This window comes from Peromyscus eremicus, chromosome 14 (assembly GCF_949786415.1).
Source record: "Peromyscus eremicus chromosome 14, PerEre_H2_v1, whole genome shotgun sequence".
NCBI lineage: Eukaryota > Metazoa > Chordata > Mammalia > Rodentia > Cricetidae > Peromyscus > Peromyscus eremicus.
The window spans coordinates 10,063,654-10,207,832 of NC_081430.1; positions in this window are offsets into that span (position 1 = coordinate 10,063,654).

Below are 144,179 nucleotides of genomic sequence, written 5' to 3' on the forward strand. Positions count from 1 at the left end.
TATGATAAAAATACTATGAGCCCTCTGCTGAGCCCCCAGTGTGACTACTAGATGTTGCTTATCACAGCCACACTGCACTTTCTGTTTACAATTAGTTCTCAACATTTGCCAAAATGTCTGGTTAACATGGGACCTGGGGGTAATTTGATTTCTGGCTTGACTCAATGAATGACCATTAAATATCTCAGCTTATTTCCACAACTTCCTGGATCCACAACTTGTTCTACACAACACAAATAAAAAAAAGGTCCAAGACTTCCCTTTTCCATTATTTAATAAAGTATTTTATGACTAATACCCCACAAAGTATGTGGGTAATGACATATAACATAAAAGTTGTGACATTTTTACTTACAGATAATGAAAGCCGATTCCTGGAGATTTTTTTAATTCAAAGAAGAAAATCAAGTGCATCTTTTGAGGACTGAACTCTGTAAAAGGCCCTCTACAGTTGACTCATTGAGAGTAGAATTGAGGTATGATGAAGCCAGCAAATGCCTACAGGAAGCAGTAAGAGTAGAAAAGGTCCTGTATCATGCTGACCACACAAGAATCTGCCTCATCACCCTTTTCAGGTGCAGGCAACAACTTGCTTTCCTTAGTTTTATGTTCTTAGACAGGTGTTTATATTGTTCATCATGTTTAAAAAAAGAATTAATGTAGTGGCATTCCTGCTGAGCTCATGGCCTGGGTCCAGAGAGCAGCACCTAGCCCTAATCCTTCCTTTGTTCAACCATAACTTTTGTTTCTCTTACCTTTTGTTTCTCTTATCGCCCTATGTGAATTTTGTTTGAGAGTCAAGGATCAGAGAGTCCCCCAAGGATCAAAGGCCTATGCAAAACTTGGTCCAGGAAACCCAGAAAACCGAGGTACCTGATAAATGAAGTAATTTACACCTGGCATTTGGTCTCTGGGGATGCTTTTAGGTTGCTTTGAAGGTACAGAAATTAACTATCTAAACTGTAAAAAAGAGTAAATAAAACTGCCCTAGGCAAAGAACAGAATGGATTTTAATCCAAACTGTGCACATTTCTGTCCCAGTTTTGATTCTTACAGTGAGATGATCCTGAAATCTTTATTGCCTTCTCTGTGCTTTATCTTCTTGAACTTGAACCATGGTGATAATAGTGACTTCTAGATAACAAGTGTCCTAGACTTAGCCTAGAGTCATCACAGAAGGGAGTTGCAGTTGTGGGATTGTCCAGATCATATGGGCCTGTAGACATATCTCTGGGAAATTGCATTAATTATTAATTAACTTAAAAAGACTCAGGCCAAAGTGGGTGGCATTGTTGTCTGGAGAGGTCCTGGGCTGTATTAGAAAGCTGCACAAGCAGCTCCAGTATGCAAGCAAACAAGAAGTATTCCCCCACAAGGTTTGTTTCTAGTCCCTGCTGGACCTCCTGTCCTGACTTCTCTAGATGATGGACTATAATCTGTAAGGTGAATGAAATCCTTTCCTCCCCTCAGTTTCTTCTGATAACGGTGTTTGTCATAGCCACAGGAACTATATGCTCCTTAGAAGGATGAGTGAGATCAATGGTGTGAAGCTGCAGATGCTCTATAAATACCAATTTCGATAATCACAGTTGCAGCTGTGATTACAATTATCATCACTCTAAATGGAAATGTTTTACATCTCATGCAAAGTAAATACGATTCTACAAAATTAATGTAATAACAATATTTTTGTTTTAATGACACACACAAAAAATCCAGTGAGTCAGAAAAATTCAATTACTATGTTCAAAGATGATCAGAACCAGAGGTGGAGAGATGGCTCAGGTGTTAAGAGCACTTACTGCTCTTGCAGAGGACTCACGTCGCACTGGGAATTCAACCACCTTGTACTACAGTTCCTGAGTATCCAATGCCCTCTTCTGACCTCTTCAGGCACCACACACATGTGGTTTCCATAACTCATGTGGGTTCACACACATAAACATAAGTTAAAATTAAAGCAAAACAATATTTTTAAAATGCAAAAAGATGAGGAGAACCAAAGAGCTAAACAAACTCATTAGTAAACTCCCTCCTATCACTGGCTTTTAATCTTGCCTTTTTTTAAAAAAAAATATTTTCCCTTCATATCTTTACCAGGTTTTTAGATTAAAAGTTAGGAATTAAAAGTTCTAGCCAAGAAAGATGTCTCAGATACATGAAGCTATGTCACATGGCCATTTTTGGATCAGTGACTATGTCGAAGAGTGGTACCCACTTTAGAACAAAGAGAGGGGTTTTGATTGATAAATCCACCAGATTTACCTACGTAGGAAGAACGGATGGTCATGAAAAGGAGTAATGTAGCTAAATATAGGCAAACTATAAAAGTAGATTTTTATGTCATTACTTAAATTTTTAGAAATGAAAACATAAAATCCTTCTTATTCAGTTTGATATCAGTCACAGCCTGTTATATTGAGACTGTGCAAAGAACCATTGCTGGGTGTCAATAGACTGGTAGGCTATTTCAAGCTGTAAACATTTGTAATTTTGATGTTCTTTGCTATTCACTTGAGCTACTGTATTAACTCAATAACCTAAGAAGAATATTACATTTAAGGGTATTATATTTCCATAAACATATGTGTAGTCTAGAAAGGGTTTCAGAAACTTGTTGACAAGTATACTATATAAGCTTGCACATGTTTTGTATACTAAAAGTGAACTACTGTCGCATTAAAAGTCTCAACCACTTGCATCAAAGCTGAGATCAATGTAAAAAAGTGAATTGACAACACTAATTGTATTTGTTCAAGTTTAGAAATTTGTTTATTGTTTCTAAATGGTAGATAATATATTAATTAATGGGCATTTATTGATTTTGTAAAGTGAATAAGACATCACTATAAAACGGCCAAGCAATTCTGCTTTGGACCTTCTCCAACAGACTGGTAGATCTCTAGAATGAAATAGTTCAATTAGTTAAGTGACAAATACATCTCCATTAACTAGGTTTGGGTTTGCTCCAAATTGATACAGATCTTGGATATTGCTAGGAACATATTTATCAATATGTTGGCATTCTATTTACCAGATGTTTAAGTCTGGATTAAAAAAAAACGTAACTTTATGAGCATTGCTTTGTCTTTTTATGTGAGAGGGATCATAACAAAATCTTTATTACTCTAAGAATAAAGTGTAATTTTAACTAAACACATAGAGCTACTTCTTCCTTTCAATTAGTGTATCTTTGGTTGTGCAGGCATGATGCATGAGGCCAACACGTTGTGTATTTTGAAAGCTTAAGAACAGACAGCTTTTTTAATACCTGAATGATTGTCTGAAATAATTTTGCATTTTTAAAACTGTATGTGTGTGTTTGCTTTGGTATATGTATGCACACCATGTTTATGAAGGTTTCCACAGAGGCCAGAAGAGGGTGTCAGATACCCTGGAACTTTACCTACAGGTGGCTGTGAGCCATCTAATGGGTACTAGGACTGAACCTGAAGAGCAGCAAGTGCTTTTAATGCAGAGCCATCTCTCTAGCTCCTAGTTTGTGGTTTAAACGTTACATTCTCTTTTGAGTAGTAGTGTCTTATACCTATTGCTTGGCCAGTACAAAACAAGAAAAACATTTTTACCACAACTGTGTTTCTAACAGGTGGCCAGGATTTTACCTCCCACATAGTTTTAAATTTAACCACCACTTCTCTATCACTGGTAATAAAGACGCATTATTCTTATTATGTAAGACTTGGCAGGTTTGGAAAGGCAACAGCTATTCTCTCTATTTACAGGAAACTGAAATAAAAATACATTCCTCTTATTGAATTTCCCTGGAAACAGCTAAGTATAAAAAGCATTGATTCCCCCCCCCCACATTCTAACCTCATTAAATTATGAAGAGCCCACTCAGAAGTTACAAATATGTCAAGGAAGACACTGTAAAATATAGCTGAAAAGATAAGACAGCTAGGTATTTTGGATCTATGTTTTACTTTGCCTCAAGATTATGGCTACTAGTTAGCAATTATTAGTTTCAGTGACTAAATCTTGTCTTAAATTCAGTAATAAATTCATAAGCTAACCTACCAACAAACATAGGAATAGACTACAAAAATCAAGCATGAAATCCTCAAAGTGACACATGCATAGTACAGGAAATGTGTGCTTGCATGCATGCGGAGGGGGTGTTGACTGAGAAGTCTTGGCACTGAAACTCAATATAATTTCTAAGCAAATACAAGTAGACTGACATGAAAATCAATGGGATGTTGTAACTGAGTGCGGTGAGCTTGTTACCAGGGAAACTGAGAGCCCCTCCTTGGGTTCCTAATAAAAGAACTTAAAAATGGACTCATAATGAAGCTGAAGGACAGTTTTATTAGAGTTTGAGAGAACAACAACAGTGAGCTGAAGATCCTAGCAATCCGGAGAAGAAATTCAGAAAAAGTTTTGCCTTTTAAGCTAGCTGCAGAAGTCAGAGAAACAGAGTATTTTCACAGTGTTGTGGATACATAATTAGAATTATATAGAGAGGCAGCTTATTAAGAAGCGAAAGCATTCCCAAGAATGGGAGTGGGCCTGTGAGCTGAGGAAAGAGCCCTATTGAAGCACACACACACACACACATACACATACACATACACATACACATATACACACACACACACTCACACACACACATATAGACACAACCACAGACAGACACACACATACACACACAGATGCACATACAGACACACATACACACACACACTCATACACACACACACATATAGACACATACACACACACACAGAGACACATGCACATACAGACACACACACACACACACACACATACACACATGCACATACAGACACAGACACACATACACACATGTACATACAGACACACACACACACACACACACACACACACACACCATATACCATAGATAGCCCTTATAGCTCTGCCTCTCCCATTTTATTTCAAGGGATTTTGAAAGTAACTTTTCTTCACGCATGCTCTGTTCCTTAGGTGAAGCTCAGGCGAAGAGTGGCTTCCAATCTCCCTCTACATACTGGCTCCTCTCACATGTCAATCTTTTCTTAATTGAAAATAGATTTTGTTCACATAATATAGTCTCACTACAGTTTCCTCTTCCCCACCTCCTCCTAGATCATCCCACTTCTCCACCCACCCAAACCCATACCCTTTCTTTCTTTCTCTCCTTAGAATCCAAGCAGGATCTAAAATAATAACAACAACAACAATAATAATAATAATAACCAGTAAGAATAGGAGAACAAATACACTGAAAGAGCTCTCAGCCATCTTCAAAGAAGCTTCCTTCTGCAGCAGATGGGAACAAATACAGAGATCCACCACTGGCAAAGACAAAAGGAGCTCAGTGGTGATTTTTGGAGAGTTTTCTTTTGTTTTGTCTCTCCATGCTTTGTCTGGGCATTTTTTTTAAACTTTTTGCATCATGTTGATGTTTCAGTTCAGCTCCTGTTCTGCCACAGGTCCCCCATCTTGGTGAGCACAAAAACAACCGTGGCCGAGAAATAAATGACTGAAAAAAGAGCTATCACTTCCACGCAGCTGGAAGTTATTTCTAAAGCAATGTCCTCTGGGAACAAAGAAAGCGTATGACTTCTTAGAGGGGTGGACACACTCGAGAGGGGAATGTTCCTGAGCATGGGCAGTTTAAGGTCCTTGCTCAAGAATCAAAGATGGAGTACACAATTTTAGGTATGTTTAGTCTAAGATCATGGAGCAGATGTTCTAAAAGGAGGAATTCTGGCCCCACGTATATTGGAACTTAGAGTGCAATCCCAAACAAAATGGAGAATCTTAAAATGTGGAAAGGAATAGAGCCCAGGTCAACTTTCCAAACCAGTTGTATAAAATTCCAAAAGAGACAGGAATTTGAAAACTGATAGTGATTTCAAGCTCAAGAAATAAACAAACAAACAAACAAACAATAAGTAAACGAGAGTGGGAAGATTCAAGTAGAAGAATGCCAAAATGTGCTAATCTGGGGTTTTCTCTTTGTCTAATATGTTGAACCTTGAACTAATCCTATTTCTGGTAATACTTCTCTTTTGAGAGCAAAGGATTCAAGCATCTCATAGTACAAGATTCTGCTTCATATTTTATTATTCTGTTAAGTACTTGAACAGCACAGCTATTCATAAAAATTCAGTTAGTGGAAAATATAAAATTACTGGAAATTAAATTAGTATTTTCCCTTGACTCTTATGGGAACAGATGATGTGAGATTGTGTATTCCTTGTGAGTTTCAGTGAATTTTTGATGTTTTCTCCAAAACATAAAGTTAAGGAAATATTTTTCTTCATTATCTTCAGTTCTTTAAATAATCACTAAGCAAGGGGATCTTCTCTACTTTGTGTTGAATGTTGCATTGTATTAATTCATAGTTGAGGTTGCAGAGAGCAAGATTCCTGGTGACCATGTTGGATAGATTTCATGACAAAGAAAAAAATGAACTCTCTTAATATGCAGAGATATCAAAATTATCTTACACCACAAAGCCTAGCCTGTTCTGACCAATATTCAGAGGGATAAAAGATAAGAGATGTTACCTTCAGTGTTAGTAGGCTAACATTGTCTCTACTTTTCATCCCACATAAAATATAATCATATTAACCTCTCTCAAAAAAATTATTTAATCATAGAAGACAAATTCTCATTAAATTTGGAAAAGAAACATCATAAACTTTGAGGAATTTTCAGAGCCCCAAGTGGCAAGTTTGGAAAGGAGATGTAATGGATCCAGACTTTTTTTATTAGTAACTGATGCAACCTACTAAGTATATGCATGTGTCCTAATTTCTAAACTTCCATACAAACAAAAGGAACAAGGAAATGATGGAACCAGTTCAATAGCAAACTTCAGGAAATATAAGCATACTTTAAGTCATCCATGGAGACTGCCAAATTACTCCCTACAGTCCATGTCAACCTTACAGTAAACTCCATCTAAGCACGGTGTGTCCCCAAAACACAATTAGCTAAAGTCCAGCCTTGTAGGCAACAGTTTTTTCCTAAAACAGTTTGAGATGAGGGAGTCTGTAAGTTTGCCTAAATAAATGTTTCACTAGTGTCTGTCTCAGAGTCCACATTTATACTCTAATTCTCACTGTTAAAATGATTTTGTTTTTCTGGGAAACAAAGAAAAGGAAAGAGAAAATCTCCTTGATTTTAGCTTACCCCTCCTTACAGTGATGGAAGCTACAATCCTAGGTCTTCACATCTAAGGAGGTAAGAATACATTGCTAATACTAATTCCTTTTCACAGAGCAACACCAACGCATATTAGTCATTTCTCTTTGATGATTTTAGAAACACATGCATGGCTGGAAGCAGACACAAAAATATCCATGTGTGGTCTTGTATAAGATTAGAAAATCACTGCTTGTAGAAAACTCTTTATAAATATATCTTGTATGTACTATTCAGCCTTGGGCCATCCATCATGTATGCAGTAGCCAGCTATGGGCCATCCACAACCAAAACACTAGTTATCTTCACACTAAAGTTTTCCATGTTTTCTGCTAAGAACAAGCCAGGGCTAGACCTCAAGGTGCTGTATACTAAATATTTCTTATCATTTGCTATGCTGTGTTGTATCAGTACAAAATTATGTTTTCATTGTCTGTATTGATTAATGTATTTGAATCCTCTTTTCCAAGTAGCTAAAAGTCCCAGAATAAGGAGATTTATGACCCACCCCCCAAGTCCTAAACAGGGTTATAGTTCCTTATTGTCTTGTCCCAAACATACAGTCAGAAGCTGAAAAAAAAAAATGAAAGGCAGGTTTAATTTGATCATCTTTGTCAAATATGAGAAAATACCTATTATAAATATTTAAATACTTCTTTGAACCTTATTGTAACATCTTTCATTGTCATTCCTCAGAACAGGTAGACAGATACAAATGAGAGAGAATAAATTTGCAGATGTCAGAATAACACAGTGAACAGAAACAGGTATTTAGAGCTATTAACCAGAGAGTAGGTCTGCTTGGTTCGTGTAGATATCAACTAGAGAGATTCTTGAAACAAATCTGGTTTCCTGAAAGCTTGATTGCCTTCACATCCCAAAATTATCCTGTTATACAAATGACAGAGTATATTTAATGAAACAGAACACTTATTTACTGCGGATTATTTCTAATAATTGCTTTCACCAAATTCCCTAGAAAAACCTTGGTGGTGGTGGTGGTGGTGCTGTTTTGTTTGTTTGTTTTAAATTCCCTTTTTTGTTTTTTGTTTTGTTTGTTTGTTTTTTGACCATGTGAGCAAACTTTAAAGTGCTAAGCTACCACTGGGTCCTCCAGGCAGCTCGATCCATCTGCCCACTTCTAGGTTCATGAGAGCCAAGCCTGAAGTCACAGCCCAGCCAGAGGTTGGTTTGACCTGGACTGCATTCAACACCCCCAGGTCCGGAATGCCAGTGCCCTGCACTGCTGCAGCCACTTTTTACTTAGTTTTTCGTTTCTATTAAGCGTGGAAGAGGCTGTTTAAATGCTCTGCTGCAAGGCAGAACTTCTTAAAGGAGCTGTATTTTTTTTCTTTTCTTTTCAAGCTTTCTCGGGCCCTATGGAAATTCAAGCTTCATGTTGGTAAACCAAAATGTTGGTTTTTCTGTTCATTTGTTTGTTCGGGTTTGGTTTTTTTTTTTTTTTTTTTTTTGGCTCTTTATTTTTTGGGAGCCCACTACTCCAATTAAACACAGGGAGACTTATTCCTTCTTATGAATGCCTGCCCTTGGCTTGTTTGGAAACTAGAGCCAAATTTTCTTAAATTAACCCATCTACCTTTTGCTTCTGGGAGCTTTTATCTTTTTCTATTTCTGTATATTTTTTTTCCTTCTTATTCTTTGGTTTGCTGTGTAGATGGGTGACTAGCCTCTTCTTTTCTTGCTCCTCAGTCTTGCTCCCCCAGATTTTTCTTCTTTTTTATTCTCTCTGCCTGCCAGCCCCACCTATCCTTTCTCCTGCCTAGCTATTGGCCATTCAGTTCTTTATTAGACCATCAGGTGTTTTAGACAGGCAAAATAACACAGCTTCAGAGAGTTAAACAAATGCAAATAAAAGAATGGAACACACCTTTGCATCATTAAACAAATGTTCCACGGCATAAACAAATGTAACACACCTTAAAGTAATGTTCTACAACATTGATCTTCCTTCCTGCAGTTACTTACCTGGTCCTAAACATTACTAAGGTACAGCATCTTTCTCTGAAACTCTGGGTTGAGGTGGGATAAACTGCCTGCCATTCCCAAGAGGAAAGTCTTGATAGAAATGGTTACCAGCTAATTTTCATCTTCAGAACCCAGAGCACATTAATCCACATCAGAGGAAAATCATTTTCACTGGGCTGGGCCCATAGCAAGGCTGGCATCTGCTCCACTCTGAGGTTTGGAGAAGTCCAAAAGGCCCTCTTTGGCTCCTAATTAGCTCTTTGGGTTTTAAAAATTGTCCCTAATATTCACCACATTGATGTACTCTTCTCAGCCCACTTTTATTAAAAAAAGCAACATGCAGGGATGTGTATTGAGCCAGCTGGCATTCAGTATATTTCACGTACTGAAGGCTGAGGCCAGTTCACAAGAGATGAGACTAAGAGAAAGCACACTGTCTTGAGATGCTCCATTTATTTAACATTATTTAACAATGACAGATGAGGAGACTTTATGTGTGCTCAGACGTGGAGACCTGGGGGAAGTGTAGACACAGAAGAGGACACAAGGGAGAAAAAGAGAAAAGGGGGAAGGGAGGGAAAAGAGGGATAGAGAGAGAGAAAGAAAACAAGGGTGGCAGAGAGGACGGATGAAAATTGCTTTGTCATTTTATCTTGAGCTGCTTTTTATCTAAAAGATTTTAAGATGGAGATATTTTGAAAATGTGTGTTTAGTTTATTTTTCTACCCTGTAAACTGGAAGGTCAGATTTTAATTTTCTGAAACAAGAATTTATCAAGGAATTGAATAAAGTCGTCTTTTACTCAATATAAAAAATGTGGAAAAAACAGAGAGATGACTTAGCATGTCAAGGTGATTACCCTGAAAGCCTGATGACCTGAGTTCCATCCTGAAAACCAACATAAAGGGGGAGAATAAAATCGACTCCACAGTTGTCTTCTGACCTCCACACATGCCACCATGCAACCAGACACACACTACTACTACTACTACTACTAATAATAATAATAATAATAATAATAATAATAATAATTTTCAGTTGAATTATTATGACAACTTTAACCTGATGCTATTTTGTTGATGAATTAGCGAAATAATTTTTAAGTAAAAAACTAGATTGTTCTTTCATTAATGATTTTCTTAAAAAATGTTCTATGAACTTTTCCTATTACTTTTTCAATAAGATCCTGAATGCCCACTTCTAGAAAATGCTCAGAGAATCCTCTCGAGGTATAATTTTAATGTGTTAAAAACTATAATTTGTTTCAAAGAACAGTGATAGGGTCCAATGTAGGCTTTTAAATAGCACATTATTAGTGGTTTCTAAATTCTCTTGAGAATTACCTTAATGTAAAATGCTATTTATTGAATCAGATTGAGCCATTGCTCACAAAAGAGAATGCACAACCCAGTCTCTACAGAGAACAGGAAAGAGCTTCTAGAGTAAAGAATGGAATGGGGTTGGTATTTATGTATGGAGTTGTGAGGAGTGGTCCTGAATGGTTTCTCTTTCCTCCCTACCCAAGCTCACAAAATGGAATCCATACCAGTATTGGTTACCCAGATTGCATTCAACATTATGCTTTTTCAGGGAATCCTCTTTAGAAGCTCCCGAGCTGCCCAAGTAGATGGACTCTGTAAGGAGGGTATTTTGAGGGAGATACAGAACTGCACCCAGGATACTGGCTCCTCTGGATTAATTTTCTTTCTTTCCTTTATGTGTGGATGTGGATGTGTAAATAAGTATGCAGTGTGTGTGTGTGTGTGTGTGTGTGTGTGTGTGTGTGTGTGTGTTGTGTGTGTGTTATGTTCATGTTGATGTTGAATTCAGGGCCTCACAGATGTTAATATTTGGCTCCATGACTGAGTGACATGCCTCCACCTTTCTTTGTCCCATATACACTAGCCTAGATGATGACACATGGGCGGCCGTAGGAGAATGTCTATGAGGTTGAACATGCTGCATAAAGTAGTAAATAAATGTGGGGTAAGTTATGGCAGGAATTAATTTTCTTCCCAGAGAGCTATTCTGTAAGTGGAAGCAGTCAATGGAATGGAAAATATGCACTGAACAAAATAACACAGTATTTAAAATCTAGAATATGAAATCTACAGGTTCAGAATCCAAACTGGATCGCTTCTGTAGTTGGGTGAGAGAGACTAAGTGTGAATAGTTCAAAGGCTGGTTTATGTATTACTACATGAAACAGTCACAAGAGTCCTTCAACAGTCCTTCAACAAGTCCTTACACTTCTTTGAGTGGGGAGGAAATGGAGGCTGAGACAATCTAACTGTTTCATAGCTAAGAACTGGCAGAATCTGATTTAAACCAAAGCTACTGACTGAACAGTCTGGGCTCTGGCATATAGCAAAGACTCAAGGCAAGGCTGGGAGCCCCTCTTTCAGTCATTGAACCTCACTTTTCTGCTTTGGTATGTGTTCATGAAAATAAATAAAGCACGTATCTCCTGAGAGTTGGTGAAAAATAGAGCCTGATAAATGACAAACAGCCAATACTCAGCAAATCTTGACTTGACTAAATGTTTGCTGATCTTCCTTCTAGACTTCTAGGGAAACAATTCATCTATAAGTTAATGATCCTAGGCAGCAAAACCTTATTTGCCTAGAATTTCATGGCATCTCACCACAATGTGGGCACTATATCTCTAGCACATCACTTGATGGGCAAATGGTCCACATGACACATGGAATGATTGACGACGTGGCAGAGAGCAAATCTTTCATAAGCGTGGAACAAATCTCTTAGTAGGAGAATAATTGACTGGACTAAATATCTCTTTTATTTGAATTTCACTAAGAGACAAAATAATCAAAGCAATCATGAGCTTATGACACATAGTAATCTTAAAACATGCTAGTTTAAGTTGGCCCCTTGACCACATGAATTCCAGGGAGGAGCTGCAGGACTCTGAAGACAGTTACACACACATGCTGATTTGTCTTCAGCTGAGAAACCAAACAGGGAAGGAACAAGGTGTTGCTCAGAAAACACATTCTGTGAGTCATCTTTGACAAAATTCTTGTAAGTATTTAATAAAATACTGGATTACACAGAATTTTATACTGAATTTTCCAATTATAAATTATTAAAAAAATCAATATCAAAGGTATATATAGGACCTAACATATATCCACATATATAAACATATGTTGTATATATTACACATTTATATTATTTATTATACCAGCTATGTCATCATTATATATTTTTACATAAATATATAAAAGCTGGTATCAAGAATATGTAGACAAGGAAAATATGACAACTCTAAAATAATTTAGATATCCATATGCTTCATGGTGACATATTTATATAATACCACCAAAAGTAATTCAGGGTGCGCTCTTGAGTCCACTCTGGGAAATAATGGCTCCAATTTTGGTTCTGACATTTTGCTCTTGGATCTGAAGCAATTATTTACATTCTCTCTGCGCCTCAGTATTTCATTAATAGATGGAAAGAATAATGTTTTTTATGAGAATTAATGGTTAGTATACATGAAAAACATCTCATACCACTTGGAATAGTGCCTGGCTCATAGTAGGTTTGGAGATGTTTTGTTAATAAAATAACACCAATAAAGTGTCTTTATGTTTTAAGAAAATGTGGTCACTGATCAATGAACTCCTGGAAGGACATCATTGAGAAAATATGTTCGCTGTGTAAAGTCATCAGTGTGATGTTCACTTCCGGAATGATGCTTCTGTAGTTTTCTAAAGAACTCCATCAAATCACTTCCTACAACATGAGGACAATGGCCAACTAGAACCTGCAGAGCAGAGTGTAGATGTAACCAACCATCTTATTAAATAAGAAACACAGAGCCGATTCAGAGAAGAAAGCCAAGAGGTCAGAACTAAGAGCCTTACCCTTCCTGCTTCAGCGATCCTGCTTCAGCCAAGAGAGCTCTTCGAAAAAGGGGCCTACTTCCTGTGTGTATACCTTTATATAGTCTAGCTGTCCTGCCTTCTCATTGGTTGTAAACCTAAACACGTGACTGCCTTGTCACTGCCTGTATGTACCACCCTCCAGGTCCTTAAAGGCGTGCACCACCACCGCCATGCACTTGCTATGGCTCTAAAACTCTGACCCCCAGGCAACTTTATTTATTAACATACAATTAAAATCACATTTCAGTACAAGTAAAATACCACCACATTTCCCCTTTTCTATTTTAATAAAAAGGAAAAAAAAGAAAAAGGTTATAACTAACAAAAGAAAAACTATATACAAAAGTACAATAACTATATACAATATATACAAATAATAAATGTCTAAATAATGTCTAGTCCATTTGTATTTGACAAATTCAGAGATAATAATTTCATTATCCTATTTTTTAAGTCCAAAATGTATCTAATTCACTTTCTATCCTAATTAATCTTCAACTATAACTAACTAACCTTCAACTATAACTAACTAATCTTCAACTATAACTAACTAATCTTCAACTATAACTAACTAATCTTCAACTCCCTCAGAGATCCAAGAAGGAAAAAATATTAGCTAACAAAAATAAAAACAAAAAGGGCATGCAAGCAACTTCCAAAAAAATTGTGAGTTGACAGAAACAGCCAGCTGCCTGGACAGTCACCTGAGGTTTCTCCGCAATGCTGGGGCATCATCTTCAGTCTATAGGCTTAGCATATCTGACAGACTCATTTGTGAAGTAGGATGTACACAAGGTCAACAGTTCAACCTCACATTGGGTGAGAGCAGTCCATGCACCAGAAACACCTGAATTCCACTAGTGTCATGTCATGATTCAGGATTTTAAATTCTGGAAATAGTTGATGGTTTTTTAATTCAGCTGTCCATTCTTCTTGGCTGTGTACATATGGCTTCATCTCAGCATCCCGTTCTTCTCCACATCCCTCTATCAAATGCCAGTTTACTACTGAGAGGCGCGAGCTTAGTTACTCTTCAAGAATAACTGTTTCAGCTGCTGTTCCATTGCACATCAGAAGGCATCGGCCCACTGCCTGTTCAGCTGCCTTCGAAGAAAAGGGCACTGTACCTTTTCTGAGTTGCGAAGGCCACATCAGGGATGGTGCCATATTGTCCTGGCCTCAGAAGATGCCTTTTGATAAAGCCATAACCACGCTTGTTTAGGCAAGAGTCAGTAGTCCTTTGTTTCATGTCCTGTCTGTCCATTTTGTCAGCAGTTGATTCGAGGATACTTTGTTGTCCAGTGGCTAACTTTTGCCACAATGAAAGCTAACTCCATACGCAGTTTCTTCAATGCCCACATTTTCTCTGAAGTAGATTGGTACTGCCAGGAGCCGACATTATTCATAGTCATAACAAAAAAGAAAATTTTTCTAAGTTATTAAAACATGTTAAATGCTATATTCTGTAGTTCTCTGAAGGGTTTGAAGATGACCTATCTAAAATATATCTGCTCAATTTTTAAAACATATCTAATATGACTACAAGTTCTATTGTAATGTCTAACTACTAAGTATCATTTCTTTATATCCTAATAGTTGGTAATAATAACATTCAAGGATCAGAAAATTGCATTGTTAAATGAACGATATAAGTACAATTAGAAATATACATATAGCATTTTCTAACAATATCAATTTCAATATATATAATTTGTATACAATATAAAACAATCCAATCCAATGTAAAGTATTTAAAACTAGTAATTGTCTTTTTCTTCTTCTTTCTTTCTCTCTTTTTTTTTTAAATAAGAACCTTAAATCTAATCTGCTTAGTCTTTTTCCTAACCCTTGACAACAACTTGTAACCAACCCCCCTAAACAATGAAAATTATCCCAGACCCAAAACCCATTAAAAAGACCAAAAAACCACCCGCCCCACACCACCTCTTTGGGAATGTGGGCGTCGTATTCTTAAAATTGCTTCCTGCTGGGTATGGGCGAAGTTATCTTTATCCTGAAAGAAAAATTTTAGGTTAACTGTCAAGTTCTAGGAAAGGTAACTATATCCTTCATTATCCAGTCTGTGCATAATGCCAAAGTTCAGGGTTTATCTCAAGTCCTTATTCAAGTAGTCTTTGAGACTGGATCATCTCATCTAGTCATCTCAAAATTGCTCTGAGCACCTTGTAGTTCAAAGCTGATCTGTAGATGATGTTTGTCAGCTTAGTGATGTTATTATTGTTCACGTGGAATTGTTGTTGTTGGGGGGCCCCAACTTCTTCCTGGAGACTTCAGTTGATGTTAGGCCTGGCCATGAATTCCTGCAGAAAACTGATAAGAGACTCGAACACAAAGACATATATATGCAGCTAATTGAAGACTTTTTTTTAGAATTAATTAGTACTCTATATGACCATTCATATCTTAACAAAGTTTAAAATGTATATATATATATATATATATATATATATATATATATATATATATTAATCTTGTAAGTTTTGATATAAAATTTATACTTTAAGAAAAGTTTAAAGAATCAGAATAGAATCAAAGAGTTGAGATTAGTAATAGAATAGTCCCTTAATTAATTTGGCTTTTCTCCTGTCTCACAGCAGAAGATGGCTCTTTTATTCTGGCATGATACAGGGAGTTTGCATTTTCCTTTTAACAACATGCTTGAGTTTAAGGAAGGAGAGAGCCATTCTCCAACTCCAAAGTCAGCTTTAAATTTTAATTGGACTGGAACTATTAGAAGACCAATAGTGTTAAATCTTTAGAGAAAAGCAGAAACAAACATTTAGGAAGACATAAAATTTTTTAGATAATATATACCCATACGCCATTTCACTCTGCTTCCTGGGATAGATGATTTTTCCCTTTTCTTCAGTTGTCTTATTTGTCCAGTGTTCTTCAGATTCCTTAACCTTCATTCTCCTAAAAGAAAAAAACAAAAACCTTTCCCCAAGACTAATTTTGGGGATGTTCCTTTTTGGCAAGTTATTATCTGATTAAATGAAAAGACATGTGTTACTGGTATAAGTTAGTTTAAATTGGATGTTCATGTTGGTTGATGAGCTATCACCTCCTCTAATTAAGAGGTTTCTCTTGTTCAAATCGAACCTTTATCAATTTTGATGGTACCCACAACTTATCTTCTCCTGTAGAAACAAAAGCAAAACCTTGTCTTCAATGTAACACATACCCTGGTTTCCATTCTGAGGTCAGCACATCCTTAAAGTATATAGGCTGATTTAATTCTGTAGTTTTTTTTATTATCCAATGTCTCTCTGCAGCTGTTGTTCCTTTCTCATTGGCATTAAGAAAATTCAAAGTTAATAGAGCATTATGCAGTCTATTTCTGGGGGTTTTTGTTACCCCTTTCTGTTTATTTAGCATATCCTTTAGAGTTCTGTTTGATCTTTCTATAACTGCTTGACCTGTAGGATTATGTGGTATGCCTGTAATATGCTTTATATTGTAATAAGCAAAAAACTGTTTCATTTTAACAGAGACATATGATGGAGCATTGTCAGTTTTGATTTGTGCAGGTATACCCATGATGGCCATAACTTCTAGCAAATGAGTGATTACAGAATCAGCTTTTTCAGAACTCAAAGCAGTTGCCCACTGAAATCCTGAATAAGTATCGATAGTGTGGTGTACATATTTCAGTTTTCCAAATTCTGCAAAGTGAAACACGTCCATCTGCCAGATTTCATTCCTTTGAGTACCCTTTGGGTTACATCCTGCTGGTAATGGCGTTTGATTGTAGAAGGAACAAGTAGGACATTTCTTTACTATTTCTTTGGCTTGTTGCCAGGTTATGGAAAAATCCTTTTTTAAACCTTTACTATTGACATGATGTTTTTATGACATTCTGAGGCCTCCAGCACATTTCCTATTAATAACTTATTAAACTCATCATTGCCTTGTGCTAGAGGGCCTGGCAGACCAGTATGGGATCAAATGTGAGTTATACATAAAGGATGACTCCTTTTCCTGATTGTGTCTTGTAATTGAATAAATAGTGAAGTTAATTCTGAAGCATCAGGGATAAATTCTGCAGTCTCAATATGTAATACTACTCTTTCAGCATACTGAGAGTCAGTTACTATGTTGAGAGGTTCTGAAAAATCCATTAATACCAACAGAATAGCAAATAATTCTGATTTTTGAACTGAATTATAAGGACTTTGAACCACTTTACTTAAATTTTCTAATTTGTAACCTGCCTTTCCTTGTTTGTTGACATCTGTATAAAATGTACGAACTCCAGATGTGGGCTTTTCCCGTACAATTCGAGGCAAGATCCAATCAGCTCTCTTTATAAGGTCAATTCTATCGCTTTTGGGATATTTGCTGTTAATTTCTCCCAAAAAATTACTGCAAGCTCTTTGCCAAGGTTCACTTTCTGTCCATAATTTTTGAATGTCCTCCTTAGTTAAAGGTACGACAATTTCTGCTGGGTCTATTCCTGCTAATTGACGTAGTCTCAATTTTCCTTTCCAAATCAAGTCAGAGATTTTTTCCACATAAGTTTTTAATTTTTTGTTTGGTTTATTTGGTAAAAATATCCATTCTAATATAATATCTTTCCCCTGCATTAATATTCCTGTAGGAGAATGCCTAGAAGGTAAAATAACCAAAATGCAATCCAGCTTTGGATCAATACGATCCACGTGCCCTTCATGTACTTTCTTTTCTACCAAGGCCAATTCTTTCTCAGCTTCAGGTGATAATTCTCTTGGACTATTTAAGTCCTTGTCACCTTCTAAGGTTTTGAACAAATTATGCAGTTCATCATTTTTTACCCCAACAATAGTTCATAGATGAGAAATATCTCCAAATAATCTTTGAAAGTCATTAAGAGTCTGTAGTCTATCTCTCCTAATTTGCACCTTTTGGGGTCTAATTTTTTGTAGCTCTATTTTATATCCTAAATAATTAATAGAATCTCCTCTTTGTATCTTTTCAGGAGCAATTTGTAATCCCCAGCAAGGCAAAATTTTCTTTACGTCTTCAAACATTCTTTCTAAAGTATCTGCATTTGAGTCAGCTAGTAAAATATCATCCATATAATGATAAATTATAGATTTAGGAAATTTTTTACGTATCACTTCCAACGGCTGTTGTACAAAATATTGGCACAGAGTTGGGCTATTCAACATTCCCTGTGGGAGGACCCTCCATTGAAATCTTTTAACCGGTTGAGAATTATTATAAGTAGGCACTGTGAAAGCAAATCTTTCTCTGTCTTTTTCTTGTAACGGTATTGAAAAGAAACAGTCTTTTAAATCAATAACTATGAGAGGCCATCCTTTTGGTAACAGAGTAGGCAAAGGAATTCCAGATTGTAGAGAGCCCATTGGCTGAATTACTTTGTTAATTGCTCTAAGGTCTGTTACCATTCTCCATTTACCAGATTTCTTTTTAATAACAAATACAGGAGAATTCCAAGGGCTGGTTGATTCCTCAATATGCTGAGCATTTAACTGTTCTTCTACCAGCTCTTCTAAAGCCTGGAGTTTCTCTGTTGTTAAAGGCCATTGCTGGACCCATACAGGCTTGTCTGTTAACCATTTTAAAGGCAGAGCTGTTGGTGTCTTTGGAAGATCATCAGTTGTTGTGCCCTGTTCTTGTATAATATGGATGGCTGGTGACCACTCAGAATAATGCCTTCTAATATTTCTCTCAGAAACATGTGCTAATTTATGATTTGTTTCTGAGATTGGAGGGATGTTAATCTGAGTATTCCATTGTTGCAACAAGTCTTGACCCCACAGGTTCATAGCTATATTAGCCATATATGATTTCAATTTTTCTCTCTGTCCTTCTGGACCTATACACTCGAGCCATCTTGCACTCTGTTTCACCTGAGATAATGTCCCAATTCCTAACAGTTGAACGTTTACCTCCTGAAGAGGCCAAGTTTGATGCCAAAATTCTGGTGCAATTATGGTAACGTCCGCACCTGTGTCTACCAGACCAGACAACAAAACACCATTTATTTTTTTGATAATTTTGGTCTTTGTTCTTTAATAGAAGTTTGCCAAAAAATTTTCTTTATATTTGCTCCTGAATTTTCTATTCTCTCTGTTTCATCATCCTGACCAGCATGACTTATTCCAATAGGCATTTGGTTATTTAATTGCTCTGAGTAGGGGTTTCCTCTACGACTGCAGGAAAGGTTTGAACTGGATTTGCTATTGGGGCCTGCATGAGGCCCCTCTGGGAGTTTCCTGAAGACTGAGGCAAAGGATTACCCTGTCTGTCTCTTGTTGATCTACATTCGTTGGTCCAGTGTTTTCCCTTACCACACCTTCTGCATACTCCAGAAGGAAGGGGCATTCTGTTGCCATTGTTCCTTGAAGAAACATTGTTTCTAGGAATGACCTGTTTACAGTCCCTTTTCAAATGTCCTTGCTTTCTACATCCAAAACATCTAACATTCCTCAAACCTTTTGAAATTGCTTCTCCTACCCACGTATCATCATGCTCATGAGCTTCAACATTAACCGTGTCTCTAATCCAATCTTCCAAAGGTGCAGATCTTGCCTTTAACGGCCTGATTATTGTTTTGCATGCTGTATTCGCATTCTCAAAGGCCAAAGATTCAATTATTATCTTACTAGCTTCTGAATCCGGGACCATTCTCTTTACTGCTGAAGCCAGTCTTTGTAAAAAAATCTGTGAAAGATTCTTTTGGGCCTTGTACAACCTTTGTAAATGACTCAGTTTTTTTTCCTGGTTCCTCAACTCTGTCCCATGTATTCAAGGCTGCTGTTCGACATAAAATTAGGGTTTGGACATCATATAAACATTGTGTTTGTGCTGAAGCATATTGACCTCCAATAAGCTGATCCTGGCAGACTTGTATTCCTTTATCCCTCCACTGTTTTTCTATGTTTTTAGCTTCATCCTTGAACCAAGTTAGCCACTGAAGCCTTTGGCTGGGTTCAAGAACAGCTTGTGCCAGCTCCCGTCAGTCCTGTGGTACAATCCTATTATATGTTGACCAAGAGTTTAACATTTGCTTTACATATGGGGAATGCATGCCATAAGATACTATTGCCTCCTTAAACCTTCGTAAATCTAACATTTCAATTGGAGCCCAAATATTTTGTGTAGTCATTTGATCAGGCAACTGCTGTACGGTTACTGGACAAACTAAGGGTGACTGTGTGAAAACAGGCTTTCTTTCTGTAACCCTATGATCCAATCTTGAAGCAACTTCACTGTTAGTTTCTTCTGTCTGAGTTTTTACAGGTTTAATAGGTTTTTCTAAAGCTGTCACCCTGGCACTTAAATTGACTATCTTTTTAAATAGTAAAATGAGGATAAGCATAGTAATAAAATGCATAATTCGATCAACATTAATCTTCTCATATAGCTGTTCCATTGTCAGACTGTCTAAATTCGCAAAGAAAGCCCAATTTTCTTCCAATGTACACAGAAAACCCATTTTTTTTAATGTGGAAAAAAATTTTTCTTTTAAATAGTTTCCTTTAAAATATCTGATATGTTAAGTGACTTACCAAGTCCTCGTAGAACAGTACCAATCCAAGGGAATTTCAAAACAGCCACCTAGTGTCCGAGGTGTGAGTCCAGAGAGAGAGAGAGAGAGCACGCAATAACCGTAGCCACAAGTTCTGCCTAAGAGCTTGAATCCAGCCACGTGTTCCCGCTTGAGCTTAGTCAAGCCTTGGCTCTGGCTACCTTAAGCTCCAACCACGTGTGTTAGCTTTACAGGCAGGGGCCCTGTTCGGCAGGGCAGGCCTGAGTTGTTTGTAGCACTGGCTTTAAGCAAGTAGCTCAAGGTTGGTCCGGCCTGAGGCCAAGCCGACCTGGGCCCAGGCTAGGGAGCCGGCCGCCCTGGCGGGAAACCAGACCTGCCGGCCGCCCTGGCAGGAAACCGGACCTGCTGGCCACCCTGGTGGGAAACCAGACCTTCTGCCAAGCCAAGTTAAGTCGTTTTTAATGGATTCTTGTCACGTTGGGCGCCAAATGTAGATGTAAACAACCGTCTTATTAAATAAGAAACACAGAGCCGATTCAGAGAAGAAAGCCAAGAGGTCAGAACTAAGAGCCTTACCCTTCCTGCTTCAGCGATCCTGCTTCAGCCAAGAGAGCTCTTCGAAAAAGGGGCCGACTTCCTGTGTGTATGTCTTTATATAGTCTAGCTGTTCTGCCTTCTCATTGGTTGTAAACCTAAACACGTGACTGCCTTGTCACTGCCTGTATGTACCGCCCTCCAGGTCCTTAAAGGCGTGCGCCACCACCGCCACGCACTTGCTATGGCTCTAAAACTCTGACCCCCAGGCAACTTTATTTATTAACATACAATTAAAATCACATTTCAGTACAAGTAAAATACCACCACAGCAGAGTAGGGCAGTAATCACATTTTCAGAAAAAGGAAACAATGATGTAATTATTCCTCTGGTGAGGTTTAACCGAGATAAATGTAAAGCTCTTGCAGGATATGATTATGTCTAAGCTGTCACATAATCACAAATTAAGGAGTACCTGTGGAATCATAAGTTTTTATAACATTTCATATTATGTAGTAACAAAAGATTAATTGAATTGGGATAATGGAAAATAATGAAAAGAATTTTGTTATTTCTTCTTTTGTAGTTGATTTTGTTCTATACATTTAATTGAGCAAAGTGGAGTAATTCAGACAAAAGGAAGTTTGTGAAGTATATGAATTGTGATGAAAAGCAATCAGAATATTTTAAATTAATTGTTCTTACTAAACATTACCTAATGTGAAATAGGAAAAACATGTGCGTTCATCCTAAAAGCTGCATGTTAAAATGATAACTAGGATAGGAACCAATTGTTCACATAGTAACCAGACCACACAGGAAGTTCTGTTGTTAAAATGCACTCATCATAATGTACCATGAATCTGACTTTGGATGAATGATTGCTCAATAATTGGCCTGAAGATTTCTGGAAGCAACTTTGACCATGTGCGTTTTCTATCAATGCCACTTATGGAAAAAAAAATCCTATGTGTTATCTTGGAAAAATCTTGCAATACGTTTAACAAGAGAATCTAAAAGAAACTACCAAAAACACATTGACTCATCCTCTCTTTCTGGATACTGGCCAAACCCCGGGTACACTCGGTAACTTTGGGCTCCTTCAGCTTTTCTCTTAAACTACCCTTCCCTTTCTGCCCTGTGGTTGCTTGTCTGTCATGTGGCCACTTACAGGGGGCATGGCTTTCTCTTTTCCATTTCCCTTTGTCTAGAAGCTGCAGAAATTTACCGTTTGCCTGCCTTGTTCTTCTCTTGAACATTAACAAAATTGTCCTTGAGCTTCCTTCAAGTCAATTTCTCAGTTCTTTTATTAGTAAAACTAAGAACTCAAAAAAGGGAACTCCAATTCCTCTGGCAAAAATTATATGTACAAATATATCAAGAAAGTGGAAGAGTGGGAGAATAAAAGGAACCTTGACCTAACAGACTCTGCACCATATACTATGAGTACTATACCAGAGTTTTCCATAAGATTTATCAGAGGAAGGGGACATCCTTGCAATAACCTAAACATCCCTTGGGGCTTTTTCTCACTCTTTCTCTACCAACTCCAGTTTCCAGTCTGCACCAAGAACCTTTCCAATATGTGGGGTTCAGATTAGGAGCAGTCAACTCCCAACCTCTGGTCATGACAATACAAAGCTACAGGGGTTCTGTCCTCACTTTAAATGGAAAAAACCTCATCACTGACAGGAGTAGACAGGATTTCTCATCTTCCTTTTATGATGTTATGAACACTCAGTTTGAGCTCAAGTATTGCAGCAGGGACTTGATAAAGAATAAGGGTTTTTAAATTCTTATACATTTTAATTAAAATATTATTATACCACTATCCCTTTTCTTGTCTCCACATCCTCACAAGTCCCCTCCTTCCAACACCTCCCATATCTCTCCACTCTCAAATCAATAGCCTCTTTTGCTTTATTATTGTTGTATACATATACATGTATATGTATATACAAATATATATGATATGAACATATAAACAGAACCTGCTGAGTCCATTTTTGTTGTTTGTGTATATATGGTCTCAGCACCAACCACTTTTTATAGATAACTAATAAACAGGCTCATACCTGGGAGAAGCTAATTCTCCATCTCCTTGCAGTCATCAGTTGCCTATAGTTCTTCACTAGGGATGGGACCCTATGACTTTTCACCCTTTCATGTTAACATGTCTATTAATATTGCCATGGTCCCAGACTTGTTTATATAGTCATTTCTAAGAAAGACTGTATCACAGCAGAATACCTGGTGTTCTGGCTCTTAGAGTCTTTCTGCTCCCTCTTCTGCTATATTCTCTGAACTCTCAATGCAAAATCTGTTATGTATATGCCACCACTGAGTCTGGGCTCCCCACAACCTATTGAGTTCTGCACTGTATCTAGTTGTGGCTTTCTAGATGGTCTCCATTTGCTGTAAAAAGGCTTTTGATGAGAGGTGGTATAGAAACATTTATCTGTGAGTGAGGATATGCGTTAGAACTGTAAGGAATTATTCTGGTCTAGCAAAGCACTGGTAGTAGATTTTTTCCTAAAGTCTATGACTTTACTAGCCCTAGGAATCTGGCTAGATTTCTAGTTCAAGGCATGACTTCTCTCCTGTTTTGAGTGGGCCTTAAGTCCAATCATCAGCTCTTGGTTACCCCCAACATGTGAGTGTCACTTATTCACCTTCACAGATATCTTGCCATGCTGGCCATTGCTGTGGTTCATGGGTGGTGCAGAGGGGTAGAATTATTAATTTCTTCTCTCTGGTGAGATTGTATATGGCATTTTCTAGTATCATGAAAGCTAGACCATAGGAAGGAAGCTTTCAAGTTAAATCCAGCTCTAACCATCTTAGTCCTGTGTCCTAAGTGTGTAGTATTTTCAACAACAGAGGCTTGCCTTCAATCTCTGACAGTCAACCCAGGGATCTACTGGCAGGCTATATTGTTTGGGTCATCACTTGGACTTCCCTGAACAACCATTTGGAAGGATATTTTTTGTATCTGGTACTGGGGTTTTTAATTAGTCTATGGTATTTATGGGCAGCATTGTCAGTTCAAGTGGTTTAGCTTCCTTTAAGATATATGTATATATTATGTATAATTTTATGTGCATATAAAATAATACAATTCCTTGAGACTCTGTCAAACAACCTTGATGTTATTTGTTCCTAGTACTTTCTCTTATTCCATATTGGCCTCCCTCCATTTTTTCACAGCTGGAACACTATGGGATGACTCATCCCTAACAGGCTTGAGGGCTAGCCTGCCCAAACCAGTAATAAGATCCTTTCTGAGAGCCAACCTAGGTCTGCCTAAGGGCCTTAGCAACAGCAGCTGAGACAGGATCTGGATATGACCTGGACTAATGAGAGGCAGCCATGTCACACCAGCAGATGCATATTCATCAGACTTTTCCCCAGGGTGGGGTAGAGGGTATATAAGGCTTGCCTCTTCCTGAATAAACTGAGCTTGTTGTTTCAACATTCTCCCAGAGTCTGTGTTGTTGACTCTGTGCCTACTTGACCCCCTCCACCAAAGCGAATAACAGCACAGGACTCTACCACACAGCCCCCTCTCTACTTTTCCATTTCTCAGCTCATATTACCTGGATCTTGCCATTCCACACTAATGGTTCCTTTAGACTTTCCTGGTCTCTTTACTTGCTTCATGTTGTCTACTCACATCTGAAGATTTGGAGCTATGAACTGCCTATGAGAAAGAATACACGTTTGCCTCTCTGGGCCTGGATTACCTCACTCAATATAAACTTTACTAGAATGACCCTTTTACTTGCTACTTTCATGATTTTGTTTTTCCTTTAGAGCTCAGTGTGACATTGCAAATATGCACCACATTTTTATTATCCATTTGTCAGTTGAAGTATGTAGGTTATTTTCATTTCCTGGCCATTGTGAGTAGGACAGCTACAAATGCTGCTTAGCAAGTATCTATGGAGTAGGACATGAAGTCCTTTGGGCATATGCCAGGAAGTGGTATGGCTAGGTCACATTGTAGATTTACTTTTAGGGTTTTTGTTTATTTGTTTGTTTGTTTTGGGTTCTCCATACTGATTTGCAAAGTGGCTGCAGCAAAAGTAAATGAGGGTTCCTCTTTCTTCACACCCCTTCCAGCATTTGTTGATGTCAGTTTCATTGATCTTAGTTATTCTGACTGAGTTGAGATAAAATCTCAATTTGTTTTTGCTTTCATTTCCCATAACAACTTGCATGAACAAAGAAGATTCAATGGCCATAGATCTGGAACTAGGCTTGTGGGAAATATTATTTACCTCATTTTTCAGGGTGCTTTGTCTTCATAGACAACTATGGCCCATGGGCGCATGTGACCAGATACTTGTTTTTATGTGACTTACAAGATCAGCATGGTTTTGCATTTTTAAATGTTTGTATTTTAAATTATATCCTTGATATGTATCTTTTATCAAAACCAAGAATATTTATGACTTGATGACATATCTACCTTGATGGAAAATGATTCTTGTCTTCTCTGCTATAACAATTTAAGAGTCTGTATAATCAGAAGAGTTGTATAATCAAAAGAATCCTTGTCAGGTATTTGAGTTCTAGCTGTTCATGGATTTCTGCCCATCAAATTTTTTACTATTAATGTCAAAGGCATGATTCCATGGATGCTTTGTGAGCATTCAGCTCCTGGTCTGTAAAACTGTGAGATATAACTTATTCCTCTTCAGTTGTATAATGTTAGCCACATCATTTATGACTCTGGAAGATATCAATTTGTACTTTGAATGTAGTAGAAATGAGAACCCAAAGACTGTTTGAGTAAACTAGCTAATATTCCAATACTAAGGAATTAGTTGTGTTTTTTTCATTGTAAGCTTAGCATTTTGTAACAATTAAATACAAACCATTGTTGCTTCATGAGATATAATGATGATTATCATAATGACTAAGAGTTGCAAATTTTCAAATATCAGATTTCAGAGTAAAATGAGTTTTGTCTGCAGAAATACTCAGAGATAATGAAGAATCCTTTTGTGCTTTATCTTTCTTTTCATATCACTGGGAAATCTAATGGGCATCTTCAGTTTTTGAAGCTTAAATAGTTCCACCCCTTCACCAATTAACATGACACACAGGATCTGGGTTTCAGCCAATTGACTGATGACAAGCAGGAGCTAAAGCTTTCATTGAATCTTTGCAGGGTAATCACTCTCATTCTAAACTATCTTCTCTATGGACCCTATCATCACTTTTGTATAGACCTAGACATTTATATTTTAACATAGAAATTTCTACTTGGGATGCTTTTCTGCCAAGTTTATGTTTACTAATACATTATTTTATTATTGCAGATAATCATTCTTGGATAACATTATGTACATGAGTACTGGAGTGAATAAAAGAGCTCAAACTTTCCTGAGAAAAAGTTATTCACAAACTGTGAGCAACACATAAATACTGTTGATGTATTGTCAACTTGAAAAGAAATGCAAACAATGAGCAGAATACAAATATACATCATTCCATAGAATTCAAAAGTCATTTCCCTCATTATTCACAAATCATAGCATACATGTGAACAAAGTTCTCCAGTCACCACAGTGAAGCAACTGTCAGCAGCTTGCTAGGAGAAGCCAAACAAGAGAAGTAGAATTTATGTGGAGCTCTGCAATTTGCAAAATGAGCAAGTACACACACAGCTATCTAATAAAAAGGGGATCTGTAAACTCAAATGGTTAAGAAATATTTAGAACTAGGAAACACTTCTGAGGCAATCATTATCTCTGCATTATTGTCAGGATTTAACAAAAGATGACTCTATGTGGCTAATTCTATGCCAACCATTGAGTTGCCTTTGTATTTTCTTTATTGTTGCTTTTTAAAAGTCTGAGCCTTGGTTTAGCTTCTATTAAATAGGATTAGCAGTGTTCTCTAAAAAAAAAGTCTTCAAATACATTGAAAAGAGCTGCAACATGGTGAGTTCTCAGAGTATTAATTACTGACATGTGATAGTCTCCCCATGATCATTTTTGCTATCATCTCCCTGAATAAGTTCTTTATATCAGGAAAAGCAACATCTCATGGTATTGTCTTATCACTCAAAGTAGCCTACAAGTAGCCATAGAAGGCACTAGTGATAAAGGTTTAACAACTGTCTTTCCTTTCATTGTTTTCTAATTCCCCATGGTATGATTTCATATTGTTAATGAGATGGGTTGAAAGTGGAACTGAGAAAAGATAAGCACAATTGGCCTTTATAAAACAGCACGCTATTTCATCTGGAAGTCCCCTGTGTGTCAGAAAAAAAGACACCCTAAATGAATGAAAAGCCTGGTGACAGATAGGAGTTATGCAAATTGGTATTCTAAAGAAGGCTTTTGCATTCTTCCCTTAGCTTTAATTTCTTCCCAATCATCTCACAAGACAGACAGAGGAAGGTGTGAAGGGAGAGAAAGGACAAAGACATGGACACTGGCATGGGCATGGGCAAATAAAAAAAGAAAGAAACGGAGAAACAAAAATAGAAAAATGTAGAAAAGAATGGAGAGAAAAAAGCTCACAGAATTTTATGCATTCTGTTGCATTTAAAATAAAAGTCTTACTTATAAAGTGAAGACATAATATACAGAGAAAGCCAAGCACTTAAACAATTCCAAAAGACACATAGAAATGAAACATGTTTTGTTGCAATGCAGATGTGAATAACACAAACAAACAAACAAAATAACCAAAGCAGCACTTGAGATTTTAATAATACATCAATCACATGGCTGGCTGAATATTTTATCCAAATCACTCCACTAGATTTTCTATTGGCCTCTGAGGTGAGCACAACATTTGAACCTTCTCCTCTAACTAGCATCACAGGAATCTCACCAAGACTGTAAGAAACTGAAAAAAAAAAAAAAAAGAAAAGAAAAGAAAGAAACAAAATCGGAAATTATGTCTCTATTAGTAGATAATCACATACAACAGAATCACTCCAATCCAGAATTTATTGCAAACTATAAAAAAGGAAAAGTCTAGAACTGTGCATATAATGGAGCATCTGTTTATTGCATGTTATTTACCTCTCCAAGAATAAAGACTCCTAAAAACCAGTTATTGTATTAGGCCAGGCATAGGAGGAGAACATTTCTATTCCTTCAATTACTAAATAAAGATGACAGCTTTATTCCAAATGGCCAGTCATGTCTGCCTTAAAAATAGTCATAAATGATGCCCTCTAACTCATTTTAGTTTGAGCTTCTGCACACTTCTCAACTGTAGCAAAGATGATAGACATTACCTCACCTCTAGAATAGGCCCTGTATGCTAATTGTTCCTGACACATGTTGGGCATCTATGATACCCAAAATGAGAGATTTGGTTGGGATGCTGTCTTTTCTAATGCTAACATTTCAAAGGACTGGCTCCAAAGTTTTTGAGACAAACTGACCCAGGCCATAAGCATACAAGAAGATGTGTAAGATCTTCTCTGCTATGGCCTATAAATTCTTTAAGATTAATGTTAGAGACTAAACCAAATCATAACGGATGATTGCTATGACTAACACCAATCCAGGTTAGTTGTCTTGGATAATTTTAGGTACATACCTTAAGGCAAGAATTCTTTATCTATTTAGTCTACATGTTCTCTATAAACATTATCTTGTTTCTTTTATTATTATTATTATTATTATTATTATTATTATTATTATTTCATACATTACATCCTGACCACAGTTTCTCCTCCCTTCACTCGTCCCAGTATCCACCCATATCTACTTCTCCCACATTTCCCTTCAGAAAAGTGTAGACCTCCTAGGGATATCAACCAAACACAACATAGCCAGTTACAATGAGACTAGTCACAAACCTTCATATTAAGGCTAGACAAAGCAATCCAGTAAGAGGAAAAGGATCCCAAAAGCAGGCAGAAGAGTTAGAGACATCTCTCATTTCCACTGATAGGAGTCCCATAAGAACATCAAGCTATGCAATATAGCATATATGCAGAGGACCTGGTATAGACCCAGGCAGGCTCCATGATTTTTTATTTCAGTCACTGTGAGCCCATGAGCCCTGCTTATTTGGTTCTGTGGGCCATGTTCTCCTGGTGTAATCAACCTCTCTAGCTTCTACAATCCTTCCTCCCTCTCTTCAGCAGAATTCCCTGAGCTCTGCCTAATGTTTGGCTGTGGATCTCTGTATCTGCTCCCATCAGTGTCTGGATGAAATCTCTCTGGTGGCAATTGGGCTAGGTACTGATTTATGAGCATAGCAGAATACCAGTAGTAATCATTTAATTGTGGTTTGTTTGTTTGGTATTTTGTTCTTTTATTCCCCCAAGTTGTGCTTGGTTCTATCCAACAGCCTCTGGGCTATCCAGCCTCTGGGTCCTTGGCATCCAGGTAGTGTCAGGCCAGGCATAGGCTCGCACTCATGGTGTTGGCCTGGTCACAGAAAATGGGCAGCTCAAGCTCCATATTATCCATTACTAGGAGTCTTCACTAAGACCATGCTCACAGATTCTGAGGAGTTTCCACTATGATAGGTTTGCACATCAGCCCATAAATGCTCCCCAATTCCAGTTTTCTCTCCCAGTACTCTTCCTCCACACTGGCCCCACCTGCTCCCTCCTGATCTCATCCTTGCCCACACCTAGTCCATCCACAAAAATCTATTCTATTTTCTCTTCCCAGGGAGATCCAAGTGTCCCCCACATTGAGCCCCCCTTGTTACCTAGCCTCTCTAAGTCTGTGAATTGTAGCATGATTATCTTTTAATTAACAGCTAATATCCACTTACTAGTGAGTACATACCAGGTTTGTCTTTCCGGGTCTGGATTACCTCACTCAGGGTGATTTTCAACTAGTTCCATCCATTTGCCTTCATATTTCATGTCATTTTTCTAACAGCTGAGTAATACTCCATTGTGTAAATGTACCACATTTTCTTTATTCATTCTTCAGTTGAGGGGCATCTTGGTTGTTTCCAGTTTCTGACCATTTTGAATAAAGCCATAATGCACATAGCTAAGCAATTGTCCTCGTGGTAAGATGAAATGTCCTTTGGGTATATGGCCCAAAGTGGTATAGCTAAGTCTTGAGGTAAATCAATTCCCAATTTTCTAAGGAATCCCATATTGATTTCCACAGTGGCTGTACAAGTTTATATTCCCACCAGCAATGGAGAAGTGTTCCTCTTATTCCACATCCTCATTTTTAACGTAATATATAGGGGAAGTTTCTGTGTCTGGCCAGTAACTCCCAAATATCCAGCAACCACTTACCAAATAATTGACTCGTAGGTTTAATATTACTTATAGATGCTTGGCAGGTAGTTCAGGCTTATTACTAATTAGCTGTTACACTGAAATTAACCCACAATTCTTATCTATGCTCAGCCACATGGCTTGGTACCTTTTCTCAGTGTAACATTCTCATCTTGTTTCATCTGTGGCTAGCTGGCGACTCCTCACTTTGCCCTTCCTCTTCCCAGAATTCTCTTAGTCTGGTCACCCCGCCTATACTTCCTGCCTGGCTACTGGTCAATCAGTGTTTTATTAAACCAATTCAAGTGACAAATCTTTATAGTGTACAAGAGCATTATCTCACATGATTTCCCCTTTTTGGTCTAATTAAAAAGGAAAGTTTTAACCTTAATATGGTAAAACAAAAGCAGTTATTAAGTAAGAATTACAGTAACAATATCCAATCATTTGCATTTGATGAAATTAGAGAATATACTTAATTATCTACTTTATCTTACTGAGCCTAAAGTTTTGTATCTAATTTACTTTCTATTATAACTAAGGAAAACTGTAATTATAACTATTTAGTCTTCAACTCCATCAAAGACCCAAGAAGGATGAAATGTTACCTAATGACAGGGACCTCAAGCTGCCTAAATAGTTACCCAAAGTTCCTCTGCAATTACTGAGGCATCCATCTTCAGCCTACAGGTGTAGCATATCTGACAAACTTATCTGTGAAGCAGGAATTTTGAAGAACTGTCTCACCTTGTCTTGGCAAAGTTCTGCAGTCACTTTTTTGTGTCCTACTTATTCAATTTGGACAGCATACTGTCAGCATTAAGGCAAGGGCACTTTCTTTGCCCATATGGATAACTTTTGTCATAAAGAAAACAAATTCCATATGGAGTTTTTTAATGCCCATCATCTTTTCTAAAGTAGATTGGTGCTGCCAAGAGCAGACATGTCTCATTTTCATGAAAAGCCTTAGGCTATTAAACATATTAAATGCCATATTCTGTAGGTCTTTGAAGTGTTTGAAGATTGTTTATCTATCTTGAAAACATACCTAACATGGCTATAAGTTTTCTATTATGGATGACTATTAGTCTGTATTTCTTAATTATATGTTACATTTTTAAATGAGCTACATAAGCATAATACCCTAAAGAAGAGTAGAAATATACATACAGTATAACAAAATTGACCTTAAATTTGTATCAATAAACCAAAATCCATACCAATGTAAAACATGTAAGATTAATAGTTGTTTTTTGCATTAGAATCAATAATCTATCTTTTTATCTTATAATTTCTATATCTTATTCCCCTTTCTTCTCTACAAAGAGATTGTCTATAACCAACAACAATTTATAACTAAACTTTCTAACTGATGACAAACATCCATAATACATTTTTGGGAAATGTGGGCAGGTTAATAGGCCACTTCCTACTGACTGGGGATGCTGTTAATCTTCTGGGGACCCTGAGAAAATTGAGGATTATGTTCAAGTCCTAACTGAAGTAATCTATGAGACTGTATAATCTCTTCCAGAAGCCTTGAAGCTGTTCTGGATGCAGAATTTAGAAGAAATTGCAAGAGAGGTGCTCTGAAACTTTGGATCATCTGGGCCATCTATTCTTATTGGAGATTTTTTTCAGGGGTCTTCCTTGGTCAATTCTACTTTTTCTTAACCCAGAATGAACCCACAGCCTCTCATTTTCTGTGAAAATAAAAGCATAACCTCTTCTCCAAAGTAACATATCTTTTGACTGACTTAAATTTTGAAATCAAGGCATTTCAAAATATATAGGTTGGATTAATCCAGCAACATTTATAATCAAATGTATTTTAGCAGCTGTTGCTCCTTCCTCCACTGTCAAACAATTCAAAGCCAACACAATAATATACAGTGTCCAGGCTCTGAGTATTTTCCATCTTTACATGGCTTTTTTATATTACTTTATTCCCTTTTTAAGGACTTTATTATTTTAAAACTATATATTTCTTTTTTATGATTGTCTATACCTTCTCTTTACTCTCTCAAGCCTATGTATAGTTTTAAACACACTGTGAACTGTTTAGAGGGTTTTTTGTTTTGTTGTTGTTGTTGTTGTGTCTGAATCTGTCTTTACTGCATATCTCTATCTTTTTCTGACCACATGAGTGTTTAATCTGCTAAGCAGTAATGGCTAGGATTAAAGTGTTAGGCTCCACCACATTTGTTGTCTTCCTGAGAGTATAGTTTTATGGCAGAGGTACTAAGGGGAGCCATGTGTATCACCCCCAACTCTGAAAAGGTTTTTAGGTCTTTGCTGCCACTAAATAACATGTCTCTGGCTGCTCATAAACACCGTATAAGTATGTATATGTGGTAGCAGGGTCTCTTAAAAAAAACTTCATGGTTTTTGCCACTAACGCTGAGTCAGGAAATCATCTCTTAAAGGAGCTGCACCTCTGCCCACTACCAGCAAACAGAGCCCACTAGAGAAAAAGTGGTTGCCCAGAAGTTGAGTTTGATTCTGTTTTTGTGTGCTTACAATCCTTTTTTTAAGCTTTCTCAGGTTTTATGTGGAAATTCTTGCCAAATGTTTGGGTGCCACATGTAGGCAGAAGTTTCTGTGTCTGGCTAGCAACTCCCAAATAACCACAGCTGCTTACCAAATAATTTACTTGGAGGCTTAATATTAATTATAAACTGTTTGGCCTATGGCTCAGGCTTATTACTGACTAGCTCTTACAGTGAAATTAACCCACAATTTTTACCTATGTTTAGCCACGTGGCTTGGTACCTTTTCTCAGTGTAGCATTCTCATCCTGCTTCCTCTGTGACTGGCTGGTGATTCTTCACTTTGCCCTTCCTCTTCACAGAATTTTTTAGTGGGGTCACCCCAGCTATACTTCCTGACTAGCTACTGGACAATTAGCATTTTATTAACCCAATTAGAGTGCCAAATCTTTGCAGTGTGCAAGGGCATTATCCCACAGCATTAGTATTCTTATTACTTCTTTGAGAATTTCTTACAATTTATTGTATCATACTTACCCCTCATCTCCTTCCCAAAATCTCTTCCCTGGTCTACTCTAAATACCCACAAATTTCTAAATTTCATGTCCTCAATTTTTTAAATAGCATATGAAGTCCAATTTGTGTTGCACATATATTATGGGTATGGGGAAGCCTTATTTCTTAAAATTTATGTCTGAATGATTTTATGGCAATATTCTAAATTTAAAAATAAAAAAGTAATTATAATTAAAGCATAAACATGCCTGTAGTCCTACTTAAATGTATTTAAATCAGTGCTTCTGAATAGAATTTGGACACTAGATGAAAGTTAAATTGAGCCCAAAATTACTCCATGTAATCTCTTTCCCAAGAGAAATAGCTGAAAAATAGAGTTAGGAGAAAGCTTGGAAAGCAATGCTTCTCAGATTCCTTCTCATTTCACTTCTCATTTAATTTTCCATATCCTTGTCATCTTTTGGCAGTTAATTTGACATAAGTTTATGATGCAGTTCAATGTAAATTAAGTATAAAAATATTCAACAAGATCCAATTTTATCTCAAGGGAATAAGAAAAGTCCAAATAAATTTCATTATATAACAGAGGCACTAAATTTACTGAATCTCCATTACAAAGTAGATAATTTAACATTATATATTTAAATATACTGTAAAAACAAGTCCAAAGACATCAAGATTGCTTCCAAAATCAGAGAGGATGGTGCTCATTAATTCCTTAGTCCCACAAAGATAATTTCTGTGGTATCTTCATGTTCAGTTAGTAATCCAAGGTTAGAAAATAACAAAGACATTGGAGGTTTAGTGGTTATTTTTTACTTTACTGAAAGAATTCTGTGCTTTTTTACATTTCAATTAAGAAATAAGACAATCTAACCTCAACCAGTAATAAGTAAGAAACATGAATTTTTTTATGTAACTACAAATTTTCCTGTACAGATTTTGGTATCACCTCTAATTATGTCCACAATATAAATAAGTAGAATATTGAAAGTGGAAAATAATTGAAGTTTTACACTCATTTTTCCATATTAAACACAGAAGTTAGCATTGGTTATGACACTTCATTTTAAAATTCAAATGCCCATTGAGTACCTTTGCTATCATTGCAATAGAACTGAAGACCAATATAAAATACATTAATCCTTTTGAAGCATAGAATCTTTTCTAGAGCAGAGCAAATACTTGTGTAATTATACCCTATTTTGACTTGAATGAAAGAAGGTTAGGTGGTAATGGTGGGGGGATCCAGGTTGACAAGTGTTATCAGTACTTTATGAAAATGTGAACACTGAAACAAAAATCTAAAGAATTCCACTTTCACAAGAACAAATATCAAAGTGTTAGGGGAAAACCCAATAAAAAATGTATAGATTGTAACTGAAGATAGGTTTAAAGCTCTCTTAACAGACACAAAGAAAAACACAGGGCATGGTGGTACATTCCTTTAATTCTAGCACATGAGAGGCAGAGGCATGTGGATCTCTGTGATTTTAAGAATAGCCTAGTGAGTCTACATAGTGAGTTCTAGGACAGCAGAGCTATCTAGAGAAAGCTTGCCTCAAAACCAAAACAACAACAAAAAGAAATCATGTACTGCTCATGAAAACAAGTGACAGACTTCGCTTAACGTGTTAGTGTAATGGGACCTGAATAAAATCCCACTAGAAATATTTCAATTCAGGAAAGTAATAAATATTAAATTCATTTGGAGAAGCAGAATTGATGAGGTAGTCAGGCAGATGATAGAAATAGATGATAGATAGATAGATGATAGATAGATAGATAGATACATACATACATACATACATACACACATACATACATACATACATACATACATAGATAACACACAGACAGACAGATAGAATAAATTATGATACTTGGCAGACAGGCACACATGATTATGGTCTGGAAACTGTCATATGGAAAGCCAAAAGTTCCAATGTTCCAGAACAAAGAAAGATAGATATCCTATGGGTCTTTGAGGTTTAGGATGATGCCAAGTTACACAAATGAGCCCTCTGTAATTTGGTGGATCTTCTTTAGTCAGTTGCCTAATTCAAATCCTAGTCTCATTGAGAAAAACCCAAACTAACATTTGCCCAGCCATGAATGTATCCGTGAGTCCAATTTGGACAACATACTGTCAGCAGTCAAGGCAAGGACATTTTCTTACCCAGTGGCTAACTTTTGCCACAAAGAAAGCAAACTCCATATCGAGTTTCTTCAATGCCCATCATCATCTCTAAAGTAGATTGGTACTGCCAGTGCAGACATGCCTCACTGTCATAAAAAAGAACCTTATGTTATTAAAACATCTTAAATGCCATAATTTGTAGATCTCTGAAGTGTTTGAAGACCACCGGTTGTGGAAAAAGTTGGCCACTGGGCAAAAAGAAAAAATGGCCCTTGCCTTGACTGCTGACAGTATGCTGTCCAAATTGGACCATCAAGACACAAAAGAAAGTGACTGCCAAACATTGCCAAGACAAAGAAGGGCAGGTCTTCAAAATTCTTGCTTCACAGAAAAGTCTTTCAGGTATTCTAGACTTGTAGGCTTAAGATGGATGCCCCAGTATTGCAGAGGAACTTTGGGTGACTGTCAAGGCAGCCAGCTGTTTCTGTCATTTCTTAGTTTTGGAAGCTGTTTGCTCTGTTCTTCCTATTTACACAGGTAATATTATATCCTTCTTAGGTCTCTGATGGAGTTGAAGACTAGATAGTTATAGTTTTCCCTCTTAACAAGTTCAGAAAAGAAACTCACAAAAGAGGTATAAAGTGTATAAGTTTGGGGGACATAAAAAGATAGTTTGGGAATCGTAATGCAAGTTAGAGTATGCAAGTTCGTGAATTGGGTACAACTCTTTAGACTAACCAAGATAGGATAGACAATTGAGTATTTTCTCTGAACTTGTCAAATGCTAATGGACTAGACATTCTTAAGGTAATTATTACCTGTATATATTTGTATATATTTAATGTACTTATTGTAAATAGTTTCTTCTATATTAATTAAAACCTTTGCTTTTTATTTAGACACAAAGGGGAATATGTTTTGTGATATTTTGTTTGTGTTCCAACAAATAAAGCTTGCTTGGAATCAGAGAGTGAAGCAAGCCAATAGTTAACCATAGAGGCCTGGAATTCCATACAGAGAGGAAACAGGAAGTGATAGGGGGTGGAGACAGGATCTCAACTCTTTTTGGGCTCAGGAACATAAGAGGTAGGAAGTCAGTGGTGGCTGCTTCCCTGCTTCTCTGATCTTTCAGGTTTTTACCCAGGAAAAGGAAAGATATCTGGCCCCTGGTTTTTATTGGTAAGACTAGTTAGATTTATGTATCATGTACTTACTTTAACAATTGTAGAAACCAAAGAACAAGGCCTCCACTCTAAACAACAGCTGAGTAAAGCTAGGAGCAGGAAAGATCATCTGTCCAGGGGAAGAACACGTCAATTGGTTTTTTAGTACCAAATCTCTGCCCTGAAAACACACTTACAAATCAAAGTCATGTTATATGGACTGAACAGGTTATATTTAGGAGTATACATGTATATACAAATACACGTACACATGAAGTAACAATCAGCGAAAAATAGGTACATGAATTTGAAAGAGAGCAAAGAAATGTGTATGGGAGTGTTTATAGGAAGAAAAGAGAAGGGAGAAATTATAATCTCAAAAATTAAGAAAATTATTTCGACAAAAAGGTTAATGTGTACAACTTTATCAAGGAATTTAAACTGAATAAGTGACAGTCATAGGGCACCACACTTGTTATGTCTCAATAAGTTTTAAGTTACAGTAACTTTTTCAGTAGTTTTTCCATATAATTTATAGTCTTTTAAATTTATCTATTATGTACTTTATTATCTTTGCTTTAGATGAAATTATATTCATATTTCAATTGGAATGACTTTTTATTATTATTAATTAATCAATTAATTTTTCTAGTCCAATCACAATTTCTTCTCCTCTGTTCTGTCCTTCCAGTCTGTCTCCCCAACCTCCCCCCTCTCCCCATCTACTACTCCTTTTTTTCAGAAAAGGTCAGGCCTCCCATGTATATCAGCAAGTTACGGTATATTAATTTGGAGGAAGACTAAGCATCTCCTCTCATGCTGAGGCTAGAAGAGGCAACCCAGGAAGAGGAAAAGGTTTTAAAATTAGGTAACAGAGTCAGAGATAGCCCCTGCTCCCACTTTTAGGAAAGTAAAAGAAAGACCAATCTATACAATTGTAACATATGTATAGAGGACATAGTTGAGTCCCATGCAAACTCTCTGGTTGGTGGTTCAATCTCTGTGAGCCAAGGTTAATTGATTCTGTGGTTTTCTTGTCATGTCATTGGCCCCTCTGGCTCTCACAATCCTTCCTCCCCATCTTCTACATGATTCTCTAAGCTCCACGTAAGGTTTGGCTGTTGATCTCAGCATCTGTTTCCATATGTTGCTAGGTGAAGCTGTTTAATGGTAATTGGGCTAGGCAACAATCTACGAGTATAGCAGGATATCATTAGGAATCATTTCATTTTTTGACTATTTATTTTTTATTTTTATTTTTTTGCTATTCATGCTTGGTTCTATTCTAGGTCTTTGGGCTGTCCAGCTTCTGGGTCCTGACCCTCCAGGAAATGTCAGGGGTGGGTTCCCTCTCATGGTATGGGTCTCAAGGTAGACCAGACATTGGTTGGCCATTCACATAATTTCTGTGCCAACTTTATCTTAGCATCTTGTATGCAGGGCAAATTGTAGGTTATAGGTTATGAGGCTGGGTTATGGTCCCAATTTCTCCACTGGAAATCTTGCCTGATTATAGGAAATGGCTGATACAGACCTGTATCCTCCATTGCTAAAAGTCTTATCTAGGATCATCCTCATAGATTCCTGGGAGTTTATATTGTACTAGGTTTCTAGTTTATACCAGAGATGCTTCCAGATTCCAATTGCATTTCCCAGTACTCTCTCCTTCCATCTTTCCCCAATATGATCCCTCCTGTTCCTGTGCCCACCAACCCCCATCCAAAGCAATCCCTCATCTACCTGTGATGTCTATTCTATTTTCCCTTCACAGTGAGATTCATGTGTTCCCCCATGAACCCTAATATTCAACTTCACATGAAAAAACATAAAACTCAGGATAGCTAAAACAATCATGTAAACAAAAGAACTTCTGGAGGTATCACTATCCTTGATTTCAAACTATACTGCAGAGCAATATTTATAAAAACTGCATGGTGTTAGCTTGAAACTGACAGATTGATCAATGGAACCAAATCAAAGACTCAGACCTGATTTTTGGTAAAGAAACCAGAAATATACAATGGAAAAAAAAGAAAGCCTCTTCAACAAATGATGCTGGTCTAACTAGATATCAGCATGCCTAGCAAATAGATCTGTATCTATCACCCTGCACAAAACTAAAGTCCAAGTGGATCAAACACATCAACATAAAACCAGATACACTAATCCTGATAGAAGAAAAAGTGGGAAATAGTCTTGAGTGCATTGGCAAAGGAGACAACTTCCTGAATGGAACACCAATAGCATAGACACTAAGATCAACAATTAATAAATGGGAACTCATAAAACTGAAAAGCTCCTGTAAAGCAAAGGACACTGTCAGAATGAAAACAGAATCCGACAGAATGGGAAAGGATTTTCATCAACCCCACATTGAACAGAGGGCTAATTTCCAAAAAAATGTAAAGAACTCAAGAAACTAGAGATCAACAAATCAAATAATCCAATTAAAAGTGGAGTAGTGATCTAAACAGAGAATTCTCAACAGAAGAATCTCAAATGGCTGAGAAGCACTAAAAGAAATGTTCAATGTTCTTAGCCATCAGAGAAATGAAAATCAAAACTATACTGAGATTCCATCTTACACCTGTCAGAGTGGCTAAGATCAAAATTACAGTAACAGCTCATGCTAGTGAAGATATGGAACAAGTGGAACGCTCCTCTACTGGTGGTGGGAATGCAAACATGTATAGCCATTTTGGAAATTAATATGGCAATTTCTCAAGAAATTGGAAATCAACTGACCTCAAAACACAGCTATACCACTCATGGACACATATCCAAAGGATACTTTACCTTAACCCAAGGACACCTGTTCAACTATGTTTACAGCAGCTTTATTCATAGTAACCAGAAACTGGAAACAGCTTAGATGTTCATCAACCAAAATATGGATAAAGAAAATGTGGTGCATTTACACAATGGAGCATTATGCAACTGTCACAAACAATGACAACATGAAATTTTCAGGCAAATGGATAGAACTATAAAAGATAATGCTGAGTGAGGCAACCCAGACCCAGAAAGACAAACATGGTATGCACTCACTTATAGGTGGACATTAATTGTAAACTAAAGAATAACTGTTGTTGTTTGTTTTTGCTCTTTTGAGACACCCACCATCCAGCTCCCAAATAAATCACATACAGAGGCTTATTCTAACTTATAAATGCTCAACCTTAGTTTGGCTTGTTTCTAGCCAGCTTTCCTTAACTTAAACTATCCTGTCTGTCTTTTGCCTCTGGGCTTTTCCTTTTCTATTCCTGTATATCTTTCTTTGTTTCTTAGTCCATGGATTGCTGCGTAGGTATCTGTGTGGCTAGTCCCTGGAGTCCTCCTCCTTCTCTGGCTACTTCTTTTCCCAAGATCTCTCCTTCTATTTTTCCTCTCTGTCTGCCAGCCCTGCCTATCCTTTCTTCTTTCTATTGGCTGTTCAGTTCTTTATTAGATCATCAGGTATTTTAGACAGGCACAGTAACACAGCTTTACAGAGTTAAACAAATGCAAAAAAAAAAAAACAAAAAACAAAATACACCTAAAAAAGTATTCCACAACATTTCCCCCTTTGTCTAAATAAAAAGAAATGTTTTAACTTTAACATAAAAAACTATACACAACAAAAGCAATTATCAAATAAGAATTAATTTACAATATTCTGTCCATATGTAGTTAGCACATTCAGAGAAAATAGTGCATTATTTATCCTATCTTACTGAATCCAAAATTTTACACCTAATTTACTTTTTATCATAACTAAGAAAAACTGCAACTATAACTATCTAGTCTTCAATTTCATCAAAGACTCAGAAGGAAGTAATATTATTTAACAACAGAGAAACTTAGCTAACTGAACAGTCACCCAGAGTGCCTCTGCAATGTTGGAGCATCCATCTTCAGGCTATAGGCCTTATAGTATCTGGCTATCTGGCATACTTTTCAGCAAAGCAGGAAATTTGAAGGACTGTCCTGCTCTGTGTTGGAAAAGTTCATCAGTTGCTTTCCTCTGTGTCCAGCATAATATCTGGCAGATTCTTCTGTAAAGCAGGAATTTTGAAAAACTGTGCTGCCTTCAGATAATGGTCAAGTCCTGGGAAGGTAAGCAGTAATCTTTGCTGATAGATATCACCTGTCAAGATTCAGGAGGTCTTGCCTGATCAAACCTGATCCATATTAAGCCTGAATAAGTCATTTCCTATGGAAACAAACCTCCAAAGCATTTCTTATTTCCATTTGAAAAAATATGTATTTTGACTTTTTTTTTAAAGTTCAGATAGCCCTAAAGAATCTAGGTTGGTTCAATTTTGAAGTTCTGTTCACAAACCCATGTCTGCCAGAAGCTGTTCTTTGCTTCTCAGCATTCAAAAATTTCAAAATCAACACAATACTATATAGGATCCAGAATCCCTGTGTATTTCCCATCTTACATGGCTTTTTTTCTTATATTGTCTCTTTAAAGACTTTATTTTAAAAGCCATTCTTTTTTTTTTTTTGCTATGACTATACCCCTTTTCTTTCTTTGTTAAGCCTAACCACATTTATTAAATACACTATAACTTGTTTACAGGTTTTTCCATCTTGACCTCTTTGACTGCATATCTTTTAGCCTTTTTGACAACACGAACAAACTTTAAACTGGTAAGTGGCATGGATCTCTGCCTGCAGCTTTGGCAGCTGGCTCTGCCTACTTCTCAGATTGGGAAAGCTAAGCTGAAAGCTCACAAGCTGTGTCAGAGGTTAATGCTGAGAACTGCATTCAACCTTCCGAGAGCTCTAAAATACTGATGCTTGTGTTGTGGCAGGCATTCTTACTTAGTTTTTTGTTCCTACTTAACATACTGGCAGTTTCAGGGCTTACCAGCAGGCAAAACCTCTTAAAGAGCCATATCCTCTTTTTTTTTTCTCAGTTTACTTAAGCCCTACATGGAAATTCAGCCCCATGTTGGGTGCCAAAATGTTGTTTGTTTTTGCTCTTTTGAGAGGCCCACCACCCAGCTCCCAAGTAAATCACACATAGAGGCTTATTCTAATTTATAAATACTGGACCTTATCTTGGGTTGTTTCTAGCCAACTTTCCTTAACTTAAATAATCCTATCTATCCTTTGCCTCTGGTCTTTTCCTTTTCTATTCCTATATATCATTCTTTGTTTCTTACTCCATGGATTGCTGTTTAGCTGAGTGGATGTTCCCTGGAGTTCTCCTCCTTCTCTGGCTACTTTTATTTTTCCCAGATTTCTCCTTCTATTTATCCTCACTGCCTGCCAGTCCCACATATCCTTTCTCATGCCTTGCTATTGGCCATTCTGTTCTTTATTAGATCATCAGGTGTTTTAGACAGGAACAGTAACATAGCTTCACAGAATTAAACAAATACAACATAAACAAAAGTAACACACGTTAAAATAATATTCCACAACAGATAACCATCCTATAATACACAGACCCAAAGAAGCTAATAAACATTACATCTTTGTTTGTTTTATTTTCCCTGAATATCCTCTTTATTTTGATCAGTCATTTGAGAAGTCAGCCAATTTTTCATGTCTGTAGTGCAGGAAAGTCTATGTTGAGTTTTCATCATGTCCATTGTATTTATAGTTATTATTTATGAATATTTGTTTCTCATTTTTGTTCTTCTTTTCAGCTTTATTACTCCTTGATATATCCTGAAGTTCTTGCATTCCCATATTTATTATTACAGTATTAACAATAGTCAAGTTATAGAATCAGCTTATATAGCCATCAAATGATAAATGGCTAGAGAAAATGTGATATGTAAACACACACACTACTATTTAGCCATGAACAAGAAGTGAATCATGTGTCTCCAGGCCAGTTGAGAGAAGTGAATATCATGATGTTGAGCAAAATAAACCAGACCTGGGGAGTCCAGGATTTAATGTGTTTGCTTATATGTAGAATCTACCAACTAAATGAGAGGAAAGGGAGAGCAAGGCATGATGTAGAAAGAGAAATATTGTAGAAAAGGAAGGTACTAGTAGGAGTGGGGAGAAGGATAAATGTCAGGGACAAAGGAGATGAATATGATCAAAGTATGTTGTATATATACATGAAAATATAAGAAGAATACACATTTTATATCATTAAATATGTTAATGAAATCTTGTCTCTCACAGGAACCCTCTGTTGTAAACTTAGCAAAATAGATTTTATGTCCTACAAAAGTGATAGGACAAGATGAACCTTTCAACAGCATTTAGATAATAGAGATAAATAAGTAGAGTGCCTGGTGTCAAACAAAATAAACAAAGCATCTAGACATAGAGTAGGATGTTCTTTTATCATAAAAGTAGATTTGTCAGTAATATGAACACACATAAAAAAGAACTACCTGGCTGACCAAGTCCTGAAAAAATAGCTCTTGGAGTTTAAGATCACTTGATACAATATTGACATGCCTGTCACAGACACAATACAGAATTAAAACTATAATTTGAATATCTTCTAGTTTTAGTTTAAATTCTCCTTTCTAGATATTAAATTGTATCATATTTAATGTAGATACTGTTTCAATCTATATCAGAAGGAAAAACCCACTGGGTCTTTCTCACAGGTAATTGGAAGCTTGATGGCATACAGCACTGGGCTATTGGGAAATTATGTGCTTCCAGGACATGGTGTTTGATCAGTAGCTACACAGGTGAATAGTGTCTGGGGACAGACACACATCATAGAAGCAAAGGGAGGAGATGCATACTTGGGAGAAACTATACTATAATGTGGAGGCCCAAATTTACTCAGGGTCAGAGAATCTGAGCTTGCTTTGCCCAGCAGGGCTGCATAAGGAAATGATTTGGCCACAGGAATATTTACCAGGTGTTTGGAGGTGTCTACACTTGGCTGTATGGTGTGCTTTGATCTTGCAAGGGTAAGGTCTCTTGCCTCTCCCCTTGGCATGTTATAAAAAAACTTTTGAATAAACCTTCCAGGCTGGTGGATATTGACCCAGGTCCTCCCAAAGCTGTCCTGTGTTTCTGTCTTTCTCCACTCCTCTATCTTTCTATCTAATATTTTCTTATTCTTCTCTCCTCCTCATAAGAACCCTTCAAAAAGTTGGGAGCCAGTCCACCACAGATCGTCCCCAATGTGGGGCTTAGGTACAAAGGATAAGAGAGAGAGGGCACCACACAAAGCAGGGGGGGGTATGCCCAGTAATGAATTAATGAATTAAGCTGGGGTGGTGGTATTCTATTCTTTGGGAATAAAATTGTAAATATAAAGCAAAATTAGGCTGCAGCAAATATCTCTATCTTTCTCTGTCTATGTTTCTCTCTTTCTCTCCCCCTCAATCTCTATCTATCTACTAAATTAGATCTGAAAACAGTAGTATAAGTAAGTCACATAAGTTTTTGTGAAGTTTGAAAAATGTAGGCACTAGGTATAGGAATGTTGTGAAGGCTTAGGTATAACAGAAACTTAGGGTAGAGTACATTCTCCTCTGAGTATGGACAGGACCTGGGACACAGAGAGCAACATCCAGGAAATAGCAGACTGTGAACTTAGCAGTCTGAGCAGTTTCAGAAACTCCAGAAGCCACCAACAGCAGACTAAGAGAGCCAGTACAAGCCGCAAGCTAAGGGGTTCTGTGTACTTTCTGCTACAGAAGGCTTGAGGATTACATGAAACTTTGACAAACCAAGCAGAGACACCATGCCATGAGAGAGGTGAATGGCATGCAATGGTGGTGGCAGCTTGGAGTACAGCAGACAGAGTGGATCCTAGTGGAGAGTGCCCAGTAGAGATGCCATGGGAAAGGCAGCAGCTGGACAGACAGCTGAGACATGCCCCTACATTGAATGGCAGTGAGAAATGCTGAGTGACACAGAGCTGTGCTCTAGGCTGAACAGCAGAGACACTGGAACCTAGAGCAGCCTAAGCTCCAAGGGACAGAATGAGGCAAAGCCATGTGGCTACCATGGGAGGGACATTTGGCTGTGAAAGCAGGGCAATGCTTTGGGGTTTCTGGGACCCAGGGTGCCAAATGCACAGCCACTGACAGAGTAGGTAATGGGACCCCCAGAAGCCACAGCTCATAGTGGTGGGGTTTCCTCCTGGGCCCACGGTTACTACTTGAGAGCCATAACTTGTAGCAGCAGAGGTGGCCCCTTGAGCCCATGCAGTGCAATGCAATTGAGAGCCCTAGGGCCAGGTGGGACAGTTATGGGAGGCACAGAAAGACTAGGACTGTAGAAGCTGAACGGGTGGAGCCAGGAGCCAAAGCCATGCAGTTTCTGCTGGCTGACTGTCGGAAGGTCTCTTTTGAGAGGACTCTACACCAGCCAGTGGTTGTGGAGTTGATAGCTTTTACTCTGGAGTAAAATTGCCTTAGGTGAAGGCTACAGACTGCAAAGTACAGATGAGAGCTGAGAACAAATGTTTCAGAGACTATTTGAAGTAAATTGTTGCATTCAGGGGAACTGAAAAAAAGTTTTGGTTATGGGACTCCTCATATTTGGAGCTGTTTGCTTCAGAGTCATTATGACTCTGATAACTATACAAAGACTTCAGGGCAGCTGATGAGCCAGGCCCTGATTTCAAGTGCTCAGAGGAACTTTAAGACTGGTACCAGAACTGTCTTTTTGAAATTTTCAGGCTTAAGAAATGGGATGGACAAGAGTGGTTTAGTTGCAATGAGACAGTTTTAAATTCACTTACACATATAGACTCTTTTAACTGTGATGATCTATGAATTGTTTTGTGTATGAATATGTGTTTTATTAATTGTGATGACTCATGAACTGTTTATGTAAAAATGGAGCCATTTATGGAACTGTTTGGTGTAAAAATGGAGAAATTTGTTTTCTACACAGGCTCAACATGAAATTTTAAAAATTATAAAGAAAAGGGAGAGTTAATATTCCTCAGTCTCTTTAATTTTTTAAAAAATATTCTCTTGTCCTTGAGTGGATTAATACTAGCTTGTGTTAATGTACCTTATGTTTTGTTAGCAAGAAATGCAAAAAGTCCTATTAAGAGATTGTCTTAAAGTGCAAATAGTTCTATTAAGAAATTGCTTTTGAATGTTTGCTAAACTTTGTAAAGTGTAAATAGTTCTAGTGAGAGTTTGCTTTTGAATGTAAGTTTGTAAGAATTGTAATTGTGTAGAGTAATGTTCATGCTATAATTATGTTAACCTGTTGATATTGATGAACCAAGGTTTGGTGATGCTAAGGGAGTCTTTAGGTTTGATGCAGTTGCATCAGGAGTTTCTTGATTTAAAAAAGGGCTTGGTGCAACTAAGACTGCTATAGATATCTTAGACCCATTCAAAAAGGATATTCCATAGTTATCATCCTCTACTCCTTTATTGGGAGATCTAGTAGCCATAAGGAGCAGGAGTATTGTTATAATTATTCCAGATATTTGCAATATCTTAGTGGAAAAGCATCTTCAGAGCTGCATGGAGTTAAGCCCTGTACGCCCACTTGGGATTTATATTATTAAAAAGGGGGAATTTGTGTAGGCCCAAATTACTCAGGGTCAGAGAACCTAAGCTTGCTTTATGAAGCAGGGCTGCATATAGAGATGATTTGGCCATAGGAGTGTTTGCCAGGTGTTGGGAAATGTCTACACTTTACTGTATGGTGTGCATTGATCTTGCAAGGGGAATGTCTCTTGCCTCTCCCCTTGGCATTTTAGTAAAAAGCCTTTTGAATAAACCTTCAAGGCTAGCATATATTGACCTAGGCCTTCCCAAAGCTATCCTATGTTTCTGTCTTTCTTCTCATTGTACACATCTTTCTCTCTTTATTTGATATTTTCTTATCCCTCTCTCCTCTTCCTATGAACCCTAGAAAAGGTAGGAATGGTAGGAACTGGACTCCACAGAGTTTGGAGGGTCCCAAAGAGCTTGTCACATGTTTAACTTACATGCTTTACAGTTACAAGTTTAACTCCAAAAGGCAAAGATAGCTACATAAGGTTAGTAATTACAGGTAGGGGAATGTTGGGGCTTAACACTTTGTGAGATAATACTGCCCTGTTGGAAATGCAATTTTGTGAGAACTCTGATTACCAAGAAACTGAACTTCCTTTCATTTATGGAGCTTAATTACATCCCAATGGCCAATCAGGAATGTGGATCTATACTTTATTTGGAATTAAGTGTCTCATGGTAGGCCATATTGGTTGTTCTCCCAAAATGTTCTTTTAAGTCATTTATTCACTTTCCTTACTTCCACTAATTTTGTCAGTATAAAATAACAGTTGGTTGTTTTTTTGTTTGTTTGTTTGTTTGTTTTTTTAGTGAACCTCAATTCTCAGCAGCCACCAGTTCCTGCAGTAAGATTGGGGAGTCATAAACAGCCTGAGTGGTTCATCATTTTCCAAGTGCCATTAGCATGGACATAGTCTGCTATATCTTCTCTGTTAAACCATGACATGCTAGGTTCGCATACTTGAATATCTTATCTATTTGAAATTCCATCTCCTTCTCTAAATGTCCTCACTTAACAAATTCTTCATGAACAGGAATAAATGATGTAGATACACCAACAGCTGAGTCTACCAGGCTGGACTGACTCCCCAGGGGAGACCTTGCCTTGGAAGAGGTGGGAATGGGGAGTGGTTTGGTGGGGAAGGCTAGAGGGTGGTAGGAGGGAGATCAGGGAAATCCATGGCTGATATGTGAAATTAAGTTAGTTATTAAATACATAAATAAAAATAAAATAAAATAAAAAGAAATGAGACCTCGGATGACCTGTATGCCTTTCAGTGTGCCTCTTAGCAAGTAGAATTCTCTGATTCTACCTTGATTACTTGGTCCAAAATTTTCCCAAACACAAACTGTATAACAAGGTTATAATACCAACTCCTGGCATCTTCACATATTAGTAAATTGGTAATAGAAAATAAAGACAGGAAGAAACAATAAATATAAATCAAATGAAGGAACAATGCCTTCATGTTTGCAATTTACTTTCCAACCTTAATAACTTTTTTAAATCATAACTTCCATTATGTTTCTTCTAAAATTTATTGCTGTTAAATTTCTTCACAGAGTGAAAAGGCAGCATTCAACACAATCAGAAATGAAAGCCACTACATATTTTGTGATGTTTCTGTAAAGAGGCAAAGATAGGAAAGAACTATATCCATAGACATGTGGACGCTTATGGCCATTACCATCGTCTGGGATCCAGGCCATGCCAGCGGGTGACCATTATGCATACCATGTGTGTATAGCTCAAGGACATCAAAGACTCAACCAAACAAAACCCACATTCTGCTGCTAGAAGTGGGAAGCCCATGCAGGAGATAATTTTGTAATATCAACAACAGTCTTTCAAACTATAATATTTTTAACTAAATAGTTCCATATATAATACACCATTTTAGAAAAACAGCCAAAAATTCAGATTTATTTTCCAATACAAGCAACTTAGTAATTTCAGAATTAGGGTTATGAATAGTAAATTGCTTCATTTCTAAGTTATTATTATGTGTGGTTTGAAAGAAAACAGCCCCCACAGGGAATGGCACTATTAGGAGGTGTGGCCTTGTTGGAGGAAGTATGTCATCCTTGTGGGGGTGGGCTTTGAGGTCTCCTTTGATATAACTTCCCTCAGTATTGACAGTCAGTCAACTTCCTGTTGCCTGCAATAGGTAGGACTCTCAACTATTCCTCTAATACCGCATCTGCCTGCACACTGCCATGCTTCCCATCATGATAATGGACTGAACCTCTGAAACTGTAAGTTAGTCACCCCAATTAAATGTTTTCCTTGATAAGAGTTGCTGTGGTCATGGTATCTCTTCACAGAAATGAAAACCTTAACTAAGACATACTATAACACCATAAGTCAATTGAGATGATTTTTAAGATATAATGACAGGAGAAACTCTCACAAATGAGATTTCCAACAAGAGACAAGTGCACCAAGATGTATATGATATGGAAGAGAAAGAGAAGCCCATTGGGACAGTCGGACTTCTCACCTGTGTAATTCTTCACAGTTTCTAGCACATCTATTTCCACAAGATATGTGCTTTATGACTCAAGTAGATTTAATGTAGTGTGTGTTAAAAGTAAAATATCTGTGTTGAGAAACAATAACTCTACACATTCATAAAGTAGTGGAAAGGAAATGCTGAAAGAGCAGCAGGTTGCATATTAAACATCTAACAAGTGGCTCAACTATAAAAAAAACTCAAGGATCACTGTGGACTCTAAGTTCAGATCACTATCTGCTTCTAAATTCAGACTTCAGGCAGAGCTGTAAACCCTGTCTGCTTCCAAACCCACTGTGTGCCTCCTACACACACATTCAGTGAGGGACTGTTCACTTACTTCAATATTTACAATGTGGAGGGATGTGTGTGTGGCAGTGGGGAGGCGGCAGGAAGTGCAGGAGATTCTGTGAGAGGCAAGAGAGAAGCAGCGGCAGAGGTCAGGAGGTCAAGCTGGTATGTATATTCTACAAGATATCACAATATTTTTGCATCTATGAAATTCTAAACAAAACTATGACTAACCCCAAGAATTTCTGTGTTAGTTATACAGTCTTGTTGAGCTTTGTAGATATAAAGTCTTAAGAAAAATTTGAAATTAATTGAACTTTCCAAGATATTTTAAATTATTTGCATTATTAATTGGGTAGAGGATAACTTTTATTTTTATTTTTATTTTTTTTTTTTATTTTTTTTTTTTTGGTTTTTCGAGACAGGGTTTCTCTGTGTAGCTTTGCGCCTTTCCTGGAACTCACTTGGTAGTCCAGGCTGGCCTCGAACTCACAGAGATCCGCCTGGCTCTGCCTCCCGAGTGCTGGGATTAAAGGCGTGCGCCACCACTGCCCGGCTGACTTTTATTTTTAATTATTAAAAAAATTTAAATGTTCTTATTTGTGTTTGTGAACATGTATATATCTGTGTGTTTCTGTGTGAGTGCATGTGCACATGTAGGTGTGAGTGCCCAAAAGGCCAGAAGAGGGCTTCAGATCCCTGGACCTAGAGTTACAGATATTTGTGAGCTGTCCATTATGGATGCTTGGAATGAAACTCGAGTCCTTTGCAAGAACAACACTCTTAATCCCTGAGCCATTTCTCAAATTCTCCAGCATCCCACCTATCTCTTTTAAGACTTAAATAAGGGATGGGAGCCTCTTTTCCCTCCAGCATAGGCTCATGAAATGAGAGGCAAGAACCTCCTCTCTGTGGAGGGATGACAGGAAAGCTGTTGAGTGGCTTTGTGTGCTGGAGGCAGAGGACCACCATGACCCCTCAGTGGCAGGTGCTACATCTAGTCTCACCATCTAGGTGAGAACCTGATTTATTTTTAAGTTAAAAATGTTGATTCTTAGGAGACCATGGTAAATGAAGACCACGTGAGAATAGGAAGAAGCAAAGTGCTAGAGAGGCCCACAGAAATCCACAAAGATACCCCCACAACAGACTGCTGGCAATGGTTGAGAGACAGCCCGAACTGACCTACTCTGGTGATGGGATGGCCAAACACCCTAATTGTCATGCTAGAAACCTCATCCAACTACTGAGGGATCTGGATGCAGAGATCCATGGCTAGGCCATTGTGTGGATCTCTGGGAGTCCAATTAGTGAGAATGAGGAGGGTTTATATGAGCGAGAATTGTTGAGATCAAGGTTGGATAAAGCACAGGGACAAAGAGCCAAATGAATGGAAACACATGAACTATGAACCAATGGCTGAGGGGTCACCAACTGGATCAGGCCCTCTGAATGGGTGAGACAGTTGATTGGCTTGATCTGTTTGGGAGGCATCCAGGCAGTAAGACCGGGTCCTGTGCTCATTGCATGAGCTGGCTGTTTGAAACCTGGGGCCTATGCAGGATCGCTTGGCTTGGCCTGGGAGGAGGGGACTGGACCTACCTGGACTGAGTCTACCAGGTTGATCTCAGCCTGCGGGGGCGGGGGGGGAGGCTTTGCCCTGGAGGAGGTGGGAATGGGGGGTGGGTTGGGGGGAAGGTGAGGGGGGCAGGAGGGGGGAGAACAAGGGAATCCGTGGCTGATATGTAGAACTGAATTGTATTGCAAAATAAAAATAAATTAAAAAAAAAAAAGAAAGAAGCCTAAAAAAAAATGTTGATTCTTCTATTTACATTTCAAAATAATTTTACTAAGGTCATCTTTATGATTGCATCTTACAACTAATATTAGTTTTATGCAAACAGACTGAAGAACAGAGGTCACTTTCAAAAATGTATTCAAAGATATTTGTTATATGTTTAATATACTATGATAGAAACCTGCTAGGCTTCCTTGAACCCCCAAGATTAAATTTCATACCGAAATGTGTCTATAAATCTTCACACTCGTATTAGTAAGCAGTTGTGCCTTCTGCTTTCCACCTTACCTAGATTTGTATGATCTGCCTTGACCACCTCAACTCCTTAAAGAAAACTGTTTTATTTCTTTATGTTTTCTTTTTGTAAGCCTGGAAGACACATAAAGGGATTGCACTATACAGGAGAGAGATGTTGTGCAGCTTTACATCTGAGAGGACTTTGGAACCTTGAAGGAGAAGAAAGGACAGTAGCATTTGGGGAAGATCAGAGGGAGTCCTCCCAGGTTCCTTCCACAGTCCTCAGGCTGTGGTGAGCAACTCATGTTCTATGCAGCTCTTGGGTGATTCAAATTTTTCGGAAATATAAGAGAACTAAGTGGTATTCAGATGGTAACACTATCATGAGAAGTGGCAACACTGCCATGTGTTCAAAAAGAAAGGCCCTTCTATGCTGTGGCGCGAACTTGAGAATTATATGGTATCTCTGAGTTTAGAGTTAGAGTGTTGCTGGAAGAGTTAGTGATTACCCAAACATTTCCAAGCTTAGAATAATTTCATTTTTATAACTGAGGATATCACTTGGACTTGCCAACAGCTCTTAAATCAATTAATATCTGGTGAAGTTCATTATTTTTTCAGTTCTCAAACTACAAAAAACTTAAAGACACCAGTATACTTTATGGAATGTTTATAGAGAATTTAACATTTATAATGAATGTGGAGAGTAATTTGGCAATATCTATTAAGTGTAACAACCCCTTTGCAAGTCCTTTGCTTTAATACTGAAAACCTACTTTAAGGTATTTATCCCTTGGCAACTTCCCACACATACAAGGAATTAGATTTATAATGTGATTTGTGGTGTCACTATTACAGTTAATTACCTTTCCTCTGTGGCATCATCACTCTTTAGAAGATTATACATATCTTAGAGGAATTAAGATTCTCACCAGGTGGTGATAATGAAAAAAATCTCTAGGATGCTTATGAAACAACACTTGCAAAGGTATTCAATTGCAAGTATTGCAAAGTACAGTATAGTCAATAAAGAATGCTAAATATATATGTTTAAAAGGAAAAGGTAAAATATACAAAAACATTTACAGAAAAATACACTAAAAGAACACCCCAGAAACTGCTAATAAGAATGGTTATCCATGGAGACCAATGCAAGAGTAAGATGCCCAAGAGCACATCAATAATGGAATGTGTTGGTGCAGCCATTTCAATTTTATGTTTATATTTTAACTATATGATATACTACTGTTCAAACATAAAAAGAAAATGCAAAATTTAATGTTGAATTTTAATATATTTCACTTTAGCCATTTTTACTAAGGAATATGCCATCTCTCTGGTCAATTGATGGTAAGAATTCTTTTAAGCACAATGACCTCATCGGGTTTGTAAATATCTTGGTGTAGTGAAGGGAAAGATCCAGGTGATCAACCTACAATCTGAAGGTCCAGTATGATTTTTCTGTTAGACATTAGGAATGTTCACATAATCTTCTGATTTTCCTTCCACATTCATGGTAACTTTGCTGCACTTTAATAGCTAGGGGAGACTATGTAACTTTATTTCCTAGTGAAATATGAGTAGAAGCATCTCATTACTTCTGGGCAAAGGTGCTTAATCACAAATTTTGGAATCCTTTGTTATTTTTGAAGTACACATTGAAAAATTCTTGCATCATCAACCTAGTCCTTCAAATGTCTTAGAATAAAATAATTTTCTATAGCTCATTACATATACGACACTTACTGAAGGTCATCTACTCTGACCCAGAGAACAGTGTTTTCTGACCTGAAGCCACCAGAGTTTGCCCTGTAATGGAATGTACAGATTGTGTTTGTTATTGTGACCTGACTGCAATAATCATTTAAATTGAACCCCAAAAGATTCAAATTTTCACGTATTCAGATTGAACTCCAAAGGAATGGATAGCGGATGTTTGTGCCCAGTCCCTCAGGAGTCACCATTTTCAATGCTAATCTGCTGGGAAACAACCTCAGAGTAATAAATTCCTTCATCCCTGGAAGCCTGGAAGCCTAGAGGCATCTCCCCTCAAAAGGGGAAATGTAAAAATGCCTTGTCTACTCTGAGTCACTTGATCATGTTTGATCAAACTGTTAACACCTTGAACTCACCACTCAAACTAAAATCTTCCAGCTAACAGCTCCAAAGTATTAATGAAGTCACCACCCTTTGGGAAATAGCAAAAATGAAAAATCTAAACTATCAAAGGTTTCACATCTAGTATGCAAAACAATTCATTTGTAGTATTATTTTATAATATTTAATAAAAAATTTGAAATAGGAAACAGATATCTGCTTTCCAAGAGAACCCCAGGAAGGAATCAAAGCTCCATCTTACAAAGACTAGAGATTATGAAGTCATTATTGGCCGACTTGATTTCTGAAGGCTGACGGGTGAATCTAAGTTCAGATGTGAAAAGGTTTGCTACAAAATTTTCTATAAAAGCCCCAATCTAATGAAAGTGCTGTTCATTTTGTTCTCAGTTTCATGTAGTTCAATTAGGTTGTCAAAATTCAAATGATGTTTAACACAGTCAGATTTCCTTCTTTCCAGGTAGCATTTGAGATTTGTCTTTGAATTTATAAGCAGTTGCCGAGGAAGAGAGAAAAGATGAAAAGTGAAGCCACAACATTCAAGAAATCATGTGTTCATAGAGTTAAGAATGTGCAGGGCTATTTATAGTCACCAATGTTTGAGAGGTGAATTAAGCGTTCTACCTACATGCTTAGGAGCAAACTATAACGGAGGAGCAACGTTACATAGTTTTCCAAGACTTACGTGTGTTTCTGTGTGTCTTTCCCTATGCCAGTCTTCCAAACCATTTCCGGAAGTCTCTTACTTTATGCCTGTAAATAATTTGACCTTTACTCAATAGGACAAGTGTAGAATTATGTTACTTTAGGGCCAATTTGCTAAATCACTATGATCAGATAGCGGAATGCATTTCCAGCACAAAACTGTGGACTGTACAGAGTACTTAGACTTTTCCAACCTATTTGAATATTTAGATATGTTTCTAGCAGAAATTAAAGGTGACATTTGAATCATTCTTTGAACCAACTCAATACTAAGTCATCACTCAAAACCAGCTGTCATCCAAATGTACTATAGATTTACTGGCATATTTAAGACGTGTTCATTCATGAGACTAGTACAGAAAGCTTATTTACTTGGCGGCTATTTAAATTTGACCTGGGCTTAGCTTCAAGCACATTTTGAGGCACCATATTTCTATCTTAGTTATGCTGTTGTTTCTTCCTTCTCTATCTGTACCTCATCCTAGTCCATCTGGTGATGTTTTGTTTATTAATCTAGTGTGAGAGGCAGGACATCAAAAACAGCCTGGCATATGCTAAGCAATGCTTAGCAGTGATTATACCTCAGGCCCCTGTTTTGTCTTCTTGGTTTTTTTTTTTCCCTTGATCTTTTGTGCAGCCCAGGCTGACCTTGAACTCATACCATCTCTTCTCTACCGCCTGAGTGCTGGGATGTCAGGGGAACATGGCCATGCTGCCTGTGAATATCTGCACATCAAGAATAATCACTAACTCTGCTCACCCTCTGTTCACCTTCCTTAGACTCCCCCCTTTCCCTTTTTGTCCTTCCCCACTGCCCTTCCCTCTAAGTTCCTTCCCTGCTCCTCCTTCTGTTCCCCTTTCCTCCTCAAGGATCTCCCCTCACTTCCCCACCCTCCTGCCAGAACTGTAACTCCATCTGCAGTAACAGCATCAATAATTATGGAACTGGAATAACTAAGGAGCTAATTTGAGTTCTGATCAGAAATCTGCAGGTGAACCAAAAAGATGTATTTGAAATGTCAATTATGACTTGTAATGGCCACATCAAGGAATAAATCCAGCAAGGGGTTTTATTCATGTATGTGTATGGGAATATGTTTATATGCACACACCCTTATTGTAATAGTTTTTAAATCACACTAGAGAATTTACAGCTAATATCTAGTATCTCTAGTGCCCCAGGGAAAGACAGGGGTAGAAATGAAGTTCTCTTCTGACATAATGCAACAAAATGAATTTTCACATGAAATATACAGGAAAGAAAATATGAAGTTGAGTTACCATCTAATTATGGTTGAACTATGGAAAATCTCTGCTTTTTGATTTTCCTCTTAAGGTTAATTTCCAGAGCAGAGTTTCTACCATTGCAGCAGCTGTGTAAACACTATCCACATTTCATCTACAGGCAGTTTCACATCAAAGCCCCCATCCCAAATACCCTGTGGTGTCCTACAAGTGAAACATAGGAGTTAGTGACTGCTAGACGCTAGACAGTGAGTGAAATGGCTCAGACTGTTGTTTTATTTTCATACAGCCTTGAAGGAAAGTTTGTTCTGCAGATATTCCAAAAACAATCAGATGCAGAAACAAGACATGCTGTAGGCCTGCATCTTTGTCCTCACAAATAGATGTTATGTTGGATGAGTGTGCATCTAGTGCATGCATCTGGAATGTTTGTAAGGACATTGGAAAATGTGACAGCTCAAAGACCCAGTGTAAGGAAAGGAGCAGATAGAAAGGACAGTAGAAGATCAAAGAAGTGGTGTTGTCACTGTGTATAGCTTACAACGAAATCAAACTCTTTTCTCAACTTTGGAAATTTTTCAATGAGACTTTCTCTCAGCCCCTAAAATACCAAACCTTTCTTTCTAATCATGCAATTGTTATTCATAAATGTCATAAGTAAGTCTCCATAGAAAATTATTTTCCTAGGAATTTGGTAAGCATTCATTCCTGCCAATACCTAATATGTGGTAAAGCATAATGTCATGAGTGCTAAGGGCGTATAAAGAAGTCTGAGATATGAAGGATACTGGTTAATTTACCATACAGAAAAGAAATCAGTGCAAAGAGGAAATGTATTTGATTAAGAAACAGGTCATCTTAAAGCTGGAGAAATGACTTAGTGACCAAGACCGTTTTCCTGTTCTTCAGAATGACTAGAGTTCAGTTCTCAGCACGCACAATGAGTGGTTGCACAAACACCTTTAATTCCAGCTTCAGAGACTCTGACTCACTCTTCTAGCCTCACATGCGCACACACACACACACACACACACACACACACACACACACACATACACACAAATAAAAAGATAGATGATAGATAGAAAGACAAATACATAGATAGGTAGATAGATAGATACACACATATATCAATCGATGGATAGATAGATGATAGATAGATAGATAGATAGATAGATAGATAGATAGATAGATAGATACATAGATACATAGATAGATACATAGATAGATACATAGATAGATAGATGGAGACAAATAAATAAATAACAAATCTTTAAAACCAAAAATAAAACAATTGATTCCAAAGTCTGTCAGGGCACAGTAGTCAGTTTTGCCTGTCTATTCTACCTGTGTAATCAGAGAAGTTATTCACCTACAGTAAAGCAGAATAAAATTTAAATTGCAGGGTTCTCATGAGATTAAATATGATGTTATATGAGTTGCCTTTCAAAATACGGGGCAGAGACTGGGAAGCTGACCCAGACGGTAAGAGCATTTGCTATGCAAGTGTAAGTACTTGAGTTCAAATCCCTAGAATGGATGTCAATGCTAAGCATGTGGTTAAGCACCTGTAACTGTAGTGCTGTGGGGAGGTGGAGACAGGAGAATCACAGGGTTTTGCTGGCTGCCCACCTAATTCCAAGTTCAATGAGAGACCTGTATTGAAGGGAGCAAGATGGAGAGAGACAGACCCAGCATCTCCCATGGCCTCCATATGTGCTCCACCGTGAACACTCACGTACACATTGATGCATACACTGCACACATATGCATACATTAATACACATCATACAAGCACAAACACAGAATTGTCTATGGCTTTGGATCACTGGTATCTTATTTGCGTAGCATGTATAGGACCCAGGGTTTGATCATAAGCATCACAAACACACATACACACATACAAACACATAGGCCATATACCTTGGTTGCTTTTCTACTGCTTTGATAGAACTTTATGACCAAGGCAACTTAAAGAAGGAAGAGTTTCTTTGAGGCTTCCAATCTCAGAGGATTAGAGTCCATGATTATCATCACAGCAGAGAACACAGCAGCAGGCAGGCTGCCATAGCACTGGAGCAGTACCCTAGAGCTTACATCTTGTACCAGGAATTGGAGGCAGAAAGAGAAAGACTCAAAATGGTGTGAGTCATTTGAAACTTCAAAGCCCACCCCTAGGGATAAACCTCTTTTGACATGGCCACACCTCCTAATCCTTTCCAAACAGTTCTACCAACTGGGGACTAAGTATTAAGATATATGAGTCTATGGGGCCATTCTCATTCAAACCACCACATTGTGTAAAGACTCATTCATAATATGATGGATTTTAACATGTGGTATTAAAACACAATTAAAGTGGAAAACCATGAGAAACAATGACAAATTAACATCAATAGTTCAATATAATGTATAAGCAGCCTCTATAGTTTCCAGAGTTGCTTTGACTTTCTAATACTTCAGTAACTATGTCTGGCATAGTCTAATAGCTTATTTATGAATTGCTAGGCATGCAGTTTCTTACTCAAGTTGGAAACTTTTGCATATTTTGGTACCTCTTCTAACAGCAACCCAATGCCTAAACCGACACTATCAAAGTCATAATCCCCTCTGCTGTCAAGCGTGTCACACTAGTATGTCACATGAAGCTTCATTCCTCAACTTTGTACTTAACATGGTTAGACATCCCTATGAAACTTTTGTTACAGCAGCTACCAGAATATATAACCACCAAAAGAAGACTAAACAACCACTGTGACTAGCAATAAAAAAAAAAAACTATTAGGCTTGAACACACTTTGTATTTTAGATGATAATCATGTGAAATAATTAACATATTGTTCTATGATGTTTGAACTGGCTACATTCATCAGTATTTATTTTCTCTATGTCAGTGTAACAGAAAACCTTCATGTAATATACCAGCGCACTGGTCTTACCTAAAGGGGCTGGCTATAAGGGGTGACAAATATATTATGTATGATACTGACGAGCATCTTAAGCAAACATAGACAACAATTTAAATGTGGAGAATGATAATTAATAGAAAAACTACTGCAGTTCTCATTTTAATTCATCAAGGGGAACAGGTTATTAAATCTCTTAGCCTCATATTTACCTTTTAAATTTCAGTATCTGTTGCTGGAATTTTCTGTTCACAAATTTGGACTTCCCAACTCCTTCACTGTTCATTCTCTGTTATTTTCTCCCAATAGCAAGCACTAGCTGGAGATACAAGGAAAGAAAAAAGAAAGAGTGTGTGGTAGACCAAGATTTTTTTGGTGGGGGTCATACTTGCTCCACTGAGAAAGAGATCAGTAGAAATGGTTGGAGAGTTACTGGCTTCCTTATCTTAGGACAATTTTTTTTTCTCAGTCCCTAGTTCTTCCAATTTTTTTCTAGCACGTTTCTGGGATTTATCCCACCTACCCATATAAAATACTGAAATACATTAATTTTTAGTAAAAACAGATGGTCTCAGTTGAAGAATTTGTATAATGTTATCAACTCATAATTTTGAAAACCAAAATTAATATCAGAATCTAGACAGTCAGATCAAAATGTCAGATTTCAATTATAGAAAGAAAAGTCAAAGTGTTCAAGAAAGTACATGGTAACCTCAGGCCTTAAATTAAATATGTTCAGACCATGGAGCTTTTTCAAGAATGAAATACTTTCCAATGTGATTCTCAAAGAAGTCACTCTAAACATGCACCAAAATAAGGCACAAAGTATTTAGACATCGAGCTGGTATCAACAGCTAGAAATAATTGTTTTTGTTGTTTTTGCTCTTTGAGGGATCCACCACCTAGCTCACAAATAAATCACACACAGAGTCTTACTCTTACTTATGAATGCCCAGCCTTAGCTTGGCTTCTTTCTTGCCAGCTTTCCTTATCTTAAATTATCCTGTCTACCTTTAGCCTCTGGGTTTTTCCTGTTCTCTTTACTTCTGTAAATCTTATTCTTATTCCATGCCTTGCTGTGTAGCTGGGTGGCTGGCCCCTGGAGTTCTCCTCCTCTGGCTCCTAGATCTTTCTCCATCTCTTTTCTTCTACCTCCTCCCAGATTTCTCCTTCTATGTATTCTCTCTGTCTGCCAGCCCTGCCTATCTCTCTCCTGCCTTGCTACTGGCCATTCAGTTCTATATTAGACCATCAGGTGTTTTAGACAGGCACAGTAACACAGCTTCACATAGCTAAACAAATGCAATATAAACAAAAGTAACACACTTTAAAATAATATTCTATAACAAATAGTATAAAAGCCATCACAGTTGGAATAATAATATTGATAGTACCCTGCTGCTTGGAAGCTTTAAGTGGACAAGGAAGAGGCATCTTGTGAAAGCAACAAAGCTAACTTTTTTCCAAGCAAGTGAGAAAACGCAGCACTGAACTCTATTTCCCCAGTTCTAAAGGAGTGGAGTCTAACCAACAGCTCCTGAGGACAATTTGCTTTCATAGCGAACAATGACCTATTAGCTGTCTCTTCAATTTTTCAAGCTCTCTATAGTTCTTCTATAACACTCACAACAGACATTGTATAAAGACTATTAATTAAACTGCCCTTCCATACACCAAGGTGTTTCTATATACCTAACAGAAACTTAAACAGGGCCACACCTCTGAAACCAAAGTCAGTTTTCTCCATGCCTAAATTGAATCCAAGCAAATTCCTATCTTTAAGTGTCTGTCTCCAACATCCACTCCTGAGCATGAACAAAAACTCACTCTGATTGTGGGGTTTTCTTAGGAGCTGCTAACCTTGGAATCAAGTCTAGAATCGAATGTCATTGTGTCACTAGAGAAAAAATGGAGCCAAAATAAGAAACAGCCCTGCAAACAAGAGCAAGCCTCACTCCGGGGACCATATCTCACAGCACCTGCCTTGGATACTCAAGTGACAGGAGCTGCTTTTTCTTGGGGTCCACGCAGGCCATTCTTGCAATAGTAAGACAGATACAGTTAAAAGTCAATATGTATCTTTAATTAAACTCCAAGAATGGTGATCTTACTAGTTGCATGCTCTTATGGTTGTTTATTTGTTAATTCTACTTTAGCAAAGTGTTTACTTTTCTGCCCCTAGACTGGCAGAAGTTACATTTTCCCAATCACTCTGTTAGGGTACTTTTATGAGAAGAAAAAGTATGATGCTTTGTCACTTTCATTGATGATAAAATTACTAAAACTGCAGATGCTTACAAAATTAACTCATTTTGTCTAGTACCGAAACATTTCATTTATTTTCTAAGCTATGATTCTAAGTAGTTGAATCCTTAAGAAACAAAATATAATTTATCCTATTTCCACAAAGAAGATAGCTAAAAAGATAGACAAACAGGTGGACATTTGTGCCTATTACAAACTGATGAATTATACTGTTATGACTTCAAAATTATTTTGGTCATTCACACTACTTACGGTCCTTTCACTCATACAACAAAAATGGTTTTGTGGGGAAATGCAATGGTCCCCTACAATGTGGCCCCAGGAATATAATAAAAGCAAGGCTAACTGCACATATTTGTAAAAAATCCACTAACAAGCTCCCCACAATAATTTATAGCCAGCCTGCCTGTAAACTCATGGATCCTAGTATCTTAAGATAGCACTTTTCCTGAAGCAAGATTCTGTGACTCAGAGTCAGGCAAACAAAAAAACCTTCCAGCAACCAAGGATGTGTTAGGAGATTCTTAACAGACACCATCTTGAAAATGCTAGCTCAAGCCTAAGTACATGCTTATGTGTTAGATCACACACATATCGTCAGCACCCTTTAACTGGACTGATAAAGCCACTGGTTATAAACAAGCCACTTTTCGGTGTACTGGCTTTGATAAGCAACCTCTTGAAATGCTGATCAAGGCCCAGCAAGCCAGAAGTGTTTCTACCAAGCACCTCATATGGTCAGATGTTCTAAAGCAACTAACAAAGTCAGGATGGATTTGTTCTAGAACAGCCACCAAAGTGATTTTCAAGCTAACCTCTCCTTTGTAAGTAAATTCATACTGCTTTAAAGCAAAATAATCTCAGGTAAATTACAGATATTACAACATATTTGTGCTTCTTTTCTTTATATTTGAATTATGTTCCTTACTTTGCACATATTTCACTGTCTATGTCCTACAATAATAGCTATTACAGAAACTAAAATATTTTTTAAATGTGGATAAAAACAAACCCCATTTTTTACAAAACATATATTGTTATTATCCAAAATTAATATTTTTTCAAAGATTTGAAGAAAATCTTGCCCTGGTAACAAGGAGACAGGCTTTACATCCTGTATGGAAATGGATTTTAATTTTTCTGCTTTATAAAAAAAAAGGGGGTTAAAGTATTTCTAGTCTTGGCATGACTGTTGAGAAACCTTAAAATAAGATGAGTTTTACCTTAAAAACATAAAGGGCTTCGTTCACTTATGTAAATCTTTTCCATTTTCAAAGCTGTGCGAGCTAAAAGAGTGCTGAAATGGTTTAGACAATATCCACAGACACTTGGCAGTCAATACTTTTCTTGGGGACTGTGTTTCCTTTCTTTGCTCATAACTTTAATTTTACACTTGGACGAATACAAATAAACCATCATTGAAGAAACTCCTACTCAAATTCAATCTGCTGGCCAGCCTCTGGGATACTGTTAGAAAGATGAATTCTGGGGCTTATGTCATCTAAGGCCATCAAAGGGTCACGGGCGTGGCCAGCAATTTGAGCTTTAACCAGGCCCAGGTGAAATGGAGCACACCAAAGTATGAGAGATTTAATCTGAATGTCATTCAGTCTCTTCAAAGTTAAGTCAAATCTCTGAAGTGAAAGCCAGTCCCTTCAAAATACTCACTCATATGATAAAAAGGATGAAAGTGAAAAAGGCTGTGAGCTTTCAGAGAAGTCAGTGTGAACAGGGGTATGTGCTCAGTAAAGTATGTATAAAATTACTAGAGAAAGTCATTGCACAAAAAGAAGGAGATGAGCCATCCTCGGGGCTCAGCCAGCACATTGGCAAGCATCTCTTCGCCTGTACCTCAAGTAGATTCTCTCCATTCCTGATGACCAGATCTTGAGCAATATAAAGAGACCATTTAAGTTAAGTTAAAGATAATAACAAATTAGTTAAATGCCTGTCGATTCTTATTTATTTATTTTACCTACTTAATTATTATGTGTGTTTCTTCACAGAACTTGAAAGGACAACTTTCAGCTTCATATGGAAACACAGAAAGCCCAGGAGAGATAAAACACTCTTAAATTATAAAACAACTGCTGGAGGTGTTTCTCAAATTGAACTACAGAACTATAGTTTTTAAAAAGCAGCATGGTATTGGCACAAAAATCAGACAAGTTGATCAATAGAACAGAATTAAAGATTCAGCAATAAATTCACACACCTATGGACACTTGATTTTTTTATAAAGAAACAAGAAATACACACTGAGGAAAAGATAATATCTTCAACAAATAGAGCTGGTCAAATTGGATGGTTACATGTATAAGAGTACAAATAGATCCAAACTTATGACTCTGCACAAAACTCAACTCCAACTAGATCAAGGACCTCAACATAAAACAAGGTACACTGCACCTAATAGAAGAGAAAGTAGGAAATAAATAGTCTTGAACTCATTGCCACAAGAAAAGACATTCTGAACCAAATACTGATAGCCAGGTACTAAAATTAACAATTAATAAATGGGATCTCATGAAACTGAAAAATTTCTGCACATAAATGGACACCATCATTCAGACTAAGTAGCAGGATATAAAATGGGAAAAGATTTTTGCCAACCACGTATCTGATAGAGAGATAATATTCAAATTAAATAAAGAACTCAAAAAATGGACATCAAGAGAACAGAATAGGGAGGAAAAGGGAGAGGAGAACCTATAATCAGAATATACTGCATAAAAATCTATTTTTAATAAAAAGAAAAAGATAAAGAAAAAAATCTTGCTACTACCGTCAGTTTGGGATTACGTTACGGTGCCTTGGTGTGTCTAGGATTTTGGAAATGAGAGTGAGGGCTATATTATTTAATTTTCTTCTTCAAATTCAATTCCATAGTCCGTGATAGTCCAAATTGCAAAGGGTGTCATTTACCCATAATCTTCATGGTGGAGTCTCTTATCCATGAGTGCTTCCCTAATCAGTCCCATCTACTGAACTCCACTATGTGACTGGATCTCTTCACTCTTTTATGGATCTGCACCTATATAGTTATAGCGAATGCCTTACAAGCTTGTTTAACTGTCTGACTTTGATAGATTGTGGCAGAAACCTCATTTTCTATTCCAAGTGTATTTAGAAATAGATTTTCTAAGCAAACAAATAGTAATTATTGCAAACAATATGTATTTTAACTTCAATTCAACCCTGTAAACTTTTAAGATGATATCAATCAAATCAGATTAACATATAAGATACTCTAAAGAGAAAAAAACAGAAACAATATGTTTAAAAGATGGGGCAGTGGCCCCCAAAATCCCAGGAACCATAAATGATATTATTCCACAAGCTTTTTTTTTTTTTATAGTCAAGTGAACTTACATCATGATCTTTTCTTGGGAGCTAAAATGAAAAATACCTATGCCCTATGAAGAATATAGTCTTTTCTAGATGAACAAATAACCAGTGAAAATTTAATAAACAGCTTTGAACTACATGGAGTCAAACTTAACAAAATAACACATAGACCTTTCTAGCTTGAATCTATTTATCTTGGAAAGGAATCAGTTCCTAATCCTGAATCCTTGCCTTGCGTGCATTGCTGGGACTCTTGGCTTCCCATTCTTCCCTTCTGCTCTGACATCCAAGGGTCACAAAAGTGTCAGAACCTGTGCTTTGCCTTTGTCCACGAGTCACATCCTGACCAGCAGTGTGGATTAGTGGCTGACACCTGCCACGTGCAGAACCACTCAGATCTCACCATGAGTCTAATAGGAACACAAGGAGAAGAGAGGGGAGGGGAGAAAGAGATAGTGGTATCTCCTCAAAGGTGCCATTGTCTGCTTTGCTCAAATATTTTGTCTATCAGCAGTGTTGTGTTCTAGCAATATGGCCCTAGAAAATTGCCATGGTCCGTAGCATGGTTAGGGAGGAAAAAATAAAGCAAAAATAAAATAAAATCCCTTCATCTATAGTTTACAAAATAAGAAACCAAAACTTATAAAATGTTTATGAATTTCACTTGGTATTTCAAAGGTCTTCTCAAGTTTGTTTTCATCAAAATATAATTATTCCAACTAAAAATTTTATTATTTATTTGGCAGACTCTTAAGACTCAAAGATGTAATTCTAACTGTTGTATTGTGCAAGTGATCTATAGCTCACTGACTATAATCATTTGTAAAGTTAAGGAATGAACTAAAATTATAAGATTAAAAGCTCCCCCATAGTGAGTGGTTGGCGATGTGATAACATGTGGTATAATGAAGTTTTGTGAAAGGCTTTACATATCAACGAGAGGTTATCCAATAACAGCTTTATGATGAACTTTCACAGTGTGTAGATGGAGAAAGAGCACAGTGTCTGGGCCTACTCTACAGCCTGATTAGCTGGGTACACAATCCACCATTATCATCAACTGAGTAACCACATGGGGCACACGACTCAACCTGTCTGCACTCCAGTTTCTCAACTTTAAAATGTGAATAATGCATAATAGGCACTTTATGGCATTCTTTGGAGAGAGAATTAAAGAGGACTGAGAATAGCATAGGATGTGGAGTAATTGGTTCATAAACGTTAGCTATTATCATCACTTAGAAGCATATGATGAACATGTCCGTCATGTATTTTGTATTAACTTTATTACAAAAAAAAAGTTTTGTACTCTGTGTTTAGAAATACTGGAACACACATTCTTTGTGAGGGTGTGGCCTCTGGTAGGTTTGCCATGTTTCAATGGATGCCTCAACTCCTGCGCTATGGGTAGCACTAATTGAACTTAATGTGTCATCTAAGAAGAAAGAAGAGGAAGGAAAAGAAATGAAGTTGGGAGGGGGGTTTTAGAAGGGATATAGGAAGTTATAAGAGAGAAAGGATGTTGAAATGATCATATTTCATCATATACATGTATAAAATTCTCAATACTAAGAAAAATTTTAATTATTAAATTCCAGAAGTTCTTGGGTGTTTTCTTCCTGCGTGAATCCCAGGAGTCTACCCTCTGTCCTAGATGCCAGGGAACAAGAGTAAGCCACTGATGCTTTGAAGTATAAATTGCTTGTTCACATCACATAATTTTATTCTTATTTCAGAGATCTGAGAGAAAATTGAATGGAAAAGCAATAATGTTCTGGCTTTACTTAAAAGCAAAAAGAAATTTAAGAATAAGAGAGGGGCAGTCAGTAATCATCTTCAGCAAGACTTTACTTCTTCAGTTTTAAGGAAAACATTTCTTTATACATGCATTTGACAAATTAAAAGAAAAAGACTTGAGCCATATAAATAGCCACAGAACTTCATCACTGATGGACATTTCCCAAGAAATACAGAACACTTATCAACTGGATGTTGTATGGGATATAATGTATGAGACAATGCTTTCTCATTAAGAGCAGCTAGCATTAAATTCTTTCAGAAGCATCACAATTTTTATAGCCACCACAGATCTTATATAGATATTAAAAAGTGAATGGTTTTTTTAAATTCATTTAGTTCAGACAGCCATCAGTGTTAACAGCATATGGCCTAATACCTTCTAGAAAAGTCAATTTATAAACACTACTTATAGTGATAATAACAACTTTTTTTGCTTTTCACTGCCTAAAAATATGCCAGAAATTAAATCTGTTCTCCTGGTTAGCATGTTTATGACTGAGAAAACGCAGCTATTTACCCAAAATTAGACAAATAGTAACTGAGAGACCCAAAAACTGAACTCTAGAACCCTGGCTCTGGCCATCACGTGTGTGTGAAGGGAGCAGGGGCTTAAGTGAACTTCCTGGTTAATTTGAAGTGGGGATCTGCCTTGAGTTTCCTTTAAGCCACTGTAGAATGAGAATACACTCTTCCAGCCTCGAAATTCCCCACAAGTCATGCAAAACATCCTTTCAAAAACAACAGTGCTGACCTGAGAGTGCAAAGTTAACTAAAAAGAACTGTCATTTAAGTATTTAGAAATTTCGTGGACGTAATTAACAAGCCAGAGCTTCCCTTTGTTTTGTTGCGACTATGTCTGCAAAAATCAATCCATTCAGGGAGGAAGGTATGGGAAGAGACATTTCCTAGAAGTAATTCAGCTCATCTGATGCCTAGAGTCAGTATTATAGTGTTCTGAGAAATGCATTATTACAATTACTGAACCACTAGAAAGAGCTGCACATTTGTACAATAGTCGCTAATGCCTGTTTGAATACTTGCTTTGTACCATGCGGGGAAGTAGCTGTGCTGTTGCAATGAATTGCAATCACAGTCTAAAATGACATCAGTAACACACTCCTTCTACAGCCAGGGAAATGTAACTGAGAGAAGACAAGGCACAAGGCACACAGCTAGTGAGTGACAATGCTGTGCCTTGAGTCCTCCCTGTAAGCCTCTCACTATACCTAAGACTGATAGCCATTCTGTCAAATTGTCTCATCTTCAGAAAAGCTCTAAGTGGATTAAGCCATCCCTTCCTGATTGAGCTGCTTGAGAAGCATGAAACGAGTTAGGAAAGACAGTTTGAAACAGGTTAGTAATAACACACTCGTACCTAGGTTTTATATCTTCTTTTCCTCATTATTTTAGCATACATTCTTCCAAATGTCTGTATTCCATTACTCATCCCCAGTCTTTGCTTTGATTTAGCTGTTGAGCCGTTCCATCTCAGAGCCCTCAGATATTTTCTTGACCTTGGCAATGAAATTCAAGTAGAAGCAAAGTCAACCACGAATGTTTATCCACCTGCCAAGGGCCTGTCTCTTTTTTTTTTGGTTCTAACTCTCTGCAGACCCAGAGTTCCCTGTGGACCTTCTGTGTGTCCTGCTTCAGTGAAATTTTCGCATTCAGAATTTCAACCAGCCTAATGGCCCCCTGTGTGCTGTTCTTTGTTATATCTTGGAAAATGGGCATGTTCCTGACATTAAAGAATGCCACTATTTTATGTTCTTTCCCATTCTGTTATAGTTGTGTTTTACTTTCATTTGTAAATATTTAAAATTCTCTTAAATTTTTTTCCATAATTTTAGCTCATTGAGTTTATTCAGAATGATATTTTTATTCAAAAGTCATTCAGTAAAATAGTTTTCAAAGTCTCAATTTTAAAAATTTATTATTTGGAATGCCTCTCTAAAGTTGTCTTAAAATCATTCCAAATCACTCCAAACTTCTCTTTCCAATCTCTAGTTTCATTGACTTGATTTAGTGACATAGTCACAGATACTGCAAAATGATCAATAATTAGTAGAAAAACATTTTCAGCATTAAGGTCTAAATTCAGCAACATAGTAATTCAGTGACACTGTTAATATCACAAGACCATAACTGTAAATTGATATGGATATATGCAAATATCTAATACATGATTTTATAATCATTTCATTTATTCTGTTATCATTATTCAATTAGCCTGTAAATTCCAGGACTGCTGGCATTGTCATTCTAGGCCATAATGGCTTCTACCAGCTAGAAGATGCAGCAGAAGCAATAAATGTAATGGCTTTTTGCCGTATTTTTACAGTGAGCTATTAAGCTAACAGGGGAGTTATGTAAAACAGTGAGGGTATCAGGCATAGCACTTCACTACACTCATCAAATTATGTGAATTATGTGTAAATTCCAATGAAAAATCATTTAATACAAAGTTTAAATTCTTTCAAAAAACAATGATGAACACTAGGTATGGATGGGGTTACTGTTATTTTAAATCTAAATCTGAAAGGGATCTGCAAACCAATATTGCTAATTATGGAACTAATGAAAAGGATGGTTATGGTTAACATAACTAAAATGCTATAGAACTTTCAGGGTCAGAACCTTCTCCAGAGTCGATACCTGTTTCACTATCTGCCTACACCTAGCAACTCTAAGGGCTTCTTAGCCAAAGGAAACCTCTGCCCAGTAGAAGGTAAGTTGTAGCTGAAAGTTTTCCTGTGTCCCACCCAGTCTGCAGCAGCTCAGACCCAAGTGAACACACAGAGGCTTATATTATTTTAAACTATGCTCATGGCAGGCTTTCTACTAGCTAGCTCTTATATCTTAAATTAACCCATTTCTATTAATCTATGTTTTGCCATATTTTCTGTGGCTTTACCTGCATCCCATTACACGTTGCTCCTTGGGTGGCTCGCTGGTGTCTCCTCTACTCTGTCTTTTTCCTTTCTCTCTATCTGTTTGGATTTTCTGCCTGCCTCTAAGCTGTCTTGCCATAGACAAAATATCTTTATTTCTCAACCAATCAAAGCAACACATATTCACAGCATAAGAGAAAGACATTTCCCCATCACTAAAAAATAAAGTTAAAACCATCCTTTTTAATTAAACAGAAAAGGGGAAATGCTGTGGGATAATGCTTTTGTACACTGGTTTAATAAAACATTGTTTGGCCAGTAGCCAGGCAGGAAGTATAGGTGGGATAAGCAGACAAGGAGAATTCTGGGAAGAAGAAAGCTGAGTCAGGAGACACCAGCCCACCATCTAAGGAGCAGCATGTAATGGCACACAGGTAAAGTCACAGAACACATGGTGACATATAGACTAACAGAAATGGGCTGAGTTTAAGTGTAAGAGTTAGTCAGTCATTAGCCTGAGCTAGTGGCCAAGCTGTTTTAATTAATATAAGCCTCTGTGTGTTTACTGAGGTCTGAGTAGCTGCAGACCAGGTGGGACACGGGAAAACTTTCAGCTACAAATGGCGCCAAAACATGGGACCTAAAACCTGAGAAAGCTTTTAAAACAATTCTAAAACAGAGTTAAAAATAGTTTCCTCTCAGGCCAGCTATGAGCTACAGTACAGTGGGTTCACAGTTGTGTGTGGGCTTGAGTGCAGAATGGCAGATTTCTGCCACAGTAAACAGTGGTATCTCCAAGCCACACAGTGCACTGCATCATGACAGAGTTAGCTTTTGCTAGTACAGAAAAAAAAGAGAGATTTCTGGGCTACACGCTGCTGGATGGAAGCATAGACCCACTGCTTCCCAGAGACAGAGGTGAGCATGGTTCCCAGAGTTGGTGGTAAATGTAGTTCTACCATGTTGGGAAGCTGAGGTGGGCAGAGCCAGAAGCCAAATCTGCCATTTCACTCCTAGCAGTGCTGCAGTTTAAAGTAATAGATTCATAATAAGGCAGATTCAGATGGAACATGACTTTAAATGGTTTACAGTGTGTGTAAAAATGTACATAGGCTTGGAAGAGAGAAGAAAATGAATATAGACAGTTATATAAAGAAATAGTTTTAAAAAATAAAGTCTTTAAAGAGACAGTAAAGGTAAAATAAAAAATAAGCCATGTAAAGACAGGTATTACACAGGAAATCTGGGTTGTGTTGTCTTTCATATTTTTAACTGCAGAAAAACATTTTATTATAAATGCTTTTAAATTAAGCATATATATATATATGTGGCATCTTGTGTAGCCAAATCTTAAAAGGTCTTATTAATAAAAAAAACAGTGACAGTTATTGGGGTGAATGCTAGATTATCAAAGAAATAGAACAAGCCACATCCAACATCACCTTGTCAATTCCTCAGCTGATCTTGTTTCCTCAGACTGAAAGCCTCTGAATCCTCATCCAAATGGATCTCAGCTGAACTGCTACTAAAAGCTAAAAGCTTAAAAAGGTGCTAGTTCCTGGTCCTCATGCCTTATATATCTTTCTGCTTCCTGTCATCACTTTCTGGGATTAAAGGCATGTGTCACCATGCCTGACTGTTTTTAGTGTGGCTTTGAACTTACAGAGATCCAGACAGGTCTCTGCCTCCTGAATGCTAGGGTTAAAGGTGTATGCTACCACTGCCTAAACCTACGTTTAATATAGTGTTCTGTGTTCTCTGACCCCTAGATAAGTTTATTAGGGTGCACAATATATCATCCACAATCTTGACTTCAAAATTTGGATCTAAGGATATGTTGCTTTGGAAAGGATGCTCTGATTTTGTTTCCATAGGAAGCAAGAGGCTATGGATTTGTTCCAGATTAAGATACAGCAGGTTTGACCAGCCAAGACCCCCTGAAAGGTCTCCAATGACACCATAGCCAAGATCATTCAATGTCCAAAATCAACTTCAAGACAACTAGCTCAGAAAATACAGTCTCACAGACTACTCCAGTGAGGAATTGACCATAATTCTTAAATTTCTCAGGATCCCCATAAGACTACCAGCACACTCTATCAGCAGGAGGTAGCCTAGAAAACTACATCTATATTCCCAAAAAATGGATTATGGATGTTTGTCTTTGTTTAGGTTGTTGGTTACAAATTGTTATTGCTTGTAGTCAATGTCTTTCTAAAGAAAAAAGGGGGATATTATATAGATATGATAGGATGAAAGGATATATTATTGAATCTACTTTTAAAGAGCAACTTGTTTAAAATGTTTTACATTGGTATAGATTTTAGTTTATTGATATAAATTTAAAGTTAGTTTTGTTATTATATATAATATATACATAATATATATATTTCAACTCTCATTTGAGGTATTATGTTTACATAACTCAAATTGTAATGGATAACTAAGAAATACAGATTAATAATTAGTCATCTATAATAATCAAACTTATAGTCATGTTAGTTAAGTTTTCTAGATATACATAGATATATTTCAATTGGGTAGGTAATCTTCAAACACTTCAAAGACCTACAGAATATGGTATTTAAGATGTTTTAAAAACTTCGACATTCCCGGACAATGAGACACATCTGCTCCTGGCAGCACCAATTTACTTCAGAGATAAAGATGGGCAGTGAAGACACTCCATACAGAGTTTATCTTCTTCTTGGCAGAAATAGCTATTTGGGCAAGAAACTGTTCTTCTCTGGACTACTTGACAAAATGTTGTATCGACTGGACATACAGGACCCACAGGAAGGTGACCACTGAACTTTAGAAGGCAAGATGGTCCTTTAGGTTTCTGCTTCACAGAAGAGACTTCCAGACATTCTACAGGACACATAGAAAAAAGTGACTGAGAGACTCTAGGCCTGTAGGCTGAAAAATGGATGCCCCAACATTGCAGAACTTTGGGTGACTGTCCAGGTAGGCAGCTGTTTCTGTCATTCTAGATTTTTGGAAGTTTTTTACAATGTTCTTCCTGTTTACTTTTAGACAATATTGTATCCTTCTGAGGTCTTTGATGTAGTTGAAGACTAGATAGTTATAATTATGGTTTTCCTTGGTTATGATAAGAGATAAGGTCGATATGAAACCTTAGACTCACAAATATAGGATAGATAGGATATCTTCTTTAATTTTGCCAAATACAAGTAGACTATATATTGTAGCTACAATTTTTGTTTGATAACTGTTTTGTTATATGTAATTTTACTATGTTAAAGTTAAAACCTTTCTTTTGAATAGAGAGAAAAGGGGAAGTGATGGGGGAATGTCTTTCTGTACGCTGTGATAATATGTTGCTCTGATTGGTTGATAAATAAAGCCATTTGGCCTATGGCAAGGCAGCTTAGAGGCAGACAGAAAATCAAAACAGATAAACAGGAAGAGAAAAAAGAGCAGAGGAGACGCTGCCAGCCACCACCATAAGAAGCAAGATGTAAACATACCAGTAAGCCACAAGCCACGTGTCAAAATATAGATTTATAGAAATGGGTTAATTTAAGTTATAAGAAATAGATATCAAGAAGTCTACCATGGCCATAGTTTAAAAATAATATTAGCCTGTGTGTGTTTATTTGCATCCATAAGGCAGTGGGACTGGCAGGTGAGAGAGATTTGTTCTGACCGAGGGCCAGGTGGGACACAGGAAAACTTTCAGCTACAGTAAGTCCCTATTGCTGAAGACACCCTGCGCTTGAAAGAGGGCCCAGAAACCTATGAACTAGAACTGAATTTCCTGATTTCCCCCTTCCTGAGGACAAACATTCATGGTCCCAGAAAGCACCATGAAGGCTTCTAAAGGATGAAGGGAATGAAAAGTCCTACCCAGCTATGATGCCTATAAACCATATTAAAAAACCAGCATGTCCACAATAACCCTATGGTAGCAGTAGTGGAGCGCATACCTTGGTGGTAACCAATAACTAATGGTCTTAGACCTATTTAGCAAGAGAGAAACCATAGCTGGTACTGGAAATCTAACTAACTACTCTGTGTTAATGAAACCACGGTTATTGGAGGAGAATCTACAACTACCAGTTTACTAAACTAACATAATTCCTAACAACAATCTATAAACATTAGTTCTTTTACCCACAGTTAAGTGCAGTCCTCATCCTTCATCAAAGAAACATCTCTTTACAGCAGATGGAAACCACTACAGAAAACCATAACCAATCAAAACGCAGTTGTGAAACCCTGTCCCAGTGGCTACATCTACAAAATAGTCTTGAACCTAAGACTCAGGGAACATTGCAGAAGAAGGGATAGAAAGAGGCAGAGGGTCAGGGGAGTTTGTGGTGAAACTGTGAGATTGTGTCTCCTAGTAACATCAGAAGACATACTCAAAGTCTCACCACATGACCACCCAAACATGACACGAACAAGGGTGACATCAGCTAACGTGCTGAACTGGATTAAGAAAAGTCCACAAGACCTCAAGCCTACACAAAGAACTGTATGCAAATGAGTAAAGCTAGGAGTGGGAGACATGGTCCTCCCCAGGGAAGAGCTCTCAATTGTTTGCCAGTACCAAGCTGTTAGTCTTGAAAACTTTGATACAAGTAACATTGTATGAACTGAACAGATTATATTTCAGAATTTTTGTATATATATATATATATATATATATATATATATATATATATATATATATACACACACACACACACACATATGCACGCATTAACAATTACTGAAAAAAAAAAGGGCCATGACTTTGAAGAAGAGCAGGGAAGGGTGTATAGGAGGGTATGGAATGATGAAAGGGAAGAGAAAAATGTTATAGTTAAGTTACCATCTCAAAAATAAACAAGAATGAATAAAAAGAATGCCTTTGTCCTTGGCATAAAAGATATGTGATACAGAAAAAAAACTAAAAAAAAAAACTAAACAGACCTATCATTCATTCAGAGATGATTAACAATATTAATATTTTAGTATATTTTCAAAATTATGATTATAAAATTTATAAGAGATGTCAATGAGGAAAATCTTATGGAGGTTAACCTTACAATGAGCATCATTACACTTCCAAATGTATCTATGGTTTGATGCAAATTTTATGCATCTACAAATTAAGAAATAATTGGAAACTTCTAGAAAGACTATATATCTATGTAGTAATACACATATGCAGGTTTGTATACAGACACATGGTTTGTATGTATGTCTATGTTTATGTGTGCGTGTGTGCACAGATATATACAAATCATTTCAACTTTAAATATCAGCCCATTTTCTAAATTTTGAATCAAAATTCTTCATTTCTGAAATACCTACATGATAACTTATTATAAAACTGTGCCATAGGCTTTTGTAGCCACTGGCTACCCATAGATGGAGTTTACACTGATTCTTTTTTACTTCAGATACAGCACAGTATAAAATGTCATTTTACTGCATATATTTCCATGTGAGATTAATTCTCTTTTTGGATAAATTCTTTGACAAAATTTGCTGGCTGTGCGACTTTTGGATGTTTGTAAAAATGAGCTTACATCTCTACTAGCAGCACAGAAGAGAGTTACATTGCTCATATTTAGAGGTACTATCAGAGGCAATAAAAATCCCATAACAGTCAAGATAAAGTGAAAGTGATCGAGTGCTTTAAAAAGGTTTTTTTCTAGGTAGCATCAAATGTAAACTTCTGACGCTGGGTTTATTGATCAGTTGTGTGCTTTGCTGTGTCCCTTAGCATACTGCCAATCATGTTCCCTGCCTAATTTCTAATCTGCTCTTCATTTCGTTCTCCTGGAGTCTATTGATGATTCTTAACACCAGTGTGTGTTTAGTACCTTTGCACTTATGCTTTGATTTTTATACGTAGACACTTGTTCTCAGGCTGTCATCGTTCAGGCGACACCCTAGAGGCAGAAATTTCAATTCAGAGAATGCGTCTACTAACTTCTGTTCAATTAAGAAATGCTTTGGGAGGAGTACTAGCTTTTGTTTGTAGAATCTCCCTCAAGAGATTTCTTGGTGCTACTTTCTCTTTTTCTTGTTTTTCATATGTCTTTCCTGTTAGCATCAGACACCACTATATATTTTCCCTGGATGAATATCAACAGAAAGTCATTGAAGGTGACCGAGAAATATAGACCAGCTAGCATAAACAAAAGAAATTCAATTCTCACCCTTAGTAGTAGAATATCTATTAAAGAAATTATATCCATTTTTAAATTACAACTTTAGGTAGCTTTTTTGACGAATTTCTTCAAAATATTTGAGGAAGATATATCATTTCTGCACACTTTCATGCACAAAATAGTAAATAAATATATGAATTATATATACGCCTTTGGGGTTTTTGTTTTGTCTTTTTGAGAATTTCATACATGGGTAAAAATGTATTTTCAGCATATCTATTCCCTTCCCCCTCCAACCTCTCCTCTGTCTCCTGCACCAACATGGCCTCTTCTTGTATTTCCTTTTTCACACAGTCTCTGTAGCCTTCTCACTCTCACATCTGCAAGCACCCAAAGACAGAAAAAAATATATTTATTATAAACATAAGTACAAAATATTTGATAAAAAATTTCAAAATTAATGCAAGAAAATGTAAAGGAGTAATCCATTAGAACAGAGTGTGAGCTGATGTAGATAAAGGAGAATGATTTACCATTTTAGACAAATTGTACATCCTATAGGAAAGTGATATACAGTATGTAGGCATCTTTTAGATACACAAATAGCTTTTGACAAAATTTATGGTTAAAAACTGTAGTCGACTGGAAATAGAAGGATCTAGCTTAATCTTAAAAGGAATATCTTAAAATTTTACAGTAAATATGTGATTAAATTTTAAAAAATTTTGTCCAGAAATTAAAAAAAGTTAATAACTGATATATTATATGTTATAGTGACAGCTCAAACCTGTGTAATAAGAAAGAAATAAAAGAATTAAACATGAAAAGAAAAATATATCTCCCATTATCTGCACATAACATAGTTGTATTTGTTGAAATTCTAACCAATGGCTGAATATATACTCTTTAAATAGATAAGTAAATTGTCAAAAATCAATGGTTATATACAGAAATTAATTTGCAACCTAAAGAGAAGAAAACCAAATTTAAAGGTATTTACAGAAACATGAACTTTTTTAAAGCTATGAACCTAAAAACATGTATAAAAATTTCAAAGATGAAAAGGTATATTCATAGAAAGAATGAAAACTCCATATTTAAAAGCTGTAAATTCACTCCAAATTAATCTACAGACAGACTAAAATTCTAACTATAGCTTTACAGGTTCCACATAAAAGACGTCAAGATTAATTATGAAACTCTAATAAATACAATAATGTTATATTATTTTTAAAAAGAAGTGAAGAAAAGGCAAGGAAAAGTATACAAGCTCATCAATGAAACACAATCTAAAATCTAGACCACATATATTTAATCTCATGATTTACTATAATTTCAATAAAATCTTTTATTGAGACTCACGAAAAATGACCCTGGTCCCTATCGTTTACCACATAACAAATATTTCTAAATAGATGGCAATTTTAAATCTGAAAGAAAAATAATACAACCTTGTAGGTCTGAACTGAATTAGGATAAAGTTGTGACCTCAGACTAATCAAAACTTTTTTGTTAGATGTCACAATGCTAAGCCATAAAGCATTGTCAGGGACAAGGATAGAATCTCTAGTTAGTGGAAAAATACAGACCCCCATAAGACAGGGAACTAGATCATCTTACAGTCAGGTTGCCTAGCAACAGGACATTGAGGCAAAGCCCTTGACCCTTTCACCCTGTAAACATCCTATGCAAATATCCTTAGCTTGCCCCACCTTATGCAGATGACAGCTTCTTGCTCCCCCTACCCTGCAGAAACTATATAAACCCTCTTGGAGAAAAATAAAGTTGCACCTTGATCAGAATCCAGACTTGGTGTGTTTCCTTGTATCTCCTGTCCCTATCATTCCGTCCTTAGGGTGGTCGAGAACCCGTTGAAGCCCTGCAGGCGGGGCAAAGCATTATGATGCAGTGAGCTACACAAAACTTAGGAACTTTTGTTTATTTTCATTATTATTGTTGTTACTGTTTGAGCAGGGTTTCTGTAAGGTATACCAGGTTGGTCTGGAACTCAAGATTTCTCTATCACCCAAGACAGTGATTACAGATGTGGACTACTGCTCACTCATCATTCTCCCCTAAACTTCTTTTCATTAGTTACCACCGTTCAGAGACCTGAGGAAATGCACAGTTTGAAGAGGTGTTTGCAATACATATATTCCCCTCCCCATCTTTAGAACATATTTTACATATTTTACAATTCTTACGAACCACTCCAAAGAGAAAAGTTAATAGAAAATGTCAAATAACTTCAAAGAGCATTTTACACCAAAAAATAAAAATTTAAAAAAAACTTGTATTAGAAAATCTATGACAATGTGATTCATAAAAAAATAAAACATAGCAAATATCCATGAACACTAGATGAATCAATTTGTAATATAAGCAAGTGGTAGACTGTTAAACTAAGAATAGAGACCTCACAATCCAGACAACGATAAAGATAAATCTCATAAAAATAAACTTGAATGAAACAGACCAGACATATGAAACGCAGACATGAACACAGCACCCAGGATGCTGAAACTCCACATTCATAGATTTTTTTTTTCTTCTTTCCAAAGGAGGCTGATGTTTGGCCAGCTGCTGGGAATTAAGGCCTGACCCTTTCGAACATTCTGCTGAGAGAAGTCTCTGTGTGGACCTGAAAAGCCTTGGGCCATGATGTGCTAGTCAGGAAAGTGTATGCTAACTTTGGAACTCAGAGCGAACACGTTGCTTCTCTAAGTCACTGAGATCAGTCGTGCTGGTAGTGCTGACCCAGTAAAATCTAAAACTGACATGTGGTTACGTGGTTGGTAACCCTTTGGGCATGTTGCCACTCATCACTGCTGGGAGAGTTAAGCACATCCTATCACAAATCCTCTACAAGGGGACACCAGGAATCTTGTGCCTCCTTTCTCCTGAACTCCATCTGCTCTGACAGATTCTACCCTGTATCTGCTTGCTGTTGTAAGGTGTAGTTACGACTATAAATAGCTTATAAGTATTGTGAGCCCTCAACAAACCAGAGGGCACTTTTCCTGCAATTGCATCTTGTTTAAATGAAATGCAAACTTAATCTTCTCTAAAAGTGAGAATGGTGATGGAAAGTGTAGCAAGAAAGGAAAGCAGGGGTCTCTGTGGATGAAAATAAAGTAGCTTTTGGTTTTAGGTCCTAGTTCCATATGTAGAATTCTTTGAGTTATAAAAATTGCACCTGGAAATTTCAGTTTGGGGGAAGCTGTTAGTATCATCTAGGGACAATAGCTTCTTGAAATACTAACATCAGATGGAAAATGTCATGGAATTTCCCGGAGACTAGAACCCATGCTGCAAATAACCTCATGGTGGTGATGAGCCTGAATATGTAGGATGTAAAAATGAGCCCCAGCCTCTGTGGAAGTATATATTACAGAAGCTTGCCAGTGACATCACTGTGATTCTCCACCTCAATCTATGCTTTAGTTCTTACATTAATTGGCATTGCATCTTGTTTTTATATGCCAAGGAAAATTTTAATGAAATAAACATATCTCAGAGTATTTCCTCCAAGTTTTTCATGAAGATACATCTTCTCAGCCCTACCATTCTAAAGAAACTTTAAAGTGGAGAAGGGATGTAAACACAGAGGAAAAATGATCAATAATCAAATTATCAGGTGGTCATTATCTGAGCTTTGCTTTAGCAACTCAGCTACTTTATTCAATCTATGCTACTGTGGCCATATTCATGATTTCATTTTCATCTGAGCTGTATTTTTCTATTATATATGTGCTTCATTAAGACAATGAGCCTGGGTTTTGCTAACCCAACCACAGAGCAAATAAACACTGTGTCAGATTTACGAGTGTCTTGCTCTTCTTTATCTGATTGCATACTAAGAAAGATCTGTGCATATCCATATTTATGTGTTTACACATGAAGATACATGTGTATTTTTAGTGTTGGAGTACTGTTATAACTAACAGCAAATATGGAGAACAGAATGTCCAATTTCACGTGTGAGAATACCTTAATTAAGATATTGAAAACCACTGTGGTTGTCTGTTGCCACTTAAGCTATTTCAATCACAGTCCCAAAACAAAGGCAATCCTGTCAATATGAGGAGTGTGAGTAGTTTTGACTGACATTTCAAGGTAATTGTATGCCAATTAAAGATTGTTTGGGAAAGTAAATGAAATCCATTTAGAAATCCTTGAAGTGGAAATTTAAAAATATAAGACAGAAATAAGAGCAGAAACGACACTCTAGAAGCCCAGACTAAAGCTCGACAGAAAGGAAATTGCTTTGTGTCATTTCCAACACTCGTTGCATTGGAGAAATGGTTCTGAACAATCAGAGGGAGCTGCTGCGAGGCTGTTATTGTAGAGTCAGATCACAGTGTGCTGATGGGGCCCCACGCTGGGAGTTCAGCGCTCTTGCTGCTGGATACAGCTCTTTAACAAGAATCACAAACCCACACATTATCCTTCAGCTATTGAGAAGCAGTTTTCTCAAAAAACAATATGATTTTTCTTTTGAGAAAAGAAAATACATAGGAAATAATGTTTGAAAATGAGAGCAATATGCTCTAAGCTTCTATATTTAATCTGTTTCAATGTCTTTAAAAGTACTAAAGTTTATGAACCATAAAATAGACAGGACTGATGTTGTTTTCATTTATAAGTATTGCTCAATTTTGATAGTGAATACAATGTAAATCCTTTTCTCTTCATTTTGTAAAATGGATATTATAAAGTCTGAATCTTCATAAAATAGGAGCAGAAAATGTTTATAATAATCATTATTTCATTGTCATTTTAAGCTGAATGTTGGTTACTTATTCAATCCCTTTGACTCACTAATTTTGTAGGTGAGGAAATGAAATTCTGCAATGTGAACTTTTCAAAAATTGTCAAGTTCACATTAATTCATCTCTGTGCCACAAACATTTTCATCACCCTCAAATGAATGAAACTGGTAAATCATTGAAGAATTCAGCATATGAAATAATTGAGAATAAGATGATCTAAAAAGTACAGTACAATGTTTAGGAATTTTTTATTTGATTATTAAGTTCTGGTATTTTCTTTGTGTTAATTTGATCCTTTTAGTTAATATTACATATATAGTTTTTTTAATATCCAGAAACGGGTCCTAACAGGTCCATCTCAATATTGTCAATATTTTATTACTTGTGATATTTTAATGCTACTTTATTTGAAGAATAGGACATGCATTTAAAAATCTAAAGGACTGATCTTGTGAACCTACTTACACATACATACCTTTAGTAGTAAAGTATTCCTGGACAAATGAATGAAATTCCTTAACATGTAGCATCTTTATATATATATATATATATATATATATATATATATATATATATATATATATATATATAGGCATTGTGAAAGTAGTTCTTTCCCAAATTTTCTCTTACTCCATTTATTTGTATATAGGAAGGCTTCTGATTTCTGTGAGTTAATTTTGTATCCAGCTACAAAGTGGATTGCTAAAAGAGTTTATCAGCTGGAAAAGTTTCCTGATGGAATTTTTAGGGTCACTATGTATGCTATCATATTATCTGCAAATAAAGATACTTTGACTTCTTCCCACCCTAATTGTACTCTCTTGTCTTACTGCTCTAGCTAAGACTTCAACTACTATTTTGAATAGGTGTAGACAGAGTGAACAACCTTGACTTGTTCCTGACTTTATTGGAAATGCTTTGAGTTTCTCTCCATTTATGTTGATACTGGCTATGAGCTTGTGTAAACTGCCTTTATTATGTTGAAGTATTTCCTTTGTATCCCTAATTGCTCCAGGACTTTTATCATAAAGGGGTGTTGGATTTTGTCAAAGATTATCTAATGAGATAATCATGTGATTTTTGTCTTTCAGTCTTTTTATATGGTTAATTACATTTATCAATTTACATGCATTAAACCATCTCTGGGATGCAGCCTAGTTCCTTTGAAATTCTTCCCATTTCCTCCTCCACACTTCAGATATGACTCATTTCACTGTTAATTATTTTATGCTCATGTATTTTATATCATTACACGATACCACAGTGCCTCATTTTAGTCTGACTTATTTCTTTCATCTTAACTAGTTTGAGATTCATCCTTGTTGCAATATGTAATAAAGTTTTTACCCTTAATTATGAATATTTCAAGGCATGAATGTCTCAGTTTGCTTACCTATTTATTAATAGTGGATGTGAATTGTCTCCCATCCTTGGCTGTTATGACAATGTTGTTATGAATACTCATTAGTGGTGTCATATAAATGATATACTAAATGATACACTTTTATTTCTCTTGTACACACACACACACACACACACACACACACACTCCTTTAAATCTGGCAAACAATTTTCTTATGTAATTGGATAGTTTTTATATACCACCAAAAAATATGCATGAAAGTCCCAAGTCTACCATATTCTGGCTACAATGTATATGGTCAACATTTGTCACTTTAGCCCATCTAATAAATGTATAGTGGTATTTTATTGTCCTCTGAATTTCCATCTTCTTAATGACCAATGATTTTGAACACCTTTTAAAGGCACTTATTTACCATTGAAGTGTCTTTCTTTTAATATATTTGTTCAGTCCATTGGTCTTGTAAAACATTGAGTCATTTGATTTATTGTCAATAATTTTTATATTTCCAAATTTTCTGGTTATAAAACCTTCATGGATATGTGCATTAAATTTTTTCTCATTGTTTCTAATGTATTTATTTTCTAGTCTGAGATTCTTTGGAAAGGCAAGGGTTTAATTTTAGAAAATCACTAGTCTTAAGTTTTATCATTCATAAATTGTGCTGTGTTTTATTTAGGAGTTTATATAGCCATATATATCTTTTAAAGTTATCTTTTGAAAGTGTTGTAGCTTTAGATTTTATGTTTAGTTCTATGATACACTGTAGAAAAATTGCTAAATGGTCTTATTAAATAAAAAACACGGAGCCAGATATTGGGGTTGACACCCGAGAGACCAGAGGAACAAGAGAAGTCATGACTCACCTCACCTCACCGACACCTCAGTCTCCAAAATGGTGCCAAGACATAGTGGCAAGAGTTTCCACCTAGAACCTGAGAGAACTTAATAAGAGATTCTGAAATGGAGCTGAAAACAGCTCCCTAGTTGTGTCTCAGTCAAGCCATGAGCTACATTATGGCAGGTTCGCCACCTGTGGGCTTGAGCTACAGCATGGTGAATTCCTGCCAAGTTAAACAGAGGTTTCTCCATGCCATGCAGCACATTGTGTGGCGGATTTAGCTTTTCTTAGTACAGACAAAAAAAAGGGGGGGGGGGTTTCTGGGCAAATGTTGCTTTGATAGAGACATAGACTCACTGCCTCCCAGAGTCAGTGGAGAGCATGGCTCCCAGAGCTGGCAGTGAATTACCTCCACCATGTTGGGAAGCTGAGGTGGGTGGAGTCAGCAGCCAAAGCTGCCACTTCAATACTAACCACTGTAGTTTAAAGCAAAAGACTCACAAAAGGATAGATTCAGATAAGGTAAACCTCTAAATGGTTAACATTATATGTAAAAATATATGTAGGCTTGGAAGAGAGAGGAAAGGGAGAATAGACAGTTATATAAAGAAACAGTTTTAAAAAACAAAGTTTTTAAAGTAAAAGTAATATAAAAATAAGCCATGTAAAGATGGAAATCACACAGAGTCTGGATTAGACTGTCTTTGGGATTTTTAACTGCAGATTTGGTTGCAAAGGCTACTGAGTTAAGCCAATATATATACTTTAAAAGTATCTTGCCGGGCAGCAGTGGCTGACGCCTTTAATCCCAGCACTTGGGAGGCAGAGCCAGGTGGATCTATGTGAGTTCTAGGCCAGCCTAGGCTACAGAGTGAGTTCCAGGACAGACACCAAAACTACACAGAGAAACCCTGTCTCAAAAAACCACAAAAAAAAGTATCTTGACTTCAAAATTTACATCTAAGGATACATTGCTTTGGAAAAGAGGTTCTGCTCTTGTTTCCACAGAAGATGAGAACCTGTAGATTGCTTCCAGGCTAATATGGTTTGATCAGCCAAGACCCCCTGGAAGGTCTCCAATGACACCGTGGCCCAGATGATCCAACATCCAGAATGGCTTCAAGGCAACTGGCTTAGACAATGCAGCCTCACAGACTATTCCAGTCGAGACTTGACCATAATTCTTAACTTTCTCAAGATCCCCATAAGATTGCCAGTGCTCCCATCCAGCAGGAAGTAGTATGAGAAGCTATGCCAAAATTTCCAAAATATTGTTTTTAAATGTTTATTTTTATTTAAAGAGGATTGATTATAAATGAAATCTCTTCTAAAGAAGAGAATGGGGTATAGATATGACAGGATAAAGAGTAACAACTTGTTTAAAATGTTTTACATTGCTATGGATTATAGTTTTTTGATACAAATTTAAAGTTAATTTTGTTATACTATATAGATATTTTTACTCTTGTTTAAGATATTATGTTTATATGCAACTCATTTAAAATTGTAATATATCATTAAGAAATACAGATTAATAGTTAATCATCTATGATAATCAAACTTGTAGTCATATTAGTTAAGTTTTCTAGATATACATAGATTTATTTCAATTAGGTAGGTAATCTTCAAACACTTCAAAGACCTACAGAATATTATATTTTAAATGTTTTAAGAACTTTGACTTTATGGACATTGAGATATGTTTGCTCCTGGCAGCACCAATCTACTTCAGAAAAGATAATTAACATTGAAGAAATTCATTATGGAGTTTGTTTTCTTTGTGGCAAAAGTTAGCCACTGGGCAAAAACGTGCCCTTACATTGACTGCTTGACAGTATGTTGTATAAAATGGACATGCAGGACCCATAGGAAGGTGGCAGCTAAACTTTCAAGATGAGATGGTTCTTCACATTCCTGCTTCACAGAGGAAAATGCCAAATATTCTACAGGACACAAGGAGAAGTGACTGAAAAACTCTAGGCCTATAGGCTGAAGATGGATGCCCCAATGTTACAGAGGAACTTTGGGTGACTATCCAGGCAGGCAGCTGTCTCTGTCATTTCTAGCATTTTGCAAGTTGCTTACAAGGATTTCCTGTTTACTTAGGTAACATTATATCCTTCTGAGGTCTTTGATGTAGTTGAAGACTAGATAGTTATAATTTTCCTTGGTTATGATAAAAGATAAATTAGATATGAAACTTTAGACTCACAAATACAGGAAAGATAGAATATTTTCTTTCATTTTGCAAAATATAGACTAGATATTGTAACTGTAATTCTTGCTTAATAACTTTTCTATTATATGTAATTTTACTATGTTAATGTTAAAACCTTCCTTTTTTATTAGACAGAAAAGGGGAAGTGTTGTGTGATGTCATTCTGTGAGCTGTGGTATGTGTTTCTCTGATTGGTTGATAAATAAAACATTGATTAGCCGGGTAGTGGTGACACACACCTTTAATCCCAGCACTTGGGAGGCAGAGCCAGGTGGATCTCTGTGAGTTTGAGGCCAGCCTGGTCCAGGACAGTCGCCAAAACTACACAGAGAAACCCTGTCTTGAAAAACCAAAATAAATAAATAAATAAACTGCTGATTGGCCAGTAGCCAAGCAGGAAGTATAGGTGGGATAATCAGACAAGGAGAATTCTGGGAGGAGGGAATACTGAGTCAGAAGTCACCAGCCAGACACAGAGGAAGCAAGATGACAAGGCAGAACTGAGAAAAGGTACCAAGCCACATGACTAAACATAGATAAGAACTATGGGTTAATTTGAATGTAAGAGCTAGTTAGTAATAAGCCTGAACTAACGGCGGAGCAGTTATAATTAATACAAGCTTCTGAGTGATTATTCTGTAAGTGGGCCATGGGACTGCAGGGCCTTAGTGGGACCCAAGAAACATCATGACTAAATACGCTCTTTTTTTATTAAGAAATGTTTTTCATTCATTTTACAAACCAATCAAAGATCCTCCTCTTCCCTCCTCCCACCCCAACCCCAGCCTCTCCCTCCCAACCCAAGATAAACTCAAAAAAATCAGTAGCCCTCCTATATACAAATGATAAATGGACTGAGAAAGAAATCAGAGAAACATCACCCTTTACAATAGCTACAAATAATATAAAATACTTTGGGGTAACTCTCACTAAGCAAGTGAAAGACCTGTATGACAAGAACTTTAAGTCTCTAAAGAAAGAAATTGAAGAAGATATCAGAAAATGAAAAGATTTCCTGTGCTCATGGACAGGTAGGATTAACACAGTAAAAATGGCAATCTTACCAAAAGCAATCTACAGATTCAGTGCAATCCCCATCAAAATCCCAACACAATTCTTCACAGACCTGGAAAGAACAATACTCAACTTCATTTGGAAAAACAGAAAACCTAGGATAGCTAAAAGAATCCTGTACAACAAAGCCACCTCTGGAGGCATCACCATCCCTGACATCAAGCTCTACTATAGAGCTATAGTAATAAAAACAGCTTGGTATTGGCATGCAAACTGACATGACCAATAAAATTGAATTGAAGACCCTGACATTAACCAACATAACTATGAAAACCTGATTTTTGACAAAGAAGCCAAAACTGTACAATGGAAAAAAAGAAAGCATCTTCACCAAATGGTGCTGGCATAACTGGATGTCAACGTGTAGAAGATTGCAAATAGAACCATGTCTATCACCTTGCACTAAACTCAAGTCCAAGTGGATCAAAGACCTCAATATAAAACCAGTTGCACTGAACCTGATAGAAAAGAAAGAAAGAAGTAGTCTTGAACACATTGGCACTGGAGACCACTTCCTAAATATAACACCAGTAGCACAGACACTGAGAGCAACAATTAATAAATGGAACCTCCTAAAACTGAGAAGCTTCTGTAAAGCAAAGGACACCATAAATAAGACAAAATGGCACGCTACAGAATGGGAAAAGATCTTCACCAACTTCACATCTGACAGAGGGCTGATCTCCAAAATATATAAAGAACTCAGAAACTAAAATACACTTTGAATTAATTTTTGTATGATATGAGGTAAAGATCCAGGTTAATTTTCTGACATACTGGTATCAATTGTTTCAGCATCATTTGTCTATAAAATTGTCATGTTGTTGCTAAGTTGCTTTTCCCTTGTTGCTTGTCCAGCCACCAATCATCTGTCCATACAGATGTGCATCTGTTTCTGGAACCCATATTAGGTTCTTCGAACCATTTATGTTACTTTATTCCAACCAATACTGGAATACCTTAGTTTGTGTGTGTGTGTGTGTGTGTGTGTGTGTGTGTGTGTGTGTGTGTGTGTTTTGTGAGGATGTTCACATGTGTGAGTGTTCTCATGTGGGTACATGCATCAGTGTGTACACATGAATGTGGAAGCTGGAGGTTGCTGTCAGGTATACGTCTCAATGCTGTTCATTGAACCTGCTGCTCACAATTGGTTAAACTGGCCATCCAATGATCCTCAAGACCTGCTGTAGCTACAGGTGCACACTGCTGTTTCCCAATTTTACATAGTGTTGTAGATCCAAATTTAGTTCTTCAGGATCAGACAGCAAGCACTTTACCAATCTCCCTACTCTTGGATTCTTGTAGCTTAAACAGGCCTTGAAATAAGGTGGTGACATTCCTACAATTTGATTATTCTTTCAAAATTGGTTTAGCTACTCAGTGCCTCTTTTATTTCCATATAAATTTTCAAGCAGTTTTATACAATTAAAACTTATTACATTTTAATGGGAGTTGGATTAAATCTGTTGGCAAATGCTGGCTTTCAGTAAATACCTTATTATTAATATGTTGGAATAATGAACATGAAATGTGTTTATGGTAAATAAATAATATTGTAGGTGAAAAGAACTATGTATGTGTAGCACGAATCCTAATTGGTCTTAATAATAAAAACTCAGAGTCAGATATTGGGGAGAAAGCTGAAAGATCAGAGAAGCAGAGCAGCCAGCCACTATAAAGACTTCTTACCTCTAGGAATCCTCAGACTGAAAGGGCCCAGCGCCTGTCTCTCCCCCACCTTATCATTTCTGCTCTCCACCCAGCCTTATCACTTCCTGATTCCTCCTCCTAAGTGCTGGGATTAAAGATGTGTGCCACCACAGCTGGCCTCTAGTGGCTAGCTCTGCACTCTAACACTCTGATCTCCAGGCAAGTTTTATTTGTTAGAGCACAAACAAAATATCACCACAATTTATGTGAGAGAGAAAAGATATAAATGCAAGCTTAATATTAGTAAATAAAAGTCTTATAACCATTTTTTAATTCAAATTGCAGGTGTTTCTTGGCATTTAATTATGTTATGTCCAAATAGGCCTTCATATGTTGTAAAACTTACATTATGTGCCAATTACATGTGATTCAGCTTACCTGTTCAGTCTCATAACTTAGCAACACTCCACACAACAGAGAATCAGCTTCCCAATTATAGGACCGGACCATATGACTGAGAAGGGGGTTTGATTCTCTCTTACAGCTGAGCATCATAAGAAGATCTTAATGCATATTACTAACTCAGGAAAATACCACAATTTAAAACCTGAAGGATGATCCTGCTTAACGTGTATTACTTTGACACCATCATTAAGTTATAAAAACTATAAAATAAGCCACGTTAAATTGAAATTTATCTGTAAGTACTATGTTTTTTTCTATTCATTCATAAATATAATTAGCATAAATTAGTGTTAGGAAAATGTTAATTCATTAATGATAGAATACAAATTATAACCTTATACCCCAATAAAAATCATGAATTCTCACTCTCAAAATATTTCATTGTACTCTATTGAACTTTCTTGCCCCAAAATATTGCAATGTGTTCTTAACAAGAAGTGATATCTCTCTTGGAGCAGGTGGTAAATCATACAGTAAATGGTTTTATGAGAATTTTAAATATTTGTGGATGTACATGTGTGTAGGAGAGAGCATGTATGTGTGTGTGGAGGTCAGAGTTCAACACCAGTTACCTTAATTGCTCTCCACCTTATTATTTAAGATAGAGTCTCTCACTAGGCCTTGCTCACCAAGTAGCCTTGGCTAGCTGGCCAGCAAGCTCCAGACACCATCCTATTGTCAGCTCCCCAGTATTAGGATTACAAAATGTGCCCAGCTTTCAAGTAGGTGCTAGGAATCAAACTCAGGTATTTGTGGTCATGTGACAAGCAATTCACCCACCAAGCAATCTCCTTCAAAATTCTTTCTTTCAATATAAATATTGTGTTGTTCCATTGCTACAAAAATTATAAGCAATTCTTTGGTCTTTAAACTGGGTCTTTTAAATTAAAAGATTTATTTTTCATTTTTTTTACATAAATGTTTACCTGCATGTATGTTTGTACACCACATGAGTGCTGGTGCCTGCAGACTCCAGAAAAGGGTATTTGATCCTCCATGACCGGAGCCATCATGTGAGTGCTAGGTCCTGTCAAGTATTGTTAACTATTGAATCATCTCTCCAGCCCCTAATCTGGGTCTTTAAACTACATCTAAAGTCACAACACAGAATGACTTTTGTGAAAGTGTAATTATAAGATTTACTTAATTATAAAGTGATAGCTTCTTTTAATTACAACCCATTATCATTTTTATAGCCAGGTTCATAACCCTACAAATTAATAAAATATCTGAGCCTTAAAATGATGTTCATTTTATACTGCTTTAGTCTATCAACCTGAGTAGAGTTAGACTATAATAAAGACATTCTGGAGAGAACTATGTCAAGGATACCTTAATTGGTGAAGATTCTCAAACTAATTTATGTAGTACTAACTTTTAATGAATAATGAATGCCAAAAAAATTGTCTTTTATCATCTTTAATTTTTGCCCACAGTTCATTAAGTTTTATTTTACTACTGTCCCAATTCTCAAACAAAGAAATTGAAGCTTAAAATACAGTAAATGGTCTTCAGGTCACAGGAAAACACTGATACCAGATTAAAACACAGGTGGTCAGGTCAGGGGTCCAGCTGTGAGTGTATGTGAATGTTTGTGTGTGCATGTGTGTGTTTGTGTGTGGGGGGGTTGCTTTTGTGTGTGGCTGGTATGATATATATGTGTATGTATATGTCTGGTACGGCATGTGTGTGTGTGTGTGTGTGTGTGTGTGTGTGTGTATGTGTGCATGTGTGTTAGGAGGTATACTATGAGAGGTTTCTACATTACCGTGTACATGTATTTATCCACCTTGCTGTGAAAAGCATGCATCACAGACACAGTATATCAAAATGTTAGGTAATTTAGTCTTTCCTTTTTTATAAACAGCATGCAACGAAGGGCAGGACATCATATTCAGAAATCATTTTGAGTATCAAGTTTTCATAATAAGTCTAGAAAAGGACATGAAAATATACACAGCAATTGTAGTACAACAGAGACATTACATTTTTCCTCATTTGGAAAAAAAATCATCATTTGCTATTATATTGTCCTTATGATAAGTTATATAAAATACATTTTAGGAGACTAGAGAGATTGCTAGACCACTAGCATACACTAGAGTGGTTAAGTTTCTTGTTCTTGTGGAGGACCCCAGGTTCGTTCCCAACAGCCATATGATAGTTTGCAACTGTCTGTGATTCCAGTTCTAGTGGATCCAATGCCTTCTTCTGGTCTCCATGTGCACCAGGTAACTGCGTGATGTACGTACATACATGCAAGCAAAACACTCATACGCATAAAAATAAACCAATAAAAACAAACTTTAAAATATATTTCAGAGGACTATAAGAAGGAGACAAACACATTAAATATCTGCAAATTTTAAATTATAAAACACAGCAATCAAAACTACTATCTACCATATAGTGAACACTACAGGAAAGCATGCTGGCTCTCCATTTTCTGTTATGTAAGAGAAAGTATTACTACAAATGATGCTGCTGTTAGCTGCTCAAGGTAAGTGCTGCTGTTGTTAACTGTTCGGGGTAATTCTGTTCCTAACACAAGCCTGAATAATCAGCATGTTCAGTAAATGTTCAGACATTCTACATTCAGAAGATGTACTTCATGAACATATGAAGTATTTACCTATTTAACCTTTCCTATTTGAAGAAATATGTAATCTGCATTTATTAAAACTTCTAACGTTACTTAAACATAACACTGGATCAATTCAGTTGCAATTAAATTAACTTAGTGTCACGTGTCTAACAGGATATTCTAATGTTTGTAATTTCAAAAATCATCTTAAACAAAATGTGGTTCCAGTAAATCTGACGATGATGGAGATTCCCTTTAGCATCTCTGTAGCAGAGCCGCACGGTGTGTTTGTTGTTTAAATTCATCAAACAGTAAAAGTGAGTGCCTTTGTAACAGAAATGCTAATCTTCAGAAGTTCATAGAAATGAAGGCATGCTAGGGCCTCACCTCTGGAGCAAATAATAAAGAACACTACTGTCACAGAGATCCATGCGTGGGTCTTTAGAACCACACTGAATGGAAGGAATGAAACCTCAATGGTTATACAATGTTTTATGCAAAATTTGAAATGATGAAATGTGGAGATGGAGTTTGGGTTGGTGGTAGTTAGGGACTAGGAAAGGTGAGTGAAGGTGGGAGGGGCAAGAGAGTATGTCATGACACGAGTGTGCCTCAAAAGATTGTGTGGGTGATGAAGCTGCTCTGTTTCTGAGCTGTGACAGCAGACTAATAAGCACTCACATGGGTTTTTTAAACCACAGCAGTAAAATAATTGGGGGTGGGCAGCGTTGCTTGGTAGAATAAATACACATGGTTCAAAAATAAAACTTGGGTCAGGAAATGAAAGAACAAATGGTCAAAGTGGGCAAGAGAGAAGACAGAGCGAGAAGTCAAGACATACAGGTTAAATTAGGTCTATACCATTGGCGATGACCGATCAAAATCAAAGAGAGCAGTTAGAAGACAGACTTGGCAGAGCATGTTCACTGACCAGTGGCTGAATGGAAGAACCCGAACATCAGATAATTGCCATGACTTTTGGTTTAGGTGTCATATATACGACGTATGTGTCCAATAAAATAGAAAGGTTGAAGGCGAAGTGATAAGTAATAGATGAGAGTTTTTCATTGCAACATTCGAGAAAGAACACATTGAGAAATTTTTCCAAGTTCTTTCTTTTCTTTAATGTGTATGAGTTTATGTGCAGCAATACACGTAGGAATGCAAGGAGGCCAGAAGAGGGCATTAAATCCTTGATACCAAGTTAAAGATGGGTATAAGCCACATGGGTGCAGGGAGACCGGGAGAGTGGGGAGCAAAGCTGGGTCACCCCCAAGATCAGTAAAGATCAGCAAGTGCTCTTAACCACTGAGCCATCTCTCCAACTCCAAACCTGTTAATTTGATCTGAGGTTAAAAAAGGGGCCTGTTGATCAGAAGCCCTAAGAGAACATTGTATACATCTTGGCCACATTGAGCTGGGCATGCCTTCCTCAGAAATACATATGAAATTTTAAATATGTGTATAATATTACATGTCTCCCAAATCATATTAAAGTAGTAACCTCTGTTAATATTTGTTGTGGGATGGTCTGTATGTCAAATGTGTTGTTGATTGGTCAATAAATAAATCACTGATTGGTCAGTGGCCAGGCAGGAAGTATAGGCGGGACTAACAGAGAGGAGAATTGAGAGAACAGGAAGCTGGGTGAGAGAGACACTGCGAGCCGCCATCAGGACAAGGAAGATGTAAGGTACCAGTAAGCCATGAGCCGTGTGGCAAAGTAAAGATTAATAGAAATGGGCTAAATATAAGAGTAAGAGCTAGACAATAACAGGCCTGAGCTAATGGCCAAGCAGTTTAAATAATGTAAGAGTCTGTATGTTTATTTTATAAATGGGCTCTGGGACTGGCGGGACTTGATGGCGGGAGCTGGAGAAAAATTCTCCAGCTACAAATGGCGCCCAACGTGGGGCAAGAGTTTCCACCTAAAAACTTAAAAAAAAGATTCTAAAACGGACCTAAAAACAGCTTCCTAATTGTCTCTCTCAAATAAGCGGCAGCTGCCAGTTTGAGCTACTGGCGGGTTCCTAGAGTGCGCTCTCGACCTGCAGTATGATGGGAATGAGACCTCTGCAAGTAGCACATTAAACTGTGTGGTGAATTTAGCCTTTGCTAGTACAAAACAAAAAAAGAGGTTTCTGGGCTACACGCTACTTTGGTAAAAATGTAGACCCACTATTTCTGAGAGTTATGGCTCCCAGAGCTGGCGGAAAGCAGACCGCCGCCATGTTGGGAAGCTGAAATGGGCGGAGCCAGCAGCCACTGCGCCGTTTCAGGCTTAGAAGGCTGCAGTTTAAAGCAATAGGCTCAAGCTAATATAAAAAAATAAGCCACATAAAGATGACTACCACACAGAGAATCTGGATTACGTTCTCTTTGATATTCGTAACTGCAGAAAAACATTTGATTGTAAAAGCTGTTGAGTTATGCCAAAATATATATTTTAAAGGTACCTTGACTTCAAAATTTGGATATAAGGATATGTTGCTTTGAAAAAGAGTCTCTGCTCTTGTTTCCACAGAAAGCCAGAGACTATGGATTTGTTCCAGATTAAGATACATCAGGTTTGACCAGCCAAGACCCCCTGAAAGGTCTCCAATGACACCATGGCCCAGATGACTCAACATCCAGAATGGTTTCAAGGCAACTGGCTCAGACGATACAGCCTCATGGACTACTCCATGATCCTAAAATTTTCTTTGTGTCCCCATAAGATACAGCGCCCCCCTCCAGCAGGAAGTAGTAAGAAAAGCTACGCCCAAATTCCCAAATATACCAAGCTGGCTTTAGAGATGGAATTGGCTCACTCCCCCTCTAAACCCAGACATATTGCTCAAAAAAAAATGGTTAAGAGATTCTTATGTCCCAAATCAGAAGAGCCCTCTGGTGTGAGACAGAGAAAAACCAATATTTTTATTTAAATCAGGTTGATTATAAATACAATCTCTTTCTAAAACAAAAAGGGGGATAGTTTAGATATGATAGGATAAAAGGGTAGATTAATGAACCTACTTTTAAAGAGTAACAACTTGTTTAAAATGTTTTACATTGCTATAGATTTTAGTTTATTGATACAAATTTAAACTTAATTTTGTTATACTATATATATTTCTATTCTTGTTTGAGGTATTATGTTTATATAACTCATTTAAAATTGTAATGGATAATTAAAAAATAAATTAATAGTTACTCATCTATGATAATCATATTTGTAGCCATGTTAATTAAATCTTCTAGGTATACATAGATATATTTCAGATAGATAAGTAGTCTTCAAACACTTCAAAGACCTACAGAATATGGCATTTAAAATCTTTTAAAAAAATTTAGACTTTCTGGACAGTGAGACATGTCTGCTCCTGACATCACCGATTTACTTCAGAGAGGAATATGGGCATCGAAGACACTCCATATGGAATTTATCTTCACCTTGACAAAAATAGCCATTTGGGCAAGAAACTGTTCTTGCCTGGACTGCTTGATCAACTGGACATGCAGGACCCATAAGAAGGTGACCACTGAACTTTGCTTGACAAAATGGTCCTTCAGGTTCCTGCTTTGCAGAGAAAACTGCCAGACATTCTACAGGACACAGAGAAAAATGAATAAGAGACTCTAGGCCTGTGGGCTGAAGACAGATGCCCCAACTTTACAAGAGAACTTTGAATGACTGTCCAGGCTGCCAGCTGTCTCTGTCTACCCTACAAGACTCCTAAAAGTTGCTTATATCCTTCTCCATTTCTCAGGTAGTAATATATCCTTCTGAGGTCTTTGATATGGTTAAAGACTAGATACTTACAATTTTCCTTAGTTATAATAAAAGATAAGTTAGATATAAAACCTTAAACTTACAAATATAAGATAGATAGGATCTCTTCTTTAATACTGTAACTATAATTCTTGCTTGATAATTGTTTTGTTATATGTAATTTTACTATGTTAAAGTTAAAACCTTCCTTTTTAAGAAAAGAAAAGGGGAAGTGCTGTGGGATGGTCTGTATGTCAAATGTGTTGTTGATTGGTCAATAAATAAATCACTGATTGGTCAGTGGCCAGGCAGGAAGTATAGGCGGGACTAACAGAGAGGAGAATTGAGAGAACAGGAAGCTGGGTGAGAGAGACACTGCGAGCCGCCATCAGGACAAGGAAGATGTAAGGTACCAGTAAGCCATGAGCCATGTGGCAAAGTAAAGATTAATAGAAATGGGCTAAATATAAGAGTAAGAGCTAGACAATAACAGGCCTGAGCTAATGGCCAAGCAGTTTAAATAATGTAAGAGTCTGTATGTTTATTTTATAAATGGGCTCTGGGACTGGCGGGACTTGATGGCGGGAGCTGGAGAAAAATTCTCCAGCAACAAATATTCAACATGTGAAGTGAATGGCTCCTCTCTAAATCTAGCATAAGTTATATAACTTAAGCCAAATCAAGTCATATGACACTAATATCATCCCCACTTTACATGAGAGGAGGCAGCTTAGAAGGGCTCTGCAGAAGCTCTTGGGAGGAGGGAGCATACCCACATTCAGGACACTTCATTCAGAAGCTGGTTCTTTTAAGACTTTGACCCCAATTTAAACTGGCAAATCCATCATGATAAGGTGTGTAGAGTACTGTGGGATGGTCTTTCTGTACACTGTGAATATGAGTTGCTACTACTGGTTAAGACAGAAGTTGCCTTGGCCTATGGCAAGATAGGTTACAGCAAGGAGGGAAATCCAAGCAAAGATACAGGGAGAAGAAAGGTGAAGTTGGGGGAGATGCTGTGAGCTGCCAGGGAAGCAAGATGTAATGGAACACAGGTAAAGCCACAAGACACGTGGTGATACATAGATTAATAGAAATGGGTTAACTTAAAAGTAATATCTAGCTAACAATAAGCCTGAGCCATAGACCAAAGAGTTTGTAATTAATATTAAGCCTCTGAGTGATTATTTTACAAGCCGCTGCAGGGCCAGGTGGGATGCAGTAAAGCTTCTGATAACCATAGAATGTCTAATTTTTCTACATTTTTATTTTAATTTTTCTGCATTTTATTTCCTTCATTAATTTAACATGAGATGTTGAGTGACATTTTTGCAAAGCTCATTATTTTTTACCTCTCATGGATATAGAAATGGCTATGTCCAGCTCTAAAGTAAGATAAGAAAGGTATTCGTACTTCAAGAGAAATTTGTGCAGAAAGTCTGTATTTAACAGAAGTTTCTTAAGAAATGTTTAAATGAATGGCTGTTTGAAATATGTTTATTGTGTTAATGTTGATTCAGTTGGGACTAAAAGAAAAATGCAGTTTTCATTACATTACCTGATTAGGAATAAAAATTGCTGATGGAAAGAAATATGTTTGAAATACATATGTGCAAATAAAACCACATAAAAGTTAGTGTGTATATTGCTATAAAATTATCCCTCTGGATTATTTTTGTCCCTCTGGTAAAGTAGTCTGTCTCCTGTGGGAGCCCAGCTGGGAGACCAGCTCCCACATTTTACAATAGGGAACTCTTGAGGAGAGAGGGATAAGAGATATTAGATAGAAGGATAGAGGGGAGAGAAACAGATAGAATCACAGGATAGCCTCGGGAGGGCCTGGATCATTATCCACCAGCCCATTCTGTCTTTTCTAAAGGGACATTCATAGGAATGCCAAGAGTGGAACAAAAGATCTCCCCCTAGCTCAGCCAAGTACAGACCCTTCCAATCACCTAGTAACTATGCACATGGTCAAGCAATCCTCTAATGCAGCCCTGCTGGGTGAAGCAAGCTCAGATCTCACTAGGAAACCTTTGTGGGCCTCCACAGTCTCCACAGATAATTTGCAAAGTACACTGATAATTTATTTCAATAAGCAAATCAGGTAAAGAATCTTATACGTACTGTGCTTGTTGCATATTAAGCAATAAAAGTTTCTCTTTTTATGAGCTGGTCTGTTTAGGGTGACACGCCATTGTTACTGTGCACAGCTGGTTTCCTCTCTGCCTGTGCTTCCTGCTACTGCACTCACACACATCTTCTTTTTCTCCAAAATCTCAAAGCCAGTGATCATAGAGAAAAAGAATAGCTATAATATGGTTAAAATTCTGAAGTATTTGTCATATCTGAAGAAAAAAAATGTGCTAAAGTACACAGAATTTAAAAAGTAAACTATGAATCTATAACAGCACCTGTTCTATAATCCTAGATGGACCTGACATGACAAATTGTGAAGAGTCATTAGAAATGGCTACTCAGTATAGGCTGTGGACAGTTGATGAATGAAAACCCATAAATTAGAAATGTCAAATGTCAAAAACAGTCATTACAAGAAGACCTCTTTTGATTTGTTGTCAGGGCTGTCCACTAGACTTCCCCAATCTTACATGATATTGCTATTGCCATTGGTTGTCTCCCAGGGGTTAAATTAAGTATTTATTGCTAAAGATACCATGTACTTCAGACACAGAGTCCAGAGGTCCTTGAGCTGGAACTGACCTAAACGTCTCCTCCCTGAGGACTTCAGAGTTCCAGAAGGTGCCATGTAAGCTTCCAAACCAGAGAAGAAATCAACATTCCTACCCAGCTATGATGCCTATGTACCACAATAACAACCAGCATGGCACAATAACCCTAAAGGCACAGTAATGGCATACATACATTGGCCATAACCAATAGCTTTCTAATTTGACTTAAGAACCACTCAAAAAGAGGAAAGTCATGCCTGGTACTGAAAACTGCCCAGGGCTAATGAAGTCATGGATATTAGAGTAGAACCTATAACCTTCACTTTACTAAATCATCATAATCCCTAACTACGCTGTAAAAATTTATCCTGATACCCACAGATAAGTGTATTCCTCACCTTCATTGGGGAAACTTTTCCCTGCAACATTCTGAAACCATTACAGAAAAGTACAATCAACCAAAATGTAGAGATGTAGAGCCCAGTCCCAAAGTATACATTCACAAAGCACTCCTGACCTAAAGCTCAGGGAACATTGCAGAAGAGGGAGTGGAAAGAGTGTAAGAGCCAGAGAACAGGAAGTTTGTTGTAACATTGTGTCTCCTAGGAATGGCAGAAGCTACACCCATAAATTTTCATCAACATGACTGCCTAAACATGAGCTGAACAAGGATTACACCAATAGACATGCTAACAGAGACAGAGAAAAACCAACTGGCCTCAAATCTGCACAACTAGAGGCAACAAAGGAATGCTAGGAGTGGGAGAAACAGTCAGAGACAGCACACCAATTGGTTATCCAGTACCAAACTGTCAGCCCTGAAAACATACATAACAGTAATGTTATACAGACTGAGCATATTATATTTGTGTACTTAGGAATATGTGTGTGTGTGTGTGTGTGTGTGTGTGTGTGTGTGTATAATATATGTGTAACTTATATATATAACAAAAATTATTGAGAAAAAAAAGGCCATGAACTTGAAAGGGAGCAGTGAGAGGTCCTTGGGATATTTTAGAGGAAGGAAAGGAAAGGAGGAAATGATGTAATTCTCTCAAAAACTAAAATAAATGTTCTTAGAATGTTCATTGCGGAAAGCATCATTTGGCTTACCTCAGTGCGGCATGCATTACCCCATCTGTACTGACTGGATAAATTATAATGAAAAGCAAAGAATACATTGAACAAGCCCTAGGCTTTTCACAAACCTGGGGCAGTAGTAATGGAATGATAGGTCTTCAATAAGGTCGTGCTCCAAGAAGTATCATTAGTACAGTGAATATTTTTTTAGTAAATATTCTACATGGAAAACTTCAATATATTTTTCTGAAACAGACAAATGAAAATGTGGTCAGCATGTATCTGTACAGAAACTCATAATGATAATTTAAAAGTTCACAAAGTGCTTTTATACATTCTATAATAAAAGTTTATGACAAGTGGAATGAAGTGTAACTTGAAAAGGAAGCTTAAGCAAATTAAAATCAAATGGTTCATATTATTGCTGAAATTATAAATTCTTCAAAAGAGAGCTTTAGAATAAAGTCTTTCTCTTTAAAAATCACAACTAAATTAAACTAAGTACCAAATAAATTTAAGACTATCATAATAAACATACTGTATACATATAGATGACTAGATGGAGAGAGATGATAGATTAGATAGATAATAGATGACAGACACACATTAGGAAGGTAGGTGACTAAATGATAGATAGATGATAGATAGATAGATAGATAGATAGATAGATAGATAGATAGATAGATAGATGCTGTGGGATGGTCTTTCTGTATGCTGTGAATATGTGTTGCTACCACTGGTTAATAAAGAAGCTGCTTTAGCCTATGGCAAGACAGGTTATAACCAGACAGGAAATCTAAGCAAAGATACAGGAGAAGAAAGGCAGAGTCAGGGAGACACCAGCCTGCCTCCCAAGAAGCAGCAACATGCCAGCAGACCAGTAATGCCACAGCCACGTGACAATACATAGATTAATAGAAATAGGTTAATTTAGTGAAAGAACTAACTATCAATAAGCCTGAGCCATAGACCAAACAGTCTGTAATTAATATAAGTCTCTGTATGTTTATTTGGGACTGAGCAGCTGCAAGACCAGGCAGGACAGGAAAACTTCTGTAGATAGATAGATAGATAGATAGATAGATAGATAGATAGATAGATAGATAATAGGTAAATAATAAGTAAAGAGCTAGATAAATGATAGTTAGATAAATAAGTGATAGAAAACAGACAGATAATAAATAAATAGCTAGAGAGAAAGAGAGAGAGATAGATAGATAGATAGATAGATAGATAGATAGATAGATAGATAGATAAATTTGGAGGTACAGACTAATTTTCACACCTTGAATTTTCTCATTTACTCAAGCCCCTGGAGTACTACTGTTGGTCTACACTTACAAAAACTAATTTTCCATGTCTTACATGGCTTGGTCCTGGAAATCTGACTGGGCTAATGCTGGAATGAAGAAACTCCAGATAGGGAAGAAACAACAGACAAGCATACAGAAAAGCTGGGATCAAATAGACTATGCTCACTCTGATGGACCCCTCTACATGATCCAGAAACTATTATGTACAGTCTGTGGGGGCAGAATTAGGTGACCTCAGGAGGGAAGCAGGCTCAGGTTGCCATCATCCAAGAGGAGGAAATTGCAGTTGCTAGTTTTTGCACACACTGGTCAATCATTTGCAAACATCTGTACTTGGATGAGAGGGAGTCTTTGCCATTCCTCTGAGCCTTACCCAGAGGCTTTACCATTCCCATGGGTCTAAGACACTGGGGTCTCTGACATGTCTGTCCCATCTCAACAATTTACATTCACTCAGGACTTTATCTGCTCCCCACAATAGCTTTATTAAACAACAGACTCTTGACTTCCAAATGCAATGGTTGCTTAACTGTTTCATTGCCAATCCTGGCTTTTCTTTCTGCATTGAAACTCCTTCTTTTCTTGACCTGAGGACCATTTTCCTTTATGTGAGTTTTGTTTGTTTGTTTGTTTGTTTGTTTGTTTGTTTGTTTGTTTGTTTTGGTTTGGCTTGGTTTTTCAAGACAGAGTTTCTCTGTGTAACAGCCCTAGCTATCAGCTGTCCTGGAATTCACTCTATAAACCAGGCTGGCCTCAAATTCACAGAGATCCATCTGTCTCTGTCTCCTAAGTGCTGGAACTAAAGGCATGCACCGTCACCACCATCCAGCTCAAGGGTTGATTTTCTACTGGCCTCTTGCAGATCTTTTTTTCATTTTATCCAAATATTCTTTTCTGGAAAAGCCCATTTTCATCTGTAACTATAACTGCTCTTCATCTACAGATGGCATTTCTCTCCTTTTCGTTAGCACATATACTCAATTGTCAACCAAACACTTTCATTTAAACATCCTATGGACCTAGCAAAAACAGCACCCCAAACCAAAATATCTAACTCTACCTCTGAAAGTATATTTCTTCTTTACTCTTAGTGTATTCTCTATTCTTTTATACAGAGTAAATAAATAAATACAACTCACATGGTCATTATTATCAGTCTCATGTATCATTTTTATCAACTTTTGCCAGTTCTACTACTCAAAATTCCTTAGTTTGTTTTTGCAATTTAACCAGCCCTGTCATATTCAGAACTCTACACCCTTTAAAGATTGTTTCATGGTCCGTGTGCTGGCTAATTTTATCTCAACTTGACACAAGCTAAAGTTCTCAGAGAGGAGGGAACCTCAATAGAAAAAAATGCCTCTATAAGACTGGGTTATAAGCAAGCCTGTACAGCATTTTCATAATCAGTGATTGGTGGGGGATGCCTGGCCCCTGGTGGGTGAGGCCACCCCTAGGCTGGTAGTCCTGTACTCCATAAGAAAGCAGGCTTAGCAAGCCATGAAGACCAAGTCAGTAAGCAGCTCCTCTCTGTGTCATCTGCATCCTTCAGTGGCCCTGACTACCCTTCCATAATGGACTACGACAGGCAAGGGGAAGTTTAAGACAAGTAAACGTTTTTCTCCCCAACTTGTTTTAGGTCATGGTGCTTAACACAGGAATAGTAACCCTAACTAAGTCTGTAATTCCTTTCTCTGCTTTCTTTAATCCCTTTTTAACCTACTTTCTCCATACTAAGTAATTCACTATATATACATATATATATATATGTATGTATGTATGTATATGTGTGTGTATGCATGTATACTGTATATGTTCATTCTCTGCTTAAATCCTCTCATCCTCTCAGTTTCCTGATCAATACCTACCTATGGGAAAGAGATTAAGTTTTCAAAATTCATGTAAATTTATGATTCTTCTGAGTGACCTCTTGAGATCATCATTTTCAGTGATATGACTGTTGCTGATGGGAGCATCCTCTTGACTGTACTGGAGCACAGCATCATGAATTACAAAGTTACTAGATTAAATATACATATTTCAGCAAAACAAACTTTCCACGGGATGCTTAGTTTCTACCTCTTTAACTTCATATTCTGCAATGTTTGGGAATCCCTTGCATAAAAAAAAAAAAAAAAAAAAAAAAAAAAAAAAAAAAAGAGCTAGGCCTGGTGGCAGCACATCACTTTAGTCTCAGTACTTGTCTTTTGGCTGTGAATAATATCAAAAAATTGTTACATGCTTTTCTACTCTACTGGGAAGGCATTTGGCCTGCCTGCTCCCACCACGGCATGTTTGTTTAGAAGTTTCCTCCAAGTTCTGTACCCTGGGTCAGACTGGCCACGTGATTCTGTGACAAGCAGAAGGAGAGGAAATCAGAACAGCCCAGAAAAAGACACTTGGTGCTTGAGAACAACTAAGGCGTACACTGTTTCCCACAGAGGTTACAAATGAAAAGTGTTTAGTTCTATGAATTCTCCTCGCTTTTCCTTAGTTTTGTTAACTGTCTAAGCTTTTGCTGAAACGTTAATTTTCCGTATTTTTTAGGATTTATAAATTCACTGAGTGTTTTTTACAAGGATCTGTGAAATTAAAAGTTAGCTTAAAAATCTGTAACCAAAAAAAAAAAAGGTTAATAGTTTTTGTATATAGATAATCTTAATTTGCTGTAGCACACCATGTATGTAGTTTGAATTCAACTCTTGCTTAGAAAAAGTGTGTGTCCTGATGGCCTCACCTTTGACTACCATGTAGCTTGGTTAATGACCTAGCAACCATGTGACTTTTCACCATCTTAGATGGTGACCTCATCAAGATGGAAGCGTGCCACATGACTTGACCATCTCCTTGTTGATTATGTGATATCTCTCTACTTAACATTATATTCCTTTTTTTAGATTAAGGAGGCAATACTAGGCTTCCAAGATGGTTTGTTTTAAAATTGGGTCATCCAAAAAAAATGTGATATTTTTGCTATCTTTGTTAAGCTTTAGCTACTTGAAGAAACTGAGTCATATTCTTTAAAACATGGCATTTTATAAAAGTATGCTAAAAAAAAAAGCCAGTCTCTCCCTGTAGACTGTATACACACTTTAAAGTTTATTTTGATGCTAAGGGGTCTTTAATTCAAGAATTATAAATTTTTAAGGCTCAAATATAAAAGGAATAAAATTGTAAAATCCCAGTCTTATAAAAGAGTTACTTACTAATTATAAATTGTTAAATATAATAAAGATTACAAGTTAATGATCAGTCATGCTAAGTACAAATGTTATTTATTTACAGAAACAAACTTGTAAGGAGAGATCAATTTTTATCTCCCATCATAAAGACTTATGATATTTCCCACCATATAGTATGATGTATATGTTGTCAAAATTAAGCCTGAAACAAATCAAAACAAACTTTAAAGTAGACTTAAAGTTTATTTAATGTAAAATAATATTCAAAGTCAGGTATATAAAAAATTGGTTATAAAAGACTAGGGCTTTAGTAAAATGGGTTAAATCTACAATACACTTGCACTACAAGAAACCCCCTGGCTTAAACAGTTTCCTTGGATGGAACACCACCCCACCAGAGTAAGCTGCATGCTAGCCTCATTACAGGACAAGGATGCCTGGGGAACAAGATCAGACAAAAGTCTGTGGCTTCTACCTCTAGCTGCATAGGCCTGACCAGCTCAGGCCACGTAAGGCCAAACCAGAAAACAAAAAACAAAAATACTCCTATGTAAAGACAATACTCCTCATGCCTCACAGTCTCATGTGACAGAGAGAGAATCTCAGAGTCAACACCCACATCCTAAATGTCTCAAACAGAGAGACAAATAGCAATTCCTCTGAACTCAATGTCTCTAAGAAGATGCTGTGAACAGGCAAACCTTGTAACTATGCTTATGTCCAGCTGGTATGGGACCTGCATGCTAGTTCAATTGGCCATGACCTTTACCTGGGCATTCAATTCTTCCTCTTAGCAAAAGTTAATTTCAGGGTCTGTACTCTAACCACCTGTCTTAGTTATGGTTTCTATTGCTGTGAAGAGGCACCATGACCATGACAATTCTTATAAAGGAAAATATTTAATTGGGGTGATTTACAGTTTCAGAGGTTTATTTCATTATCATTGTAGCAGGGAACATGGCAGCATGCAGGCAGACATGATGCTGGAGAAGGAGCTGAGAGTTCTACATCTTGATCCACAGGCAACAGGAAGTGAATTGTGTCTACATTGAGCATAGCTTGAGCATAGGAGACCTCAAAGCCCACTCCACAATGATACACTTCCTCCAACAAGGCCACACCTACTCCAACAAAGCCACATCTAATAATGTCATTCCCTATGAGCTTATAGGGGCCAATTACGTTCAAACTACCACACTACCCATGTTCCCTCATTAAAGGAGGACACCAGACACTCTTGTCATCAAACTCAAAACTTTGGAAAATTATTTAGAATATCCAAGCAGTGGCTTTGTTATCTGTAGAGACAGGAAATAACTCTTAAGTGATATGCCAAGCCCCAGAAGATTCCCTCTCACCTGGGCTCACCTGTGGTGCTTTGAGGCTATAATATAGTCTCTACCCAGACAGAGAGCTCCAGAGCCACTGCCTGTACCCTCCTCACATTAAAGCCTCTGAGGAGTGTAGAGGATTTGGCAGGGATACATTCAGATGTTTTCTAAGAAATTCCAAAAGTTAATTTGGTTATCTTGCTTTACAAATTATGCCTCTAAGCACCCCATCTATTTTTAAATAGAATAATGTTAAGAAATATGCTTGCTGCTGTCAGTGTGTGGTGACCTAGAGATCTGTCCACCAACAAAAAGAATAAGAAGTTGGTTTTAGCCTTCTTGGTTAATTCAGTTCACGCTACATTTGTTACAGAATTGACATGACTGACTGCTTTTGTCTTTCATCTGTGGGTTTAACATATGGAATGAAAGTGCACAGAATGTTTTAAAGGTTTTGTTAATAGGGCTAATTTTAGAAAACTTTGTAAAATGAATCATTTACTGTTGACAAAGGCAGTCACTGTCTCTGGAAGTATAGTTTAAATTGGAAAGTAAAAATCATTTCTTTTCAGGGAATACAATTTAGAATTAAATTGTCTCTTTGTGCAGCCTGAGATATACTACATAATCTTGGAATATGTATAACAATTTGATGTTAAAAATATGTATGAAGTCATATTTTCAAAAACTTGCTATGGTCATTTAAGGTAATAGCCCCAAGTTTACAGTTTTACCTTATCAAATTGTTTCTAAACAATAATTGTGTTTTGCTTGAGATATTGTTTTTGCTCATTAAACAATAGCTGATATTGTTATTTAAAACAAATAAATGAAGTCCATCATATGTAAAAGGAAGGAATATCACTTAGACACTTTCTGTTCAGATTCATTCATTGCAGGCTGACTTTAATTGACTCTATAACAAAGCAGCCAGGTGTTTGTTCCTTATGCAGGAGACTAATGTAACAAACAGCTGATTACAGCTACCTTACCCTTCCACAGAACACATGGGCAAGCCAGTTGTACAACTGTATTTAACTCAGGTTAATCTTGCTGTAAAAGTTTTCCTCAGGTAACTGTCGCTTAATGCTCCCCACAAAGTTCTTCGTTGCCTCCTGACTCACGCTCTGGATATCTGACAGCTGTGACGTCTGGTCATCGCCCGTGAATACCCTCTCATAAGGAATTCTGACTGCTGCTCCCCTCAGCACCCTTCTGCCAGTCATGAAGCGGTTACCACAAGATCAGCACCCCGAACCCCTGAAAGCAGTTTGAGTGTTCTCTAAAAGGGGGCTAGTGGGCCATTGGGCCATCCACCTCATCCTTCTTCTTGCCATTCTGGTTTTGGGGACCCAGAACTGAAACAGCTGGACTGAAGCCTTCTTTGCACGAATTCACCTCTCTGCCTCACCGGCTCAGATCAGCTTGACATCCTTCAGGACCAGCTCAACTCCTTGACTGCCGCTGTACTCCACAGTTAAAAGGACCAGATCTGACTGCTGCTAAGGATGGGATTTGTGCTCTCCCCAACAATGCTGCTGCCAGGCCAACAGACCTAATGGGTTTGAAATGGGCTTGATTGAAAGACACGGGGGGGGGGGGGGGGGGGGGGGGGGGGTTGGGGATTTAGCTCAGTGGTAGAGCGCTTGCCTAGCAAGCGCAAGGCCCTGGGTTCGGTCCTCAGCTCTGAAAAAAAAAAAAAAGAAAGACACAGGGACCAGAAAAATACCCGCCCTGGCTCCGACACCTCCCCTTGATCACTCTCTCCTCCTTATCCTCATACCTCTCTTTTCACCCTGTCTTTTAAATGTTTTACATACTGAACCTCACCTTAGACCCAAACAAAATGTTCTTCCCAGTAGCTTTCACCGCACAACAGCTCTGTTTGTTCCTGATATTTCTGCAAAAAAAGACGCTGTGGCAAAACTCTGGCTACACCCTTTCACCCAGGGCCACATATAATTCTTGACACTAGTCCTCTATTTTCTTCTGTTCTCTTCCTTTGGTGCTCTGTAGCTCCTGCTACTTCTGCTAGCTAGCTCATTTTGGTGCCACAGCCCTAAGCAATGGGACAGTCACTGTCACCCTGAATCTACTCTATGCCCACTTTCTCTCACTGACCCGCTCTGCCTCTCCTGTGGATGCTCCTCCTCCTCTCCCCAGTCGTCTCAGAAAAAAAATCTCTCAGTTCTACTCTATAATCAAACCACCTGCTTACAGGCCTCTAACAATTATTGTCCAAGTCTCTTTAGGACTATGAGACAGCAATGGCAAGTTAAGACTCTCCCCCTCCATGACCAGAGGACCCCTCCTCTTCAGCGGACCCAGAACTATGCCCTCTGTCAAAGACCCTCCTCAGTAGAAAACAGCTGTAACACTCAAACCCTGTGTTTTTTTTAAAATTCCCTCTCAGGCATGAGTTTCCTGCTGAAAGACTGTACTTCCAGCTTCCCCTCTGGACTACAGAAGTCATGTCCACCCTTTAAAGGGGCCACATCCCATCCTCTGTAGGTATTTCAGTCATCTGAACTCATGGGAGACAAAGATGCCCTTTTGTTGTAAATAAACATGGTCCCACCTAAGGTCTGACCAAGCCTCTCTTTCTGTCTTTCTGTGGGTGATTTAAATAATCTAACATTCCTTACAGGTTTTAAGAGTGTCACTTTTGCTCCAAAATCCTGAGACTAAAGTACATCTCTTAACTGTGAACCCCTCTAAAATTAAAAATAAATTACATACCTCCAATATATTCGGAATATACATTCCCATTCCAAAAGGGGGAATAGGAGCACAGTGAAGGAAGCCTGGACCAAAGCAAGACCAAAGGCCACAAGTACAAATACCAATCCTGGAGGACCATGTGCAGTATCCAGGCTTGCTTTAGTTTCAAAGTTTAGATGCTCCGCCCTCCAGCCTTGCTCCTACAGCACACACATCTCTCAGGCTGGTTCCACTGTCTGTGTGGAACCTTCCTTGGCAGGTGACTCATGGCTCAGGAATCTCCCATGTCTTGGGAGCTCCACAGCAACTTATGCGTCCCCTTCACAGTCTCACACAATGTCCTCTCGGGGTCTCCTTGAACTTCTTCTATCATTCTAATGTCAATCAGGACGCTTTTCTTTAATGTTTCCAATCTCATAAACAATAACAGCCTCTTTGCAGCATACGGCTTTACTACAGCGTTCTGCTTCTTTTTTTCTTCAAACTACACAGCTTCCATTTCTTCCCCACTTACTCCTTTTCTTTATAGACAGGTATAAGACTATTCACTATAACTGCGCCACAGACTAAGTGTTAGCCTGTCTTGTGGTTTCCTCTAACAAAGGAACTAGTCTACTACTTTTTAATTTAGCCTCAGGCAGGCTTTTAGGACATGGACAGAATACAGTTAGATTCCTTCCCAAAGTATCAAGTGAATGGCCTCTGGCTAAATTATTAACAGGGACCTTACTCCCGTCTGGGTCCTCATGAACTGGGCCTCCACTATCTATATTACTATCAGCACTACTGTCTTCCAAGATTTTACAAGAACAGCCCATTAAGCTTTGTTTATGACACCCGTCTGCAATTCAATGATGATAAAAACAAGTTCTTTGTAGCAATAACCCCACTCTTCAGGCAACAATTTCTGTATTAGTTCCTTCTGTGCTGCTGTGATACAGTAAAATGACCAAAAGCTATTTAAGGATGAAAGAGCTGTTTTAGCTTAGAGCTTCAGGGAGATGGAGTCTACAGTGGTGGGGAAGGCATGGGGTGCCAACAGGAGCAGGAAGCTGGATGATCACATTGTATGTGCACTCGGGAAGCAGAGAGAGAAGAGGAGAAAGAGACAGATAGACATATAGACGGAGAGGAAGAGAGGGAGCAGAAAGTGGAACGTCTAGACAGGCTCAAAATCTACTCTGGGTAACACACTTCCTCCAGTAAGAGTCATGCTCCTCAAAGTTCCATGATGTTTCTAAATAGCACCCCCAACTAGGGACCACATACTAAAGTGCATGACCATAGGAGAGACCTCTGTCTTTCAAACCACCAGTTATTTTATTTAAAAATGCAAAAGTTAGTGTTGTAACTTAAAGGATTTTAAAGGTTAATTCATTTTAAAGTGTCTTAATATATGTTAACCTTATAAATCCCAGGCAATTAGCTTCTCTTGACCTCTCAAGTGAATCTGTGGGGGAAAAAATGATCTTAAGAAAAGTAATAGACCTAAAGGAATAAATTTACCAGACAGATATTTGGAAATACTCCTTGCTTAATCATGTCATCATTGTTGAGGAAGGAGTCTGCATGTCTGGAGCGAGTAGATATGTTCCTTGGAAACTTCCCTCTGACATCTTTGGAAAGGGAAACTTAGTTGTGTGTGCAAGCTTTTCCTATCAGACTATAAAAGACTAATTTCAAAGTACAAGATGATATCCTATAGATAAATTGTATTTATATAGGCAACATACGCCACCTGAAAACCCCCTTTTGAATATTAAAGAGTATTCTAGTGAAATATTCTTTGCATATCTGATGTGACTCTGTGATGACAGGTGTGAGTCATCTCATTGCAAGAGTATGTGTTTCCCATGACAAATATTCTTCTTTCTCTGGAATAGCGACTAGATAATATCAGACTTCTACGAACATGAACATTTGTTCTTCTCTCTTTTCAGCAACTGTCTCCCTTACTGCCGAGAGCTCCAGTATACAGCAAAGATTACATGACTCCTGTTTCTTCAAAGAATCAGCTGGTTTCCATTTCATGTTCAAGTTTATGAGAAGCAGATTTAATTGTCTGTCATTTACATTGGGAAACGTTTTAAAACTGGCCTTCTATTTAAAATGATTTCAAGTTTGCATTTTTTTTACACGTCCACATTCAACTGAAAATAAATGCACTATTGAGAATAAATTCATGGATTTGGAAAACATGATATCTCGCCAAGATTTAGGAAATTAAAGTTCTAATAAGCCAAGTTTTCTTTGTTCTGTTTTAATAATGATTATTTTCTATATTTGTCTTTTAAAAGTCCCACATAACTGTTGGAAAATTCTGCTTTCTTAGTAAAAACTGTTTGACTAAAGACAAATGCATATCACATCCTATTATTTTGTGGAAACATTCAGGTACACATTTTCCTGAAGGAATAACAAAGCAGATTTCAAATACATGATTTTTCTTATTTTGTTTTCTGACATTCCCTCCACAAGACTGCCAAAGTCTCTGGCCAGGCCTGGGACATACCACAGTATGCCAGTAGAGGGCAGCATTGGGGCCATAGAGCTCAAAGCCAGAAGAGCTGCCATACTCCCATCACCTAGAATCATCCCTCCTAGGTACCTTTAGCAGAGTACCATTCCAACAGGCATTATAGCTGATTACATACATAGGGTAGTATCTCTTTACATTGTACACATGGTAATTTCTAAAACAGATAGCAGCTCTTCTTCAATGCATATTAACTAAAAAGATGCTAAGTTAAAAGTGGTAATGTAGAGAGCAAAGCATGTTACTCTGACAGTTATATAACTGAAAAATCTAGAGATGAATAGACACAGCTTAGAATCATGTGGTTGATGAAACTAAATCCAGATTTATTTATTGTTCAACCAGAATCATGACAAAGTAATTTTATGAGGAAAGTGTGTAGGGTGTGAAAAAAAAATACAACTGGAAACATTCTTCCTCCTTACTCATATTAGACTTCTGCTTCAGTTTTGCAAGCTTGCCCGTAGAAAACGTCAAAGAGAACACTTAAGATTGCCCCTGAAAGGTAAGGTGGCAAATAAGGACTTATAATCTTCCAGCTCCCCAGATGTCTCCACATCTCTCTTCCCGCTGAGCCTTGGGTCCACTGAAGACCTTGGTCCCTGCCACTTGCCGGCTGTAAACACACAGATCATCAGAGAACTAATTTCCTCAACAATGAAATGAGGGTTTTGGCATTTACTTCCCATCTATGACAAAGTAGATTATGATTATAGACCTAGATGCCATGAATGGCACTTAATATAAATTTCACAAGTTCCAAGGAATAGGAGACCATGGTAAATGAAGACCACATGAGAATAGGAAGAAACAAAGTGCTAGAGAGGCCCACAGAAATCCACAAAGATACCCCCACAACAGACTGCTGGCAATGGTCGAGAGACAGTCCGAATTGACCTACTCTGGTGATGGGATGGCCAAACACCCTAATTGTCGTGCTAGAAACCTCATCCAACTACTGAGGGATCTGGATGCAGAGATCCATGACTAGGCCCCAGGTGGATCTCTGGGAGTCCAATTAGCGAGAATGAGGAGGGTTTATAGAGAGAGAATTGTTGAGACCAAGGTCGGATAAAGCACAGAGACAAATAGCCAAACAAACGGAAACACATGAAATATGAACCAATGGCTGAGGGGTCACCAACTGGATCAGGCCCTCTGAGTGGGTGAGACAGTTGATTGGCCTGATCTGTTTGGGAGGCATCCAGGCAGTGGCACTGGGTCCTGTGCTCATTGCATGAGTCGGCTGTTTGAAACCTGGGGCCTATGCAGGGTCGCTTGGCTCGGCCTGGGAGGAGGGGACTGGACCTACCTGGACTGAGTCCACCAGGTTGATCTCAGTCTGTGGGGAAGGCTTTGCCCTGGAGGAGATTGGAATGGGGGGCGGGCTGGGGGGAAGGTGAGGGGGGCGGGAGGGGGGAGAACAAGGGAATCTGTGCCTGTATGTAGAACTTAATTGTATTGCAAAATAAAAATTTTTAAAAAAAAAAATTTCACAAGTTCCAACTTCTTTCCAATGCCGTAGTTAGACTCTAATATTGTCAGAAGACAACAATCTCAGGCAGAATTTTGAAAACGAGGGAATAGCAGTCTGCCCATCAGTGTTTTCCTATTGCTGCTTTTTGTAATGAAAGGATCTACATGGTTTACTATAAAGAAAAACTCAACCAGTCAAAGTATGACAGTAGATGTGCAGTATTTCAAGTATAGACGTGAATCACTTACAGTTAACATATGGCCGACTTTCTCTGGCCTTCACTGTGTTCCACATATGTGCTCTATGTTTACTCTCTTGTTTCTCTATTGCATGTGCAAGTGGGTTTAAAAAAAAAAAAGCAGAACTTTCCATCTTACCAAATACACTTTCACTCCAGCATAATGATGACTTTTAGATATAAACATTTGTCACAGTACAACCATAACTAAATGAAAACCTTTAATTTTTAATGTGTCTGGTAGCTTCTATGATTTTTATGCATCAAAATATTGGGATGAGATTATAATTTTTCATAAAAGAAGTAAATCATTGACAACTAGGAATACTTTAAAAATTCGATGACATGTTTCTCCACTTTTTCTGCTAATAGTTGTGCATTTCCACAGCTGCTTCAAATATCTTTCTCATTACATCTTCCACGTTCCTGTGAGGGGAGCTGTGACTAAGGGTAAGAATTAGTGCCCATAATCCCAGAAAGCTGAATTCCCCAAATGCTTCAGCTCTCTGGATCCTTTCTGTACTTGTGGGTGTGTGGCAGAGATGAGCGTTTCCTCCATTCCAACTTTTGTCTTATTTTCCTACATCTTCTCCCCAACAGAGTTTATTTCGTATGACTTCTTAGGCACACAAAGTCCCCAACAGTGTACTCTGCATTCTGATTTCTGACACTACTTATACACACAGCACTGGTCCATTGAAAATAATTATCTTCTCTTTATAAGAAAAAAGTAAAGAATTTTTTTTTTGTCTATCTTGCTATGTTGCTATTCTTGACTCTCTAGGAAGTCTTCCACTTGAAGACACATGGTTAGGTTACGTGGTGAGTGTTTTAAGGCTCTCTCTGTATTCCTACCCTTCCCAGAAGAGCCTTCATGATGACAGGATTGTTATTAAATTGGCTCTGATCTTCCGAAGCTTAGAGTGAGCACTGTACTAGGAGTCAGAAGATGTGGATGAAGACACAGACTTTGCCTCACTCCATCAATGGCATAGAAGAGATGATAACCACGCTGATGGAAAGACAGCCATCAGCCTTGTGCTATGATTCAAGTTGATAGGAGATGCTATTGGACTTAAAGTGGGTTGAGTTCATGAATTTGAAATAATCATTGATGTCAGGATGATTATTTTTTTCTTCCTGAGCAATGGTTAAAAATAGAGTTTTGGCTTACCAAGATGGAGACAGGAAGATCAGGACAGGAGTGGCAGAAGGAGTTTACTTTTGAATCTGTTTTAAGATGCTTATTAGGCCCTCTTCTAGAAATGTCTAGCTGGGTATAAAAGACTGGAGATTGGAGAAGGGTCAGGACACAGAATATATAAAAAGGGTATAAAGGCCAGTGGAGGTGGCAGAGAGATGGCTTAGGGAATGAAGGCACATTCTTCCACATCAGACAACCTGAACTTAGAGGGATCTACACGGTAGAGAGAGAGGCAACTCCCCTGAGTTGTCATCTGACCTCCACTTGAGCACTGTGGTAATTATATCCACATACATATACCCACATGAACATACACAAGCAAACAAATGTAAAAATTAAAAATTTAAGCCAAAAGAAAAAAAAAAGCCTGGCAACTGGGGGTATTATTCTCAAACAAATATATAACAATAGCTTTGATTGCATCCATTTAGAAGAGTCATTGAGACTATGGTAATTCTTTTCCTCATTTGGTTAGAAACAGAATGTATTTTGTATATTCGGTGCACAAAACAGCAAAAATAAATTACATTCTTCAAAATCAAGACCAGAAACAGAACACTTAAAAACTTTCTACTACCAACTTTCACCAAGATAGACAGCTGGGTGCCTCCTAACCCCTATCAGTACCCACCAACCACTCTCTTCCCAGTTGCGTGGAGCAAGCACACTTGTCAGTAATGGGTCAAGTGAAGAAGCACTCAGAAGTCTCGTTTTGTTGTTGTTGTTGTTGTTGCCGTTTTTAAGTTTTAGTCCCTATGGAGGCACAATGATGCTTTTAAGGAAGAAAAAGTTTTGACAAAAAACTGATGATATTATAGTATCCAGTTGAGCTTACAGCATAGCACTGTGTATGCGATTTCCCAATAACACTGAATTAAATAATTTTTAATTAACAAAAATTTTTCCATTTTATATGATTCATGATTCACCTCGTTATGGATCCCAACTTATGACACTAATCACAGACACACCTTAGCCAGTCCCCTCAGTGGCCTGCCTGCACTCCTGAGTAGAAGTGGAACAATTTGAGGGATGAAGGCCACTGACCCTGTCTCCTTTGCTGGGCTTCAAACCAGGCTTAAGCATTCTAGCTATGGTTTGAGAAAACAATTTCTCATTAAACCAACTAAATTGTCATTCATTTGATTCTTAATTACTTTCTCTTTAAGTTTATTTTTTGGCCACTTCTAAAATCTTCATCAACCACAGAATCTAATAAAGAAATGTTGTTTCTAAGGAGTTGAAATGTAAACTAAAAGAACAGTGTGTACTCTGGGTAGCTTACCATAAAATGGTTCAGGGAGTTGACTTTCAATAAACACTTGGGAATGAAGTTTTAAACTTTCCTCTGCTGATTAGGTCATGGCTTACACTGTATTTCTTTTCAGTGTACGTTCTCTTTAGCTGACACTCTCTAACTAGCTTATTTCTCTCATTCCTACTTGAATAACTTTTGACTAAATTTTACTAAGTTTTTATGTTCATTTTTTGTCCCTCTCTTTAGAATGTAGCTTCATAGAATAGATATTTTAATTTGTTATTTATAAGGTCTCCAGTGGGGGTGAACAGGGCCTGGTACCTGATATTTCTCAGTAAATATTCTTCTACTTTGAAGGAATGAAGGAAGGAAGGAAGGAACAGATGAATGATAAACACTTCCTATGTTAATGTGCTTTCATCATCCTTATGGCGATAAGAGTGCACATGTGTGTACAGAAAGATGTTATAGTAGAGGGAAAAAACCAGAGATGGTTCTTATCGTGAAGAACAAACTATAAGACAAGTCAGCCCCTTCCCTACTGATATCAGAGAGCAATCTCTGAGCTGACTCATTTTTGTGAGGAATAAGATAAAACATAAAGGAGAAATAAATGAGTGACTGGAGTTAGGCATTCTGGAAATGACTAATATAGATAAGATATATATACACACATATATAGACAAATACATTACCCATAAATTTACAGTTAAAACTATCCAGCACAAGAAGAGAGCATCCAAGCTCATTTAACATGTCCAGTAGTACCCTGGTTCAAAACCAGACATCACACACAAAGAAGATGTTAGGATGGTACTCCTATAAATGTAAAATAGTAAAGATATGGAACCAGATCCTATGTTTATAAACATGTAGTCACATGAGAGTGGGAATGGAGGTCATGGACCTAGACAGGGACCTAAGAACGGGGAAAAGGTTCTAATGAAGGAGTTTGGGGAGCTAATAGAGCACGTGAGATTTGAAGGTAGAGTGCTGGGGGCAGATGGGTACAAGCAGAGAGCAGGGACAGAGAGACGGGGAAGGAAGCACCCAGAGGCGGGTCAGCAAAAACAAAATGCACATGAAAATGCTGAGAGAAAGGCAGTTGCTCCGTATCCTAATTTTCTAAAAGATTATGTGGACAAATGCAATCCAACTGCACATGAAAATAATCATTTAACAAATGGAATTTATTCCTGGAGTATAAGAACGGTTCAACATTTAAATGTTTGGGCAATCAGCAGAAGAGCACACCTGTGGCCCTGCACATAGCAGGTAGTGGCAGGAGCACTGCGAGGGAGGGAGGAGCACTGCAAGAAAGGGAGGAGCACTGCGAGGGAGGGAGGAGCACTGCGAGGGAGGGAAGAGCACTGCGAGGGAGGGAGGAGCACTGCGAGGGAGGGAGGAGCACTGCGAGGGAGGGAGGAGCACTGCGAGGGAGGGAGGAGCACTGCGAGGGAAGGAGGAGCACTGCAAGTGAGGGAAGAATACTGCAAGTGAGGCAGGAGCACTGCAAGGGAGAGAGGAGCAGTGCAAATGAGGGAGGAGCACTGACAGTGAGGGAGGAGCACTGTGAGTGAGGCAGGAGCACTGAGAGGGAGGGAAGAGCACTGTGAGTGAGGCAGGAGCACTGAGAGGGAGGGAGGAGCACTGTGAGTGAGGCAGAAGCACTGCAAATGAGGGAGGAGCGCTGCCAGTGAGGGAAGAGCACTGTGAGTGTGTCAGGAGCACTGAGAGTGAGGGAGGAGCACTGCAAGTGAGGCAGGAGCACTATGAATGAGGGAGGAGCATTGTATGTGAGGCAGGAGCACCGTAAGTGAGGCAGGAGAACCTTTTAAGAGAGCAGGCTAAACAAACTCTGATTATTGCAATGATGGATAAAATAAACAGCAAATCTACTAGATTTTACTTTGCATTATGTGTTGATATTTCTTTACTACTGTTTAAAATGATGAGACACAGGAAAACACACATTCAGCTATTTTATGAAGCATTTACTTTTGTTTCCTGGGTAAGTTGTTCTCATCAAATCAATACTATGTCTTTTGAGTTATCCACCTGAGAATACCCTGTCAACACCTCCAAGGTACAGTCAAGGCTGTCACCACTTAGACAGTTGAATATTTCAGATAGTGTTTAGAATGTTGACATTTTTATTCAAATTATATCTCTTTGGAAATAGAAAATTCTCTCAAGTCCTAAAATAAACTTTTAAGAACATATCAATACCCATTAAACACCCAATCAGTATAATGATAATGGTACTCACAGACCCTTTCTATGTTCCATGCATTTCACAGTGCATGAAATGACTTTTATTTCCCACATTGCAATAATACGTAGAAAACAGCATAAAATGTATTGGCAACTTAAGGACTGAATAAACATCTGTGCGAGCACATTTTTTTTCCTCCTAGTTACTTCTAAACTAGAGACTGAATATAAAATAAATGCGTGAAAAGTTAAGGTGTAAGTAGAGACCTTAACTTTGGTTCAAAATAACCAAAGAAAAGATAATTCCCATTCTGCATAGTAAATCATTTAAGATCATATGAACTGGGAAGTTTGGTCTACAGTTTTAAATTAAATATTTAGCAGAAGCTCAAATTATAAGGAGCTAGAGTAGGTATAAGGCTCAGCTTATATTGGGTTGCATGTGTTTGACATATTAATAAAGAATAAATGAAATGATGCCATGGGAGGTCTTTCATAGCTCTTAATCACTACATAAGTATAAAATGTTGTGATGTGAGGAAATATTTCACTTTCAGTTTCCACAGTAACGGATAATGAATTCCTAACTTTTTCTTGCTAGTAAAAGTAGATTGCTTGTTTTCGATTACAATCTTAAATGCTCACAGTCATGAAATATAAGGGCAATAATAAAAAACATTTGTGCTTATTTTAAAAGTTTTACACATTCTCATTCTATAAATCTTAGGAAACAAGACACATTCCAAAGAATAAAAATTAAAATAGGCCACGTCTTACCATTGGTAGATCAATTTTTGTCTAATATTGTTGCATTTTTTAAAAAAATATAACAATTTTCTACTTGGATTTTTTTACACAGTATTTTGATCACATTATGAAAATTCTTTAACTTTCACCCAATTAAAAAATATTGTTTCTAAGTAGCCAATTAAAAAACATTATTTCTAAGTAGCTCATTAAATATCCCTCACCATAAGAATCATTCCACCAGGTATGCTGAATCCCATATAACCCTAACACATGGGAAGTAGAGTTGGAATAGGGGGCTGAAAGCCTGTCTACACAGACACGTAGATAATCCTATAAATATACTTAGATAGCCTTTTGCTTCCGATTTTTTGTGCTGTAGTTTCCCATCTCATAGCTAATGTACTGTTCTGGTTTTCTTTCTGCTGCTGTTATAAAACATTTTGACCAGAAGCCACTTGGGGAGGAAAGGGTTTATTTCATTTTACTGCTAATAGTCACTCATTGAGGGACACCAAAGTAGAAACTCAAGGCAGGAGCTTCAAGGCTTTAAACAGAAAGCATGGAGGAAAGCTACTTACTGGCTTGATCCCAGCTGTGTTCACCTGTCCTGCTTATACAGCAGCCCTGGCCTACCTGTCTACAGGTGGCACTGCACACAGTAGGCTGGACCTTCCACAGCTATTATCAATCAAGAACATGCCCTATGGTTGTGCCCACAGCCCCACCTGATGAAAGCAGTTCTTCAGTTGAGGGTCCCTCTTCTCAGGTGTGTCAAGTTGACAATCAAGATGAGTCATCACACACAGTAATATAAAATTTTAGTAACCTAAACCATTCTGGTGATAGATGATGATATGCTATGTGTTCTATCGATAAGGGTGTTTTATGTTTCCAAGATAAAATTAGTGAAGACAATAGAGTTACTAATAGGATTAGATCTTGAATTTGGCAGAGAATGCGGTGAAGGTAGAAAGAATGGGAGGAAGGAGATGACTGATTGATATATATATAAATATATATATACATTTATATATATAAATGTATATATATATATATATGCATTCAGATATGGGTGTGGAAACTGGTGTCACTCTGATCCTGCTGGATTTTCAGGAAGAGACATGGTTGCTATTTGCTATTTATCTGGATTTCCTTGGAAGTTAGTCTGCCCCTGTGTGCACACTGGCTGTCTCTCACTGCTGCCTCAGCTCTTTAATGTTGACAGTGATTACTTACTTAACATCTCTGTGACGTCTAAGAATTAATAAAATCTAGCTGTGAAAGAGCATTAGAGAAATACTTCATATGATCACATTGGGAGGCTGTCACAAAGTCTTCTCTAATTCTTCCTATGTACACAGAATTATAGCAGTTCAAGATCACCTCAAGGTTATCCTCCTCCAGAGGAAGACCACAAAGGTGTAATCAAAAGGACTTGCTTACAAGACAACTAAGTAATGAACCAAGACTAGTAGACTGGATAACTCCCAGGCTATTCATCTTTCCTTGGGCTACACTGTCTCTAAGAATGGCTCGTCTAAAGTTGTTCATTGGCAGGGCTTCCTGTCAGCAGCTGACATCTTTTCCTATAGATGTGGTGTCCCCAGAGCAAAGCAGAATCTTTTACAGCACTAGAATTGTATCTTCTGTGTAGAAGTCTTCCAAAGGCCTTTGCTTCAGATCATATTGCTCTCTTTCTAGCCGTATTTGGTAACAGAGAGCTCAGTGGAACATTCCCTGTTATCCTGGGCATGTGGAGATTCAAAACTTAAGATCTTAAAAAGAAGCATTCTTCTTGAAAGAGGATGCCCTACAGGCTGAAGGAAGCAGCCAGTGGTGGCCCTGGGAACCTTCTAAGGTTGTATTGAAGAGGCTGTAGATCTTAGATCACCACCATTGCTATCGATGTAGAAGGATTAAGTAACAGAGCTACACGGACTTTGAGGTGAGGTGAGGCAGCTGAGACCTGAACACACTGCCACATTTACAGTATAGTAGCTATGGTATCATTTCCCGACAAAGTCAAACTGACAGCCTATTCTGAGACAGGCATGAATTAGTGACCACAAAGAGAAGAGTGCTTTTATACGCTGGCTGGTTGTTCCACAAGCTGCAAACTTTCTCTCTTCACCACTCTGCTGTCATGAAGAGCAAAGTCAACAGCCGCAGGGGTTATTGGAAGTCCTGTCAGGGATTCCTTTCCATTCCACAGGGCTGGCACTGTATATATATCTGTGAGTTCTTGGAAACAGGAGGGCCCAGAGTGTACATGGTGCAAATTGCAAGTATGCAAGAAACCAAGTGTGTTACCCAGTCAGAGATTGTGCGGAGGCTGGAGGAAGGCTGCCCCACATGCGGCTGCACCACAGAGGAACTAATGTTCTCCAAGAGTCACAGCCACACACCAGCTCCGTACTAACAGAACGTAAGAGGAGACGGACACACGGCCCGTCAGAGTGAGACAGATGCACACTGAGCCTAGGAAACAGACACCAGCTAGGTCGGATAATCCTCGCATCCCCGTCTCCTCCCTTGTATCTCAAACTCCAGGGAGTGAGAACCGGAGAAGGAAAACAACAGACACCACCGTTTCCGCTTGCCAACTTCTGCAAAATGTCGAGTCTAGACGATGAGGGCATCATTAATCCTCTGGGATTAACTGGATTGAACTGCTCCTGAAGGCAGACAGACAGAATGCTGGAAGGAAAGAGACATTTCATATAACAGGAACTAATGATTTCAATGTTTATTGTATGCTATTTCAGCAACTGGCAAAGAATAAGGATCTGTGAAATAGGTTGAATTTAATTTACTGTATATTCGTTTTAAAGAGAGTGGTTAGATTAAATTGAGCTCTCCATACCCCAGGATAAAACTGAGAAATTCATAGACAAAACTAAGAGCAACTAAAATAATCTTGAGACAAAGTGAGTCACCATTTCTTGTGGATAAAATGGAAGATGTATAAAAAAAAATGAACATGATTTGCAACGGAGTTTAGCACCAACAGAATCATTCATAAGTGACGGCCTTTTTTTTTTTTTTCACTATGAAACATATTTTCCTGCACTGAATTATAAATACTTACATGGGTTCAATCTGATCTCATGTAAATAGTATGGAGTGTGATGAGCTCTTCCCTATAGTGGCATTCTGTGCACCATTCTCATCCTGACATTTCTATGTGCCCTGGATATCTCAAAAAAAAAAAGTTCATGTCAACGCACAACCGTAGACTCTTCTCACTACCAGTGAAACTGGGATTCCATTTTGTGATTCTTAGTCTCAGGCCCCACCTTCTGGTTCCATCATTTCTCTGTAATGTCATCAGATTATAAATCCTTCAGTAGATTAGGATTGCTGATGAAGTCAGAGCAATTGTGATGCAATCACTTCCCAAACGCCCCATCAACTGATGATGAAACCTTTGTCACAGGCCTTTGGAGGGTGTTTCCAACTCAAAGAACAGCACTTACTCTGGAATTCTGCCATTTTGGGTCACTTGCATATGACAACTAGTTACGTAGCTCTTTGCTATTGCTCAAGTTGTCTCCTTTCGATCTCCCGATGATGTTCTTCTGGGTGCTCATGATTAAGTAGGAAATCTTCCCTGACTTCAAATTGAGGTGAGTTCTCTTCTGGCCTAGCCACACACCTACCCTGTGCATGCCTTTGTCTTAGTGCAGTGATACTGTCTTATATGTTTTTTCTCCCTGACTAGATTGTTGAGAACCTCTCTGCATAGATCAATATCTGACATTTTTCTAATCCACATTCCTCATGTAAAAAGATAAAATATTATTGAGTATAAGAAAGTAAAAAAATAACAACTTGCAGACATAGCATAAAGCCCTTGCACTATGCCTGACTTGATACTAAGAACTTTCCATGTGTTACTCATTTAAACTTTATAATATTGCCGTATGTACTGTTCCTATGACTTTCATTCGAGGAAGGAGAGCATGGGATTCTAGGCTTAAGAAACTAACCTGTGTGTGTGTGTGTGTGTGTGTGTGTGTGTGTGTGTGTGTGTGGCAAAGGCCAGAGTTCCCTGGTTTAAGTGCTACCTGCTGACTTGCAAATTTACTTGTGGAAATGGCTGGACTCTAAATTCACGTCTCAGTATCCTGAAGCCCAAACACAGACTGTTTAAAATGGATGAATCAATTGCTACTTTATTTTTGCAACGCTGAGCTGTTTATCATTGGGGATGGGTGGGCTCAGTCTTGTGATATTTAGTCATACTCAGTTTCATCAGCAATCAGGATGCTGGGTTCCATTATCCCTTTCTGAAATACTATGTTTTGAACGTTAAATTCCTACACAGAGAAAAAGAAATAAACAGTAGAGAGATAATTGGCTAGATGGAAAGCTTTGAGTTAATTTGACCCCTGCCTTACCAGAGTCCCCATTGAAAATAGTAAACCAACCCGCTAATGATAGCCCTCTTTGCATCTGAAAGCAGTTAAAAGAAGAGTGAAGCTAGCTCAAGAGGAAAGCCCCAAAGGGGATGTGCAGGCATAACAAAGAGCTCCTCTTCAAACCCCACCCTGCAGCTCCTGGAGCCCAGAGCTCCAGCCCGCAGGGCTGACTCCACTAATGCAAATGCAGAACACTTCACAGGTTCCTTTGCAGGCACCTCAGGGCTTCCTTGTAATTATATTTTAAGAATTTTTTAAATCTCTGTAATAAAGATAAAATCAAGTTTGCTAAAAATATTCTACCAGCATTTACAGTGACTTTTACAGAGGGCAGACTTTCTGCTGGTTTGTAAATCAAAATGCTCAGACACAGTTCAATTATTTATTAAATAAAATCATAGCCCAGAAAGAAAAAAATGACTATGTGAAATGCTGATTATATCAGCAGCTGTATCAAGACTTTCTTACACTAAGTAGATGATGTTAATGTTTCCAAAGGAAACCCCTTTAGAAGGCCTTAGATCCACTTTCTGTTAGAATAAATTTGAGCAGCAGGAGGAACCTGCAGCTTTCGGAAGAATTCATTTTTTTGAGGAATAATGCAGAGCTAAACCTGAGCGTCCAAAGGCCTTGTGTGTCTGGAACCACAAGATGTGATGGACAGCCGCCAAGAACACTACTGGCCAAGCTAGCGAAGGTGTGGAACGGAGATGCTCACAGGCACATTGTTTACTTTTCTTGTCTCTGTGACTAAACCTTTATCAGAAACAGCCCAACAGAGGAGCTTTTATTCTGTTTCATAGCTTCAGAAGGACTTCAGTCAATCACAGTGGGAAAATCATGGTTGAATGCCTCAGTCTGTAGAGGCAGGAGCATGGTAGCACGTGGCAGAGAGCAGCACATACGGCAATGATTCCGGAAGCAGAGAGAACAAACCAGAATGTAGGGCAAGTACAGCACTAAGGGCTGAAGGCTCCATGACGCTCAAAATTGGAGCCTGTGAAAAACAAGTAAGATTCACACCATAATATAGACCAAATTGAAATGTTTGAATGCCACACTTGTAAGGAACCATAGTACTGATTAATAATTAACACATTGCATATACACACTGATGAAACAAACCTCAATATCAAGACATACCCATCATTCCCCAAATCTCCATGGAAACCTTTTTGTCCCTCTGTAATACTTCCCACTCCCACTGCCCATCATCAACCAAATGTTGTTCTGTTTGCATTTGCATTTTTCTTTCTTTTTTTATTGTTTGAGAATGGCTAACATGAATGTAATCCATTTTTATCAAATTCACACACTTTCTTTTTCCTTCAACTCATTCCTTATCCTCTCTCTACTTTTCCATTCCAACTCCCCTGTGGCCGTATTTTTTTTTTTAACTTTTATTTGAAAGTTTCTTTTTCATTTTACATACCAACCACAGTTTCCCCTCCCTCCCCTCTTCCTACTCCCCCCATCTCCACCCCACCCCCACCCCACCCCGCATCCACTCCTCAGAGAGGGTAAAGCCTCCTATGGGGAGTCAAAAAAGTCTGGCCCATCAAGTTAAGGCAGAACCAAGGCCTTCCCCCTGCATCAAGGCTGAGCCAATGGGAGCACACATGTTGTGGGAATTTGATCCCTTCAGCCAATGGCATTGGGATGACTAGCCCTAGGGTGTGGTCTTGTCTGAGTACTTGTCACTCACGGACTCTGGACTGACAGCTGGGGAACCTGCATAGGCTGGAACTAGGGGACCAGGATTTATCCTTACTGCATGAAATGGCTTTTTGGAGGCCATTTCCTACAGAGGAATACTTTGGCCTTTGTTTTTAAATTCACTAAGTCCACTTAGTGGTGTAAGACCATCTACTAGAGCAAGGGTGGCCTCTTGGAGGCCACATGCCTGAGAAAAACTGACCTTCCCTCTAGGTGTGGAACTTTATGAGCCTCTCCCTAACCCACTGCATTGTTGGATTTTTTTATTCTTTATTCTTTGGCTCTTTGAGTGGTACACCACCCAGCTCCCAAATAAATACACACAGAGACTTATTTCTTATGAATGCCTGGCCTTAGCTTGGCTTGTTTCTAGGCAGCTTTTCTTAACTAATTACTCTGTCTACCTTTTGCCTCTGGGGTTTTATCTTTCTTTGTTCTATATACCTTTCTTTACTTCTTACTCTGAGACTTGCTGTGTAGTTGAGTGGCTGGCCCCTGGTATCTTCCTTCCTTTTTCTTGCTCAGGTTTCTCCTCTTATTTATTCTCTCTGCCTGACAGTCCCACCTATCCTTTCTCTTGCCTTGCTATTGGCCACTCAGCTTTTTATTAGACCAATTAGGTTTAGACAGGCAAAGTAACACAACTTCACAGAGTTAAACAAATATAACATAAAAGAATGCAACACATCTTTGCATCATTAAACAAATGTTCCATAGTATAAATGAATGCAACACATTTCAACTAATATTCTATAACATTTCCCCCTTTTTGTCTACATAAAAATGAAAGGTTTCCACTACAACATAGCAAAATTATATACAACCAAAACAGTTATCAAGTAAGAATTATATTTGTATTTAGCAAATTAAGAGAAAATACTCCATTATCTATCTTATCTTAGTGATTCCAAAGTTTTATACCTAATTTACTTTCTATCATAATTAAGGAAAACTATAACTCTAACTACTTAGTATTTAACTCTGTCAAAGACCCCAGAAGGATGTAATATTACCTATCAACAGAGACATCTGGTTGCCTGTACAGTCTCCCAAAGTTCCTCTGCAACTTTGAGGCATCCATCTTCAGCCTACAGGCCTAGAATATCTGGCAGATTTTCCAGTAAAGCAGGACATTTGAAGGATTATCCCATCTTGTATTGGCAAAGTTCATCAGTCACTTTCCTCTGTGTTCTACATACTATCTGGCAGACGCTTCTGTGAAGCAGGAACCCTGAGGGATCATTCTGCCTTGTTTTGGCAAAGTTCAGCAGTCTTTTTCTTGTGTCCCTGAATGTCTAGTTTGTACAACCTACTGTCAGGCAGTCCAGGCAAGAGCAGTTTCTTGCCCAAATGGCTAGCTTTGCCACAATTAAAGCAAACTCCATGTGGAGTTTCTTCAATACCTATCATTCTTTTATTAAGTAAATTGATGCTACCAAGAGCAGATGTGTCTCATTGTCATGAAAACCCTTAAATTATTAAACATTTTAAATGCCATATTCTGTAGGTCTTTGAAGTCTTTGAAAGCTATCTGTCTAAAATATGCCTGTTTAACCTTGAAAACATACCTAATGTGACTACAAGTTTGACTATTATAGATTAACTACTAACCTCATTTCTTAATTATACATTGCATTTTTAAATGAGCTGCATAAGCACAATACCAAAAACAAGAGTAAAACATATATACAATGTAACAAAAATAACTTTAAATTTGTATCTATATACCAAAATCCATGCCAATGCAAAATATCTGAGATTCACAGTTATGTTTTTTATCCTATATTCTTATATTCCCCTAAATGTTAACAAACATCCATAACCTACCAAAAACCTAAGACTACCCACCCCATCTCTTGGGAATGAGGGCATCATGTTCTCTAGACTACTTCCTGTTGTTTGTGGGAAAAGGCATGTTTAGGGGCCCCTGAGAAAAAAAATGAGATAATTTCCAAGTCCCTTGTGGTAACCTTTGTTGATATATACCACCTGTCAAGATTCAGCAGGTCTCCCCTGATTAAGCCTGACCCATACCCACCTTGAAGGAATCCACAGCCTCTCATCTCCTGTGAGAGAACAAATGCAAAACTTCTTCTCCAAAGCAATGTATCTTTTAAGTTCCATTTACAAAAACATTTTTTTTACTTCTATTTTAAAGTTAAGGCACTCCTAAAGTACATAGGCTGGTTTATTCCATCAGTCCCTCTTTCAATCCCATGTCTCTTAGCAGCTGTCATTTGCTTATCACCTATCAAAAAATTCAAGGTCAATACAGCAACATACAGGATCCAGACTCCCTGTGTATTCCCCATCTCTACTTGTCTTATTCTTTTTTTATATCACTTCTCTCTTTAAAGACTGTTTCATTTTTAAACTATTTTGTTTTCTTTCTATGACTGTTCATACCCTTTTTCTTTCTTTCTTAAGCTTAGGTACATTGTTAAACATACTGGAACCTGTTGAGAGATTTTTTTTCCATCTGGATCTGTCTTTACTGCATATCTCTAGTCTTTTTTGACCATGTGAGCAGACTTTAAACTGTTAAGCTACTGCTGGGTAGGCTGTATTGGTTGGCTCTGTCCACTTCTCAGTCATGAAAGCCAAGCCTAAAGCCTGGTTGGAGGTTCCTTTGACCAGGAACTGTATTCAACCCCCCTAACTTTGGAATGCCAATGCTCTGCTATCGGAGTCTATGGGGGTCCAGCCCCTTGATAGTCCTCTCCCAGGGTCCATGAAGAATCTACAAGCAGCTGATAATCTAATCTTTGATGATAGGAAATGAATCTACGTACACAAAACTCCTTAGTCCATACACTGAGAAAAAAATCAGATAATTTCCAAGATGTTTGTTAACATTTAGGGGAATATAAGAATATAGGATAAAAACATAACTGTGAATCTCAGATATTTTGCATTGGCGTGGATTTTGGTATATTGACACAAATTTAAAGTTATTTTTGTTATACTGTATGTATGTTTTACTCTTGGGTATTGTGCTTATGCAGCTCATTTAGAAATGCAATGTATAATTAAGAAATGAGGTTAGTAGTTAATCTATAATAGTCAAACTTGTAGTCACATTAGGTATGTTTTCAAGGTTAAACAGGCATATTTTAGACAGATGATTTTTAAAGACCTACAGAATATGGCATTTAAATTATTCTGAGTCAGTTCTCTCTCTACACAGCTTCTATTCTACTCTCATGCCTTGCTCCTTTCTTGCTTGATTTCTTTCTACATTTATCTTCTGTCCCCTCTAAGTTCTATCTTAATCCTCTCATCTTAATTCTGCCCCATCTAGGTTCTCATCCATCTAGTAGCTTGTCATCTTAGCCCCTCTCCCATCTCCTTCTCTCTCATCTTGTTCTTCCTCATCTTGTTCTTCCCCATCTGGTTCTTCCTCATCTTTGATCTTGGTCCTCTAGTACTCTCTTCTAGCCCTTCAACCTAGTTCTTCCCCGTCTAGTTCATTCCTCTCCAGTTCTCACCCGTCTAGTTCTTCCATTATCTTTTCTCTTCTCTGTCTTGTCCTCAAGTTCTCTTGTTCTTCCTCTAAGTCTCCTTATACCTCTCAGCTCCCTCATCTCTTGGGTATTTGATTATAAAACCAAGCAATAGCAAACTTCTGGTCAAGCAAGATTACCAGGCTTGAATTCTTACAGGGTCATAAAGGCAGAAAAGAGTTTTCCTCAGGGAGTGACCATCAGGGTTTCTTTTACAACCCCAAAAGGGAGTGGTAAAGGAGGAGGTCAACTGAGAGTTAGTGATTGGTTAGTATATCAAGAAAAGGGAATTTACGTGCTCAGTCTACATTCCTAGAAGTGGTTAGGTAAGAAGTTAGGAGTCTATAATGTTAGTAAGGCTGTATAAAAAAGGAGGGTCTCAGCTTAAATTGCACAAGAAATAAAGCTAACCACCTGACCTAGGAGACAGGTGTTGTATCCATAGGGTGTTACCTTAATTCAGGAGATCATTTGGCCTTGGATGTTTGATAGGTATTTTAGATAAATACACTGTTAGAAGTTCTTGGAACCACACATAGCATACAAGAAAATCATTGTAAGAATTGGCTAATATATATACAAAAGATAAAATAACACCAAGACTTCTTAAGCCATGGCTTGACCTTTGGAAAAGTCCTTGACTTTTCCAAGTAGTAGCTTTTGTGATAGTAGCTGAATTCCATTACAATTTCCTGTGGCTTGCAGCACTCTGAGCTGTGGCAGGCATTTTTTTACTTAATTTTTTTTGTTCCTGCTTAATGCTCAAGGGTTTATTGTCTGGCAGAAACTGTTAAATGAGTTGAATCCTTTTTTTTTTTTCAGCTTTCTCAGGCCCTAAGGGTATGACCCTCACATTGATATGCCAAAAAAATTTTTTAACTCTTTGTTCTTTGGGGGCTCACCACCAAGCTCACAAATAAATACACACAGATGCACAGAAACTTATTCTTTCTTATGAATGACTAACCTTAGCTTGGCTTGTTTCTAGCCAGCTTTTCTTAACTTAAATTTTCCTGTCTACTTTTTCCCTCTGGGCTTTTATCTTTCTCTATTTTATATAACTTTCTTTACTTCTTACTCAGAGGCTTGCTGTATAGCTGGGTAGCTGGCCCATGGTGCCATGCCTCCTTCTCCTTTTTCTTGCTCCTCAGTCTTCTCTTCCCAGGTTTCTCCTCCTATTTATTCTCTCTGCCTTCCAGATGAAATGTTTCTGTACCATGATATTAAGCCTATCCACCAATGCAGTAAACCACATCAAACCAAATTAAGAATTAAAAGTCCAGGTTTAATGAGTAAAATGCTTCTGATGTTTTTTTTTCAGCCTCCAGAGAGGAGACGGGGAGAAGAGACTGAAAAACTACATGGCCATTCCCTAGGGGGCAGTTTAAATACCCTGTAGGTGTGGTCTTGAGCATCTCTGGGGGAGGAGCCAATATTTGGCAGGTTTTCTGAGATAGGGGAGGTTTGGAAAGAGAGAGAAGGTGAGGGCTGAGGTAGAGCTTCCACCTGAACACCAGACCCACCTATTCTTTCTCCTGCCTAGTTATTGGCTGTTCAGCTCTTTGTTATACCAATTGGGTGTTTTAGACAGGCAAAGTAACACAGCTTCACAGAGTTAAACAACTGCAACACAAAAGAATGCAACACATCTTTGCATCATTAAAAAATTGTTCCACAGCATAAACAAATGTAACACATCTTCAACTAGTATTGTACAACAACACAGTGGTTTGTGGTGTGGGCTTGATCTTATATAGATCTTGTACATGCAGTCATGATTGCTGTGAATTCAGTATGCAATAGCCCTGAAATGGCCAGCAAAAACTGTTGTACTGAAGCTACTACCTCTGGCTCTTATAAATCTTTCTGCCCTCTCTTTCACAATGATCCTTGACCCTCTGAAAGGGATATGTTATAGAGGTCCCATTTGTGGCAGAGCACACCAAGTCTCTTGTTCTCTGCGGTATTGGCCAGTTGCTCCACAACTTCTTTAGTCAACCTTAAAGACAGTGAAAAGTAAGGAAAAGGGGGGTGGAGCACAGGCACCTCCTCAGTCTGGGTGGAGCACAGGCTCCTCCTCAGTCTGGGTGGAGCACAGGCACCTCCTCAGTCTGGGTGGAGCACAGGCTCCTCCTCAGTCTGGATGGAGCACAGGCACCTCCTCAGTCTGGGTGGAGCACAGGCACCTTCTCAATCTGGGTGGAGCACAGGCACCTCCTCAGTCTGGGTGGAGCACAGGCTCCTCTGTCATGGTGGAGCACAGGCACCTCCCCTGTCTGGGTGGAGCACAGGCACCTCCTCAGTCTGGGTGGAGCACAGGCTCCTCTGTCATGGTGGAGCACAGGCACCTCCCCTGTCTGGATGGAGCACAGGCTCCTCTGTCATGGTGGAGCACAGGAACCTCTGTCTTATATCTGGCTCATACATCCTGGACAACACAAGAGCATTTGGAGCCTTAATCTCCCAGGATGTGCTTTTGGACCATTGTATCAGCACTACATACTGTGTGGCTTAAACAACAATATGAGATTTCACAGTGAATGGAGCCTGCAGGTCTGAAAGCCATATATCAGTGGAGCAGGGTTCCGACAGGGATTTCTCTATGTATTCCTAGCTGTCCTAGAACCGGCTATGTTGACAAGGCTGGTCTTGAGTTCACAGTACCTGCCTGCTTCTGCCTCCTGAGTGGTGCGAATAAGGTGCACCACCATACGGGCACAAAGACTTTTTGAATCTGTTTTTTGTAAATGTTAGACAATGTGTTTTCTGTGGGTTTCCTGGTTTCTTTATCTGCTTTTGTTTTGTTAGACTTGATTTTTAATAGTGTAAAGACTGTAACAAGTCAACATCTCTACAGTATCTGGAAAATAGTCCTGAGTGAAGACAAAAGGCTACAGGAAGAGCGAAGTAGAAACTACAGGAGTCACAGTATTCTCTAACACTTCAATATTCAGAAATCCATAGCACAGAAGTTGAAATTACAGCTACAGGAGTCAGCTCTTGTCCTGCAAAAACTGTAAAAGACACAAACATTTTCCCTTTTTTCATAATCCTATCTCTCTTTTCTCTCCTCTGGAAAATCTCTTATCAAGCTCTGCTTATTTTGCTAATTTCATGAATACATTAATTACTAACTAGTTTATTACCACTGGAAGTTTAAACCAGTTGTCAGCACATGAGCATGTCAGAATCCACCATGACTGCAAAGCTGCATGGAGATTCTGGAAATTTCAGTTAAGCACATCTGGGATGGGACCACACTTGGACAGCCAAAGTTCAAAACCTTCCTTGGGTAATCATGATGCGCAGCCAGGCTGGGAACCCCTCATTAATCCTTTGTCAGCTAATGCAATAATATGTAATCATTTCTTAAAAAGTGCTCTCCTGGGGTTGGGGATTTAGCTCAGTGGTAGAGTGCTTGCCTAGCAAGTGCAAGGCCCTGGATTTGGTCCTCAGCTCCAGGAAAAAAAAGTGCTCCCCTAAACCACCAGCTGCCATGGTTCTCTAGAGCACTGCCTCCCAGACGAGAGTCTCTAAAATTGTTTCTCATGTTCCTAATGTTAGTACACAATTAGTCATATACCACCAATGTGGGATTTGAATTATAAATTCTATAGGAGTAATTCTCTGATAATAAAAAAAATTGCACCAGAAAACATAGACAAGGGGGAATTTTGAAGGATCAGATAACTAAAGTTAGTTGTAGATGAGAAAAAGGAATACTTCACTTTGAATTGCCATTACTGTTTATCCAAGGAGAATGTAGTTCACTTCCCCTGACATTATCCACAGTATCTTAATAACTCTGCCTGTGTTTCAGATGTGCACTGGAGTTTGCAGAATATTTTCAAATCAATCATATCTACCCTCAAAAACCCTATGAAATGAGCTGATTAATAGCTATAGCCCCTCATAAGTCAGGATACTAAGTTCTTTTCAACATCATGTATGTTTGAATGATGGAACTATTACTAAAATCCAGGTCTTTTACCTCACAGTTGACTATTTCAAGGCTAGCCTATGCAGCTCATGTGACTGCATGCACATTTTCTTCCACTCTAAGACAGAAGATAATAAAAAGCTGCCCATTTACTATTTTGGAGATAAATACAGCTGTATATTGGAATCACATGTGTCACCAGGTATAGTAACAATTAGAATAAAATTTCTTACTCTATATAATTTCAGTTCTCCTGAGATGCTTCAGTTCCCCTAGGAGACATCTGCTCATCTATGGTGACATTTTCTTTTCCTTTCTTTCTTGTGCTTTACAGTATACAGGATAGCTCTACTACAAAAAGCTTTCTGGCCACAGTGCCAGAGGTGCCAATGTTGAACAACCCTGTTGAAGTACTCCTGAAGGTCACAGTGATGTAGCATTTTGAGAAGCTGCTGAAATCCACACAGCCACTGAAATGCATGCACATGCTTGTAAATATTGCATACCTTTTTCCGGTGTTTACTGACTTGTAAAGGAAAGCACAGTCATAGAGCACAGGGGGAAAACTGGAATCTGCAGGAAGAAAGCACAAGGTTCTGAAGATGTGATCTGAACTGGCTTTGCTGGTACAGCCCCTCACTCTGAGGGATTGTCAGTCACTCTAAGACATGTTCTGGGAGTCCTGTTATTAAACTGGAAAGCCAGAAGGTTCATATTGCAGCCCATGGATTCTAATATATCAGTGGCCTATGGGATATTAAAGTCATTCATAACCTAATAAGGCAATATTTGTACACTTTAATTGGCAAGGATATCCATAATAATCTCACTCCACAAGACATTTTTAATTAAAAAAAATATACTGCTAATCTCAAAGTGGACTTAGTGGTTTGTTTTATTTCTTCTCGCCCTTTTGAGAGAGATTAGAGGATTTGCTTCATAAAGTATATCAGACAGTCATTAAGAGCACCCCTGGGGGGTTATAATGCTTTCTCTTGTAAGGATAAAAATGATTACTCCATTAAAGCCTTGATACTTGACTTTCAGAATTTAGGAGTCAGAGGGGGAATTTCTGAAGTAGGCAACTTGTCTTCAGTCACCTTGGCAGTCTCTTTCTCCTCTTTCTTTCTTTAATGTTATTGTTTATTCTTTTCCTACCAAAACACATCAGCTGTCTACAGAGGACATAAACTCAATACTGTATATATTTTCAGTATCCACTATTCAATGTCAAAAGACCAAGCATGGAATTAAAGTCACTTTTATCTCGCCACTATTAAGGGGTTGAGCTTAAAGAGCAATGTGAGAGAGCATTTAGGAACCATGTGGTCACTTCTTGGGCCAGCTATTAAAAAACAGATCTTGCCAAACAGTATTGGTGTAAATATTAAGGCCACTCCACGTAGTTAAAAGGAGATTTATTTAATGGCGTAACTTACAAATTAAGGGATAGGTAGGTCGCGGGGTTTGGGGAAGGTGTATCACAGTCCAGTGGTGTTCTCTGGAGCTCTGCTTGGTCCACCTCCACCATCCAGGGTCCCGGAACAGAGCGAGTGCCCCCCCATCCAGATCTTGGGTCCCCAGGCGCCTCCCTTGGCCCCGCCTTGTAGGTGTGACAGTTGCCGAAGTCTTAATGGGGGTTGGAACTTCCAGATCAAAGCTCGAATGGCTACCCACTACATCTCTCCCTTTTTGTCTAAATAAGAAAGTTCTAACCTAATACAAGACTATATACAAAGGAATGGTTATCAAATATTGTCCAGGAATAATGAGGAATAATGACCTAGATAAGATGGAACTACAACCAATGCAAACAATATCAAGCAAGAAACACATACTAAAATCCAGAGAAGTATAGAGCATAGGTAAATGGCATGTTACAAAGATCATTCCAAAAGGTATCCTATCCTAAAGAAACTGAATCTAATACTTAATATGTTCTATCTACTAAGTTGTAACTATAACTGCTAGTCTTCAATCCCATCAAAGACCTGAGAAGGAATATAATGGTACCTGAGAAATGGTAGATGGATACAAGCAACTTTCGGGAATCTTGCGAGAGTAGACCGAGACAGCTGGCAGCCTGGACAGTCACCTAATGTTTCTCAGCATTGTTGGTGCATTCAAATTGGCTACAGGCCTAAAGTATCTGACAGACCATTTTCAGAAGCAGGAATTCTGAAAGACCATCTTACCCTGTCTTGGCAGAGTACAGTGGTTGCTTTCCTTGTGTCCCACTTGTCCAGAAAGGATAGCATTGCATTTGTACTGTCAGCCGTCGAGGCAAGGGCAGTTCTTTGCCCAGTAGGCCATTTTGTGCCAAGAAGACAAACTTCCAAATGGAAATGTCTTAGAAGCCCAACATTCTCTCAGGATCAAATTGTTGCAGCCAGGAGCAATTGTGTCTCACATCAACAGAATTCTAAGTTATTTAAATGCCATATTCTCTAGGTCTATGAAGTGTTTGAAGATTACCTGTCCATCTGACCTATGTATCTGTAAATCTGTATAACCTAACTAATGTAACTATAGAGATGACAAGCATAGGTGACTATAAATCTATAAGTCTTATCTACCGAAATAACCTAACGACTAAGGCTTCCCGTAAACAAGGTAAACAGTCTATAAGCAAATGTATGGTAAAGAACGATGACTTCAAAATTGTGACAATACACAAGATATTTATAACAGAGGTAGGAATATATAGTGTGATATGCAATATGACAATAATCTTAAATATATATCAATATACCGAATATCCTAAACAGAAGTAGAACATACATAAAGTATGACAGATATAAATTTACATTTGTATCAATATACAAATATTTCAAATAAGAGTAGAAATATATGTACATTATTAACAAATATAGTTCTGTATTTGTATCAATATACAAATTATCTTAAACAGGAATATAAAAATAGTTTACATTTGTATCAACATATAAGAATCCATAACAGTGCAAATTACAGTACAAATTATCTAAGGCTGCTATTTTACTAAATTTGTATACTAGTATACACAATAATCTACCATAATATCTTATACCTATCCATTCCATTTCTTCTTTTCCCTTTTTTCTTTTTTTTTTTTAGAATACTGAGTCTAATATTTTCTTCCACCCCCAACCCTATAACCATCATCCATAACCCTGAGAATTATGAAACCTAAGGGAAAAGGGGCGTCGTTTTCTTAGAATTGCTTCCTGCTGTTTAGGGGGTGATGTTATCTCTGTTGGGTACTGTGAGAAAGCTCAGATAGTTAAATCTCAGTTAGACTAACTGTAGGTTCTGCAGCAAGTCTAAGCATGAGACTCTTAATCTCAGGGTAGTGGGTTCATGCCCCATGTTGGGCGCCAGATATTGGTGTAAATATTAAGGCCACTCCACGTAGTTAAAAGGAGATTTATTTAATGGCGTAACTTACAAATTAAGGGATAGGTAGGTCGCGGGGTCTGGGGAAGGTGTATCACAGTCCAGTGGTGTTCTTTGGAGCTCTGCTTGGTCCACCTCCACCATCCAGGGTCCCGGAACAGAGCGAGTGCCCCCCCATCTAGATCTTGGGTCCCCAGGCGCCTCCCTTGGCCCCGCCTTGTAGGCGTGACAGTTGCCGAAGTCTCAATGGGGGTTGGAACTTCCAGATCAAAGATGGAATGGTTACCCACTACAAAACAGTATGTAAATTCTATACTGATTCTAGAAAGCTATTCTGTATCATTTTTAATGTGGCTAAATCTTAATGTGTCACTTGGATAAACTAGCTCCCCTTTGTCTCTACTAAGCTTGTTAAAAATTAATGTCTGTCTGATGATATCCATTCATTATCCTATGTTCAAATTGTACTTTTTAAAATTGTTGTCTTATTTTCTTAGAATAGAAAATTTTGCTTCTATGCTGTTTGGATTTAACAATATGAATTTTTATGCACATTCAAATTTAGTATTTTACGGAATTGTTGTTTGTATAGACTTAAAATATTATAATTGCTCACATTTTTATCACAGTCTAAATCATGTAATATTTTAAAATGAAAATGAATTGCTTAAAGAAAGCAGGAGCTAATTCTGATAGAATTGTTCAAATACTGGTAAAATAAAAGCTGGATCAACAACAGAGAGGGAGAACAAGGAATAGGAGACCATGGTAAATGAAGACCACATGAGAATAGGAAGAAGTAAAGTGCTAGAGAGGTCCACAGAAATCCACAAAGATACCCCCACAACAGACTGCTGGCAATGGTCGAGAGACAGCCCGAACTGACCTACTCTGGTGATGGGATGGCCAAACACCCTAATTGTCATGCTAGAAACCTCATCCAACTACTGAGGGATCTGGATGCAGAGATCCATGACTAGGCTTCGGGTGGATCTCTGGGAGTCCAATTATCGAGAATGAGGAGGGTTTATATGAGCGAGAATTGTTGAGACCAAGGTTGGAGAAAGCACAGGGACAAATAGCCAAACGAACGGAAACACATGAAATATGAACCAATGGCTGAGGGGTCACCAACTGGATCAGGCCCTCTGAGTGGGTGAGACAGTTGATTGGCCTGATCTGTTTGGGAGGCATCCAGGCAGTGGGACCGGGTCCTGTGCTCATTGCATGAGTCGGTTGTTTGAAACCTGGGGCCTCTGCAGGATCGCTTGGCTCAGCCTGGGAGGAGGGGACTGGACCTACCTGGACTGAGTCTACCAGGTTGATCTCAGTCTGCAGGGAAGGCTTTGCCCTGGAGGAGATGGGAATGGGGGGCAGGCTGGGGGGAAGGTAAAGGGGGCGGGAGGGGGGAGAACAAGGGAATCCATGGCTGATATGTAGAACTGAATTGTATTGCAAAATAAAAATTTAAAAAAAAATTAAATTACCCCAGACACTCGTGGCAGAAAGATGGAAAACAATATAATCAATGTGCAAATAAGTGGAAGGCAAGCCAGAGTAAGGGGCTATCTCCTGCCCTAAAAGAGGTAAACAGAAGTGTCAGCGCCATGGGGGTCATTCAACTCTTACTGGATTTTAAAACCAGTCCCTCTGCATTTGTATTGGGCAGCACTGTAAAGAACCTAACATAATTTCTTCCCTTTCAAGAGACCCATTACAACCACTATTTTAGAAGGAAATTAAATAAATTAAAAGGCCTTAAGGGTTTTACAGTGCCCCAGTCTACAAGTCTAACCAAGAATGCAACCCAGCCATCAATTGGTGTCTTTGTTTCTATAATTCTTTGTCACAACAAATATGAAACTTCACCTCAATGATGGCTTAACAAAATTGAAAAATATCACTAGCTGAAGAAATGATTATCCTTTTTTCCAGCCTCAGAATTCTTATGAACATTGTAATGTATTCTTTTTGAGTATACCACATATCTATGCAATCTGTTCTTTTGAAGCTAGGGTACTTCCACACTCAGGAAATTAAATCTTCCTTGTCCTTTGGTAGACAATTATTATCCAAGAAACAGCCTGCCCTGGGAAAGTCATGTTATGTGTGATAGATCATTATGAATTATCTACTAGGAGAATTTGTCAGTGGCATTACAACTTCATTGATCAATGCTATAAAAAGGTAAACTGCATGGTAGTTCAGCTAAAGCTGCCTCTTCACTTGGCATCTTGCAGTGATTCTCCATTCAGTTTGATTGCCTGTTTTTCTTCCATGCCCCACAACCCTTTCATGTACTTTGAACTGAGTAAGAAATAACAAGAAACTATATTCAATACCGAACCAGGCTTGAAGCGTTCCACTCATGCACAATGCCAGCTATGTGATTTGTGCTTCCAAGTAAAAGGAAAACATAGGACTTCTTGTTCAAAAACCAGGGATGCGCACCAGTAAAGATGCCTTTTCCACCATCTCCAACCATGTCACAGTGTTTTCTATTCATTTATTGAGACTATGAAGATGGTCAGAGGCACTGTGGGCCCTCGTTCAACTCTCAGCATATGTGTGCATATGACCTACCAGCTGTTAGGTCCCTTTTTCTCTAGGTATCAGACACAGTGCTGTGCCCTGGATGTTGACAGAAAAATTAATCTTTTTTTCTGTTAGCTTGTTGACAAATGTGCTGAAGACTGTTGACCCCAAGAGAACTACAACCGATAAACCCAGATGCACTCGGCACCTCACTGTGCAGAGGAGAGGCCAGCATGACATCTGGAGTGGAGGAGCTACTGTCAGTTGGTCCTCACTGTGTCTATGTCCACGTCCTTGGAAGTTTTCAGCCTTTGGATTGTAAGCCTTTGGAAAGAGAAGGAAGTTATTTGTCAACCGGAGGCTAATAGCTCTAGAAGAATGTGATGAGAAGGAACAGTCATTAGTATGCAAAACCCTCTATTTGAGCTCTCCTGTAGTTATTCTTTCTAGCTTGTTTATCTGCATACCACTCTAATCTGTGCCATCTGGAGTTTGGAACAGCCTACAGAGAGAAAGGAGGAAGGAAGAAAGAAGGAAGAAAAGAGGGAGGGAGGGAGGGAGGAAGGGAGGAAGGAGAGAGTACAAAAGAAAAGGAGAGAAAGAGGAGAGAGAAGGGAAGAGCAAAAGAAAGAGAGGAAAGAGAAGAAAAAGAAAGGATGAAAGAAACAGAGGGAGAGAGGGAGAGAGAGAAAGAAGGGGACGGAGCTGAGGAGGAGGAGTGAGGAAGGACTAGGGAAGGAGAATAAATGGAAAATTTGGGGGGGGGGTGAATAAATTGCATAGCGAACTAGTAGAGTACTTGCCTAACAAGTACAAAATATTAAGTTCAATCCTCAGTACACACAAAAAAGAGGGTGGTGGATAAAAGAGGAACTATCATATCCAATATTGAGCAGTTCTTAAATCTGTAATAATACTTTGGAATCCGATGACTAATGATGGTGTTGGAATTCCTGGCCACTCCCTCAACCACTGCTCCCACCCAAGTCTGGCTCCCACATTCTCTCTTTCTCTCACCCATTCTCGAGCTGCCCTGAGAAACACAGACAGGTCTGGAAGCAGGCTAGGACACACACAAATCAGTTCTCAATCAGGACCCACATTGGGATTATAACAACCCTGGGTGGCTCTCTAGCTAGAGCCCACTTTATAACCAGCCTCTTGGCGGGCCTCCGTAAGGCTGCCCTAAACCCAGTAAACTATAAAAGCTAAAATATGTAATTCAAGATAAGGATGAAAATCTGTCTCATGTCTCCCAGAGCTTCCTGACATCAGGGCTAACTTAAGCATCTGGAGAGAAGGTCCCTAACCCCACAGGCAGAAGTCTTAGCTGTGGCATTTAAGGTACCATGGGAGAGATGAGCAAGCCCATGAACAGCATTGCCAAATGCTGGCACACACTATCTGAGTGGCTGCATAAAAGCTCCCAGGCCCTCTTTTAAGTATACTAGAAAAGGCCATGCGGGCTTCTTCGTGCCCTGCCTCCCATGGGCCATCAATTGAGCCTTGTCAGAAGTACCACCGAGAGGGATACTGGTCAGCTGATTGCCCTCGTGCACCTCATGGCATGGGGACATCAGACAAAGACCTCCAGCAGACCTCCTAGGCTTGGCCACTGGCTCACAGGGAACCCAGGATGTAGCATGGGGCGATCCATTTCCTTCCTGTTGGACACTGAGCCACTTACTCAGTCCTGAGGGAGTTTTGGGGTCCCACCTCTCCTTCTTGTTTTCCTGTTGTCGGGGTAGGGGAACAGCCTTACCCACCTCACCAGACCCCACCACTTAGTTGTACTTTCAGGGGTACCTAATGGGAAGAGATTTTCCAGCTAAGGTAGGAGCTTTCATTTCATTTGCTCCCTCCATGTGCCTCACTCCAGACCTATCAGAAGTGCTTCTCTTCTTCATGCACAGTGACAGGGCCCTGCTCTCTCTCCAGTTTCAGAAGACATCAGGATCCACTGCCTTGTCACCAATTCCAGAAGAATGAGGCTCTTTCTTCCTGGTTCCCTCTCCTTATCAACTACTCAGTTAATTGTTACAGGATCACCATAGAGCTGGAGGCCAAGGATCATCAAGTATATACCCAGGTGGTAAGGAACAGTAATAGTTCAAAGGTATTTACACCCCTAGACCAAAGAGTCTGGGCTCTGCAAAAAACAGACTTTAATATAACAATCTATTACTGTTAGCCCTCAGCAACCTGTGTTTCCTGGATGCTAAACTAATAAAGGAAACAGGTGCCTTAAAATAATCTGTCTCAGATAAGGCTTATCTCAGGTAAAAATTAAAAGCATGTTCCAAATCTTTCTTCTCTCTCTCTCTCTCTCTCTCTCTCTCTCTCTCTCTCTCTCTCTCAAACATTAGCAGAGCACTAAAACATTACAATATCATGGTCACCAGCCCAAGACTTTAAATTTCCCATGACTGCTTCTTAATATGTTTAAAAATCCTTCCAAGCTCCAGAAACCAGCTTGAATCCATCTGGACAGGTCAGATCTGCTTCAGATAAGTGCCAAACCCAAACTTTCCTGATCCTGGGAACCCCTCCCTCACCCTAGGACCCCCTCAGCTTTTCTCTGACTCACCAGCACTCTCTCAGACACATGCAGCCGGAGTCCTAAGCCAAGAAAGATGGGTGGTTCCAATGCAGAAGACAACAGTCCACCATCCCAGGACACCTGGTTACCTCAGAAGCCCCCTTCCCTACCCCCCCCCAGGAGTCAACCAACTCCCACCAAGTCAGCTGGAAGCAGCTTTTGGAAGACACGGTACCCCTATTCCTGTTCACCCGCCTTTTTTATAATAAGCAAAGAGTCTAGAATCTTGGAATTCCTGGCCACTCCCCCAGCTACATGACCACACATGTGTACTTTAGTAGCCAAGTAAGGGGCTCTATATCCTACATCCATACACTGTGTGATCATGTAATTTGTGCACAGCGTGATCACACAATCTATGCGCATGCGTGGAGTAGCTCCATAAGCCCATATGGACATGTGCAGGGGAATCCATAAGAAGCAGAACACAGACTCCTCCCCCTTCTTCTCCTCCTCCCCACCTCCTCTCTCGGCACGTGTCTTCCACAGGCCTGGTCACGCTCTCTTCTGTCCCTCTCTTCTCCCAATAAAACTATGATAGTGGGTTTTGTTGTGCCTCATGGCCTTTCTCACATGGTAACAGCGCAGCTTAATGAATAACACAGTGCCACCACATTAAAACCAACAGATGGTTGTTACAGATTTGTTGTTAGCCTGTAATATAAATAGTATACTGTTACATTTCTGATGAGAATTATGTGAATATTTTGCTACTCCGGATGTTAACCACAAGAAATGGGTTTTGAGAGATACAGATCACTCCAGTCCACAGAAATTACCTGCATTTTATCAATATTTTAATCCAGAGTTTTCAAATACAATCAACAACTCACCAGGATTCCACTAAGAAAATGCCCCTGAGGAGCTCAAACCCTCCTACCTACATGCCATTTGAGGTCCTTGATTCCTTTAAATTAATTTCCTTCTCCCATTCCTTATTTGTTCATGCCTCACTTAGCTCCTGGCATTCACACCCACAATTATATTCTGCATGCTGCTTGTAATTATCTTAGTGCTGTCAGAGGCTGCATGGCTTCCCACACTTCAGATCTGCATGAACATACTTGAGATCATAATTACAGTCTTGCATTTTTGTTCGGCAATTTAAAAAATTCTTAAAGCAATGAATCCTCTACAAACAGAGCTGCTAAAATACACCCTGCATAAGTGCCTGTTTGTCTTCTGGAACCTCGGGCCCTCTCTCAGAACCGAATAAATACCTGTTCTTTGTTTGTTTGGTTGTTTGGTGGGTTGGTTTTTCTTTTCCTAATAACACACACACACACACACACACACACACACACACACACACACACACACACACTATACATGCTTTCATACAAACATAAGGGATGTAAATATTCCCTGAAGTCTTTCCTCATTTTGTCTGAGGGCTACCGGCTGTTACAAAATCTATTGGTCTAGATGTTACCCAGGTTAGAGAAGATAAATTCCCTATGCTTCATAATGATGCAAAGTGTCTTAGACAATTACATCCTAGGTTCTATATTTAACATCACCAAACTACAGGAATTCTATAGAACACCCCATACCTCCTCTTTCTTTTGTATGTTTTCTTAATGCCCAATGTGCCTTCCACTCATTACTCCTTACTTCAAGGAAATGGCTTTTCCACCACCCTTCCTGGCAGTACAACCAATTATCTTCACAGCCCTAATTCTAATGGACATTTTGGTCTTGATTTATATTGACAGATAGCAGCATTTCACAGTGTTACCAATGACCTTGGTTATGAACTACTACCACTTCTTGGCTTCCAGGACCTCAGCTGCTTGGCTGCTGCTACACAATTTCTTTTTCTCCATCTGAGGTAATATATGTGCTATTTCATAGAAGTGCTTTGTGCTAACCAATTGTGTCACTAGAGTTCCTCATGTGACATTTCACATTTCATGTTCGTAGCTCTGCCAGGCTATTAATCTACCATCTCTTTCTAGACAATTCATCCCTATCATAACTTTAATTTATAGCCACACATATGACTTTATCATATTTTATATCCAGTTCTGACCTCTCCTGTACTACAGTAGACATATATCCAAAAGCCTCCCTAGTATTTTCCTTTGCAAATTCAAGTTGAATGAATGACTAATCTTTTGGTTGTAAATCTAATCTTTGTTCAAGCATCTCAGATCAGCGGATTGTAACCCATAAAACAGAAACCAGGACCCTAATTCCTAAGTCTGGGTTCTGTAGGCTAAGACACCAACATATGCATTATCACTTTTTTAGAGAAAGCAAACTATGCAGCTGTAGTGAAAGACAGAGATGTGAAATAGAGAGGGCAGAAACTCAATATGATGGTGTTTAGCAAGTGCTAATAACTGCCCAGACAACTCCTCAAAGTGGTTACATAAACTGGATGCCCAGTAATGCATAAGAAAAAACAGGAGCATTTATATCATTTATCTAATGTGTATGAATCAAAGAAACAAGTTCTCTAACCTGTCTGATAACAATTTTCAGACCCAATTTTCAGTTTGAAGTCCTTAGAAATTAACAAGTTTCTTAGAGTTATCTAGGGAATTGCTGTGTTCATTTTCTGGGATGAACAAAGAAGTGAACTTCCATCAGGTAATGACAGAAGTAGCTCAGAAAGCGAAAATAACCACCTTATTATCTCTTCGGGACAGGAGGGGCCCTAAAGCTGGGAGTTCCCACTGACTGGGTATTTTATAAGGTCCTCAGAACCTCCCTTTCCCTTAGTGGTCCCTTTGCCTTTCTACCATTTCTTATTGCAATGTCTTCTGCCATCTCAGGGGGCCTGCTTTCAACTTCTTTGCCTACCTATGTCTCTCTAACTCTACTTCAGAAAGAGGGGCCAACCCTAACCCTGCTCTTAAGTTCCCATGTGTGAGAAATTTATTACTGAGCATAGATTATGCATCATCATTAATCGTACACTGTTTCAATGAGTATCGTCTGCCTTGGCTGAGATTTTTAACAGACCACTCTTATGGCTATCTCTGGGGGTGGGGTTCACAGAAGGATGGAGACTTCTAAAGACATGAACTCACTGTAGCATGCCCATTTATCAGAAAGTATGTCCCTGACCCATTGTGGTGCAGGCTTAAAATATCAATAGATAGATTATTACATGTCTTTTGTATGTAAGTGAGAGTCTGTTGCAGAAATGGACAGTAGCCAGACAATATAGAAAATAGAAGCCTAACTCAGAGACTGAAGCAATAACCCTGGAGAACCAAAACAGATTATTTGTAGCAATTAGCCCAATATTTTGCTATTCAACCAAGTATTAGAGGTTCCCTAATTTTTGCTTCTAATTCTACCTTTAGTTGAAACAGAGAAGCTAAATATGTCCCTGTAGCATGAATCTTAAGAGTCTTATTAATAAAGTCAAACCTGAGGCCCTGAGGTATTGGGGTGAATACTGGAAGATCAGAGAAACAGAACAAGCCATAGCCATCTCACCTTGCCAATTCCTCAGCTGATCCTGTTTCCTCAGACTGGAAGCCTCTGAGTCCTCATCCAGAATGAATCTCAGCTGAACTGCTGCTAGAAGCCTAAAAGCTTAATCAGCCTAGTTCCTGGTCCCCATGCCTTATATACCTTTCTGCTTTCTGCCATCACTTCCTGGGATTAAAGGCTCATGTCACCATGCCTGGCTGTTTCCAGTGTGGCTTTAAACTCACAGAGATCCAGGTGGATCTCTGCCTCTGGAATGCTAGGATTAAAGGCGTGTGTGCCACCATTTTCTGGCCTCTATATCTAGTGGTTGTTCTGTTCTCTGACCCCAGATAAGTTTATTAGGGTGCACAATATTTTGGGGAACACAATATCACCACATGCCCCACTATCCAATCATATCGAATGCCTACTTCCAGTAATCTTGCCTTAACTTCTCTAAGCCAACAGCCCCCAACAGGGGCATTCTGAGTCCTTCCATGTTTCCCTACTACAAATCATTTATACTACTCTCCCTGCTGGTGACTGTTGGCCAAATTCAGCTACAGTTGGCTGACTTCCTTGCCACAGGAAGCTCTATAGTAGCCTTGACTATTTATTCTAATCACCAATCAAAAGGTGACCTTGGGGACTCCTCCAAACCACCATTTGATAGGTATTCTCTTAGTTTAACTGTGACCTCTTCACAGATATGTCCTGTTTATTTTATTTTCAATCCTCTGTTCTGTGCTTAGCAAAACAATAACAAAAATAAATAAGCCGTGCCATTGATATTCCTTTGACTGTATGAATGAAACCAGAAAATTAACAGGAAGAAGGGGACAAATAAAGGACAAGAAATAGATCTTAGAGAATTAAAAAGTGTCAGATTATAAATGTGTATAGTATGATCCTACTACAGCCAGGTTCTGTGTTGATGTCCATGGCCATCATGTCCATGATGTACCACCAAAGGTCACACAGATGTCCAGGGTCTGGGCCACAACCTGTGGCCATGTTCATGTCTGAAGGCCATGCTGCCACTGGGGTCATGCCAATGTTGGTGGCCTTTGCTGCCACATGAGGCCATGGTGTCATCTGCGCTTGGGCTGCTGTCATGGGCCATGTCTAGGTCCATGGCCCAGCAGCAACCAACATCTGAGTTCATGTCCATGGCTCCTGTTGCTACCAGGGGCTGAATGGAAGCTCTGGGTCTGGACAGCCACCTGATACCATGTTGGTATCTGAGGGCCTTGCTGCCCCAGAGACCATACTGATCTCAGTGGCCTGTGCTGCCAACAGGGTAATGGTGACTTCTGGCCAGAGCTGCTGCCGAGGTCATGTCTGGGTCCATGATTCTGCTGTAGCTGGGGTCTGTGATGATGTCCATGGCCCGTGTTACCATAGAGGATAATAGGAACCATGTGTGTTGAAGTCTGAGGGCCATGCTGGGCCGGACCCACCCCTCATTGGCCCAGGGATAGCTGACCCTGGCCCTTGACAGACACTGCAGCAGGAGAGCTGCTCTCACCCCGCATGGGATAGAGCCCCCCCCACCCCAACACAGGTATGAGAGAGCTGACTCTGGTGGCATGGACCTAGGAAAGCTGGCTCTGCTCCTTGCCTAAAGAGGCAATCCAAGTGAACCAGACTGCCCGGCTCAGCTACCACTTAGGCCCACATCCAGAGCCTTGGGCCTGGCCCACCCTAAGATCTACCCCATCTATGACCTCTGGAGTGTGTGAAGTGACTAGTCCTGCTGAAGGGGATAACTACGATATCTCTATGACTCAGGCCAACAGCAGGATCTCTGAGAGGAGTTTCAGTGAGGGTCCAGTGATGATGGTGCCAGAGGCCTTGAACCAGACATTGGACTCATCACAATGAACATTTTACTGGTGGGGCTAATTGGACAAAAGAGTATACCGCATGACACTCTGCAGCTCCCAATGCCGTTAAAATGAATGAAAAGGTGCTCAAAAGAGAGAGGAGACAGGTGTTTTTTCTGTGCTTTGTTTTGTTTTGAATTAATTTTTTAGGGGGGCATTTTGCAGGGATGAGGGGTGGATGTGGAGGGACTAGGAGGTGAGTGAGATTGAGGTGCATGGTGTGACATTCCCAAAGAACCAATAAAGAATTATGTTAAAATACATAAATATATAAATAAACCTGTATAGCTGTTCAATAAATCATAATCACAAAAATAAGCTCAAAGTGACAATAGCTGGCTACATAAAAATGCAAAGTAGTAGAGAAGGATGCAACAGAATTCAAAAACACTTATGAGAGAGAGGAGCACAACACTCATTTCCCGTGGAGATGTAACTAGTCCACACTGGTGTTTTGGCTGCCCTTAGATGGAAAGTATGAATGTGGCTTGCATCAGGCAGAATCAATGTGAATTCTAACCCTGACACTACAGTTTGTGAACTGATGTTCATCTCTGTAATTTAAGGAAATGCTTGTTGCCTCTAGACTTAACTACATTCCAATTAAAAGGGGGCATGTCTCAACACATTGCTTGCTTCAAATCTTTAAGAATGTGATTAAGAAAAAGAAATCTTTCCACTTTCCTCATACTTAAAATAAGAATTTGCTCATCTACATTTTGTAATGAATATAAAACATCTACTTTACCCAGCAGGCACTCAATAATGTCAGTTTTCCTTCAAATACACCAGTAGGAAAGACAACTTAAGATATAGATATAGATATAGATATAGATATAGATATAGATATAGATATAGATCCATATTATTACTAATATATTAATGTTTGGTATCTGCACCAATGATGTGTGTGTGTGTGTGTGTGTGTGTGTGTGTGTGTGTGTGTGTGTGTGTGTGTATGGAGGTCAGAAGACAACTTTGTGAAGTCACTCCTCTCTGTCACTTCTATGTGGGTTCAGGGAATCAAGTTCAGGTCTCCAGGTTAATGAAGTAAGCACATTTACTTTCTGAGCTATCTCAACAGTCCGCTGCACCATGATTATTTTTGGAGGTAAATGCCATTGACTTTAAGTTGCTCTCAGATGAGATCACCATATACCCTTTATTACCAAAACAAGGTCTTCCCTAGGCACCATAATTTATTAACTATCAAGAGATTAATTGTCCCTTAGCTACCATAGAGTATGTTTTGTGACCTGTGAAAACCAGAAAGGAAGAATTCTATATAATGAAATATATTTTTATTTGGCATAATTTACTTAACCAGAATTTTTACTACACAAGGCCAATTTCTTTTTATTTATTTATTTTTGAGGGTTATAGACTAAAGAAATATGACAATTTCATTCTTGACCTCAAAGACTTCAACAATAATTATCTTCATAGGATCTCTAGAAATACCATCATCAAAGCCTTCCAATTCTCTGTTCGCACTTGGTAGTTGGTGAGTATCTCACTTGAAAGAAAAGTATAGAGGCCAAAACATGCAAGAGCTTGGAGCCATTCCTGCAGTGTGCTTGTGCTGCACATCCAAAACCTGACATTATACCTGTTAGGCAGTTCATCCAGAACAGCTCATACGGACTCCCTAGTTCATGTTTTTCTGCTTCTGAAAGGCATCATTTATACTATA